This window comes from Anastrepha ludens, chromosome 4 (genome assembly GCF_028408465.1).
Source record: "Anastrepha ludens isolate Willacy chromosome 4, idAnaLude1.1, whole genome shotgun sequence".
Classification (NCBI taxonomy): domain Eukaryota; kingdom Metazoa; phylum Arthropoda; class Insecta; order Diptera; family Tephritidae; genus Anastrepha; species Anastrepha ludens.
Genome location: NC_071500.1, coordinates 114,022,727 through 114,166,905, shown reverse-complemented (window position 1 = coordinate 114,166,905; position 144,179 = coordinate 114,022,727). Strand labels below are relative to the sequence as shown.

The 144,179-nt window shown below is 38.2% G+C and overlaps 4 protein-coding genes across 11 annotated transcripts; all 4 read left to right on the top strand.

Annotated features, from left to right (window-relative positions):
* The first annotated feature begins 48,671 nt into the window (after positions 1 to 48,671).
* On the top strand, positions 48,672 to 81,983 carry LOC128860666 (ecdysone 20-monooxygenase). Its single transcript, XM_054098322.1, has 8 exons — positions 48,672 to 49,190; positions 76,973 to 77,297; positions 79,380 to 79,578; positions 79,948 to 80,343; positions 80,412 to 80,586; positions 80,653 to 80,892; positions 80,964 to 81,176; positions 81,388 to 81,983. Exons 2-8 carry the CDS (start codon positions 76,982 to 76,984, stop codon positions 81,496 to 81,498), a joined length of 1,650 nt encoding a protein of 549 aa, XP_053954297.1. The 5' UTR covers positions 48,672 to 49,190; positions 76,973 to 76,981; the 3' UTR covers positions 81,499 to 81,983.
* Positions 81,984 to 85,941: 3,958 nt separating this feature from the next.
* LOC128860664 (uncharacterized) lies at positions 85,942 to 100,518 on the top strand. Of its 8 annotated transcripts, none has more exons than XM_054098315.1 (5): positions 85,954 to 86,352; positions 99,035 to 99,218; positions 99,370 to 99,476; positions 99,628 to 99,788; positions 99,878 to 100,518. In XM_054098315.1, exons 2-5 carry the CDS (start codon positions 99,197 to 99,199, stop codon positions 100,113 to 100,115), a joined length of 528 nt encoding a protein of 175 aa, XP_053954290.1. In that variant the 5' UTR covers positions 85,954 to 86,352; positions 99,035 to 99,196; the 3' UTR covers positions 100,116 to 100,518. The 8 variants fall into 8 exon arrangements, with proteins under 8 accessions (XP_053954294.1, XP_053954290.1, XP_053954289.1 ...); XM_054098314.1 differs by having other exon boundaries at positions 85,954 to 86,472; positions 99,131 to 99,218; XM_054098313.1 differs by having other exon boundaries at positions 85,954 to 86,472.
* Positions 100,519 to 106,880: 6,362 nt separating this feature from the next.
* LOC128860663 (recQ-like DNA helicase Blm) lies at positions 106,881 to 112,465 on the top strand. The gene is made up of 6 exons (XM_054098312.1): positions 106,881 to 107,145; positions 107,212 to 108,284; positions 108,351 to 108,582; positions 108,637 to 109,073; positions 109,162 to 111,049; positions 111,311 to 112,465. The coding sequence occupies exons 1-6, from the start codon at positions 107,031 to 107,033 to the stop codon at positions 111,406 to 111,408; spliced, it is 3,843 nt and encodes a 1,280-aa protein (XP_053954287.1). The 5' UTR covers positions 106,881 to 107,030; the 3' UTR covers positions 111,409 to 112,465.
* Positions 112,466 to 112,762: 297 nt separating this feature from the next.
* Positions 112,763 to 113,452, top strand: LOC128861962 (uncharacterized). Its single transcript, XM_054100335.1, has 2 exons — positions 112,763 to 112,918; positions 112,990 to 113,452. Exons 1-2 carry the CDS (start codon positions 112,763 to 112,765, stop codon positions 113,389 to 113,391), a joined length of 558 nt encoding a protein of 185 aa, XP_053956310.1. The 3' UTR covers positions 113,392 to 113,452.
* Positions 113,453 to 144,179: the final 30,727 nt, after the last annotated feature.

Here is a 144,179-nt window from a genome sequence, read left to right as displayed (position 1 = left end):
GTATGCAAAAACGCTATAGAGTTGTGGTGGGCGGTGGGTCACCGTAGCGTCGCTGCCTGCAATTTCACACCTTTGTTTATTTGCTTAGTGCGTGACGATTTCGAGGCGCGTGTAGAGTTGAGGGTTGGGAGTGGGCATGCGTTGGCGTATGTGGTCTGTGTCCTCCTGGGAAAGTAACAAGCAAAAGTTAGCAACACATCTTGGACGTGTGGGTCATATTTGGTCAACAAATCTTCAGCGATTGGCCAATCAATACAATTACAATTGTTTTTGCATAAAAAAAGACATTTCATTTGCATTTTGCTGAAAGTTCAATTATTGTGAACAATGCCAATAGGAAATTTAAATAATAATAATTTTGAATAGATGTAAGTTAAGAATATCGTAAGTTTAAGAATATTGAATTACTGATTACCCATTCGAAATAAGAGATTTTATCACCATACAGCGTGCCTAAGCTCCATAAAGTTACAGAACTGTATGTAGAGGCGACAAAATATTATTAATAAAATTAAAGGCTAAAATATAATTTGAGTGTAGTTCGCTCTACCTTTTCGTAACTCTTCGAGAGCGAGTTCAGATCGAGCACTCAATTCTGGTGCAACAGGGAATAGGAGCCTGTAGAACTTTTTCGTGGTAACGGCCTTTCAGGTAGTTAGCTGATGGCTGTGGCATAGCACCCAAGTGCAGGTAAAGTTCGAACTTGAGTTAACGCGATGCCCAAGACAAGAAAAAGTTTTCAGATGGGACACAAAACTATGCTTTTGAACATCGTGTGATAAGACCGACGACGGCAGATACCCACGTAAAACATACCGGAACCTCTGTGGTATAAAATACAAAAATGAAGCTCAAAATCAAGAATGTGTCAAAGCACAGGATTGCTCGTGAGTTACCTATTCAGTCACAGATGATAGATTACATCTGAGTATTCAGACAAAAAGTCAGCCTCCACTTACTAGATGATATTTGCCGTTGCAAGTGTTTCGAAATGTTTAATCATTTTCTCATTATCTACAGATTGCTTAGTCTTCTTAAATATGTTTGGTCATAAGTTTGAATGGACTAAGCAAAATTTAAGTGCTGAGAAAAGCTGTCGGCTGTCACTTTGACAAAAAAGTGCAGCTGGCTAGTAAAGCGGCAGGATAGTTGGAATCAAACTGGGGCATCAAAAATGAACTATGGGATCAATTGCAAAAAAAGCTAACAAGAGGCGATATAGGTACTATCAACCAGGTATAAAACGAATAGGAAATGAACTAATTTCAGCCTATGTGTTCCTAAATTCTTTAAGCCCTATTAACCATGGGAAGACAAAAAGCAGTTGCTGATATGGAAATGGACTATTTCTGGACAGGACGATGATAAACTTGAGTCAACAACAACTCATAGCAACATACGACAGAATTAAATTCGGCGCTATCGCCAATTTTCTGATGTTCCATTTCTTTCGAAACCTCTTATGAAAGCAGTGGGAGGAGTGGACACTAACTATGGAGTACAATTTTCATACGTCCACAAGAGAGGGATATGGACGCAGATACCTGGGTGTGTCAACGGACATAAACGCGGCTCCAACTTAATGAAATGCTTACAGTGGTCGCAAGGTGGAAGTCAGCTGAGGAGGTGGAATGTTATAGTGCTACTGCGAGCATGCCCCGAGCAGTGCGACGGCGCATTAGAGGATGATTCTGACAGTTTAACTGTAACCTCCTACCAAAAAAACAAAAAGCACGAGCTGGTGCTGTGGTCTAGAAGTTCATATAAGTTCTTCACTGCCTTGACTCATTTACATCCATCATAACTAGGTTTAAAAGTAGATTTGGAGCTTCAAGCTTCATGTCGTGTGTATCTACTGTTCCGTAAGCCTTTTGAGAATTGCAGACATATTTTAAATAGAATGCCTCTTCCTTTAGGATTTTGGTGCCTAGCGCCTATTTCCGAATGTTGCTTGCAAAATGCAGATTCTCCTCACTTTTTTCTCACGTCCCCTTGGCAAGTTAGTGCAGAAGTCTGTGATATATGTTTTAATGTAATTTGAACAATATTGCCTTCCCTCTTACTGCATTATCTCTCTCCCTCTTACCTTCTCCTTGTCCATTCGTTCATCTTCATTTTTTCTCAAGCCCTTGTCCAGTGCGTTCAACACCCAGTTAACGCCGATAATCCGGCGTTCAATTTTACGACTTGATAGAAGCAAAGTCACATTCTAAATACATCTACACCCACTGAAGAGTTGAGGGATATAAAAAACATAATAGCGTATCAATGCATCGCCATAATAGCAACAAAAACAGCACTTGTGTTGCTCAAAAAACTGTCGCCGTCTGTTCATTGCACCCCATTATTTGTCTGCTTTTTTCACTTGCTCGCACAAAGGCCAAGGTATCCAGAAAGGGGTTTAGCTAAAGTCGCCGAAATGACCTTATCAATAGACCAGAGCAAAATAGCCAGGGAAATGCTAAATTCAATTACAGTTTGACTTTGCTAACTTGTTGTTGCGGTCAATGCGGTATTTTTTTACCCTTTTATTAGTTTATGTTTTATGCCAGTGTTTTTTTTTATCGAAATTCGTAAGTATTTGATTTTGGTTGCTGTAAAATGTGCGAAACGTGCGTTACAAATTTGATTTTTTTACATATACACGCAAACACATACGTATGTATGTATGTACATAGAGATGCTGCCACGAAAAAAGGGTTAAAAAGTGGCTTTGCAGTAATCTGGATTTTTTTTTATTTTGTGTTTAGAGTTTCACAAAAAGGTCGAGTGACCGCGTCAGCCGACCAACTGATGCGCCTTTTTTGTCGTAAAACAATCAATAGAAATAAAAATGCCATAAAATAAATAAAATTTGTGCAGCATTTGGCAATTTCGTAATGGTAGAAGATTTTCGACACCCTGCCGTAATGGTTTATGTTGAAATGCGCATAACTTGTATTCTAGCAAAGTAATTGAATAGAATTCGTTTTTTAGAGATTTTAATGGGAAGTAAATATAGGATTTAAGTTGGGTATGAGGCATAGTGAAAATGTTAAGTTTGAAATGAAAAATGCAAAATAAGCGACGGGTGAAATTTGTGAAACCAAATTTTGCACTGAAAATGAAACGAAAACTCAAAACTTGCAATTATGAAGAACGTAAAATTAGCAACGGCTGAAATTTATTGAAATGCATTGAAATTGAAAATAAACTCAAAACGTGCACTTAAGAAAAATGTAAAATAAGCAACAAGTGAAATTTGAATAATACTTTTGAAATAAAAATTTGCTTTAAAAATTAAAAGAAACGTAAAATAAGTGACGAAAGAAATATGAGTAATACTTTAGAAATAAAATTTTGCATTAACAATTCAAAAAAAACAAACTCAAAACTTCCAATTGGGAAAAAAATAAAATAAAAGATGGGTGAAATGTACGTAAAACTTTGGAAGTCAATAAAAAACTAATAGTTAAAAATTAAAAAAAGTCTTAATATTTTTTTTTTAATTTAGAAAGTGCTTATGTTAAAACCAGAAATTTTCTTTAAACTAATTTTGTTTTTAATTTCTTCCTTTTGCCTCAATTTTAAAAACTAAGAACGTAAAATTAAACACGCACAACGCCATTTCAGCGCAGGTGTTGGGCCCTTTTAAGTATTCGATTAAAATGTGTAGAGCCTACCGCTTGGTAAAATACAGGGTTTGATTGAAAAGTATTGAGCCTTATTTTTTTAAGCTGTTTTATTAAACCTTTTGGCTTATACAACTAATATTCTTCAAAATAGGACCCTTGAGCGTCAATACACCGCTGGTAGCGGTCCTTCCACTGCAGGAAACATTTTTTAAACTCATCCGCCGGAATCGCGTTCAATTCGGCTGTCACAGTTTTTTGGATCGCCTCGATGGAGTCGAAACGCCTCCACTTCAGCTTTCTTTTCAGGCGCACATTATAATAAGTTAAATTTAACTCTTCACTGATCTCACGTAGACTAGCACGACGGTCAATGTTCAAAAATTCACGAACCCGGTTCACATCTCGTCTGTTTGCGTCGTCGAAGGCCTTCCAGATCGCTGTTCGTCTACGACGTTCTCTCGGCCTTCCTTGAACGACTTGTGCCACCGGTTTACCTGGGCACTGGACAGAGATTGGTCCCCATAGTCCTCCTTGATTAGCCCAATGGTTTCGGTCCTCGTTTTGTTTAGCTTTACGCAAAATTTGATCGAGTAACGTTGCTCCAACGATCGCTGCTTTTTCGCCACTGCAAAACCCTAACACACTTTTAAAACAGCTTTCACGCGCGGAGCGATGTTGACTGCACCGTTGTTGCCAGCGAACTGGGGCCGGTTTCTAGTGGAAGGGGAAGGTCCAACGATTATTTTCCCCCACCAGCCGATTAGGTTGATCGTTTGGCAGACGCTCCGCGCGGGAAGGCTCATTACTTTTCAATCAAATCCTGTAGTTTAATACATATATAATAAACTGCCTTTCGTCCGATCATCGAATAATCATTCCTACTTACAAAAAAAATTCCCAAAAATCTACTATTTTTGACCCCGCACAGTGGCGTTCCCCCTTAAGCGCATGTGCCCATTTAAGTATTCGAATAAAATGGGTAGAGCTTACCCCTTGGTGAAATCTGTTTTATTTATAAACACTTTTATCAACTCTTGTTATTTGTAATATTTTTCTGTGAAAATAAGAAGATTTTGATTGAAAGCCAAGGGGATGGTTAGTAAAAAAAATAGATAATTAAGTACAATTAAGAAAATATCATGAAATTATTTTATGGCTCACATCAAACTCTCTTAAATTTTTTACTACCTTTTCAGAGATAAAATAAATGTATGCCCCTTTTTTACTTCCTTTCAAATTGCATGAACGGCTTGAGTGCCATCCGAAATCAGTCGTCAAGCTTTACAGAACCTTTTTTTATTGAACTTTTTTTTAATCATGGGCATACACATTTTTTATTTAAATGCAAACTCATTATGAAATTATTTTATGTTTTGACCGAATATGAAATTTTACAAGCTCTACATTTTTATTATAAGGAATCTCGTGAACTTTCCAACTTTGAAATTATTAAAAATTCGTCTTCTTTTCTGCGCGTTCTCCAAATTATAGATACTTGCATCATCGCACTTTCAATTGCATTAAAAATATTTTAAAATTAATTAACGTAATGGAGTCAAAATAAGAAATAAATTAAATTCGCACCGTTCGAAAGAAATATTTATGCATGCAAAAATAGAGGCCACCGCATTACATTAATTAATTAGACGGCGCTAACGTCAGAATGCGCCAATAAATAATGTGATAAAATTGTCGAACAGTTGTCAGTGTCAGTTGCATGCTGCGGCGAACATAAATTATAAGCGAAAACGAAAATCTAATTAAATTTTATAAATCGAATTAACACCATTCACAGCCAAAATAAAAGCTATAAAAGCAAACAACAACAATAACAACCAAAAAGTCCCCATACTGCCCACGAATTTTGCCATTTTTCAATAGCGATTACGAAGTTTGAGGGCTGCGATAGTTGGCAATAAAACTGAGCGAAAGAGAGAGAGAGAGAGAGAGAGAGAGAGAGGGGGGAGAGCGAAAAATTGAATGAAAGTGAATTGAAAAAATTGGGATTTGGCCGCAAAGTTTTAGCGCAAAGATTTTTAATTTGGATAATCTTGGTAATAAATTGCCCAAATCACGAAGCAATGCACAAAGGTGAGGGCGTGCGATGTTAAATAACCTCCACCAGCATATGAAGTCCACCTTGCATGCAACTAAGTAAAATACGCCCAATCAGCTTATTCGCCAGCAGTCGAAGATTTCTTCAAACGTTTCCTCATTTCCCCCCTTGAGTTTAATTGCTGTTGCCCAGCTTGTTTTTTTTTTTTTGTTGTTGCCGTTTGTTGACCATTGTTTGTTCACTATTCGGCTCGATAAAATTTCAATTACCATGGCTGCATTTGTAACAATATGGACCTCTTCCATTGGCTCTTACACTTGGCGCATTCCATGGTTATTAAGCAAGATGTGGCAAGCATCTCCATTGCTGTGCTCCTCTGCCGCTTGAATACATTTACCCCACTTCACCTTTGTTTGTGTTTTTTCACTTTGCTTTATAGTTCTTCTGCCATTTTGATTGCAGTTTTCTTTTTCAATTAAAGAAAATTGCCAGCAGTTGATTGCGTTAAGCTCACCACACGACTACATAAACATGCAAGTGGCATTTCTATATTTGAACGTAAATATTATCAAGAATTTTTTTCAGTACTTTCTGACCTTTCAAATCGTAATCTGTTTCGATTTTCTTTTTTATCTTACAAATGAAGGGTCTTTGAAAAGAGACGCTTAGATGTCAGTAGGGAATAATTCCTAGACGATACCCTTTTTATGTTGTCTTTGACATTTGCGAGTAGGTTTACGTTAAATGGCTGCCCTTGCGAGGGCCCACTTGGAGACAAATTTAATAATTTGTGCATTGTGATACCATACAGGGGGAGGGGAGGGGAAAAGGAGAAGGGAAGGAACCAGACAGATGGAAGAAAAGGAAGAAGGGGCTTTGGATTAGAGGATGTAAACAGTGGCGACTAACGTTTGTATTAACCGCTTCAAGCTACTGATGATTTTCATCAGATGTCTGAGATGATTCCACCTCGTCCTCCAGACAGCTTTTGCAGAAACAGAAAGGACTTGAGACAATCCCAAGCCTCACCACATGGACCCGTAACGGGTAATGTCTGATAAGGATACCTACCAAATTCGAGAGCTGCGGCTTTGTTCGTCTTAGAAGTCCCCTCGAGCAACTCCGACCTATAAGTGGCCAGAAGGATCTCCCGACTTTGCACGTTTGCGTACTAGCCCAACGCTCGCTGAGTTGACGCGAGGCCCATCTTTCCAGTAGCAGACCACAGGTTCTCAAGGGAACTCCAATCCTCTCATTTTGCGATGAACCCATCTCTAGGGTCCACTATCTAGCCAGCTCATCAGCGCAGCAATTTTCCTCTATGCCGCTGTGACCGCTAGCCCAAATGAGCCTAAATGAACCTAATTATTCCGATGCGATCGAGAGAGAAGTCAGGCATTCTCGACTAGTTTCAAGCGCACAAACAACGGGCTCAAGCCCCTAATTGCCGATTGTCTGTCGGAGTAGATATGTACCTCTTTTACAGTAATTACAGAAGCAAGCAAGCAATCCACTGTTTCCTTAATTGAAGCTACTTCCGCTTGCAAAACATGACAGTGGTTCGGAAGCCTAAATTTGAGCTTGATGGAAAGCTCCTCGCAGAATACACCCCTACCAACTCATCCGCCGAATCTCGAGCCATCCGTAAACATGTTTGTAATGCCCTGCCTTCAAATGTTACACCCACTTCACTCCTCTCTTAAAGGAATATGAATGGAAGAACCTGCAACATGAGGATGAACTCAAAGTTTTTAAGAATGCTAGAGTGTACGTAGCATAAGTCAAGCTTATGGCCCGAACCACTCAATCTGATTGCGGCGCTACAGCAGCAATAAAGTAGACAGTTCTCAATCTTACGCGATAGAACAGCGGGTTAAAATCATTGAAACTTATTAAGAAAATGATCGACCTTTAAGAACAACAACGCAAATTTCGTGATTTTTTAGTGAAAATACTCGACTAAAACGACAATTCAAAGGTTGGTGAAAGAATGTGAAGAAACTGGTTCTCTCGATGATAGAAAAGGACTGTCAGACCAAAAACTGGACATTCTGTTGAGAATCTTGTTGCTGTAGTGCAAAGTGTTGCTGAACAACTCACAACAATGACATTTAGGCATTCATGAATCGAATGTATGGCGGATTTTACCTCTAGACGTTCTCTTACTGAGCACTGAAATGTTGTCATTTTCTACATTAAATTGTTAAGAGCCGTATTTTGAATAAAAATTGTGAAGCCTTCAAGAATATACATTTTTTCATGTTTTATTTCAAAATAAAAACTACGCGCGTCTTTTGAAATAACCGTTATGTAAGTATGTACTAACGGGTATTTGTGTCTATAAATCGGATAGTTGAACTTTCGCCGGAAGAGTAATATATGCAAAAGGATTCATTCTGTCATTATCACGGAAAATATGTTATATCAAAACCCATTGACTTCCAGAGCCTATCTAATAAAACCTGTAAACCATGAATCAGGCCTTACTAGCATATTTGTAAACATAAAAAAGTTGAATTAATTCATTCTCATCGTCTTCTCTACATTTCGGAGCGCAAACACCGTTGACAGCAGACAAAAAATTTAAACTCTTCATAAGAATTGGTTGAATAGCGTTTTCTTATACGAAGGGAAGCAGTTATTGCTTGACTGGGCACCCCATTCTTTTTTGTACCTTGATTAGCAACTTTGAGCCTGTCGCGAACCAAAATACTATGCATAGGCTTACATAGGATACAGGCATTAGTTTAAAAAGTAGTCGTTTTTTTGATTCATCTATATTTTTCCATTCTTGCCCCACTGTGCTTGTGCTCTGCCTTGCCAAACGCGACTCAATTGAAAGTTCAAACAGTGTACATCGGCATTGCGTCAGTTCGTAAACTTTTCGCTCAACAAATGCCAAGCTTTCTGTGGCATAAAAAGATGCAAAGGCCCGGTCCGATCTCCTTCGACCTCATCGAATTTCCTGCTTACTCCGGCAATGCCTTCCATTAAGACGATTCTAAAGTGGTAATTGCAATAAAAGCAAGTAAAATAAGAAATGAAAAATTAAAATATGTTTTTTTTTGTACATCAACACATACAGCGCTGCTCCTTACAAGCACAAAAACAATAATAAACACGAAGTTGTGGAGTGGAAAAGAAATCGCTATCGATAGAAATAAAGTTTTTAAAAGCAATAAAAGCGAAATGTCGCATATTTTTATGACATTTGCGCGCGGCAGCCGGCCAATGCCAACAACGTCTTCGTCCCCACTCAAGCGCTTATGCACAGACGCACATTCGAAGTGTCTCACCTCCGCGCCAACGCCAAATGTCAAACGATTGGCTAACAACAAAGCGACGCGCATTACAACTTTTTTATGCTTTGTTGGAACTGTCATTGTTGCTGTAATCGTTGTTTGCTGCCTGTTTGCTACTGATTGTGCTGTTGTTGTTGTTATTACAATAGTTGGCGATTTTTCGATGCTTCGATTAGATTTCGCTACATTTTTCACTCTTTGCTCTGCCATTTGAATCTTCATTTGGTGCAATTTTTCTTTTATTTTATTCCATTTATGTTTTTATGTGTGTTTGTGCTTAGCTTTTCTTTGGCAGCGTCATTTTTGCCGCCATTTTTAAGTGGTGCTCAATACCACTCGCGCCACAGGTCACCTTCTTGTTTTGTGTTGTTGGTAGCGACGTCAATTTGAATTTGTTTGCAATTCGTGCCATGCAATCAAATTAGATTCGTTGCGGCAAATTTCTTCTGAATTCGTTGCTAAACGGGATTGAAAAGTGTGGCGGAAACGGTAATAAAAATAAAATGCAAAATAAGAAATCCGAACTCGGAAATTGAAAATTACACAAAGCGAATGAGGACTAAATGAGTGCGTTAAAAAAGATTGAAGGTACTTGTACATGCACGAGTAGAGGAACTACAGGAAGGAGAGAAGGAAATGCAGTTAAATAGCTAAGTGTAAAATGGAGAAAGATCGCTAGTTGTAAGTGAAATATATTCCAAAAATGTAGTTAGCGTTTCTAAACAAATGTCTGTGCTGAGTTCATTTCCGCCAGGAATTTGTTTCTACACAAAAACATATTTAATATGCAACTATTTAACTTTTTTAAGTGGTAAAATTTCAGTTAGCCATAATAACCAATCAACAGACGATCGCCGTAGCGGGACTGACTAACATTCGGAAGTGCACGGGTTCGAAATCCTGGACACAAAACATCAAATATTATAATAGAAAAAGTGTTTCTAAAGCAGTCGCCTCCCGGCAGGCAATGGCAAACCTCCGAATGTACTTCTACCATTAAAAAGCTTCTCATGAAAAACATTTGGTGTACGGAGTCGGCTCAAAACTGGGATATACAGTGGAGCAATGCCCTGCTGTATTTTTAAATAATAAACAAATTCCCACTAGTGACAGAGTCAAATATTTAGAGATGCATCTTAATCGACGCCTCACGTGGAAAAGTCACATTCAGGCTGAGCAACAACAACTAAAAATTAAAACTACACGTATGCACTGGCTGCTTGTCCGTAACTCTCGACTTAGTCTAGAAAACAAAATACGGATCTACAAAGCTATTCTGAAGCCCATTTGGACCTACGGAATACAGCTTTGGGGAACTGCTAGCAACTCCAATGTGGAGATCTTGCAACGTTACCAATCAAAAACATTACGAAGCCTTGTTAATGCCCCTTGGTTTATTACCAATGAATCTATTCATAACGACTTAGGTATTCCTTTTATAAAGAATGAAATTCGAAAATATAGTACTAGATATCTGAAACGATTATCTAATCACATAAATCCAGCTGCTATTTATTTATTAGACACAACCAATGAAACTATACGGTTAAAACGCAATCATATCTTAGACTTGCCATTCCTCTAGTATGAATCTACTCAACCTATAAACTTTAAGTAAGTTAATCTTAAGTGATAATATTAACAAACAATGAATTTAAGCAATCTTGAAGTACTAATGAATTTTAATAATTTAAGAACGAACTGTACAACTTAACAAGCTGTTGTAATTTCTATGTAGATTTGCACAAAAGCAAAACTACCGCCGCCATTATCTTATAAGATCTAATTTGCTGAATGTCTTATAGTAGATAGATTGCAAATAAAGTAAGTTATAAAAAAAACAAAAAAGTATTATAATAGAAAGAGTTTTTCTAAAGCAGTCGTCTCCTGGTAGTCAATGGCAAACCTCCGAACGTATTTCTACCATAAAAAAGCTTCTCATGAAAAACATTGGCGTACGGGGTCGGCTCAAAACTGGGATATACAGACGCACACCACAAATAGGTGGAGGAGCTCGGCCAAACAGCCACAAATATCAATGGTTAAAAATAATCAAGGTGAGACAACCAAATTTTCCACTAAGTTACCAAACCAACAACCAAAGAGCACAATCCTATCAGATAACATCTTATGCAGCTGAACCACTCTCATCGACCTTTGTAATGTCCCTTACTATTAAACTTCTCTCCAAATATACTCCAAGGCATCTGATAAGAAGACTAAAAACAACAAGAGCAACAAAAAATTCTAAAACACTTACACACACCAACAATAGCAACATAATAGACTCTCCCCAGCCATCATGCTTTCACGATGAAATGCAGTGAGGTATCTAAATACACTGCTCTCAGCATTACATCAAATATAAAAACAAATACACGTATTGTATATTCGAATTTCGAATGGATACAAACTCTCCGGAAGACGAAGGCCTCCTCTACGTTGGAAAGATCAGGTGGAGAAGGGATTGGCTTCACTTGGTGTGTCCAATTGATGCCAGTTAGTACGAGAGAGAAACGACTGGCGCGCTTTGTTAAACTCGGCCATAATCACTTAAGAAGTAGAAGATATATAGTATTGTGTGTTGCAGTTTTATGCTTTGTACCTTATGGATAAAGATATCGCGAACATCATATATATCACTCATCCCACCTTTCTCTACACACTCTTAGTTCACTCCATTCAATCGGCAAATTCGGCGTTAAATCATTGTTTCACAATAATAAATGGATTTGCAATTCAACACACATATTTTATGGTTAAATATATTGTTTTTAGCTCACTATTTCTCTTTCCCCTTCCTATTTATCTTTTACTGTTATTTCATTCATAAGTCATTGACCGATATTTCTGCTGCGATTGAACGCATGCAATTTGGAACTTGTAAGTATGTATGATGGTTTTTATTCAACATATAGATACAGGGTGCTAAGGAATATGCAGAAAAAAATACAAAATTAAAAAATTTGCTGTAATTTAAAAGAAGGAAGATTAATAGAATTATGTACGTATGTAGATTGAATTGCAACTACTTTGTAATAGGCACCCTGTAAATTGTTTATATTTGCACATTGCTGTGTCTGTACATTACGCGTCTACTACAAACCAGCTTAATGGTCCAATATTTCGGCGCTTTTATTGTAACACTTAATAACATAATTCCAACACATCTCTCATTTCAGATGGACAGCAGCGAACTAACAACAAAAGCTTTGAAAAGAGGTATGAGCACCACCACTGTACCGTAAAGTGCGCTACTCGCTCGGGCGTGATAAATGGAAATGCGGCGCGCCGCTTGGCAGTAATGAATGAACGAACGTATTGAAAATGGAGTCTGCTTAGTGGAGGGAGGGAAGCCGCGAAATGCACCCAAACTCGTATCTCAACAAGCTGCCAAATTATGGTGAATTGTGCTGTTGTTGTTTCTGCAGCACTTTGCCGCGTTGCGTGCATAAGAAATCATAAAATAAAATAAACGCCGTTTACAACAACACTATGCACAGTAAGTAAAACAATAAAACTGTGAAGCAGAAAAATGCGAAATAAATAAATAAAAGCATAAAAAGTTTAAATGCGTCAACCAAAGCAAAGTGAATGGAGAGCGTCAAAACTAAAGTGGCATAAACGACAAAATAGTCACATAGGAACATACACACAGAGAGAGAGAGAGAGAGAGAGAGAGAGAATACTTACTGTAACTAAAGAAACTAAGCAGAGAAAGTTAACTCACAACTCTTCAAGTTTTTCAAAATTCGTAGAAAAATTCTGCTGAATTTGCAGATTACAACTGGACCAGATTTGTGCTCTATGGATAAGAAAAAAAATTGTGCCTGGGGCTGAAAGTTCCGTGGAAAGAAATATGCCCTGAGAAAACTATTTGGGAAAAAAATATGAATGAGGAGGTCTTAACAGTCCCTGTTAATCAAAATATAACTGTAAGACAAGCAGAGTCAGATATTCAGTTTAGATCATGAAAGCCTGTGCTGATCAGAATGAGTTCCATTGAGGTTACCTGTAGATAGCACTAAGAGCATTCGATAGAATTATTCTACAATATGTATCTCTTATGGATCTTTTTATACAAGCTAGGCTTGCCAAAGTAAATAGAATGATAAACCGCAAGTGTTATAAAGGGTGATCAGATTGGAGGTACTTTTTCCAATAGGACTTTTTGACAGATCGCGCGTAACTACTGCGAAACTAAATACATAATTTTGTTCAGTATTCATAAACATTTCATTGTCGAAACACTTACGCCTAAACAACGTTTACAAATCAAATACAATTACGAATATGGACGCTCTGTGAAAAGTATTCATCGCGCTCAGGCCACCTTATGGTGTACAGCGACGAGGACCATTTTTGGCTTAATGGCTACGTTAATAAGACCAACCCGAAGCTATTCAAGAACAGCCCATATATCCTTTGAAAACAACCGTTGAGTGCGGCCTATGGGCTGAAGGAATCATCGGCCCATATTTCTTCAAAGACGAGGTTGGCGCCAATGTTACAGTGAATGGCGAACACTGTCGCACCATGATAGGCAACTTTTTGATGCCATGATAAACAACTTTACTTGCCATATATCCCGTGAAACAATGGACTTACTGCGTCATAGTTTCGGTGAGCATTTTATCTCTCGTCTCGCACCAGTGGATTGGCCACCAAAATCGTGTGATATTACATCTTTGGACTTTTATTTGAGGGGATATGTCAAGTCTAAATGCTTTGCGGATAAACCAGTTTCGATTGAGACATTGGAAGTCAACATTACTAAAGTTATTCAGCGCTGATAAAAGATCAACTAATGGTACATTGGGTTAAGTAATTGTGACTGCTTTCCTGCTTTTATCGGACTCACACACACTTAGGCCCTGTGAGCCAATGGTTATTTTTTTATTGATGTTCATACGGTGCTTTTCCGCCTCTTAGAAATAAAAGCAGCGAATAACAAACAATGAAAGTTAGGCGAAAAATATTGAAGTACGAAGAGACCAAGAGATCTTAACTGCACTGACGCAACTTTGCTAAGGAAAGTGTAGCTGGAGAAATTTTTTGTTGCGGCTCAAGTCGTAAAACGTTTGATGAATCGAAGAAGAGGAAAAATATATCCGTAGTTAACTCGAGTTATTAAGCCACACAGACACGTTTTCATTACAGCAAGAAATGACTTTTTCAAGGTTTTTTGAGTAGTTGTAAGGAGTTAGAAGTGGTTTTAAGGAATTTGACGCATATTCCAAACAAATTTCACTCACTCATTCTTGATCTATTTATGGTCCAAATAATAAAAAATCTCTAAAATAAAGAAATAAAAATATTTTATAAATTATATATATGTATACACACACATATGTATGTACATATAATTCCTTATGATGTATTTATTCGATTAGGCATTAGAGTCACTGTACATTGTAAGAAAATTATTTTACATACAGCGTTCGCAACATAATAAGTATAGAGACGAGTTATGCTCATACAATTTAATGCCTTATATATGTGTGTGTACGTATGTATGTACATGCTTGTACAGCACAAAAAGTTTATCTGTTTTGTCAGCAACCCTTCCTGGCAGCAATGCAAATGTCTGTATCATCATCGCTCATATTAAAATAATACCCACTTGGCGGATGGGAGGAGCAGGAAGCTGATGCCACACCAAAGCCATTCACAAATGTTTTAATTGCTCCCCTGATGAACATTTAAGAATAGCCAAAAATAATGATTCCAAATGAAGCTGGAAAAGTTTTGGATTGGGTTAAACTTCGGTATATATAAACTTTGCAAAAGATTAATTGAGAGTGCCAAAAGTATTTGAAAGAGCAAAAATGTTGATATAAGTAAAAAGTGTAAATGTGAATACGCAGTTGTGAATTATGTTGATAAAATACGTTTGGTATTTAAATTACACTAAATTGTTACATGCACTTTTAAAGGTAAAGCATATGTATATGGATTTATTTTATCTTAAACTAGTGAGCTTTTCTATACAACTTTTTCTAATAATGTTCAGATTACGCCTAACTCCACAGGCAGCTTAATTCAATTTTTTAAAAGTCAGTGGCTGATAATTAAAGCCCAGTTAATTAACATCCGAGCAGAAAATATAAAATCATTTTATTTAATTCTAATTAAATCTATGGAGGCATATCAATTTCGTCCTGCATACCCATTCAAAATAGAATTTTCATATTTTTCTACAATTTCATGATTTGTTCGGTGTCCGTACCTTAACGCGCATCGAGTAGCTGCAGGCAGTCGCCTCTTTCGCCTCGCTGAATTTCGACGTAGATATTTAATATCAAATAGGTAAAACCAAAATAAATGAGCATAAAATCCATTAAAATAGGTAATATTAATTATTATGAGCGCCGTTACCGTTATACTCATAAATACAAAAATAAATCTACCCCATCTACCGAAATACCAAAACCACCTGCCACTCCAAGTAAAGTCGCAAACAGGTTAATTTAATATGTAGTAAGCGCATGGCGAGAGAGAGTTAGCAAGGATAGAGAGAGAGAGAGAGAGAGAGAGAGAGAAAGAACAGGAAAGGATTGCTTTCATGAGTAATGATGAAGCTGTTACACTGTGAGAAATGGATATTTTGTCTACGTTGCAAATTATTTATCCTGCTCCAGGATTTCAGTTAGGTGAGGTTAACTAGACTAGCCAATAGTCTCATTAGCCTCTAGTCTGCCCAGAGGGTGTACGGAACTGTAAACTGCAAATCTTATGGAAATTGCTAATCCTCTGATCTGTAAGTGGGCACCGAAGCTTTTCTAGGATATCTTTAGAACCACCTTCGTTACCAAGCAGATTTCTCATTTCACTAGGCTGGGTTTGAAAACTGCGCATGTCACAGAGAATGCGAAGATACCCGACCCTGATCACGTGGGCATAGCTAAAAGAACAAAACTCACACATTATAATGTTCTCATTATGCCTGTTCTAACGTATGGCGCAGCAGCTTGGACGATGACACCATCAGATAAGGCTTCCCATGAAGTGTTTGAGAGAAAGATTCTGCGGAAGTTGTTTGGAGCTTTGTGCGTTAGCAACAGCGAGTATCGTAGGCTATTTAAAACTGAACTGTATAGCTTTATGACGGCTTAGCTATAGTGCAGCGAATAAAGGTCCAGTGGTTTCATTGGATCCGAATGGATATAGACGCTCCGACTCTGAAAGTATTTGCTGCGGTACCAGCTGGTGGTAGCAGAGGAAATGGAAGACCTTCTCTACGTTGGAAAGATCAGATGGAGAAGGACTTGACTTCACTTGGTGCGTACAACCGGCAATGGTTATCACGAGAAAGCCACGACTGGCGGGATTTGCTAAATACGGCCAAAATTGCTTAAGCAGTTAACGCGCCAATCAAGAAGAAGAAGTCTCAGTCTTACCCTGATAAACGATATTAGATAATCCAAAAAAATAACCAAAAATAGCTTGCAATCTAGCCTGGGCAGCAATAAAATGAGGCGCAAAATTTATCACCCCATCGGAGGATTTATAATGTTTGCAAATGGCGTCGTATGTTGCAGCATACAAACAGACAAGCAATGGAGAGCAGTAAGAAAATAAGAGAAAATAAGGATTTCCACCACTCAATATCGTTTTTTTACTTAGTAAGAAAGTTATTTAAAAATACAATTTTATAATTAACTAACGTACCCTCGCCCGCTTCGCTAGGCGATAAATTCAATGATTTGCTGAAAGAGAATAAAATTAATACGAAACAAAGCAAATTCTTTGATACAATTTCATTCGAACTTTATTGTAACACTTTAAATGAATAATGACGATGGTTTGCCTACTCGTGAGCAATCTACATACAATTGTCCATGAGAAAAAATTGGGTATTCTAAATTAATACCGCACATTTGTAGAGACTGTCCTTGCGCCTTATTAATTGTCATAGCGAAGGCAAGGCGAAAAGGGAACTGCAAACGTTTGAACTCGAATGGTAAATCCCTCGGAATCAGTGGAATTCTGGGTATCAAAACGTCTTCTCGTTTGTACTTTTTTTTCGAAATTGTTGCTTCAATAACGTTACCCATTAGCTTCTTCACAGCGAATGTTGCGCAGCATAATAATCGGTGCTCCAATTTTTAATCGTAAATTATGATGTGGTAGGCCTGGCAAATCGAGTTTAAGAATTCAGTTGGATAAGTTACGACATCATCTTGATCAGTAATACTGTCCATTGACTTACTTATATGCAACTATGTCACCAGGTATTTGATCCAAAATAGCTACATTTATATCACTGGCGTCCTTATTTTTCCCAGCTAAAATTGCTCTTTCGCTGAGCCAATCATGGTTTTTGTAATGTTGTACTATGTTTGGAAATACACTCTTTATCAATGCCTCTTTAGACTGTGCAAAAGTGCAGAAATTGTTAGGTAATGTAATCATTCCTACATAAAGCATGCATTGATTTCATCTGCTGCCGTAGATTTTGGGATCACAGGTAATGTTTGCCTGAAATCTCCAGTCAATAAAATCATGGCACCTCCAAAGACTGTTTGGCTTCCTCGTAGATCTTTCAAAGTTCTATCAAGTGCTTCCAATGGTTTCTTGTGTGCCATAGTACACTCGTCCCATACGATGAGCTTACATACTTTAAGAACTTTTACCGTTCCAGATGTTTTCGAAATATTACATGTTGGTGCTTCATTTACCTGCATATGCAAAGGCAACTTTAATGCAGAATGTGCTGTGCGACCGCCTTCCAGTAATGTAGCCGCAATTCCGGAAGAAGCGAGTGCCAATGCAACGTTATTATCTGATCGAATTGTTGCTAATATCAATGAAATCAAAAGGGTCTTTCCTGTTTCCCCAGGAGCATCCAAGAAAAACAATCCACCAGTTTTATGGCTAACATTATTCATGATTGTATCACAACATGTTGTTGTTTATGTTTACGCGCCGTCGACAAAAATTTGCAACTTAGCAACACGACACAAATCGTTTCACAATAACGAAAAATTCGCATATTTATTCAAAAAAAGTTCTACCTTCTGCTCAAATATGAACGAGACGTTATCAATAAAACGGTCCGCGGTTGACATATGGCAAAAATCAATTTTTTGTTTTTTGGTATGACTGTTATAAGCTTACATGGCAAATTTCAGCGTGATATGTCACATAGTTTGTTTTCTGTGCTACTGTAAACAAGTCAAGCTCGAGTGTGTTCTTCGAATTCTCTTTTATGACTTCAATTGTCTCAAAATGTTTTCCACGGAGCGGCAACTTGAGCTTGGGAAACAGGAAAAAGTCACATGGAGCCATATCAGGCGAATTCGGTGCTTGCGGAACGATATTAACATTATTTTTGGTCAAATAATCGCGAACAAGACGTGATGTGTGAGCTGGTGCATTATCGTGATGCAAGAACCATGACTTGTTGTCCCACAATTCCTTCCTTTTAAGACGAATGTTCTCGCGCAAACGCTTTAAAATGTCTAAATAATATTCAGCGTTAACCGATTTTGCGATTTGTCTGATTTTCAAGCACAATTTCCTTTACTTTTCCGATGTTTTCGTCGTTTACTGATGTTGCTGGACGACGTTCATGAGGCAAGTTTTCAACCGATGTATGGCCCCCTTTGAACGATTTGTACCACTGGAAAACACGTGCACGCGATAGAGCAGAGTCCCCATAGGTTGCCTGCAACATTTTTGTTATTCCAACAAAATTTCAAACAAATTCTTTGTTCAACTTGAATTTTCATCGTTAAATTCGAAGAACACACTCGAGCTTGACTTGTTTACAGTAGCACAGAAAACAAACTATGTGACATATCACTCTGAAATTTGTCATGTAAGCTTATAACAGTCCTACCAAAACACAAAAAATTTATTTTTGCCATATGTCATCCGCGGACCGTTTTATTGATAACGTCTCGTTCATATTTGAGCAGAAGGTACATATAAAATGAATGTTAATTCGAAACTTAATCTAAGAATCGAGCAAGTTCTGCGGCAATTTTCACTAAAAACACAATTTGTACAATATTTTGATTTTTTCTTTTTTTTATATGAAGAAAATATTGAAAAAAATTTTTTTTTGCTAAAAGCCTTCCCTTAGTGGATCCCTATAATATGAAAAAAGAACGAATAAAAATGGCCTCTTATCGGCCCAAAAAAATGCGTGCAAACGAACATCATTTCATTTATATATATATAGATTTTCCGCATCCTTGTAGCAGGAAAAAATTGGTATTTTTTGTGTTATTTAAATGAGTAATGAAAGGAAACTTCGTACAAATAATTCGCCTTCCATAAAAATGGTACGCTCAACTCAGTTCTTTTATTTAAGAAAAAGTTAAAAGAAATACGTATGTATAAACTCATTTGAGCCGCGGTTTTGCCCAGCACATCGGCCGTCACTGTTTCGTTCCCCATCTGTTAGCGCAAAGTTAGTCTGGTTTTTCTTTTCTGTATGCAAAGCGAATTGGTTTTTGTTGTGTTTGTAGTATTCCTACCAAGAGAAGTGTTAAATGTGTTATTTTGACTGAATGGGAGTAGACCGCAAAAATGACTACATAGGTCTGCCCTAAAAGCTGCCTGGCTACCAATGAAGACATCCCCACGGCCTTAGTTCAGCTGGCGACGCTTGCAGCGTTGATGTCAACTTCAAAAGTACTTTACTATATTAGTCGGAAACCTGTAGATCGATGTAGTTGTATTGCAGATTTTATTACACCAGCTCCCACTTCTTTAGTCATTTCGGTTGAGTCTGTGGAAAATATTTTTTTCCCAGATTTTTTTTAGCAACGCACATAACTTCTCCTGGTCATGGCTTCTTCGATACTCCGAGAGATCAAGTTCAAGTCCTTTCCACATACCCTGCATACTGGTTTTAAGAGCAAGGCAAAGGCTGCTTATTTACTTACCTACTTATTTATTCTTCATAGCATGCAATTTGTCAAAATCTTTTTCAGCGATGAATTCTTGAAGTGTATCGCCCTATCTTTGAATTGCCAGAAACCGTTACCTTGCTCGCCAAGCGACGCCACATTGCCACACCACCATTTCCACCTTTATTGCTACCACTTTTGTGCTTTCTGTTTCTGCGCTGCAAGTAGAGTTTTTTGTCAGCGTTCATTTGGCAGCAGCATAGACTCGTGTCCTTTTGTTGTTGGCAATTTTTATGCTCAATTAAAATGTTTTAATGGAAATAAATGCGCTTAATTAATAAACACACATTTTGTGGTAAATGTGAATTTGCATGAAGCGGGACCGAAATACAATACAACTACACAAGTGTATGTATGTATGAGGTGGCTGTCATTTAACGGAAGCTGGCTCTCTGTGTGAATTTGTTTTCGCTCATAGCGCAGAAGTTGTGTGTTGTTAATGATAATTCTTGTTATTGTTACTTTTATTGTAGTTGTTTGTGTCATTATTGTCATGCTGCCAGTTATTACCGATTTAAGTGAATGTCATTTTGGTGCGTTCGTATGACGCTGGCGGCGGCGGCAGCTGTTTATGTTGTGGTTTACATTGATTATACAAATGAATTTCGCTACCAAAATTTGTTGTTGCTTGGTATTTCGTTATTATTTGGTATAATTAGCAATATGTAATTTTTCGTTTTTTTATTCAGTTACTATTTGTGTGTGTGTGTGTGTATTTCGATCTGCCCTGCATTTCCTGTGGGATTAAGCCTTTAATTTCCATGAATCACCTTGTGTATGTGTTTTATTGCCTACTTTTAGGCCTTTATGAGAAATTCTAAACGGGTAGCTGCGCAGCCAAGAGATAAGAGTACAGTGGCACCACTTCGAATGAATGCATGCTTACTTATGTGTTTAGCAGGGCTTTATAGAAACTAGATTTTGATTTGAAAAAAAAATAATCTGAAGCCGATATGAGAAATAAATAATTCAGGAAAATAGATTTTTTGCTTAAACAAGAGCTGAGGCATTAGAATCCGTATCCAGTTGGTCTTATAGCGAAAAATATGATACCATTAAAAGGTTACAATTCTCTATTCTGCTCGAGCGCCTCGAAAACATTTCCATCAAAGTGGTTGTTGTTGTAGCAGTTCAGTAGGCCCTCCCAGTGCGGTCTAGTCACCGATCATCATCGTTTAATACATCTGACGGTAGGCCCAGGAAAGTGCTGTTTCGACAGGTTGGGTGCTGAGGAGGAGGGGTATTAGTTGAGTGGGTTTAAGAGGGTTTGTGAATAGGGATTAGTAACGTGCGGTGTACCCTCAGTATTTTGAGAATACCTTTAATTTCAATCGTCGATAGGTTGAAGTTTAACCTACTACAATATCCAGACCGGAATTGACCGAAAGTGACGCGGGTCTCACGAGGCAGCTGGCGGGGGGTGGTTGGACTCCGATAACTGCATTCGGGGGCCGGGAGTTTAAGAAGCGGGTGAATGTCTCCCGATGGGTGTTGTTTAATGCCTGTCTATATACTATCCGGTCCAATAGTTGCAGTTGTGTTTGGTTTTGGATCTCGTGGGTGTAGCTAACTACTGACTCACCTGCGACGTGGCTTAGACCCTAGAAAATGTCTGCCGATGTGATTTGTACGGTAAAAACCTTGCTGAACATTTTACTACTCTCATTGACCGGGAGTATGGAAGCATTGTTGTGAAAGTGTTGCTTAGAAGATATCAGGAGGCATCCCGTGGTAGCAGTATTTAGGGATTTATCCACTGCGAGTCACTAGTGCCAGGCGACCAGAGGGCAGCGTAATTAGTACCGACCACCCAACCGCTTGAAAAGTCGGCAGCAAGGCTCAGGTGTTAAAGAGAGGGCGTTGTGTATTTAGTGGCGGAAAGCTGGAGATTTCACGCAGTAAAAAAAACAAGAAAATCTGGCGATATAAACGTTCACTTTGACACAAAAGTCAGCGATGTCATTGCCGGACGCCATTATCGAGCCCTGTCGAGTGCGCTAAACCTAACACCTCCAATTGTTCTTGGATGCGGATGGCTTACTTAGGTACTGTTGTGTGAACTAATTGGAAATTTTGCAGGTATCTTCATGGTTAAATTTTACTGTTATCCAAAATAGTCTAACTTCAAAGAAAGGTCCAAAATTGCTCGGCTAAAGGACTGCTTATTCTACTGAATTACACTGAAACACTCAAATACTGCTAATTAAATCGTATTTATTGTTACGAAAATTTCCCGCCATACAAATTTCGATACCAAGGAGAAAATATCTGTACATACTTGGCACTTATATATTTACATTCTAATGTATGCCGTGCACTTATTTTTTCCTTAACACAACTAGGCCTCAATCAAAATATCTATGTCAAAAGCAGACTCCTTTAAGAAAACAACAATACTATGACTAATAAGAAACATTCATGCACTTGCCCACATACACATGCACACACAAGATACACACTTTTATCTGAGTCAGTGAAGAATTGTCTGGAAAATCGTGACCCAAGCAAAATCAAAAATGCAAATTCCGGCCAGCGAGCAGCCGAGCGCCAATTGGCGTCATCTCCAGAAGTACTTCCTGGTTCGAATGGGCGCGGAGGCATTAGAAAAATTTAGATACACTTGTTTGGCTGAGCGTCCGCTTGCAGCAGGCACAGACTACAATTGAGTAAACAACAACAAGCTTGCAATTGAATTTGTATGCACAGCAGACAAGGGAAGTAAGCGGAGGCGAACTAGGCAACAACTATTTATTGCAGTCAATTGAGTTTGCGGTCAAGCAGTTTGCAAATAGAACAACGGAATGTGTGCGTTTCGGGAGGACCGTGGCGTGTGTTGAAAGCAAAGAAATCGACCAGTAGGCCTAGGTTCTGACTTTGGCTTTGAGCGCATTCGAGTGCAGTGGGAAATGAGTAAGCGCACAAGCAGGCACTTGATTCAAATTTTGTGTGGCTAGTGAGTGCAACTATGCAGTGCATTCCCAGCAGGGATATTCTGAACAAAAAAATTAAATATAATATATTATGTGAACAGAAGTAGTAGGTCTTGAGCTGCTTCGTAGCGCCTATGCTTCTAAAAGGCATCAAGTTTTTTTTTATTATTAGTATTTTCATTGCAACTAGTATAACATTGCATACAATATATATACTAACGAGCAATTTTTGTGGAGTTTTGTTACAACAAATAATTTGAGTTAATCCTCAGCAAAATACAATTCATATTTTTAACTGATTTTTATTTATTAATTAGTTTAAATCTAGAGGTTTTTTACGTTTGACCTTCGTTTCCATTTTGTATTATCGTTAAGAATCAAGGCTTCATTGTTCACATGCTTGCTTAGTCGCTCTGCGTGCGACTTTGCAAATTTCTTTATGGTTGCCGTAACCGAATCAATATTGAGGTCACGTTCTAGATCTTGCGTCCTAATGTACCATGGAGCACAAACTGCATGCTTGAGTGCCTTAGTCTGAAATCTTTGTATATGCGCTGTGTTACTATAGCTGGTGCAACCCCATAACTGAATCCCATAGGTCCAGATAGGTTTGAGAATTTGTTTGTAAAGCAGTATCTTGTTGGGTGCGGATAACGCTGATTGCTTACCCATTAGCCAATGCATATTTTGGAATTTTAGGTCCAGTTCTTCTCTTTTCTTTTTCACGTCCGCACTCCATCTAAGTTTCGTGTCGAGCGTCATACCTAGATACTTTGCTGTATTAGAGTATGGTACTTTAATGCTGTTTGTAAAGTTGATGTGTACAAACTTTGTTTCGTTCAGTTTAATGTGCCATTTATCTGTCCAATTGTATATTTTATTGATAGCAAGCTGCAGTTGTGTAGTAGACTCTATTTCTGTCTTTCCGACGGTTAATATTGCAGTATCATCAGCAAATGTTGCTATAAAGCAATTTCTGCTGTTTGGCAGGTCGTGAGTGAAAAGTAGATAGAGAAGAGGTCCAAGCACACTTCCTTGCGGCACACCAGCTTTTATCTCTTTCAGTTCAGAGAACTCATCCTCGTACCTGACGCGAAAATAGCGCTCAGACAGGTAGGTTTTTAAGATATTAAAACATTTTGTTGGCAGTACATTCTTTATTTTCCACAGCAGGCCAGCATGACATACTTTATCGAAAGCTTTAGGGTGCGACCAGAGTGAACGCTGAAAGCCGAGCCGAGATTGTCAGTGCGATAAAGATTGTCAGTGCGATAAAACTGATTACATACAAGTCAATACAAATAAGCTTGTGTATAACACAGTGAGCGCCGACAAGAGCAGAGAGCAAAGCCGATGAGTGCGAGAAAACAGTTTCAAAGCGTTTTGCTCGCTTTTTTGGATTGTTGATGTTTACTTTTTAGAGTGCAGTTGTGTTTTTAACCCTCCGATGTTCGATGCCTTATGATGCGGTAAGTGCATCATAAGGGTCTGCCCAGACCCATACAAATAGTGTAAGAAATACGGTTTTAAAAATAATTTTATTTATTTATTTGAACGGATTAGTATTAATTACGAAGAGCAATTGGGTTTACAACTATATAGTTGCATGGAATGTTCATTAAGACATATGGGACGATTACATTTGCTGCAGTTATAACGAGTTTTACGTCGCTTTTTCGAAGAAGAAGCAGCACAATGGTAGCACGATGACCGTGTTGAAGCAACTTGAGCATATGATTGTTGCTGTGCTGCATCTGATGTCGATGGACAAGATTCCGGTACCTAAAAGTAGCGAAATAATTTATTTTAAATTAGTAAATATTCCCACACAAATTAAATCACAAAGTTACGTGGGTTTCACCAACGAAGAATGTAGAAACTCAAATCGACCACATTTGCGTGTCAAGAAAGTATTTTAATATTGTTCGCGACGTACGTAATAAACGCAGCGCAGATATAGGAAGCGACCATCACCTAATTATCGCAGAGCTTTGTATCAAACTCTTCCCGAATACCAGAAAGCGCGCTCAACAAGCTAAGAGATACGACCCTACCAAACTAAAGACCGAATCCATTAGAACAAGGGTTGTTGACAAAATAAACAATATTCGCATAGATACTACAAACCCAATACGCAATACAAGCCATATATGGGCTAAACTTAAAAAAGAGTTACAGAAGATCTGTGACGATACGATCAAGGCAGACCCACAACAGCGTGCAGAATGGCTAAGTCACACATCCTGGAACCTTATAGAAGAACGCAGAAAAGTCAAGGTGAATCTAACAGGATGTTGCAGCAGAAGAAAAAAGACAGAGCTTGACTCTGAATATAGAAGGCTAACTAAATTGATTAAAAAGCAAGTCGTAAAAGACAAACAAGATTTCTATGATGAACTAGGAAGGAACGCGCAAAATGCAGCTGACAGAGGTAATACAAGAGACGTCTACAAAGCAATCCGTAAACTGAGTGGCTACAAGGGAACATACCAGTCGCCACTATATGACGAAAATGGCACAATAGAAACATGTAAAGAAAAACAGCTCGCCATCTGGAAAACGTATTTCCAAAAAACTCTCAATTCTGTGTACGATGATAGCTCAGAAAGTTTCGAAATAAGAACTCGGCGTCACCCTAACAGAAATATAAGCGTGCAACCGCCAGATTTAGGAGAGATAACAACAGCAATCAAAATGATGAAAGACGGCAAAGCTACTGGAAATGACGGTATCCCTGCTGAACTCTTCAAAGTCGATACTGAGGCTATGGCATCCCTGTTGCTGCCACTATTCCAGCAAATCTGGAGAGAAGAAGTGATGCCTAGTGATTGGAAAGAATCTATCATTATTAAGCTACCCAAGAAAGGCGATCGGAAAAAATGTGAGAATTGGCGAGGAATATCTATTCTACCAGCAATCACAAAAATTTTTACTCAAATCATCCTAGAACGAATATCAGCCCCGCTGGATAAACTTATCAGACCAAATCAAGCCGGTTTTAGACCTGGACGCTCGTGTATCGACAATATACATACTCTTAGAATCTTGATAGAACAATCTGCTGAGTACAACTCACCACTCTACCTGGCATTTATCGATTTTGCAAAGGCGTTCGACTCCCTAAAGCGGGATATAATCTGGTCTGCTCTATCTGCGAGAGGTGTCCCAGATAAAATAATTAACATCATAAAATGCATGTATGACGGCTCATGCTGCCGAGTGTTGCACGAAAAACAACTAAGCGAGTCCTTCCCTACTGTATCAGGCGTGAAGCAAGGCTGCGCACTCTCTCCCTTACTCTTCATAACAGCACTGGACATAGCTTTCGAAACTTATAACCGATGTGGTATAAACTGGAAAATGACTCAAAAACTTGGCGACCTATCATATGCGGACGACGTCGTTCTAATTAGTAACTCTTATAACGAACTACAAACAAGACTCTCCAACACAACAAACGACTGCTTAAAACTTGGCTTACAAGTTAATATAAAGAAGACCAAGTCTATGAGAATTAACGTAATCAACAACACAGAGTTTAAAATAGACGGAGGACAAGTTGACGATGTAAACAAATTTGAGTATCTAGGTAGCATCCTAACCCCCGGTGGTGGTACAACGGCTGACATTCAGCGTAGGATATCCATAGCGACGAACACGTTTGCTGGGATGTCACGAGTGTGGTCTAACAAAGCGCTTAAAAGAGGCACTATAATCGGTATATTTAATGCTTGCGTAAAATCTGTGTTACTGTATGGCAGCGAAACGTGGCACATGAAACAAGACTCAACGAGAAAACTACAGGCATTCGTAAACAGATGCTTGCGACGCATTATCGGTATCTGGTGGCCACGTACTATATCTAACCCTCGCCTGTGGCAACTGACGAACCAAAAACCTATTGAAAAGGAAATAATGCACAGAAAGTACAAATGGATCGGGCACACCCTCCGAAAACAACCCGATGAAATAGTCTACTCAGCCTTACAATGGAACCCGCAAGGCACTAGAAACAGAGGGCGTCCCAAAATGACTTGGCGTAGATGCGTTAACCAGGAATCCAAAAAGCCATTCAATGAATTAAAATTCCTAGCCAGCAATCGGAATATGTGGAAATCTTTTGTAGATAGACTAAGTTCTTAGTACATATACCTATATGTATTGTAACACCTGAACATGTCAATAAAAAAAAAAAAAAAATATGAATACATGCATACACATATCTTTATACGCGGAGATATATGTAGGTGTGTATATAATTCATACTCACCTTGATATTCAAAAGATTCATTGCTTGTCTAATATGAGCAAACCTCCATACTAATGGGTTAGTCGCCCGTTTCGTCATATGTGGGATAACTAGCTGCCGTGCCAATTTAATGATAAATGAGCGCCTCTTATTACTCTGCTTTGCCGGATTCAGCTCGTCATAGATGATGAATGAGGCCAAACCGGCAATATCAAGCATATTATAAAACATTGCCAGTGGCCAACAGTTTGTCGAGCGTTTTCACGAATAGCCAGTCAACATTTGATCCATTGTATCTACCCCCGCTTTAAATTTATTGTAGTCCAAAATTTGATCTGGCTTGAATTCTTTCAATGGATCGGTGCTTTGACGGTAATGGGCAGTGGATAACATAACTACCGGCTTTTTCGGCTTTGCCATATACGAGCACAGAGCGATATTATTATTGTGGTAACAAAATAAAGTGCTTTTAACATCACGCTTCGGGTTAAGCAATTCATGCGGAATGAAAGTCTTATTTTTTCTTACGGTACCGACGAAAGCTCCTCTACGATCCATCAACATTTCTGCCAAGTTGTATGTTGAAAAAAAATTGTCAGCATAAACAGTCGTCCATATAATTTTCCATCAATTTCTTGACGACCCGTTCACCTTGATTCGTTTCTCGCTGGCCACCTGGTGGTTTTCCGGTATAAATTATACCTTTCAAAGGGAGGTTTGAAACAGAGTCGAGTGCGCCCACGATAGGGAAATAACTGTTCATCGACGGGTACATGACAATCCGGAGTGTATGCTTTCTCTAAATTGGCCATCAGCAAGAGCCATACATCGTCCAGGGCAGCAGATTTGCTTTGCTTCAACCTCTCAACACGAGTACCACTGTTATCGAAACGGATGAAAGTAGTTAAGCTCTTGAACCGATTCAATGACATAGTGGCCTCATAAATTGGCATACTGTAACTGGCCCACAATTCTTTCGCTGGCTGAGAATTCGAGTGGAATACACCAGCAATAAGTAGCATCCCAAAAAAAGCATACATTTCGTCTTCGTTAGTCATTACCCAAGAACGCTGTTTATTACTGGGATGCTTTTCATCCCATAGACGAAACGCTTCAACGGCTTTTCTGTTGGTTTCCCGCACAATGATACTTACGATTTCAGGAGACAGCAATAGCTTGGAAAGAGCTTTATGACTCGGTGACGCTCCTCGTAGTGGCCCTTTACAAGTAAAAGTTGTAACATTGTGACAACGAGGCCTTCCAGGTGGTGGAGGATTTGAATTCCACATCTTACCATCTTTCGACCAGTATATAAGGCCCTGGGTAATAGATGTGCTGCATGATTCCATTGTGGTTGAAACCTGAAGGGCGATAGCTTCCCTATACAAATCCTCAATATCATCATGGTTTTCATCCAGAACAGCGTCTAACTCGATTCCTGTTCTATATCTGATGCTTCACCGAAGTCATCTTCATCTGGAAAATATTCATCATCTTCTACGTCGCCACTTGTTTGAAATGGATCGGACTCCTGTCCCATAATTTCTTCAATTTGTGACTGAAGTCGCTGACGTTCTTCCGGACTCACATTTGCTGCACTTAGCTTACGAAGCAAACGCGTCATCACATCAACTTCATCCATATTTACTTGTTCCATTTTATTCCCACTAATTAAAAAACACTTTAATTTTCAAATGTCAACTAAAAAATTATTTCTGCCGCTGCCTCCGCTAACAGTTTAGTTGTTTACACCTACCGGTTAACCAATTTACATGAGAAGCTTATATGGGTCTGCACAGACCCATGTGAGCTTAATTAACGAAATTAGTTTAAATTATTATTTTTACAACAAATATAGCAAAAATCTTAATTTTGTTACTTCATTGTGTTCAGCACACTACATTTTAAGAAGTCATGGATTAAGAAGCCTCAGATATTAAAAATAAAAGATCTACATACATTTAAAGATCGAATGGGTCTGGCCAGACCCATATGAACATCGGAGGGTTAACACACTTTTATTAGGTCGGGTTGTATGTATGTATGTATGTATGTAACGGAATCTTTGAGCTTAATTTTCACTGGCTTCTAAAAATCTGATCGACTTGAAATTTTGCACACCTATCAAGGACCGATGACAATGCAATAATTTGATAAAAGTTTTCCATTATCCTTATTAGGATTGCCAGGATTAATATTTTCTGTTTTTACCTGTGGGCAAAAAGTAAAGTGAATTTGGTTGTAAAATAAAAAATCTTTATTTATTCTTGTAAATCAATTTCATCCCCTTCAAAATAATCCCCTCTCGATAAAATACACCTATGCCAACGATTTTTCCAATCCCCGAAACATGCCAAATAGTCCATTTCCGGTATAGCCATCAGCACCTTCTTCGATTCAGCATCTATCTCCTCAATCGACTCGAAACGCGTTCTCCGGAGTGGCCTCTTGAGTTTTGGGAATAGCCAGAAGTCACACGGAGCCAAATCAGGCGAATACGGTGGTTGCGGAACGATATGCGTGGAAGTTTTGGCGAAATGGTCACGAAGAACGAGTGCAGTGTGAGACGGTGCATTATCATGATGCAAAAACCAAGAGTATATTGTTGAAATTTAGCTGGATATTTTCTTAAATCATTATATAAATGATGAAATTCACCAAATTCATTCCTTTTAGTGTAATTGGATGTTTTCCAAACTCTTTTGTGTTAATAATTGCATTAATCACACTAGGAGAAGCAAAATACTCTTCATCAGATGAATCCATTACCGTGTACAGCAATTTTATAAACACAAATGAACAACAAAATTAAATGACATAAGAGCAAAACACATGGAATAAACAGAATTTCAGCGCTGATTCTCGTATTCACTGTGTTATATACAAATTTTCTTCTCGCATGAAAATAAGCGTCAATAAGCTCGGCTCGGCTCCGCTCGGCATCAGCGTTCACTCTGGTCGCACCCTTAGAGACATCGAGAAATATGTGTTCTCGATGATACGCGTTAATCTGTGAATTTGGTCAATAGTTGAGTGGCGCGCGCGAAATCCAAATTGGTGTGTTGGTATTATTTGTTTATTTTCTTTAATATTGCTCAGGCGCTTTATCAAACATTTTTCCAACAGTTTTGACAAGATGGGCAACAGTGAAATTGGTCGATATGATGCTACATCGTTTGGAGGCTTTCCTGGTTTTAGAATCATGATGACATCAGCTATTTTCCAATAGATTGGAAAGTATTGCAGCTTAAAGCAAGCATTCATTATGTTTGTTAGCTTAGTAATAATGTTTCGTGGAACTTGTTAGAGGACTTCGGCAGTTATTAAATCAAACCTTGGAGATTTCTTCGACTTCAACTTTTGTATCTCGGCGCACATCTCATCTTCAGTTATGGGTACTATATCGCCATAATTATCATTGGCTATGCCATCATTATTTAGTATTGGTGATGTGTCGCTATTGGGTGTAAAGATTTTTGCTAGATAATCTAAAAATAAAAAGAGAGTAAAAAGGAATCAAGTGACTAAAGTGATGTAAAGTAACCAAAATCGGATTAGGTTTTCAGCAGTAATGGAGGGGACAAATCAAATGAAAACAAATGCATTTTATAAGGCGCAGTTATCAGAAAATGTATGCAAGGGGAGCCAGTTCTGATTTGTCGAATTAAATACTCGTTCGGACTATCAAAGAAGCGTAAAACCACAGTTAAAGATATTTTCTAGTCAATTGCGATATTAAATGCATTTTTACTACGTGAAAAAACAAAGGAACCTCAACTAGCCACCGCTTAGAATCCATTGGAAGGATACCAAGTTCGAGCCAATGGATATTCCTATAGGGTAGCAAAACATTTGAGTGCGGCATAGCTAAGCACTTTAAAAGCTGACAATGTAACCGATACACACGATTCGAAAAACTTTTACTCGGCAAATAGCGAAATTTTGCAATTTCCTTAAGGTGGCTTTCGATGGCGTTATTGAACTTAGCACTGCTCGAATTACTTGGTTTCAATAAACGGCAAATGAACTAATTGAAATGACGCCAAAAAAAGAAAAGAAAACAATAACAATGAATCGCAGGGGTTAATAATAAACTAAACATGCATGTGTGTGTGTGTGTGTGTGTGTGTGTGTGTGTGTGTGTGTGTGTGTGCGAAGGGGAAGGAATTTAATTTTGGGTGGTTCGTGAAAGTATTCGAAACTATTTTTGCTATTTTCGTCTGTGTGACACATAAATGTTGCGCTCAAATTTCACTGCCCATTGCACTTGCAAAAGAGCAATCGCACTTTCCACTCTACCCAAAACGCTTCTCTCTAGTCTACAAACTTTCGAGTACACTTGCATTCATATACTCACGTGAAAGCACAACGTCGAAAGTCGCGACAGTTTTATGTTTGACCCAGCAGTAGTTTGGGCAAGGAATGCGAGAACTCGCACAATTTTTATTGCGAAAAGTGCACTGCAATTCTGTGCAGAATTCAATATCACTCAAAATTATCAGGAAGGGCGGTGAAAATTCAATGCTATTGAAAAAAAAGAAAGCCTAGCGCATAGTAAAAAAAAAAATTCCTATACGAAACAGCAGATCAAAAACCTATTTTTTTTAATAGCGGCAATGAAAAAATTTAGGCTTACAAACAAAATATAACACATGGGCTAAAAAGTCCCGGGCCTAACAAAGGAAAGAAGTTTTTTTTTTTGTTCAAAATTAGATTTATTCATCAATGTAATTTCCATCAAGAACAATTCATTAATCATTCCAGCGCCGCATTAATAACACAGGCCGACAAAATTTAACCAACATTCAGACCCAGAAACCAGACTATATATTTCCGAAGGTTTATGATGCGCTGAATCCAAATCTGGCCTCAGAATTGCTCTATTAGTTTGAGTTTTCGAGATATCCTAACCTAAAAGTGCAAAAAACCCCATTTTTGCCCATATTTGAGGTTATGTAGCCTTGCAGATGTTTTCTTTCACCAAAATTAAAGGATGGCATCTTTAAATACAATCCTTCTTTTTTCAAATGGCGTTTTGTTTGCTCAAATATCATTTTTTTTCGCAGAGATATCGCATTTTGAAATTTTCATGTTTCGAAATTTTCCTACACCTGAAAATCGATTAAGATAACATAGACATGATATATTCGATTACTAATTTTCTTGAATTGAGTCTTATTTTTCTTAAAATTTTGTCTCACACCATAAGTGTGCTGACTCACCACATCCCTACACTATCTAACCTTTGGGTACCGAGTCACACACAGCCCTAACCCCTAGAAACCACCCCTATCATACCGCGAGCAGGCTAACCCACATAACCGCAAGCAGGCTTTCCCACAAACTCCAAATTTACATACTATTAATCCATATATTTCAGGCCCTCAAACCCAAGAAAATTAGTAAGCGACTATATCATGTCTATGTTATCTTAATCGATTTTCAGGTGTAGGAAAATTTCGAAACATGAAAATTTCAAAATGCGATATCTCTGCGAAAAAAAAATGATATTTGAGCAAACAAAACGCCATTTGAAAAAAGAAGGATTGTATTTAAAGATGCCATCCTTTAATTTTGGTGAAAGAAAACATCTGCAAGGCTACATAACCTCAAATATGGGCAAAAATGGGGTTTTTTGCACTTTTAGGTTAGGATATCTCGAAAACTCAAACTAATAAATTAATTTTAGTTATCAATCCGAATTTTGCATGGACAGAAAAGCAGATATTAATAGGACTATGAATAAGTTCGTGCGGTTTTACAACAGATGACGTAACTTGATTATTATTCCATCGATCCACATTTCCAAACATTCATTGGAGAGCTACTGTCGTAAGGCACAAACGTCAGTATAAGTTTTTTATTTGAAGCGTAAACAACAATATTTTTACCACACTTGAAAATGTCGAATTTCGTGCCAAATAATGTGTTTTTGCGGGGAATTCTTCTTCATTATTTTAATATGAAGAAAAAAGCAGCCGAAAGTCATCGTATCTTGGTGGAAGTTTATGGTGAGCATGCTCTATCTGAGCGAACGTGCCAGAAGTGGTTTGCACGCTTTAAAAGTGGTGATTTTGGCTTGGAAGACGAAGAACGCGAGGGTGCGCCGCCAAAGTTCATGGATACCGAATTGGAGGAATTGCTCGATCAAGATCCGGCTCAAACGCAAGAAGAGGTTGCAAAAACTTTGGGAGTTGATCAATCAACCATTTCCAAACGTTTAAAAGCCATGGGAATGATCCGAAAGGTAGGCCATTGGGTGCCGTATGAATTGAAGCCAAGAGACGTTGAACGCCGTTTTATGGCATGCGAACAACTGCTTCAACGGCACAAAAGAAAGGGTTTTTTGCATCGAATTGTGACTGGCGATGAAAAGTGGGTCCATTACGACAATCCAAAACGTCGGGCAACGTATGGATACCCTGGCCATGCTTCAACATCGACGTCGGCGCAGAATATTCATGGCCTGAAGGTTATGCTGTGTATCTGGTGGGACCAGCTGGGTGTTGTGTATTATGAGCTACTGAAACCGAATGAAACGATTACGGGGGATGTCTACCGACGACAATTGATGCGTTTGAGCCGAGCACTGCGAGAAAAACGGCCGCAATACGCCGATAGACACGACAAAGTTATTTTGCAACATGACAATGCTCGGCCACATGTTGCACAAGTGGTCAAAACATACTTAGAAACGCTCAAATGGGATGTCCTACCCCACCCGCCGTATAGTCCAGACCTTGCGCCATCCGATTACTATCTCTTCCGATCGATGCAACATGGCCTGGCTGACCAGCACTTCCGTAATTACGATGAAGTCAAAAAATGGATCGATTCGTGGATTGCGGCAAAACCGACCGAATTTTTCACAAAGGGAATCCGTGAATTGCCAGAAAGATGGGAAAAAGTAGTAGTAAGCGATGGACAATATTTTGAATATTAAATTTGTAACCATTTTACGTCAATAAAGTTTCAAATTTCGAAAAAAACCGCACGAACTTATTCATAGTCCTATTAGTTTAAATTATTTCGGATACTTTTCCTTGTAGACTAGTGTAATTTAATACCACTTTTGCAGAACGATTTATCTTTTGCTTCAAAATTGATCTCAGCTTCAGCGATATCTTTTTCATTCGAGCGAAATTTCTTGCCGGCGAAAATTTTTTTAGGGTGTACGAACAGCCAGTAGTTGCTGAGAGCCAAATCTGGCGATTACTGTGGATCTGGGAGCAATTCAAAGTTCGAATCATGTAGTTTCGCCATTGATTGATTTGTGACACGTTGCGTTGTTTTTGGAATTTCGGCCTTCAAACGATCCAATAACGCTACCAAGATAGTCCATGAATATTACATCACGCACATCCCAAATTCCGAGGCCACAACCTTTCTAGCCGTGCTTTCTAGCTGTGCTTTCAGGCGCTTTCGGGTTCGAAAATTCCGGTTTTTTACATTTAAACATGGCCCTACACTGCCCAGAATCATCAAAACGTTCCTATTTGTGATCAACAGCGCGAAAACGCGGCACCCACTATACAAAACGATTTTATGGATTTGTTTATGTTATCTGGTGTTACCGCCTCCTTTGAACGTCCGCTACATTGTGCATCCTTGGTGTCTCTAAGACCGTGTTTGAAGCCAACAAACTATCGTTCTGCTGTTGTTTCTGATGGAGCGAAGTTCCCATAGCACCTTTTACTATGTTCCGCAGGAATTTGTTTTGCAGACGTTGTATGAAAGTGGTGTTCTTTTGGCTAGCGCATCTCCAAAACTGTATTCGGTTCTTGCTTTTGCCCGAAAAAATACAAATGGAATTTAAATTTTTAGTTTTGATAAAAAATAAAGGTGAAATGGCTTTTATTTCGCAAAAATACTAGTCAGATTTTCACTTTTCCATTTAAAAAAAAATAAAAGTCACATTTTCTCTTTTTATTTTGACTGAAAAACTAAGAGACCAAATTTAAATTTTGTCTTACTTCTTTGACCAAAAAAAATAAAATCAAATTTTAACTTGTTTTTTTTTTTTTTTAATTTAAATCAAATTTTAATTTTTTTTACTGAAAATTTATCTGTGAAAAACTAAGAGACCAAATTTAAATTTTGTCTTACTTCTTTAACCAAAAAAAATAAAATCAAATTTTAACTTGTTTTTTTTTTTTTAATTTAAATCAAATTTTAATTTTTTTTACTGAAAATTTATCTGTGAAAAATATCAGTTATTAAGTGACTCCTTAAAAAAAAACGTTATAATTACGGTCCATTAATTTTTCTTATGGAAACTCTTAGTCAATTCGAGGGCTTTTTCCGCCGAAAGCTTTCGCTTCGCGTTCGGTGACTTTATCGCAAGGAAGTGCGCCCAGCGTGCTCCAACTTTTTTCTATGTAAATTTTCCCAACCCGATCATCGCTTTTAAGATAATCATTTCTTATTGTCATCTCTACTGAGCAACGAAAGAGTGAGAGTTTAGATCTGATAACTAAATCTTCACTAAAATGTTGGTAGGAAAGAAGTGGAACTTTCTTGCTGTAAACGACCACTGGGACGACAAGCTCGTTTGCACTTGCAAATTTTGAAATTTATTTCACTTGAATATTGTGTAGTTGTATTTTTTATTCTTTCTTTTACTCTTGTCATTTGATGCGCAACAATAATCGTTTTTAAAAAATTTGTTTATTTACTTTTTTCATATATTATTAATAAATCAAAGTTTATTGAGCTTTTACTGCACTCTAAATTTTTTTTTTTACATTTGTTCTTCATACAACACATGCAAACATACAATACGTAGGTTTGCAAAAATACTTGTCGATGTATCGAATTAAATTCAAGTGATCGTCAATCGCTGGCGTCGATCGTCAAATGCAATACAAAGCGGCAGCGTCTCATCCTGTCTGGGGCGGGCGATCGCCGCCTAGTTGAGTGCTGAGTTGTTGTTTTTCGTTGTAATTTTTTCTACATTTTCGCATTTAATTGATTGTGTGGCAAAATACAAATCTAACCCTGCTCTGCTTATTTTTTACAACTTAATCAGGTCATCCAAGTTGTATTACTGCGTCTGCTACATCACTCATTGTAGGCAAGCCATTGCTGCATTAAGTGTATACTTTTTTTTGCCATGCATTATATGTAAAGTACATATTTTTACTTTGTCTATTGAAGAATTCAATTTCTTATCAATTTATATGATTTATAAATTCTCATATATTTGCGAGTATGCATGAAAATGCCAATGCCAGAGTGCTAAATATGTATCGTTGCGTGCATGAGGTGGTACATGCTAGTGAACAATTTTTTTTGATTTACATATTTTGTGTGTACTTTGTATTCAAAGTTTTTGTGCAAATATTAATTTAATATTCTATTTACATTCCAACCGAGCTGCTGTTTAAAGATTAGCTGCAAATTACCTAGTAAGAATGCTGGGCTTACCTTTGCACTCTATGTAGCCTCTGTGGCCTCGATAGTAGTCATTTGTCAGATAATTTCCGTCTAACTGCTTCCTTATCCACCTCTGCACTTGAGATAGTGCCCAGCCTCTAGTTCTAAGTTCGCGTTTCACGTGAAATGGCTGCCAGAATTCATTCATTCTCAAAAAATATCTGCCGATCGGAGTCGGAACATTTGTGGAACAGCATCAAGACGCACACCATAAATAGGAGGAGCTCGACCAAACACCTAAGAAGTGTACACGCTAATAATATATTTATTTTTATTTATTTTATGTAAGCATTAAGAAAATCATAAGTAAATAAAAATAAAAAAACCGTCGCAGTAGCAACTACACATTATCACTGAAAATAATTCGGGGAAGGTATTAGTCGTAGTGTCAAAGTGTAGAATTTCGTATGAATGCTCTTAAAAAAGAGTTACTATTATGGCGTAAATATTTGTTTTCCTTTATTTTTATTTTTGGTCTGTCCAAAAATGCAGTTCAGTTAAATAAAGCCCCATTTTAAAAAGTATTTTTCTAATAAAAACAATTTTATATGGAAATATTATTATAAATTCAAACTGTTTTTCATTTCAATTGCAATGTAATATTTTATTGAAGATTTGTAATCTCTTTCCATTAAAATTAAACAATCTCGCTTGCTTATAAATTGCCGATAATTTAATGCCTGTTCGTTCATTTCACACCTCGACGCTGCACTTTCGGTTCCGGTTCGCATCTCACATTTCAAACAGGCTGTCACAGCAGGCAAATTACGCCGTAGCTACTGCTGATAATAAATACATTTTAAACATTTCGAGCCCAAATTCCCGCATCGCAACGCAAGTTGCTTAATGTTTCCTTCAAACTATAAAGTTCTGAATTTTTAAATGAATGCGCGCGGATTAGTCATATTCCCAATTTCAAGAACTTGCGTTACAAAAAAATTGTAAATAAACAAAATTAATGCTATATTTTACGATTGTCATAAAATTAGCACTGATAAGCGCAAACAAGTTTGTAATTACATATAAGTATAAATTTTTTTTTCGAATACGAATATTTTTGTACTGAATAAATGCCAGCCCACACACGTTTGCACGCTGTTCGCTGATCTTCCACACCTACATGTGCGCATATGTATGTATGTATGGGAGTGTGCAAGCACAGCCAATGGGCCTTAATTGTGTGTCGACTTGGCCATATCAGTTGTCGTTGTGCCAACAATGGAAACATTTTGGAGGTGAAGTTCAAGCTCATCCGTGATTTCAATGTCACTGTCATTTGTTTTGATTTTTTTAACGGATTTCCTAAAATAAGAAGCTAATCGTTCGTAAGTCTTTCGCACTACCAGAATATTTAATTTTCACGCATTTCTTGCTGAAAATGTTACAAATTTGCGTTTGTATGACTATTTCAAAGATACCAAATTCTGAAATGCTCAAAAATGTGTTTATATATTTTACATACAAAGATACTTATACAGTGTGTTTCGATGGCGTAACTTAAATGAAATTCATTTCGTTATCTTAGTAAAAAAGTATTTTAAGGATTCTAAAATCAAGTTAGTTAAATTAAAATAGTTGACTTGAAATATTACTGCGCTATGCATTAGAGGTCGTGGCCGAATGGGTTGAATCTCCGGGCATGAAACATCAAATGATAGAAAAAGACTTTTTATATTATCGCCTCTATGGCGGCCGCCGTAGCCGAATGGGTTGGTGCGTGATTACCATTCCGAATTCACAGAGAGAACATTGGTTCGGATCTCGGTGAAACCAAAATTAATAAAAACATTTTTCTAATTTCTGCCATGAAAAAGCTCTTCATAAAAATATCTGCCGTTCGGAGTTGGCTTAAAACTGTAGGTCCCTCCATTTGTGGCACAACATCAAGACGCACACCACAAATAGGAGGAGGAGCTCGGCCAAACACCCAAAAAGGGTGTACGCGCCAATTATATATATACAAGGTGGCGCAAACGTAACCTTGCAATGTTTTTTGGCTGTAATTAAAACAAAAATGAAAAACTTTGATTCTTCTTGTGGATTGTTTTTATTTGGTCTTTTAATTTTTTTTACATCAAGTCGAGAATATGATGTCATGTAAATGGCCGCCGCCACAGTTGATTGCCATTTGAGCCCTTTTTATGGCATTTTCCATCACTTTGGCCAAAACTTCCGGCGATAGGTCCTCACATTCTTAACGGATATTGTCTTTAAGAGCTGCAAGAGTCTGAGGCTTGTTGACATAAACCCGCGACTTCAAAAAGCCCCACAAAAAGAAGTCTGGAGCGTCAAACCAGGCGATCTTGCTGGCCTGTGCAAATCGCCAAAACGGGAGATTAGGCGCACGGGAAATGCATCCTTCAGCATATCGGTTGTGGCACGTGCAGTGTGTGCCGTTGCACCGTCCTGTTGGAACCACATGTTTTCCAATCCCAATTCATCAAGTTGCGGCAAAAAGAACTCGTTGATCATTGCTCTGTAGCGCTCACCAGTCTTCGAAGAAGAAAGGTCCGATGACTCCTCCAGCGAAAACAGCACACCATAAAGTGACTTTGAGCGGGTGTAATGGCTCTTCGTGGGTTACACGCGGATTTTCAGTGCCCCAGAAGCGTAAATTTTGCTTATTTACGTACCCGCTAAGATGGAAATGGGCCTCATCACTCATGATTATTTTTGATGAAAAATCGTCTTCCTCTTGGTGGTGATTAAGGATGGCGTGAGCGTATGTGAGACGCGATTGGCGGTCATCAGCTAACAGCTGATGCTCCGTCTGGACTTTGTACAGAAACATCTTCAAATCTTGTACCAAAATTCGCTGTAAAGACCGTCGACTGATACCCATTTGCGTGGCACGTCGTCTGGTCGATGTCGACGGCGCTTCCATAACATCCTCGGCTACAGCAGCAATATTCTCTGCAGAACGGCTACTCCGGGGTCTGCCACCCCTGGCAGCATCACGCGTTGTGCCAGTCTCTTCGAGGCGAGCGGCTAAACGTCGCAGTGTTTCACCAGTAGGCGTTGGACGGCGAGGAAATCTGCGATGAAATTCACGTTGTGCCAAAGTCACCGACCGATTATTGGTAGAATAAATAGTCAGCAATATTCCGCGTTCTGGAGCAATGTAGCGTAACATTGTTTATTAACGTGTATTTCGCATGTGTTTACTACACAAATGTCAAAACAGAACTGACATTAGGGGCCAATCGCAAAATTTATAGCATTTTCTGATAGGAGGATTACTTTAGCGCCACCTGTTATATGGCAGGCAATGGCAAACCTCCGGGTGTATTTCTGCCATGAAAAGCTCTTCAAAAAAATCTTCTGCCATTTGGATGCGGCCAAAAACTTTATTAGTGGCATTTTAAAAATCCGTCCAAGGCAGAGAGTTGGCTCTATTGGATGCACATAGACCAAGTTTCAGTCAGATCGGTGTACTTTTTGTATTTGACTTTGGTTTGAATCGAGGAAGTCGAGTGATTTTCCTTTTCCATTACGACAATGCACCAGCTCACGCCTTAGCAGTTGTGGCCTCAAAATTAATGGGAATAGAATTCAAACTCTTTCCACATTCCTGTTATTCTCCAGACTTGGCTTCCTCGATACCCTCGAACTACTGTTTGTTGTCGCTCCCCATCGTTGGACGAAGTGTAAAAACCAAAACGGAGACTACGTCGAAAAGTAAAAAAAGGTTTGCCCCAAACAATTTTGTTAGTGGTTTGTTTTGTTTTGCGACCCTCGTAGGCCGTAGTTGAAGTTTGAGTTTCAATACTTACCAATCGCACATTCAAAGGGTGGCAATAAAAATGTATGTGAAATAAGTGGCAGGAAGAAAATTTTACTTCGTCAAAATTCGACTGTAACTGACCGCTACACAAGTGTGAGGATATTCGTGTATAACAGTAAATATATATAGGTTAGCAGATGAAAAAAGGCGGCCGCCGTGGCCGAATGGGTTGGTGCGTGACTACCATTCGGAATTCAGAGAGTGAACGTCGGTTCGAATCTCGGTGAAAAACCAAAATAAAGAAAAAAATGTTTCGAATAGCGGTCGTCCCTCGGCAGGCAATGGCAAACCTCCGAGTGTATTTCTGCCATGAAAAAGCTCCTCATAAAAAATATCTGCCTCGGAGTGGGCTTGAAACTGTAGGTCCCTCCATTTGTTGAGCAACATCAAGACGCATACCACAAACAGGAGAAGGAGCTCGGCCAAACACCCAAAAAGGGTGTACGCGCCAATTATATCTATACTATAAAAGTGAATGTCTGTACGTTGTCCACGCATCACTACGAAATGACAACCCCAAATGACGTAAAAATTGTTATACATTCATATTTTCACCCAGTGAAGGGTATAGGCATGTTTTTATGATGGAACTCCCTTCCCACAGCCCCCAGTCCGCGCCACCACTCTCATTCGTCACTAATAATCGAATATTTGCTTAAACTTAATCTAAAAAATCTTAGTTTTTCCTATTTCCCACTATTTATAGCGCACTCTAGACTTCATAATCCGCTTAAGCTGTTTAACTATGACCCAAATGCAAGAAAATTAATAAAAATAATTTTGCTTGATATTTTTCTGATTGGTTGTTTTGATTTTATTGAACGAGGCATAACAACGGATACCGGGTATTGTAATATTATGGTTATTAATAAAAAAATATTTTCTATGAAATTATTGTTTGTAACTCTTTTATATACATATCTTAAATCCCTCAAAACTACTCCTACGCGAGCGGGGCCGCGGGTTAAAGCTAGTATTATATATATTTAAAAGTTTTTAAATCCAAGTTATTTGCAGCTAGCAGAGTCGTTCTTAGAGAAAATGAATGAGAGCTCTTCCACCACCACCTCGAACGAAGTTAGAGTTATAGTAGTTGTTAGAAATCGTTGGAATGCCTTCGGTTCCGCTCTATGCTCCGACTGCAGAGAATCGATTTTTGTTTTGAGTAGTTCTTTAGTTCTTAAAACTGCCATTGCAAGTGTGCAAGCACAGCCAATGGGCCTTAATTGTGTGTCGACTTGGCCATATCAGTTGTCGTTGTGCCAACAATGGAAACATTTTGGAGGTGAAGTTCAAGCTCATCCGTGATTTCAATGTCACTGTCATTTGTTTTGATTTTTTTAACGGATTTCCTAAAATAAGAAGCTAATCGTTCGTAAGTCTTTCGCACTACCAGAATATTTAATTTTCACGCATTTCTTGCTGAAAATGTTACAAATTTGCGTTTGTATACTGCAGAGAATCGATTTTTGTTTTGAGTAGTTCTTTAGTTCTTAAAACTGCCATTGCCATCTGAAAGTGTGCATCATCAAGGAATAAAAACGAAAAAAAGTCGTTCTTATTAGTCCGCTACCCTTTTATTTCTGTGGGCTTTTGACATAACAACTGAAGTGACTTTAATAGATTTCCCTTGAAAGCTTAAAATTCTCATTTATCAAAGAAAGCTAAGGCTCTAAATGATTAATTGATTAAAACTCAATTTCAAATTTTGAGGTCAAAAATGGATTTATTATGGTAATAAGCCAACATTTTAGGAATGTTTGCACCACTGGGTGCTTTCCGTACAGGTATAAGAAAATTTCTTAGTTTTTTAACTACAAATATTGCTGAATGTTAGAAAACAGATTTCAATAAATAAATGGATTAAAAAATATAAAACTTTGATTTCGAGAAAAGAAAAAAATTTGTACCTGACAAAACAAAGAAGGTCGATCTAAGTTTTTCTATCGAAAGTGCAATGATATTTAAAAGTATACAAATATTTATTTCATTACTTCGCTTACAAAAATCTATGCACGAACATCATTCGCTAACGTGTTGATATTTCCATCCATTTGCAGCCAATTCATTCATCACTTCAATAAAGAGTTAATTAAATTATTAAATCAAACAAATCCTTTGTAAATGTGGCGCACACACCCACGCTCTCTTGCACGCACACACCCAAGCATTTGCATAATTCACTTTTATTTGTGTGAATGTGACTTTGTTGTGTTGTATGTATATATGTATGCATGTATGCATGTATGCATGTCTGGATGTGTGTATGTCCATGTTGTAGTTCCAAAGTCGCTTTTTAGATGCGTACCACTTTTCGCACTCTCTTACTGTGCCCAACAACACTCCACTCCACGCCGTCAATGTGCTGCTCGAGTGGCCGAGTTAATCGGCGACACATTTCCACCACTCCGCCACTGCGTTGCGTCACACCCCCTCGATCACACGAGCACTCCTGCAATTGTGTAATTGAAAATGTAGCCATTCACTGCTCTTTTTATACCCCATTTTTTGTTTCATCTACTAATATGGGACTTATCCACTACTTACTATGTACTGATATCCGCCCTTCCCTATTGCATTCATCTACCAATCGATTTTCGTTCTCCACAACAAGTTCTTGTTCGCGTTTTCAAATGTTGCTGATCGCATCGGAGATCCCTTACAAGCAAGAAGTAGTGAATTCGAAATACTGCTCCACTTGTTTACAAATAACAAGTAAATCAACAACGTACAACAACAACCACAATTTCAGTAATTGTGACAGAAGCAGCAGCTGCTGCTAACACAGGTTCAGCAGCATCATTTCAACAACATTTTGCGCATCCAGGCTGACTAAGGAGTTTGCATCTTTAGAGAGGCGAGTCATTTAAGAATTGCAAATTATTTTTACGAGTATAATCTCTGGCAGGCACATAGATACGTAAATAAAAAGATGTTTGCACTATACCCAATGCGCAGATTCGTAGTGATATGCAGCATTTTGTGGGTAGCTTTGTGCTTGAGACTTTTAGTTATTGTCTCACCATGGCCATATTATGAAAGCATTGGACGAATGTAAACCTGAAGCGCTTCGGTAAAGTGACCCCACTAATTTCCCCTACAAAACAAAATCCGTCGTCCGAATAATATATAACCTGGAAGACAACGTTTTTAAAGTTTACGTTTATGTTGGAATGGGAGGGCGTACGAAATCGCAGGATCCTTACACTTAAAGCATAGTACTAAGTTCGCGCTTCACGTAATAATGCTGCCAAAATCCATATAAATTTCATTGACGTTAAATATCAGTGAAATTTCATATATATCTCATGACCAAGTTGCACTCAGTTCATGCCGGGAAAAGAACGCGCAACACTTCAGCAACATGATGTCAGCAACACGTTTTAACGAATGGGGTGAAAAGTCCCGGGTCTAAAACATAGATGTCCCTAGTTTTATTGCATTCACCTTTTTTTTAGTTAATGCTAATCTTAGAAAGACATCTGTTAAAATTTCATGGTATTCTATTAATTTTTTCGTAAGTTATTGTGCTAAGAGTGACGCTGCCTTTGTTATTTTCAAATCGAATTTGGTGTTTTAATTTTGCATTGCTTTTTGATGGGAAAAGTTCCGTTCAAAAGAAACAATGGCTTGAAAAGTGTTATGAAGAGTCCGCTCCACGAGACACTACAATAAAACTATGGTTTGCTGACTTCAAACGTGGCCGTAGAGATACCGATGATGCAGTGGGCGTCCAAATGCGGCATGAGCATTTGACTATGAGAAAGCTCTGTTCAAAGTGAGTGCCGCGTTTGCTCACTATTTTGTTTCATCAAGTTCATCAAGACAACGCAGCGTGTCACAAGTCAATCAAAACATTGGCCAAACTACATGAAGTTAAATTAAACTGGTTGTATCTAGACACAAATTTTCTCCGCTCAATGACATCTTACCCACCTTCCAAAGTAACCCACACTTTTTGAATGGATAGAACGTGTGCTCGTACGCTAGAAACGGCCACGTTCAGGGTAGTTGAAATCCTGAAAACTTTCAAGTTACTCTCGTGCATTGGGTGTAACAGATCCGATCCCACCCGAACTTGCAAAGACTTCCTCTCTGGCTCCTCTTTTTGTTTTATGGCTATTTTTCCACTTTTTATTGCATTACTTTGTTGTGCTCGTAATCTTTCAACGTGTGCTAAACGCGCTCAACGCACAATTGCGCCATTGCGTTGAGTTGTAAGTGACGCTAATAAAATAAACGCGCGCTAGTAAAGGGTGTGTAATAAAATTATTGAATATGTGCATACGTGCATATGAATAGTGGTATGTATGTATGTATGTGAGTAAAATAAAACAGGAACGTGTAAAGGAAAAAAAACAGAGCTATAATAAAATGTATACAAAGTTAACCAAGTATGTGATTCTGACCCAATGAACTAATATGAGGCGCCGAAATAAATTTGTAAAAGGGATATTCCAAAGACGAAAGCTTTGTGTTAGCCTCGCCAAATTTCCCACCCAACCCTCGAGGTAGTTGCCTCGAAGTTGGAGGTATAATACATTCACAGAGGTACTATTTGAAAGAAAAGTTAGCTTACCCGAACTTTTTACTAAAATTTAACACCTCTGAACAGAAATTCGAGCACTCTGAAAATGATTGTGTCTTGTGATCTAAAAGAAGTTGCCAGTTACATGAAGTCGAGAGCGAGTCGTTGATCTTTTCGACATAAACTCGAGGCTGATATAAAGTATCTGATAGCGAGATATCCTTCCATATAAGATTGGAAGTTTCGCGATGTAAAAGTTGGTATAAAAGTTAAGGTACTTACGGTTTACTTCGCGGGAAACTCACTTTCATTCTGGCTTGAAGAGTATAATGGAGACTTCGAGAAATCTTTTAGAAGGCTTTGCAAAAATTAATTTACTGACTATTCTAAAGCGGGGAATCGGTGCTGTCTGGCATCTAGAATCTGAAAAAATCCAATTCCTTTTTGTCTTTAGTATTATGTCGATGGTCTGTTAATGAAAAGGTTTGCTATACAAATGACAACTGGATGGATTTTTGAGTAGAGTCTACAGAAGCTGTTTCACTGGGCTAAATTTTCCAGAAATGAAAGTAAATGTTCTATTCCATAGCAAAATGGAGTAAATTTGAATGCATGAAAGCAGATGGTTTCATGGCAGAAATACACTCGTAGGTTTACCACTGCCTGCCGAGGGGAGACTGCTACAAGAAAAACTTGTTCTATCATTTGATATTTCGTGCCCCGGTTCCGAACCCAGACACTACGAGCTCATTCGGCTACTACTACACTTTTGGCGCTACCGATTGCTTTTTTCACACCCACACATACTTCCGTCACTGGCGACTACAGAAGCCATTTAAATTAGGCCACTTCTCATAATTGCCAATTGTGTAAATCAGCCCAACTCAGTGGTGTGTATCGAGCGGATTCGCGTAAATGCGTAGTGCCAATTCCAGAATTTCAAGGTCAACTTAATACGCAATTTGCTTGTATTTACATGCCACGGCTTCCAGTATAACAAACCGTAACACATACGCATATTGAACTTGAAATTGAACTTGAAACAATTACATACATGACAATTACCAGCGCGACCTTGAGAAAATGGGAGACGCACGAACCTACATACACACACACACATTTTCATACCGTGCTGGATTGCGTTGTGTTAAAAACAAAAAAACACGCAGCCCTCTGCTTCCACCAACTCCGCTGTGGTGACTGTCAAGTCTGCCAGCGGAAACCAGTTCACCAGTTCAATTGCTGATCAGCGCACAAAATATGTTTCGTTAATTCCTGCTGCCGCTGTTGTTGCCGCCGCTACCTACTGCTCTAATTGATTTTTATTTCTTCTGTCTCACACGAGGCGCAATCCCCAAAGAGGCGCGTTGCAACAGCAACAATAACAACAACTTAATAACAACAGCCTCCGCCAGAACGCCAACAAGAATCAATGCAGCGCGTCAACGGTGGTATTGGCGGTGGTGTTGGTGGCGGCGGCCGCGGCGGCCGTGTTGTCGAGTTAATTGTGGGATCCGTAGAAATTTAATTATTAATTCAATGTGCCGAACGCGCATAATAATCACTTATTAAGGCGCAAAGGATAAACAGTGACGCGGCAACTGACATGGAATTGCCGATGGGTTGCGCCTGAGAAAATCGGTGCGTGTTGTGTGTTGTGCGATCACTTGGGGCGGCAGTGTTTGTGCACTTGTATGCGTTGCGAATGTTGATGTTGTTGTGGATAGCATTACGCGTGAGCAGCAAGCGTGATCGTTGCGGCGCGGCAAAAACAAACCAAAAAAAAGCAGTTCAAACCAAAAGAAACTACGAATCATGCACACACACACATCGTCATTTTATGCATGTGTCTGTAGGCAGTCGCCTGGTGTGTAAGAGGAAAAGGAAATAACGACAACAACAATACCACCACCACCACCATCACCATTACCGCCAACATCGGCTGCGATATCAAATGATTGCGCACTGACAAGTGCAATCAGTAGCAATTACACCAACACTGAATGGATGTATGCACGTATTTTTTATAGATAAGCAGTGAGCGACGCTAAAGTGACAGTAAACATTCAGAGAACAAAAGTAGAGTAGAGCAGCTGAGGAAGCCGCAGCAGAGATCTGCATTAAACGCACATGAGCGCGCGCGTTAGAGCAGCGAGAAGGAAGATTGCAGTAGTAAGAGCATCCGATAGACGACATATGACAGCAGAATCACAACAACAAGCAATAACAACAATTATCAACAAAAAACTGGTATTCAATGATTATGACCAGCTGATTGAGAATGTTGCACGCGATCAATGAAAGGGAACGAAGGATGGGCGAGAAGGTAGAACAGTTGGCTATGGAGATAATACAGCGGGAAATTTAAAGAGAATTTAGAAATAAATAAAATAGAAAAGCATTAAGAAAACTTCTGCTTAGAAGACTTGTCGGGTAGGTACATAGGCGTTGGTAGAATAACCAGTTACGTGAGTGGATTAGAGAAATATTCATTCATCTTCGAGGAGACCAGTTTTAGGTATAAACTCGTCCTTACGGGCAAAAAAGTGTTAATCGATCAGATGGATTACAAGTTTTAGAATTAGTTCAAGGATTAAAATTAGAATGATATAGTTTTATAAAAGTTTTAAGAAAACAATTTTCATTACATTAATTTCTTGGAAAGCTGGCAGCGCCGTAATAAAAGCTTGAGAAGCATTTTGTCGGTGTATTTACATTATTTTTAAATGAAATTCGCAAAAATTGAAATTGAGTTATTTTAGGGTAAGAAAACCTTTTTTTATTTTTTTTATAATATATATGTATAATTGGCACTTACATCTTTTATTGGGTATTTTGTTGGAGTTCCTCCTCCTATCTGTGGTGTGTGTCTTTACGTTTTTCACAAACGGATAGACCTACAGTTTCAACCCGAACGGCAGATGTTTTTTTATGGGGAGCTTTTTCAGAGCAGAACCGCACTTGGAGATTTGCCATTGCCTGCCGAGAGGTGACTAGTATTAGAAAAAACAGTTTCTATCAAATTTCTTTCAATTTTATATGCTTTTCCAACCACCTGGTTACGGCCGCTGATCACTAATAAGTGGCAGCAAAGGCTCAACACCTTTCGTCAAAATATAATATACAATTTTTAAAAATTCAATACAAAAATCAAAAATTCTCCAAGCATGTATATGTATGTGCAATAAACTTTCGCACTTTCTTTCAAATTCTCACAGTTGTGTTTACCTTTTCGCATACGCATTCTTCTTATCACTTGCCCGGCTTCAAAGGTAAACAAGCAGCAACATAATCACCATACAACAACAAGCACATTCGCTAGTCACTTTGCACTCCATGCGCTGCAGCTTGAATTCACGCAGCAGATTTTAGCGATAACAATTTGCTTTCAATGAGCTTTTTCAACAGTGTCTCGCTCAGGCGTTGTGTATTACCTCATTTTCTTGCGCTCTCGCGATCATCTCAATTCTGCTCCATTGTTTGTAAAAGCCGGCAAATGCAGCAACACGCAAATAATCACTACCCACACACACACGCACGCTTAAACTCCATCAGTTGCCCTGCTGGCCGCCAACGTCTTTGCAAGCAACTTACTTTCTTGTTTGTTTATATGTTTTTTGGGGAGCTCTACTGCTCCACTGAGCAAACGGATTCAAACAGCTGTGCGCACGAATGAGCATTCGTCGTTTTTTATTTGCTGCTTCTTTTTGAGGATTGGTGACGAGCATGCACCGCGCCAACGATCGGATCTGATCGGCACAGATCGGTACAGATCGCAGGTTTCGTCGTCGGCGCCGCCACAAAAGTAGGCAGCAATACACCGGAGAGCTGCAGTCTTTGGGAAACGCGCGCATTTAAAGGTTTGCAGGCGGCAAGCAAGCGAACCAGTGTCGATGCTATAAGAACGACCGGACGGACGGAAGCAAAAAATATTGTATTCAATAATAAATAAATAAAGCAATGAAAACAGCTGATACGGATATCAGTGATGAAAAATAGAAGTTGCAAGTGCATAAAACATGAGCTGAGAGAAAAGCAAACCAACAATAACTCCAACGAAAGTCGTGGGCGTTTGAGGAAGAAAGTGATAAAAACTAAATTTGAAACAATCGGGGTTAAATCAACCAAAGGAAGTGTGCAATGGAAAATGCTTACAATCATGTTTTAAAAAATTTATTATAATGAATTAAAAATGTGTTAATGCCTGTTAGAAGCAAAAGTGATAAGGGTCCAAGATCCATTGAGAAGAATTAAAAATTCAACTTGGTTTTTGTTGACATTGGCTGCACAAATTTGGAGTTGGCACGAATTTTAATGGTGTTACAAACATAATTATAAAAGAATTATCTTACTGTCAAATAGGAAACAAGGTAAATGAAAATGTGCATGTGTATGTGCCAAATATAAATGGTAAATAAATTTTATTCTAAAATATAGTGAAAGTATTCTTCACCGGCAAGGAAAATTCCAAGTTCTCCTTGCACAGCATTTCTGCCCACAAAAAAGTGAATCACTTGAACCACTTTTGTATCTCAACAAAAGCGAAGATTAACTACCGACTTTCGACATTCAACATTTAGCGTTTGTGTTTATAAAATAAATAAAACAACTAATCGTGTAACCAATAAATTTACGCAAACACCACAGTAATCTCAAAATTTGAAGTAATAAATTTCTCTCCTTGGCCCTCCCGCTTCTATTTTTTAAACATCGAAAGGAGCTTTTAAGAAGGCTTCTCAGCTGGACACATCATTCTATTACTCTGCTGTGAGCCTTTCAATGGCCCAGGAGGGGTTGAAGTATTAATATTTAGAGACGTTTTTTTCGTTTAGAAAGAGCGATAAATTGTGTAGTGATAAATGGGAAAAGTAAATACAGTATACTTTCTTAAGCGGACACCGCCCATAGGCGGACACTTTTTTCAGTACATGCCACAATCATAAGCAGACACCTCCTATAAGCCGACAAATTTTTCATCCCTTAGGCCTCCGCTTAAGATTCTGTATAAACTAGAACGTTCGGTACCTAAGTCGGGTGTGAAACCTTTTATCGATAGAACACATCTTCGAATCTCAACAGTCTACTTCACACACCCTAACAACACACAAAACATCCACGATGCTCTTTTATTTAGCTGTAAAGTACTGAAAACCAGAGCGCCTAGAACGCGGGACATGGAGTTCTAGCTCAAGATCACAACTCGCAATTGAACCTGAAAATAAAAAAGAGAGAGAAGATTAATGGAAGTGGCGCGAGTTCAAATTTCTCTATTTCCTTTAAGCTTAGCCAAGAAAATTGAGCAAAATTACATTGCTCTGTTAGACATTTACAGCTCTGTTAGACTATCCAAGTGATGTTTTCGCTCAAAAATTTTATTCCACACAATGCGGAGCAAATAAATACATTTGCTCTATCGTTTTGCTCGCCCTTGGTGAGTTACAGGTAGGAAAGGAGATCATAGTCTGCTTGAGTCAGAGCCCAGTGCCCGTTCCCTTAAGTTAACTATTGTTAGTCTGTATACCATAAAATCATGATATATAATCCTCCATGCGCATGACATATATGTATATATTTTCCCCTTAGTTCCTTCATCCGCAGATTCTCAAACTTCAGCAGATTGTGAAGGATTTTACGTCCTTACTCCAGTAATTGGGCAAACCTACCCAACTAAAGAGAAATCCAAGCGTGTATGATGCTCAGGCACACAAGAACCCCATCTGTCTCTCATATATTTAGTGCAGCGCCAGCTCATCGCTCATTTCATTACCAAGAATGTCACGGTGTTCCGGCATCTAATGAAATCTACTAAATAACTCTTCGTAGTAAACATTTTATTTAAGATCCTCCATTTGTAGACAAAACTCAAAATGACACTCTCCAAATCGTAAGAAGAGTCTGCCAGGGCTAATATACGACACGTTAATTGTCTTTTATCAAGACAGTTGTGAACTGATTGCAATCCTACATCGAACAAAAACTCATAGAGTTTTGGCAGTGAGGTTTGGCAAAGCGCGTTGGCTTGAAAGGAAAAATTATGCTAATGATTTTGTGCCTTGTATTTTAGTGACGCCACGCGCCCTTTAAATTTTCAGCTTCTGTCGTAGATCCCTAGCAGGGAGTGTAATAGTTTTATGCTGTTAAGATTGACTTTCCATTTCATTCGAAAAAATTATATTAAATTGAGTATTTAAAAAAAAAAATAATGAATAATTTTTTGTCTTTTACTCATTTACAGTATTTTTATGCAATGAATAGCAAAATTTATATTTGCATTAGTTTAGTGTAGCTTGGAAAGACACTTGACGGTGAGCCATTAGTTGACCCGTTGTAAGGGAACATATTTGAATATTTTGCACGAAAACGTCTGCTTATGTCCTATAGTGTGCTTTATTGTCTCGTCGAGGGTGATGGAAACACTCGGATGCCTGCGATGACAGCAGCGTTATTCACGGCTGAGCTTACGAGGCCGGCTTCTTGCGATGCTCTAGGCTCCAATAGGAGTTAAAGGCAAAAAATAATAAATAATAATCTGGCGATATTTCCAATATACTTAGTTTATAAGAGACGCTCAGCCAAACGCACATGCCCAGATATTGGCTAAGTTAATGCAAACTAATTCTTGTCTGTCTGCAGCATAAAAATTCAAAAGTATTTCCACCACGCGTATTCAAGTGACCCACAACTGATGAAAACTTCTCCCTTGAAACGCAAAATTAAATGCGTGCCCATTAAGCCAATTCTGAAATCCTTTTTTGGAATGAGTTTAGGATCATCAATTTTTTTTTTTGCTAGTTTTGGGGGTACAACTTTCACTGTCTGATAAACAAACGGCAATAGGTGAAAGGTGCGCAAGATTAAGCTTTATTTGGGCCAAGCTATTAATTGAGTTGAAATTATCCCTAAGCAAATGCTTTGAAAGAGTCTTCTAACTAACCAACTCATTTCTGATAACCAGCGATTTCTGTGATTTCATCAACATTTTCGACATTTGTTCGATCAGCACGGAGTCGTTGGAACTTCCGCTTTTAAGTTGCTTTCGATACTGTGTTGGGTCCATAAACAACAAACAATTTTTCGGCCGTAGTACCGCTGTACCTTCCGAAAAATCTTTATCAACTTTGTTTAACTATTAGGCGATGTTTTTCACATAACAAATCATAGGTGGGTATGCATGTAATACATAGTGATGAGACATTCAACGAAGCAGAAGTGAACCAAGTTAGTTATCTCATTCTAATAAAATGTTTAAAAAATCATTTCTAACTTCCAGTGTTGTTTTTAAGCGCCTAAACGGATGCGCTCAGTGCGCAAATTATGTAAACAAATCTCATAAAAAATTAATATTTATTAGCGAAATTGCCTATGCCACGCAATTGTTACGCCGATCGAGCGCAATCTCAGTAACCGGCGCATGAGACCAGCGACTTAACTTTAACAAACATATGAATATCTACAAATGTATGTGGGTATCTGCATCTACATACATACATACATACACATGCACAAATAAATATGTACAAACTTACACCTGACGTGAAAAACTAAAAAAAATGAAAGAAAAAGCAAATGAAAACCACGTGTAGTATGGATTACACAAATACGTATGTATCTGTGCTTGACTGTGCATATGTTTGTATGTCTGTAAGTACGTGGAAAACTGCGATTATGGAAAAATAGAAAACCACAAGTTTATTGCACCACACAATAATTGAATGAATGACTTACACACACACATATACATATACATATTTACATACGCAGGCATTTCTGTTGTGGAATTTGCAAAACGAAAAAGCAAAACATTTAGAATAGTATTGTATAAATAAGTATTTATGTAATTCGATAAATGATTTCAGCACTTCTAATTTTGACTAAGTTTTGCAAGACGTTAATATCAGATTTCTAAGTTTTTAAAGACAAAACCATTAAATGCGCTTACTTGCGCCTCTCTTCCAAATATGAATCGACAAGAGTTGATCGCTCAATGCGCAATATTTATTTGGCAAGCGTCAGAATTCCTGTTCTTTTGTCTAGAAATATGCGTCGGTGCAGTTAACAGCCAATCAAGCTGAATTTACATTGTTAGATAACCTATGGCACAGTGGGGCAAATCATATCGCTTACTGGCAATAAAATAGCTGTGTGGTATTTGAAACTTAATTATTGCCTTTCATTGTTGATAATGACAAGCAAAAAATCTTAATCGCAACTTTTCAGCAAACTCATGTTTTTGTAAGATTTTTTTTTAATATTTAGATTACTTCTGCGATAAGATTAGAAGGCACGAGTTATATCACCTTCAAAGGACAAAAAATACCGTCTGCGATAAGACACAACACACTGAACGTGTGGTAAATCAATTGTGTATGTATGTAAACATACATATAATAAAAGAAGGTGATTTGGGTGACAAGAATCCATATTTTCAAGGTTATGCGTTTTTTTTTTTTGCTTATTTATTCGACTTCGCAATTGAAGTTAAGGTTTTTCCAATTCATCTAATTTTCTATAAAGGTTAGTCACTTAGTGATACAGTATTGGCCAACAACAATATTTTATTATTTTATTTGTTTACCAAACACACTACCACAAACTATTTTAATCCCTGAATAAAAAAAAACAATTTCCTTACAAAAATATTTCGACATGATTCGGGCCGTTTTGCAACTTGTTTCAATATAAGCGGGAATCAAAACTGTAATTAAATTTACATAGAGCAATACATTAACGTATATATATATACATATTAGGGTGCCTCACGAAGACAAATTTGCTGTTTTTCCATTAGAATTTTAAAATTTATTGTATGCATTTAATGCGCAAGAAATACCAGCGATGACCTTATGTAGAGTGATGCCTTCAAAGTTACAGACGCAGAAGACGACCCAAAGGCTTCTAGCGAGGCAACCTTAACGGGGAATTTTCCAGCAACAATCTCACTTGGACGCAAACTAAACAAGCAGCCAACTATAGAAGAAAGTAGCTTGCGGCTTTGGCTCAATTCGCTTCATAATCGGCGCTTAAGCAAATAATAATATTTTGACACTTCGCCGAAATATTTCGGCAGAATATGAAAATTCGGGTGTGGCTTATAGTTTTTAAAATACCTCGAAAAGGCGAGTTTTTATAAATAAAACTAGTTTAGTACAAACACCCTCGAAATAAGCTCAAGTAATAAAAAAGTTTATTTTTAAAAGATCTGCAAGCAAATGTTTAACAATATATCAGCAGAAAAGAAATAATGAGATTTTTGTTGGATTCTATTTCTGATTTCTTGTGGAAGATAGAAAATCTTGAAAAACTCAGCCAAATCTTGACCGATTCAGACATCTGAGGTGATGCTTTCCATTTCAATTCAACCGGGCTATTCGGGTCATGTTCTTCGATTTCGATGTTACTTAAATATGTTTGTCTCTGGTCAAAATAATGAGATACGTATTTTTTTGTTTGCCCGAAAAAAATTTTTTTCAAGAGTTATCGGCAATTTTGTTTTTCGGCTCAAACTCGATTTTTTTTTTAATTATATAAGAAAACATTTTTTTTAAATGCCCATAACTTAGTCAAAAATCAACCGATTTTAATAATTCTGGGTTCAAAATGATCGTAATTACTTACACGAGCGACTTCATGTAGAAACAATTGCAAAAAAGTAGTTGAAAATTTTTTATTTAGCAAAAAAGAAAAAAAATTGAAATTTTTTCGAAATTCAATATTTCAAAAAGTGTAATTTTTTTTTTTATAACTTTTTCCAAATCAAGAGGACACCTCAAACTTCAATTAAGCTGAATGCCCAGTAGCTAAAATGAGTTGTTTTTGAGTAATGCATTTTTTGAGTAAAAAACCTGTTTCGCACTTTTTGTTTTTTGCAAAATAAAAAATTTTCAACTACTTTTTCGCAACTGTTTCTACATGAAGTCGCTCGTGTAAGTAATTACGATCATTTTGAACCCAAAATTATTAAAATTGGTTGATTTTTGACTAAGTTATGAGCATTAAAAAAAAAATTTATATAATTAAAAAAAATCGAGTTTGAGCCGAAAAACAAAATTGCCGATAACTCTTGAAAAAATTTTTTTTCGGGCGAACAAAAAAATACGTATCTCATTATTTTGACCAGAGAGCAACATATTTCAGTTACATCGAAATCGAAGAACATGACCCGAATAGCCCGGTTGAATTGAAATGGAAAGCATCAGGTATCATTCCAAATTTATTTTTGCAACCTTCTCTTTTCTAGGAAAAAATCGATATTCTGATTTTGTTGATAAAATTCTTAAGCAACTTTAAGCCTTCTATTATCTGAGATATGAAAAACTCGATTTCAAGCTATTCCAGCTTACGTAAATCTTAATATTTTCTCGAAATATTTTGACGGAAGTCTTAAAATATAGCAAATTTTATAGTTGCGATGGAAAAAGTACCACCTTTTTTATATGCAGAGTTGTGCACCCTAATGAACACATGTATATGCCAAAAATCTATCACAACTAAATCTATCATAATAGGACCTTGAGATCCAATGTAGAATCTCTCTTACTTGTTGGCACTTTCTACTAAGTAGGCATTGAGTAATAAAGTCCTATCTCGACGAACAAAACAATACCTTATAAGGCTCTCATCATACCCGTCTTAACGTATGGCGAAGCTTAAACAATAACAACATCCGATGAGGCGTCTCTTGGAGTGTTTGAGAGAAAGATTCTGCGGAAGGTTTTTGGACCTTTGCATGTTAGCGGCGGCGAATATCGTAAGCGATAGAACAATGAGTTGTATGAACTTTACGATGACATGAATATAGTGCGGCGAATATAGATACAGCGGCTCCGTTCGCTGGGTCATGTCATCCGAATGGATACAAACGGCCCGGCTCTAAAATTATTCGATGCGGTACCAGCTGGTGGCAGCAGAGGAAGAGGAAGACCTCATCTGCATTGGAAAGATCAGGCGGTGTGTGCTACTGGCATCGGTTAGCACGAAAAAGAAATGACTAACGCGCTTTGTTAGACTCGACCAAAATCGCGTAACAAGAAGAAGAAAATTTTGGTAAGAAATGGAAAGGGGTTAAGCGAAGTCCCATGAATAATTCTTTAAGCCACCGCTAAAATTGCTAAATCTGAAATCTTACAAGCCAGTAAGCAAAAAACTAAAATATATTAACAAAATTTATAGATGACTTATAGATAGTACAAGTAAGGGCTACGCAGACCCCAACCATCTCCTTCCAATGACTGTCTGATCTAGGCTAATGAAAAGATTTAGATTTAGGTCCAGTTCAGTCACTCGAGCAGCCTGCCTAAATAACTAAGAGAATTGTTTCAAGCCCCTCTGAGATTATTAACAATTCAATGCATTCACAGATGTTTAAAATGAGAATAATGCCGATATTGAAATTCAAACAGCAGCAATCCTGCGCCAACTGAGTGTTTTCAACACTTATTTTAGTTATGTTTATTTATTTTTTATTTTCTATCTCCGAAAAAATTGTCCATAGCCCACGCCAAATATGTAAATGTAGCTTATTAGGTAAAATACTCGCGTGAAGTCTTCCAGCAAAAAATCCTTATTCCGCGAAAAGTCCACGCCTACTCTTATTTTAAATTTTTTATGCATTTAATTGTTTCATTCTTACCCAGTAAACAGTTTTTTATCATAATTCTAGCCATAAATGCTTCCGTATTTTTTCTTAAACCTTGGTATTTTCTTCACATTCAAATGAAAATAAAAATCGCACTTCATTTTTTTACATGCTTATGCTAAGTTTATTTATTACATAACTTCGCATATATATCGTGCCTTTAGTTCTCATTACCCCTTGTTCACCAGCAAAATTGCGATATCATGACACAAAAATTTAATTTTTTGCTCAATCCAAGACAGAAGTCTTGTGTTATTATATTACATTAATTTCGAAAGTCGACACCAGCATTATAAGCATTTTTCGAAAACATAAATACGCGGTTGGTATTCTCCAAGTTGAGTCCTCAATAATGAAACGATCACGTGTAGTCATTTTGGATACTCAAAACAAGCCATTGTTATTGCCGGCACTTGATGATAACGAAGTAATTTGATCCAAATGGGCTACAAAGAAATCACCTAAAACAAAAACGAAAATCACGGATATAAGCCTAAATATCACTCAGCCTACTTGTTTTAATTATTTATATGTATACATACGTATATGTATGTATGTAAATATGTATAGATATATGCGAGCATGCAGAACCTTTAATACCCATTAAGCGCCCCATGAGCAATTTATGATTATAATTGTCGACGTTTTTTTAACAATGACTTTGCAAAAGACTAAACTAAAAAATAATAAACAACGCAGACTAAACATAATAATTTTTAAGCCTACATAAAATGCTAATTTACATTTCTGTTATGTCATCTGTAAATCAGACTTCACTGTAGCGTACAGTGAAAGCAGAAACATTAACTACGTATTTTGCCAACTGTGTCAATATTAAACCAAACCCATTTATAACCTTCACCTGTGGGTTCGCGTTCTTTATGCTCACAGGATTAATTATTCATGATTTGCTTATCATTAAGCTGACAGATTGGATTTGGTTTTTAGTTTAAATATTCGTGCAAATTTTTACTTTTCATGCCGAATAATTATCAACTATTGTAATTATCTTGGAATTGTTGTTGTACAATAACAACCGGCACTCTTCGATGGAAGTCAAAGCTATCACACTCGAAATAATTTCGGGCCCTTAGTCAGTAGCTGCATGGAGGATGATAAGATGGCATTATTTCAGCATCCAATGCTAAACAGTGCGGCTTTAGTGCGGCTAAGAATCAGACATTTGGCTGCCCCTTTTTAAGGGGACAGATACCTGTAAACGGCCATATTTTCCCTGATTTTCATTAAAATTATTTAAAATGAAGAAGTCAATGTAATTTTTTCAAATTGGCATACAGTTTATTTATACATTGAAATAATATAAATTTTTTTTTTTAATTTTAATCATTTAAAATGGCGGATGTACACTCAATTCTTCCAGGAAGGTCGTAGCGAGGCTTCTCAATCGGCGGGCATTGTAGCATCGGCGTCAGTGACCTGAATACAAGAAACCAAATTTTTTTTTTTTTTTTGTTTATTAATGTCATAATTTCTATATGAATTAAAAAAAAAATTCGCGGAATAAAATGCTTAAAAAAAAAGTGAATTTTGGGGCGAATTTTCCTACTACTTTTGCTTCGAAAATCATATCATCGAAAAGGTGTGTGCAAAATTTCAGGGAGATCGGTCAATAACTTTCCGAGTTATCGTGTACGTCAACTCGAAAAATATACAATAGTTTTGAGAAAAACGCGTCTAAAGTCGGTGTTAAAATTACACAAGAAAGTATGGCAACACTTATACATTTTCGACTTTCGAGCTTAGAATACTTCCTATATGTAAATATGAATATACTTTTGAACTTTTGAATTTAGTCGCTAATAAACTGTGAAACGAATCGGTCGGCTTTTAATTTAACAGGTTATGGGCCCAGGCCAGCGCTTGGCTGGGCAGTAATTCGAAAAAAAAATGAACTTTAATATTGAGAAGTTGGACGCGAGCAATTATGACACTTGGTGTCTACAAATGCGCAGTGTGCTCGTACATCAAGATTTGTGGCCGGTAGTGTCGGGTGAGCTGGAAGATACAGCCGAAAAAACGACAGAATGGTTAGTGAAAAATAATAAAGCAATCGCAACCATAGTGCTATGTGTAAAGGCAACGGGCCTGAATCACATAAAAAAGTGTACTACGGCTTCGCAAGTGTGGAAAGTGCTCAAAGATTTACACAAAACTAGTGGTCCAGTGAGAAAAGTCTCATTGCTTAAAAGGCTGTTGGGTCTTCGTATGAAAGAGGGCGATGATGTCCGTGAGCACATGAACAATTTTTCTAAAATTGTAGACGAGTTGGCAGAAGTGGCCATTGAACTTCAGGAGGAGCTATTGGTGATCATGCTGCTGGCGAGCTTACCTGGAAGCTACGAAAATCTTATCGTGGCATTAGAAGCAAGAGATAGCCTACCAAAATTGGATGCATTGAAGATTAAAATAACGGAAGAAGGCGAGCGTCGTAAAGACAACTGTACCAACGCTGACCATAACGGTATCGAAAATGCACAAGCATGCGCGGTACGCGAGAATTCGTATAAAAAATACGAAAAGAGCAAATCATACAGTAACGGTATAGAAGGGGAAAGAACAAGTGTAGCAAACGACAGCGGTAAAAATAGGGGAAAGCGAAACTTCAAGTGCTTTAACTGCGGAAAGAAAGGGCACTATGCAGCACAGTGTAAAGAAGAAAAAGGAAAGCAGAAGTCGTTGGCAGTTTTTGCAGTAGGAGAAGGGCAGCAGCGCAGTTCTTGTGTATGGTGCGTTGACAGTGGCGCGACGTCGCATATGTGTATTGACAAAAGCTTATTCGTCAGAATAAAAACGCATAGTGAAAAAATTGAGTTAGCGGGAAAATATTACGTAGAAGCGAAAGGTATTGGCGACGTTGTGATTAGATCAACCAAAATGAATTTTAAATTAACGGACTGCTTGTACGTACCAGATTTGCATATGAATTTTATTTCAATTCCGAAAATTGATGAAAAAGGTTTTTTGACAACATTTGATAATGGTTGTGTAGTAGTGAAAGACAAGGTGGATAAATCTATTGTTTTTAAAGCTTTTAAAGAAAACAATTTATATGTAATAAAAGAAGATGTACAGTGGTGTAATTTATCGCGAGCTCAAAACACAATAAATTGGCATAACAGATTTGGGCATATTAATTTTCAGAGCCTAAGTGAACTTTCAAATAAAAACCTTGTGAGTGGAATAGATCCAATATTAAATTATAATGATATCGTTTGTGTAACATGTATGAAGAGCAAGATATGTTCTCAACCTTTCGCTGCTTCAGAAAATTGTGCCAAAAATATTTTAGACTTAATACATTCGGATGTATGTGGTCCATTTAATACGCAATCACACGGTGGTTCGCGATATTTTCTAACATTTATCGATGACAAGTCAAAATCAATTTTTGTTTATTTTTTGCGATCCAAAGACCAAGTATTTCAAAAATTTAAATTGTTTAAAGCAATGGTCGAGTTACAAACGGGTAACAAAATAAAGACATTACGCACGGATAATGGTCGTGAATATGTCAATAAAGATTTTAAAAGTTTTTTGGAAGAGTGTGGAATAAAGCATCAGCTAACAGTACCATATACACCACAGCAGAATGGTGTAGCCGAACGCGCTAACAGAACGCTTGTAGAAATGGCGCGGTGTATGTTGGTACATTCAGGGCTAAGTGAGGGCTATTGGGCTGAAGCTATAAACTGTGCCGCGTATATTCGAAATCGATCGCCATCAAAGGCGCTCGATGGTGTTACCCCATACGAATTGTGGATGGGAAGAAAACCTGTGGTAAAGCATCTTAAAGTGTTTGGTTGTCTTGCGATAGCCTTGGAGAAAACGCAACATAATAAGTTCAGGCAAAAGGGTAACGAGTACATCATGGTGGGTTATGATATCGATTCGAAAGCATATCGGCTTTTTGATACCCAAAAACGAAAAGTAGTGATAAAACGCGATGTCAAGTTCGACGAATCCATTATGATGGGTATAAATAAAAACAACGAGTTTTCACCTATGGAGATAACAAGTTTCTCAATTGATTCAAATCAAGGTGTTACTGAACCGGAAGTGCAGTCTGATTATGAAGATGCCATAGATACAGTGGATCAGCGTGTTGAGAGCAGCAGTTCCGATGATGAAGAAATATGCACGAGTACCGAACAGCAGCAAAATCAGCGTGGTAGACCACGAATAATAAGAACTGGTTTACCTGGCAGACCAAGAAAACAGCAAAATGCAGCGAATTTGGTGTGTGGTCTAAGCGGCAAAGTACCATTATCAGTTAAAGAAGCGATGAACAGCAGGCAGGCGTCTGATTGGTGGAGCGCCATGCAGGAGGAGTACAATGCCTTGGTACTCAACGAGACATGGGAGCAGGTAAAGCTACCGAAGGGTCAGAAGGCAATCGGATGCAAGTGGGTGTTTGCAGTAAAAACAAATGCTGATGGTGAAATAGAGCGATACAAAGCAAGATTGGTGGCAAAAGGTTGCAGCCAAACATATGGCGTTAACTACAACGAAATTTTCTCACCTGTCGTGAGATATGCTACAATAAGAATGGTGCTGGCTATAGCGGCAGAATACGAGTTATACGTGCATCAGCTTGACGTGTCAACGGCGTACCTGAACGGGAAGCTCGAAGAGGACATATACATGAGTCAACCTGAGATGTTTCAACAAGACAACGGCTATGTGTTAAAGCTGAGAAAGTCATTGTATGGCCTAAAGCAGTCAGGCAGAGTTTGGAACTCAAGACTTAATGAGGTACTGAAAAGCATAGGATTTTCTCCATGCAGCAGCGAGCCATGTTTGTACACCAAAAACCGAGGGCGTGAACTAAACATAATTGCAGTTTACGTAGATGATCTGATGATTGCGTGTTCAGATCTTGGTGAGTTAAACCAGATAAAACAACAAATTTCTAGTATTTTTCAGATAGTTGACAAGGGTCCTATAAATAAATTTTTGGGTATGGAAGTCGAGCGAGAAAGTCCAATTGGGGCGGTATCAATTTGCCAAAAACAGCAGATTTTGGAGCTTTTAAACAAGTTTGGCATGGATGAGTGTCGTCCAGTGCATACACCAATTGAACCAGGCTTTCAAGTAAATTGCAACAAAGAAGATTGTCGAAAAGTCGACGCAGTCGAGTACCAATCACTGATAGGTTCACTGATGTTTATAGCCGTGAACACGAGGCCAGACATATTGCATTCTGTATGCAAATTGGCGCAAAGAAACTCCGACCCACATTCCGAACATCTAGCAGCGGCAAAACACATCTTGAGGTATCTCAAAGCGACAGTTAGTTTGAAACTACGATACAGAAAAACAGGCGAGTGGATGATGGGTTATGTGGATGCAGATTGGGGTGGTGACGCAACTGACCGTAAATCATACACAGGATATGCATTCTTCTTCGCCGGCAGCGTTTTCAGCTGGGAGTCTAAGAAACAAAGTACAGTGGCGTTAAGCAGCACAGAAGCCGAATATATGGCACTTTCGGCGGCAGCAAAAGAAGCAGTTTATTTAAGAAAATTGTGGGCAGAAATGAAGATGTCTGATAAGGGTGGCTCGATAATGATCAACGGAGATAACATGAGTGCGATGAGCTTAGTAAAAAATCCCGTTTATCATGCTCGAAGCAAGCACATAGATATTAAGTTTCATTATATACGAGATGTTTATAATAATCAAGAAATTGAATTAAGTTATTGCCCAAGTAGTGCTATGATAGCTGATATATTAACAAAAAATTTAAAAAAGATAAGCCACTGTAAGTTCACTGAAGAAATGGGTTTAAAAGTTTACAATTTAAAATACAATTGTACCAGTAATAATGCGTAAATATATAAGTGTTGAGGAGGAGTGTTAAAATTACACAAGAAAGTATGGCAACACTTATACATTTTCGACTTTCGAGCTTAGAATACTTCCTATATGTAAATATGAATATACTTTTGAACTTTTGAATTTAGTCGCTAATAAACTGTGAAACGAATCGGTCGGCTTTTAATTTAACAGTCGGCAACCTAACTAAACCTCTCCCAGCGCTCGAACACAAAGAATAGACTCGTCACGGTTGACGATCTATAAAATAAGAAATACTTAAATTTGCGTTCTACAAATTTTTTGACATATTCTTAAAGGATTATATTAACATTTTATGAAAAAAACAATGTAAACAAACCGTCAGCATGCAAGGCTTTCCTTACCGCAAGGCAGTCTTCTTGCTTTCCTATCTTTATTTATTTAATGATATCATCGAATATAATTTCATACACAACTCTCTAAGTATACCCCTTTCTTTCCTTTCCGGGTACCAGTATACCCTGGCATAAACAGGAGTAAACATTATGCCTAGTCTTGGTACCATTTGGTACCAAACGAGATTGCAGACAGGGTTACTCGCTGTCGTGTGACTTCTTTAACCTGATGCTGGAAGGGATCGTGCGAACCGCAGAACTTAATCGCTCAAGCACAATTTTTTATAACAGCGCACAATTTCAGGCGTATGACGATGTGAGTTCTGCCTTCTCCAAACTGGATAAAGAAGCAAAGCGAATGGTTCCATAACAATGTCAGACTTAAAATTCAACGGAGAATTTCTCTTGCTAACAAGTGCTACTTTGGACTTAGTAGGCAGATGAGTAGTAAAGACCCCTCTCGACAAACGAAACTAACACTCTACAAGGCTCTCATCATGCCTGTCCTGTTGTATGGCGCAGATGCTTGAGGCATCCGTTGGTGTGTTCGAGAGAAAGATTCTGCGAACGATTTTTGGGCCTTCGCACGTTGGCGACGACGAGCGTCGTAAGTGATAGAAGAATGAGCGGCTTCATTGGCTGAGTCATGTCGTCCGAATAGATGCAAACACTTCGGCTCTGAAAGTGTTCTAGTTGGTGGTAGTAGAGGAAGAGGAAGGCCCCCTCTGCGTTGGAAAGATCAGTTGGAAAAGATGCGTCCAACTGGCCCCGATTAGCATAAGAAAGAAACAACTGGCGAGCTTTGTTAAACTCGGCAAAAATCGTTTAATCAGTTATCGCCCCAATGAAAAAGAAGAAGAAGAAGAAAGTTTAATTTTTACGGATACAAAATGTGTTGTGACTTAAAGTCGTCGCTATACTCACTGCTCTCCAAAGTACCTATACAAAATACAGTTTTTCCTTCGGCCTCTGCTCATGCGGCATTATACTCAAGTCAAGCGAATCAATTTTTTGCTATATCTCAAAACTTCTTCTTTCGAAAAATAAATAAAATTAAAAAAACACTTTTTAACGAGATACCAGGGCTTAAAAAAATGTTTGTGTAGCAGTGTTGTCGATCAAAGAACCAGAATTTAACCATTATATAACTTCCATTGCCACCAAGGTGAAAAATTTTTTTAAATTATATAATTTTATGATAAAGTGAAATCAAAAGAAGGTGTATTGTCTGTAACACATACATTTATTACAGACGCCAAGCGAGAGCGAAATGAAAGGAACACCACTTCACCACATGGCTTCACTTAACTCTTACCCACTTTTCAATTTTTCATTGGCAATGAAGTTGAAAAATAATACAATAACCCAAAACCCAAAAACAAAAATATTAACAAAAAAAAAAAAAAAAAACTTCAAAGAATACCAAAACATGCCCAAAAATGCTATTAATAAAACCGAAAATTCTCGTTTAATATTCTTGACCGCTGCGAAAGCTTGCTTCATTATTTATGTAAATGACTTTCTTGCTTCATTCCTCCTTTGCACTGCACCGCCCTCGCACTGTAACGATTAATCGTTGTCTCGCTGCGCCGTTGGCTCGGAGGTTCTTTGGTTCAATATCATTTCGTTTTTTATTAATCTAACTTTTTCTTTTCGTTACTCATTGGATTGTTGTTAATAAAATCAATTGTTGCTGTTGTTGTTGCCATTCTTTTTACCAAATTCTTTCTCAGCGTTGTTTGCTTTCAATCGAAAAATGCGCTGGCGCACTAGCTGCTTGAAGCTATTTTTTTTTTGTGTTGTTTCCTAAGCCAACAAGTTTGCGCGCAGCACAAAGATTATGTCACAGCGCAGAGCTAACGCGCAGCCGGTAGCGACGTCGTCGAAGAGATTTGGCCATAACAACGCCAACTTCTTTCACACGCCTTGACTACGCCTTACTTCTCGTCCGCCCTAGCCACCAACTCAGCACTTTTGCAACAACTCATCTATCCCAGAAGAGCTGCTCGTGTCTTTTACGCTGCTATTTCTAACAGCGAAAACAACTTTTCTAACGCCTGGCGAGTGGCCAGTCTGTGGGAATCGTCGCTATTTACTGGCTGCTTGCCTGCCACTCCACCACTGTCACTGTCATTGCCATGGCTAAAGCTGGCGTGCGCCGATTACGACGCTGCAACCACAACGGCGCAGCAAAGCGTCGTTATTGCCGCCACTCTTGACCGCCCGCCACACCTTTGGGGCCCATGGCGGTTCATTGTCCGTCAGCCGCACACAGTCGAAGCCACAACAGCAGCACAAACTACAAACGATACGGCAATGGCAGTAATAGCAGTAGCGATAGAGCCATAGAGCCATAGAGGCGTAGAGCCATGGAGGTAGCAGCGAGCGTGCCCGCAGCTGGCGCAATAGGAACAGCAACAAAAACTACCACGACTAGCGAGCTGTGCAGCGTCATTGGTGTGCGTCGAGGGGAAGAGGCGAAGTTGGTGTTTCTAACGATTCTTCTATTTGTTGTTGTTGTCTGCTTGCTTAATTCCTGTTCCACTTCCATGAACAATCTAAGAAAAATACAAGTAAAAATGCAGCAGTGAAAAAGAAGAAGAGGCAGCAGTGGAGCATTAGAAATGGTGCTTCAAAGCGCAACAGCAGCAGCAACAACAATAGCAACACATCAGGTTCAACCGCTAGTGAATAACAGGAAGACGCGACTGCTGACCAACAACCACTTTCAAAAGTCCAAATAACACCAAGCAAATAGCCAACAATAGCAACAACAACAACAACGACAACAACAATAAATTGCCTACCAACAACTAGCAACCAAGCAGCAACAATTCTAACGTCGCAATAAAAAGTGTCTGTCCAGCACAAACAACAAGCAACAACAACAAAATCAACAACATTGATAATTATCGCTTTGGCCTTTATACATACATATGTAGTTGTTGTTGCTGGTGCTGATTTTTGCCCGCATGAACATTGAAAGTTGCCCATGTTGTCGTCGGCGTGGCCCAGTGGCAGGCAGCGAGGGACGCTGGCAGTCTTAGAATAATTCTCGATTTTAGTTGCTCTTCGCTTAGATGCTTTGGCTTTTACTTCTAACGCGTTTCTAAGTCTCTGCAGGCGCTGCCAATGGAAGCGCAGAAAAGTGAAAGACGTGACCGCCAATTGAAAATCAAGTGCGGAGTGGGGTGTTGCGGCGCAGTAATTCGCTGCTGCGCAAATGGTCATTGGAAGTAAAGAATTTTGATGTGTTGTCTGTGAGTAAGAAAGAACGCTTGTTCGCCTGGAAGTCGAGTGGAATATTTGTAAAAGGAATACAAAAACGAATTGGCCAGTTATAGGCCGCAGCAGGCAAAAGTTGTTTGGGTAGTCAAAACAAAAATTATAAGTTAAGAAGATCACATAAATAATCTGCAAAGCCTCGATTTTACTCTCAAAACTTAACAAAGAAGAAAATAAAGTTTTTTGGTGAATATTTGTACAAAAAGGTTGCCAGAACTACCAGCACTTCGTTGGTTATATGTAGATACAAATCCTATATTCCAAAATCCATCTATATCCGCCGTTGAGGCAAACCAGAACGCGATAGCAAAAAAAATAATAGTAAAAAATTATTTATTTATTGCATCTGCCTATAAATAACGGCTAACAATACGGCTAACAAAACAAATACAATTAAGTCTAAAGTATTCTCAAACTCTGGGATTGTACCATCTAAGGGAAATTACGCTATTTAAACGGCTGATAGATCTCTTCTTCGCAAGCGTGGTTGTGTTGCATAAAGTTGTAAGCATTAAACTGCCAACGAATTTGGACTATTTCGCAATTTTGTTATGTATTTTTCTCTGCTGCTCTCCACTTCCGGTTTGACCATAGATATTTGCAAATCTCTATGGATATTTTCATTTCGGATGTATCATAGATCTCCTGCCAATGCTTCTGTTAGGAGCCAATTTAAGTTGCTTATCTTAGGTTAGGTTTGGCTGAACTGGTTGACTTGCAGTCACGGCTACCGATACTAGATGGAGTTCATTAGTTAAGCGTTTTGAAATAATCCTCCCGCGCGGTGCCTGTTTCTATCCCGAATTTAAAGGACACTTCCAACCCACGGCTGAGATATCTTTCAACTTCGTGTCTTAGCTTAATTTGCAATATTTTGGCAGTCGTTGTTCATACGACAACTAAGCAACATTACGAAGATTGATTTTTGATTTTTTCTGAATTCTTTTCACCATAATGTCTGGCAGCACGATGGAAAGAATACAGAGGTGCCGACGCCCGCGAGCCGGCATCCTGCTCTCAGTAAATTTGTCAAAATCAGAAAAATGATTTGCTGGCATGATAATATAATATTTGTATTAATTTTATTGTTGTATAATATTATTTTTAATTTTATTCACAAATTCTGCCGACTTTCTTCTATATTTAACCAAATAGGCTATGGAATTTTGTTTCAGATTGGAAGGGGTGACGGAATATGTCTTCTGTTTGCCGTTCAGACTACTTTAATAGAAATAACAATGAACAATTGCGTAGCTACCTAAGCTGGATTTGTCTTTCAATTTGTTAATGATGTCCGACAGAGCAACACAAGGGCGCTCAATCTTTTAGACCGACTTTATTATGAAAAAAATTGTTTTGAATATTTCACAATATTTCTTCTTTTGTCTAGCCTTAGCCTATTTAGGGTCGGCTTTGCTCGTACGGTGTCTCCAGGCCACACGTTCCTGAGTCGTCTCTTCAATCAGGCTACTGCATCGCATGTCGTTTTTTATAGCAGTTTTATATGAGTGGTACTTTTATAGTTTTTACGACGGTAATTTCAGCACCTAATATCTCCTTTGTTTTTGTAGAAACCGAATAGATATCTGGTCCACGACACTTCCGGAATATCCTCCGCAGATGTCCGAGAAGTATTATATATGGCCCAAGGACCTATTATTTTTCTTTGAAGCGTCCGCCGACTGAGTTACAGGACTTAATTTCACGGCGTGGGCATAAAACCTTCCAGAGCCTTAGAGAGCTTCAATACTCTCCAATGTGGCTCAAAAAAGTGTTGTTTTAAATATCTGAGCTGCTTATAATGTAAACCTTATTTAACTTAAGCAAAGAGCAGTCAGTATCAAACTAACATAATCAGTCTGTATTGATCCGACAACTCCATTAGAATTTAACAAAAATTGCCGATGAGTAAGTACCTATGCGGCCTCAGCAAGTGGCCGTAATAATATTTGCGTATTTTAGAAAAAAATTCTCTATCTGTTTATTTGCATGCGGCGAATATTTCTTCATACCATCCATCATTAGTTGTGTTGTTGACATTTTAAGCGCAGGACCCATGTGAACTTGAACTACTTCACGAGGCGATAATCAGCTATGTCCACTACAACTTTGTACCTATTACTAAGCAATTTTGGTTTTCAATGCCAAGTTTATTTGCAACAACAGTAGATAATAAAAATTTGCGGACTCCAAAACGTTGTTAGTAGATGGCTGTTAACAAGTTAATTACACACGAGCGATAAGGCGCTCAAGCGCTCGAATCGAGCAAGATAAGGTTGTGTCTGCTAGCAGCTGATCGTTGGTGAATAAAGTGGTAACGCACACAGGTTTACGGTACATTTTCGGTCATACTCACACACACACACTAGTAATTGCATGCGTAGCAAATATTTGCTTAAACGGCAGACTAACAACTGTTCGTCAAGCAAGAAGCTTTTTAATGAAGCGCAAACTAATTTGCCTATTATAAAATTAGCTTGGCTGCCTTATCAGCCTTCAAAAACTGCTAACCTTGAAAAAAAGAATTTTTGTGTATGGCTTTGGGCCCTCCGAATGCATGTGTATATGTATGTATGTGTGTGTATGTGTATATAAGATAATAAATATAATATAATACTTTTCAGCTGAACTTTCATTATTGCTTGGCCACCACTGTCACTGCCTCCAACTTCTAATAATATTTAAGTGCGTTTTATGTTTGATATGCCAAAAGTTTATTTTATAATATAGTATTTGTTGTTATTATTGTATAGCTTGAATTTGTGAAAATATTGTGTTAGCATAAATTAAGCATACGCGAAAAAATTTGCCAAACAAAGTTCGTTGAGCTGCGCTTCGCACACTTCGCTTTTTTGCCAAGCTAATTTTATAAAAATTTATTATACGAAAAAAATTTGGTATGCTACTTTTGTTAACTACATTGTTGTTGTTTTTCCGTCATGAACATTTATCTAATACGAAAAAGCCGGTTTCGCAAATTATTTTCAGTCAGTCAGTCGGTGAGTCGTACGCGGGGCAGCTTTGGTGTTAATGATTCCTCCCAGCAAACAAACAGCAAATAATCAACAAACATTGATGCATACATACATACAAGAATGGATTGAAGAACGCTAGGCGAGGCTTTCGAGCACGCGCAGCAACAACAAACAGCAATCAACACAGTAACAACAATTAGAACAGGCAAAGCAGAAATTGCTGAATTGAGACGCTGCCAACTAGTCAATACCGGCTTCACTTCGCCCGGAATCAAGTTAGATAGCACAGGCAGCGCAGACTCGCTGGCTTGATGGCCTGCTTGTGTGAAGGCTTCTTGCCTGTTGACTACTCGTCTTCTAATGCGCATGCGCGCAACGCTTAGCTGCTTCTAATGGGCGCTACGCTGGTGGCTCATTTCTGTCATTCTTATTGTTGCTGTTGTTCTTGTGCTTCACCGACGCTTTGCTTGTGTGTTGGGCTGCTTGCTGCATATTAATACGGCAATGATGAAGTGGCTTTATTTAATACGCGCTGCGCATGTGCGACTACACACACACATATGTACATACATATGCATATTTAAGTGTATCTAATGGATTTCGGTTTGCCGGGATGTCGCTTCCGAAACTAATTAAAATAAAATCATCGCCGCATGAATGTGGTATGTGCGCACAAGATGTATGTGCATGTGTATGTGGGAGCGTGTGAGTGTGGCAAAGAAAGTGAATTTCGCGCTTTCCTGTTGGTGGTGTGGGCAAAGGGATCTCGAAGGTTTGGATTGGGTTAAACGATTTGCAGAAAACCTTCAAACGCCTTCTAGCGCGCTGACATGCATTTATGTATGTATGTACCTATGTGTATCGAATTTGTGTCTTGCAACAACAACTGCTATTGCTTGCCTGTTTTGGGCGGAAGTTTGCGCATTAAGCCGAAGAGGAAGTGTTCGTGTTTATTGAAGTTAAAGTAAAATATTTGATGAAGTTAAATTATTTGAGGGCAGGTAAAACAAGTTTCGCATGAATTCGCATTAAGATTAAGTAGATTTGCAAATTTATTTTTAGGCTTTTTTAATCCATGCCATGCGCAAGTGTTTGGCCAATTTGCGGGTGCGTGATTTAGAACGAATTAATATTTATTTGAAAACAAGGTTAACAAGAAATCGTCTTGGTTTCGATTAAGTCACATTCTGAATTCGCAAATTCGTGTATGCTAAAAAAAGCGCTGTTAAAAGTATATACGGGGTTAATGGGAAAGTGAAGGGGATTAATGGGAAGGTTAGGTTAGGTTAGGTTATGGTGGTAGTCGGTCTGTACGACCAACTCCGTTGTGATATCACTGTTCCACTCGGGAACCTCATTTATTTTTCTTCGTGAAACAATTTTGTTGCTCTTATAAAGCGCAGGATTGGTCCAATCTCCCCACCGGACAGATCCGTAAGATAATTGAAAAAGTATTTGCCTAGAAAAACTTGTTCTGATTTTAGCTAAGGCTGGACAATTTCAAAGGAAGTGTTAAACTGTTTCTTCCTCTTCCTCAGCTCTACAACTTCTACAATATTCATGGGAGAAAACTCCTAGTTTGAAGGAATCACTGCCAAATGACCTTCGAGATTTACTCTCTTGAAAGGCTAAGCAGTTCCCTTCTAGTTTTCTTATTTATTTGCGGCCATAGTAATCTGGCCTTTATGCATGTGTCTTCATCTAATGGGTAATGGGAAAGCGATGCGAGTAACAGAGCCCCTCCTCTCCAAATGACAACCTCCGCCCACTGTTCTAGACCTCGTGTCCTGTTTTTGTTAACGATTCAAGTCAACAAAATCCAGGCAGTATGAAGAAATTCCTATGCCAGGTTTGGATGCAGAAGATTAATCCCCTGCTCATCGTAAATTTACAGATTACTGAAACCAAGGCCGTATGTTGCAGCTAGGAACGACGAGAAAATATATGTATATACATACATACACATAAAAGTTTTTGAAAAAAATATTGGTTTTCTATTGGGAATTCCTCAAACTTTGTTTACAATTTTACGACTTTAAAGAATCACACAGGATCTCGTTCAATTTCGACCATTGCGTATATAATTTTTGGTATTCCTGAATTTGGAACTACTCACAAATATTAAATTCAAAATGTCCTAACTTTATGTATGAATGAAGCAATAATTAAAGTTGATGTAAGATGTCTAATTTCAATCCTGTGTCAGCCACCTTGAGCAACGTAACAAATTCGTGATGTCATCTACTTTTTATTTCACATCAAACTCTTAAGCATCTGCCACCATTGTACAGATCCATAAGTAAAAACACTTTTAGCTGGTCGTCACAAAATGTACAGAGCTGATATCACCTGATTCCAAGACGCTCTTTTATATAACTTAGTTGCATACAAAATGAATTAATTTCATAGAAAATCGTACCAAAAAGTCTAAAAATGTTGTGCAAATTTAGATATTTTTCAATAAAAAGCATTATTATAGCTAAGGAATATTGTATATTAAGAGTATTGTTATGTTATTGTAAATTTTCTAAGTCAAAGTTATTTTTTTGTTTTTTGTTTTTTTTTTTTGTTTGTCGATATTCTATTGTATTTGATGGTGCCATAAAAATTCTAGTTCGACTTAGCAACACTGACAATGTGCTCAAGTAAAAAGGCCAAGCACTCACATCATCACACGCCTGTCAAAAAATAGGAAAAAGAAAAGTGTTTTAACTTGTAATTTTATACACCGACTGCCACGCCACTGGGTGCTCGGCAGTCGAATTCTGCTTGCTCATTTCACACATATTCATACACTCGCCCAATTGGTCGTTCTTCAGACGACAACGAAGCTTCATGAGGGAAGACTGTGTTGCTTTTATCATATTTCACCAACACAATCTCAGTTTTGTCGTCAACAAACCGCTGTCATGACCCCTGTGACGTCAGCCTATCAGATGGTTATTTCGAATTCGCTAAAACGGCTTTCAGCTTACGGTCCAATCTTGGCAACACCTTCTGAATTATTTTCCCTATTGCTCCAACGATTGTAGGCCGATAATATCATAGAAAATGTAGATAAAACCTTGAAACTCATCGAGTTGAACCTCTGATGCCGGTCACTTATTGCATTAAATAAGACTTGAAGATTGGCTAAAATAATAAAGACAATTGGCTAAAGGCTATTTGCCTCTCTAAAGCGACATAAAACTAGAATGATATTCATTTGCGAAACTACATCCAGACTCATAACAAATTGGAGCTCAACCTAAACAACACGCACTCTAGTAATAACTCTCACAGCACAAAAACAAAAAAACTCCCAATACAAAACCACCTAAAATTACCTATAACTTTGCGGAATTTCCAATTCTTCGTCAAAAGCTTTACTACTTAGCCATACATTTCATTCATCAATATCATTTAAGCATTGAAACGCACTTCGCCTATTCTACTACGAGTATACTCTCGCACTAATCTGTGTGAGTGTGAGTATGCGCATGTAAACACAAAATCCACGAGATCACTTTCTTCCCACACTGAGCTACAAAGTTGCAGATAAGAAACTGGCGATTGCCGTCATTAGCAGCAGCTTCCACAATGAGAGCGACCCACTGACATTGAAATTGTTGTTTACAAGTGTGTGTGAGTTGCATACGTCCGCATACGTGCACGCATATGCGAATAATTACAGAAATAGACTTGAATGAAAAAAAAGTGCTGATAAGGGGAAAAAAATATATAAAAATAAATAGTGAGGGATAATTTTACGTAAAACGTTAAATTAGCCGATGGTGATAAACAAAATGAAATATTAAATAATTTTTTGCGTACATTTTTTTATAAATTCTATTAAAATTTTTATTATAATTTTTTTGATTTTACGCTGCGCCTCACTTCCTCCTTCCTCTCTTTTATCTCACCCTCTCTTGCGATAAATAACTATCTTGTGTTCACCTACATATTCGTGTAAGTGTCTAAAAATTCGCGCTTAATTTCGGATGGATCATTCAGAATCACAAGAAAAAAAGTGTTTTTAAAGTCATTAATAAAGGTTAACAACAACAAATGAGGTAATTTGACTCACTTACGTGCTGCCAATAAAAACGAGCATCAATTACACAGGCCGACAAAATTTAACCAACATTCAGACCCAGAAACCAGACTATATATTTCCGAAGGTTTATGATGCGCTGAATCCAAATCTGGCCTCAGAATTGCTCTATTAGTTTGAGTTTTCGAGATATCCTAACCTAAAAGTGCAAAAAACCCCATTTTTGCCCATATTTGAGGTTATGTAGCCTTGCAGATGTTTTCTTTCACCAAAATTAAAGGATGCCATCTTTAAATACAATCCTTCTTTTTTCAAATGGCGTTTTGTTTGCTCAAATATCATTTTTTTTCGCAGAGATATCGCATTTTGAAATTTTCATGTTTCGAAATTTTCCTACACCTGAAAATCGATTAAGATAACATAGACATGATATAGTCGCTTACTAATTTTCTTGGGTTTGAGGGCCTGAAATATATGGATTAATAGTATGTAAATTTGGAGTTTGTGGGAAAGCCTGCTTGCGGTTATGTGGGTTAGCCTGCTCGCGGTATGATAGGGGTGGTTTCTAGGGGTTAGGGCTGTGTGTGACTCGGTACCCAAAAGTTAGATAGTGTAGGGATGTGGTGAGTCAGCACACTTATGGTGTGAGACAAAATTTTAAGAAAAATAAGACTCAATTCAAGAAAATTAGTAATCGAATATATCATGTCTATGTTATCTTAATCGATTTTCAGGTGTAGGAAAATTTCGAAACATGAAAATTTCAAAATGCGATATCTCTGCGAAAAAAAATGATATTTGAGCAAACAAAACGCCATTTGAAAAAAGAAGGATTGTATTTAAAGATGCCATCCTTTAATTTTGGTGAAAGAAAACATCTGCAAGGCTACATAACCTCAAATATGGGCAAAAATGGGGTTTTTTGCACTTTTAGGTTAGGATATCTCGAAAACTCAAACTAATAAATTAATTTTAGTTATCAATCCGAATTTTGCATGGACAGAGAAGCAGATATTAGTTTAAATTATTTCGGATACTTTTCCTTGTAGACTAGTGTTATTTGCACTAACAAAGATATAAAGCAAAATTTTCATACCCACACCTACACAGTTGCGCCCATAAACACAAACTGCATCATCGCATGGGCTTAATTCGGCTAAAATTAGAAGACTCGCGCTTTTGCCGATCGCGCGCCGTATATTGTGTATATGTGCCTGTGGAAGTGGAAGTGTGTATCAGCTTTTGATCACGTACAAATTTCAATCGATCATTGCGATCGAACGGTCGTGTGTGGCTCGTATGTATGTACATACATATGTTGGCATAATGTCTTTTTCGGCGCCTAATCGGTCTGCTGCAAGTGATGCACGAGTTCCATATAAAATACGCACATACATACATCCGCACATACATACTTACATATATACATGCGTACATAAATATTAATTCTTCTTTGTTTTTAATTACTTTTCGCTCTGTTGTCACTGTTATTGCTATCAATATGTCATTAATTTATGTATGTATTTTCGCATTCACTCCTATAGCTCATGGAACGTTGCTCGCAAATATCGCATTTTTTCCTTCGAACTGTTCTGCAGAAACATTTTTTTCTTCATTTTGGAATTTGGCTACTTTAGCTTGTTTTTGTTTACGTTTCTCTTTTTCGCTACATTCTTATTTAAGGTCTTTGAACCCGAAATTAGTTGCCTTTCCAATTGTGCGAAAGTTCGAGACCTCGAAATTGAAAATTTAATCATATTTCCAAGTGAATAAATTTCACGTGAAAGTTTTTAAACTTCCTTAAAATGGCATTTCATATTTTTAATAAATTTACCATCATCAATTCAATGGCTGATGCCTTGACTAATATTCCTACTACTACACATACATGTGAATATGTTCAAGAATCTGAATCAGGGTAGTTGATATATTTTTCCACGAGTTATGACATCACCATGGTACCTAGAAAAATAAATGCCATTCACCAGTTATGAGTGACAGTAAATTTCATCCGGCTAATACTCTTTAGCGCAGCATCCATTCTACTCTTTCAATTTTTTTTTTTTATTTTGTAGCTTGAAAAGTACAAATGAAGATTTCTTCCTTTTCGCTTTTTATTTTATTACTATTCACAAATACAGATAGTTCAAAAGAGATTCGAAATAGAAATAATTCATAACGCAGAATGCAACAATTAAAAAGAGGGTTTTAGTAGTAAAGACTAAAAATCCGAGGTGATTATACTAATCAATTTATAATGAAAATCTAAGACTCCCGCAGGGGCTGCTATACCCCACGTAACCGCCTCCTACCTCATATAATTTTTCGAACAGCTATTTGAGGCTCCGCAGCTGATTTGCGCTTGTTTAGGCTGGTAATTGCGCGTTTACATCAACTACGTGAATATGTAGAAGTATAATATTATTAGGGCGACACACTAGTCGTTCAGTCGATACATTTGTAAATACTGGAAATTATAACAATAAGCTGCCGCATATATCCATGGAAGGTTTTTGAGCTAAACGAGAGAAGAAAAACTCTTTTTTTGTGTTTTCCGGCTTAAAGTTGTGCCATACGTGCAGAGGCGGCCTACAGCTTTGTGCCGGTTTTAAAAAAGTGCTCTGCAGTGGTCAGTCACGTATGAATGATATCCCTAAACAAGTTTCAAAACTCATAGCCCTCCCTAAGGATAAACTGAGAGTACTGACGGACATTCTCACAGGTCACTGCAGACTGCGTAGATATCTGCACATGATCGGGATATGGTCCACTGACTCTTGTCATTTCTGCGACCAATCCCCGGAGACTCCAAGCACCTTGTATTTGAATGTAGCGCTATAGCGCGGAGAAGGCTGAAACATCTCGCCCATTTGCAGCCGGAAGAAAGGCACATGCGCTCAGTCCAACCCATCCTGAATTTACTAAGGGAACGGGGTGTGGATGAGGTACTGTGATAAGTAGAAGACACGCCAGACCATACGGTCGAGGTGCAAGCCTCGAAGTAATCCAATTTACCCCTAAAGCGCGAATGTGTATATCTAATAAGTGAATACCAACGCAGCAGAAACTGAGGCTATTTTAATGAGCCACCCTGATGCATTTAAATAGGCTGATATATTTATATGTAATATTTGGCGCTGGTAAATATTTAGTCACAGTTAACAGCGACAATTGACTACATGCATTACAACAAAAACAACAAAGATGTAAATCAAAATTTGCAGTAAATACCGGTTAGACGCGAAGGCAGACAACAAAAAACTGACAGACTTAGACAGTTGTTAAAAGGCAAACATCCAGCCATAGTACATACAAACAAACACACACACATACATGCCCAGAGAGTCTACAAAGGTAAGCATTAATGAGTAGCTGTAACGCCAGTCAATTGAGGCAGGGCGTGAGTTGGGCGCGTGGATGCATAGCTGGTAATTTGATTAGATTTACCTCATTGATTAAACGCACACAAAAACACACGTACACATACAAGCAAATATGCTTTTCGCTGGAAAAAAATTTGCACATGCGCAAATAACAAAAAGTGAGTTAACTCATTTCATGAACGGCTCTGCGTTTTGCATAACTTGGGGTCTCGTGACTTGTCGACGGCAATAAAATCAACAGAAGCAACAACAATGCCAATCTTTGGCACTAAGAAAAAATGAGAACATGAAATTGTTTGAGTTTAAAATCGTAAAAAAACAAGTAAGCCTACGGCAAGCAGCCAATAATTGAGCACAAACTGGAATGCATAACTACAAGAACATTCACATACACAATCATATATATATAGGTATGTACACACACACACATGTTGCATGTGCAGATAATGTACGAATTGAATGTCGGCCACAATTTTAAGTAGATCAGTTGCACAACCACTTCCCTACTTACCTACTACGACTAATTCTCACTCACACACACATATGCAAATTATTATGTTATTTACACACGTGCAGTCACACACACTTTCTTATCAAATATTTTTGTTTTTGTTGTTGTATTTTTATAGCGTGCTCCCATGGTTATGGCCGTGATTCTATTGATCGCAATCGCAATACTTTTGGCTTTCTATTGCAACTTTGATTTGGGCAAAGTAGCCACCGCCTATCTGAAGCCGCTGCTTACACGCTGCCGCGAGCGAAATGGGAAGCTAGACGCCGCCACCAGTTCGGCAAGTGCATCGGACGATTATTATCATGCAAAGGAAATTCCTCGTCCACGCGGTGTCTGGGACATTCCAGGACCGTTGGCGATACCCTTTCTCGGCACCAAATGGGTATTCTTCGTGTTCTTTAGCAAATACAAAATGTCGCTGATGCACGAGATGTATGCAGGTGAGTAGCACCAAAAAAAAATTGAAATAAGTTCAGAGCGGTGATGTAAATAATAAAAAAACACAAAAAAGTGTGAAAAATGAATCATAAGTATGTAAAAATAATAAAAAAAAAAGAATTTAAATAATGAGAAACACAAGGTGCCGTCTGAGATTGCAGGAAAACTGCTTTTTAGCAAGTCTGCCAAAGTGAAGAATTCTAAAAAGTAATTGGAAAGACAGTCTGTGCATGTTGTTGTTGTTTTATCAGCGTAAATGTTAGACATACATGTGTGGGGAATGATGCTGGAGTGGCAGCCCTTGACTGGTTATAAATGCCGGTCGTTCTGGTAGAGTAGAACCGATTGTCGTGGAAACGAGTCCGTGCATGTAATCGTAAGAGCCGAAATCAATCGAAAGCCAACTTGCGGAATAAATTTCCGATTTTTTTTTTTTATATTTTGGCCGTTCACACTTTGATAGCAAAACATTCCACTGCGCAGGCTGAAAACAGCTTCTAACAATTTCCCTGCAAGTTTCCTATAAAAATTCCTTCTTTTTCTTCTACTTTATTTAACCTTTTAAGCGATTAGTTTTTCTTAGACAGCTCGATTTACTGTGCTGAATTAATTTCAAGCGATGAACTGTCGATGCAAAACCGGTTTTCAGCCAAATATTGGATTCGCCGTGCGTGTGGGCTGAACGATTATGATAACATAGGGATAACAGGGAAATTTTCGTTTTTTGCTTAGCTTTATATTTCATAGCAAATGCAATTTCCTTTTTCGGCATGACGCACATATACGACATTAACAAAAAAATGAACTTTTGAAACTGACGCATATATACGACATAATCACTTAACAGGTTAAGATTAAATGTTTTTATTTACAACGAAATTTCTCTTAAAACTAAAAATTCATATAAAAAATGCTATTGTTACAATTCTATATTACAACAAATTTAACGATAAATTCAGTCATTTTACGCCACAGACGTCCAACACTCACGTCATCGTTTCGGTGGTTTTCCAGGTGGGCTTTTGGCGATGGGATTACTCTCCATAGCCATTCTTGCTATTCTCTTCCCATGCTTGTGCCCCTCATTCCGTCGTCTTCGGCCATCCCAGCTGTCTTGAGTTTTTCAATTTTCGAAATTAATTGCCAAACCACTTTTCGGGTGTTTGCGTGGAAAAGTCAGATTGAATTATAAATATACATACTCTCTCTGGCTGTATCTTATTAGTGTCAAGTCAGAGTTATCAAATATTCTTCTTCTTCCTAATTTTGGCCGAGCTAACAAAGCGCGCCAGTCGTTTTTTTTCTCATGCTAATCGGCGTCAGTTGGGCACACCTTCTCCAACTGATTTTTCCAATGCAGAGGGGGCCTTCCTCTTCCTCTACTACCACCAGCTGGTACCGCATCGAACACTTTCAGAGCCGGGGCGTTTGTATCCATTCAGACGACATGACCCAGCCAACGTAGCCGCTGGATCTTTATTCGCTGTGCTATGTTTATGTCGTCGTAAAGCTCATACAGCTTATCGTTCCATCGCCTACAATAGTCGCCGTCGATAAAATGCATTTCTTGTTTGTGAGGCGTGGCCAAACCGCTGGTCTTTCCATAGCGCCATACTTTTAAGACTAAGCGCCGAGGCGGCGGTCATGTGTTTCCCTACAAGATTTAGTGCTGGCAAGTTGATTAGCACATCCCGCGCTTTGTTTGGAGTAGTCCTTAAAGCACCAGAGATTCATAAAAAAGCTGTTCTTTGAACCTTACTTATGATTTTAGCGTAACCCGTCATTTAAGCTATAGAAGGATAGAGCCAGGGTTAACACCATTTAATACCGACTGCTTTGTTGCTAGTGAACTGCTAGTGAATTGCATCACACCAGCAATTGCCCACAGTTGTAGCGTAGGGTCCATCTTAATAAACAGTGAATTAAATTTTGGAATTTTCTTATAAAACAAACAAAAAATAGTTCAAATGATTGCACTGAGTCAAGGAAACCTCCAATTTTGTGCTGCGAATTGTTCATTTTCAAATATGTAGCTATTTATGAAAAATGGACTAAATCGAAAATCGAAAAATCTCTACCCACAGACTGGCATCGCAAGTACGGCCAAATCGTTTTGGAAGTGCTGACTTCAGGCTTACCGATTGTGCATTTATTCGAACGCAACGACTTGGAAAAGGTGTTGAAATACCCAAGCCGTTATCCCTTTCGGCCGCCCACTGAAATCATCGTCATGTATCGGCTATCGCGACCCGATCGATATTCTAGTTTGGGCATCGTGAATGAGTAAGTATTTTAGGTATGTATTGTATGTTTGTATGTAAGTACGCACGTGAATATAATGAATTGGGAATAACTTGCGCGAAGATTTACCTAACAATTTGACAATTCACATTAACTATATTGGGAAGAGATTTTCAGTTTTTCAAATATCTGCGCATAGAATTTATAAATTTTGCAATTGCAAATATCCAAATAATTGATGTGGTTTCCACAAATAATTCCTTTAATTAATTTTCATTGCTGTAATTTCCAACTCTATGCAAAACAGAAAACACTTAAGCTTCCCTCTCGCTCTCTCTGGGTCTCCATCAACTTTTTACTGATTCCACATTCAAATTATCTGCTGCGCAATCACTAAAACTCTTCTTTCAGACAAGGTCCGACCTGGCAAAAGCTACGCTCTTCGCTCACTTCCTACATAACATCGCCGCGCATTCTCTATAATTTCCTGCCCGCTCTGAATGTCGTTTGCGATGACTTTATCGAGCTGTTGCGTCATCAACGCAATCCCCAAACATTTGAAGTGTACAATTTCGAGGATATCGCCAATCTAATGGGTCTGGAAGCGGTTTGTACACTCATGCTCGGCCGGCGTATGGGTTTTCTGGACAAAAGTGGCCAACAGCCGGAGAGAATCCGACAACTGGCGAGTGCGGTGAAGCAGCTTTTCATATCACAGCGCGACTCCTACTATGGCATAGGACTGTGGAAGTACTTGCCAACGAAGACATATCGAGAGTTTGTACGTGCCGAGGAGATTATCTATGAGTAAGTCTTGAGGATGTGCGACAGATCAGTGGCGGAAGCGACATGTAAAGATTTGAAACTGATTACAGCGTTATTTCCGAGATGGTTGAAATGGCGCTGCAAGAGAACTACCTCACGTCGGCGAGTGATGAAAGTGAGGCGGCTTTGCGCAGTATATTCTTGAATATACTCGAGCTAAAGGATCTGGACATACGTGATAAGAAATCGGCGATTATCGACTTTATAGCGGCAGGCATTGAAACGGTCGGTCGGCGGCGCATTAATTGTGAGGAAATAATTTTAATATTAGGTTTTTTTGCGATTTTTCAGCTTGCCAATACGGTGCTCTTTGTGCTCAGTTCAGTGACCAATGATGAGCAGGTCATTTCGGGCATCCTAGACGACTTTCGTGAATATCGTAAAACGACCATAACAAAAGAGGCCATTGCCAAAGCAAATTACACCAAAGCTTGCATACAAGAATCCTACCGCATTAGGCCAACAGCCTTCTGTTTGGCGCGCATACTTGAGGAGAACATGGAGTTGTCGGGCTATCATCTCAAAGCGGGCGTAAGTTAAACTGACTTTTCATTGTGAGAAAATACTTGAAAATGTTTGAGCTTTTACTACCTACCCACCAGACGGTTGTGCTGTGTCAGAATATGATTGCCTGCAACAACGATGCCAATTTTCCAAGTGCAACTGAATATCGGCCTCAGCGCTGGCTCGACGAGGAGGGTCAATTCACTGTGAATGTGCCCAATGCGTGTATTGTGGTGCCGTTTGGAATTGGGAAACGCACCTGTCCGGGCAAACGATTTGTCGAAATGGAGGTCATGCTCTTGTTGGCTAAGGTAATCTGGAATTCAATAAAAAAATTAATATTTTTAAATTTTTTTTAATAAAAAATTTAAATAGCTTTGAAAATAAAAAAAAATGTATATATTTTAAGATTTGCAAAATTTTTATGAGGATTTTTTTATATTGATTTTTAATTATTGCAATATTTATGTAAGTTTTCTATAACCAACATTTTGCTAATAATTTCTCTTCGCCATGTTACAGCTGTTACTCGCTTTCGAGATCAAATTCAAAGAGCCGCTGCAAACGGAATTTGAATTCTTACTTGCGCCTAAAACTCCACTAACCTTAATCATGCACGATCGCATCTGCTGAGCGGCGAAGGCACTGACACAAACTCTGCAGCACTGGTGCGCAGTTTCAGTGAGTCATAGGCGCAGCATTGTGAATTATTTGTAAATTATTTAACACAAAAATAATGAAGGAAAATCATCTTAAGTAATTTAACAATACCCGTTAGTGAAGGTTGTAAATATTTGAAAATTTTTATATACAAACACACACATACACATATCTACATGCATAGTTACAATTGTGAGCATTTTTGCGTAACGAAAGACTGTTTTAATTTTAAAATGTATTTATTAATTTAATAAGGAAATGTTGCAATATTTATCCCAAAAATTGAAGAAATTGTAAATGTGTACACTATACATACAAACAAAAATATGTAGTTTGTAAATGTAAAAAAATATAAAATTTAAATATCAAAGCCCGATGAACTTTAAGCGTTTAAAAATAAACATAAAAAGAATTTGCAAAGAAAATATATTTAAAACTTGTTAATATTAGCAACTAAAAAAATGCAAATAAACCTTTATATATAAAAATTAAATTGATATTTTGACTTTTCTAAAAAGGGGCCACGCGCGTTGCTTCCCTGAATCCATTTGAGTTTGAAAATATCACAATTTCGATGATTCGAAATGAGCTCTCACAACGTAAAGAATCAATTTGTAAGTGAGCAAAGTGTTATAATTTGCATAATTCAAATTAAGTTCTTTCAAAAAATGGATTGTTTAGCTTTTTCTATGGCATTTAAGGATACAAATATTTCGACAAACACCTGCGAAATGAGCTAACATCGTGGACAAAGTATATAGGGCAGCTTCACGAAACAATTTAATTAGATTCATAATCGTAAAAACTGTGTGCTTGGAAAGGGATGTATGTTCTTGACAACCTGAAAGAAGGAAGCCAGAACTTTTCGAAGTCATTGTCGACGAAATGAATTTACTGATTGGCTTTAGTGTTAAAATTTCTTGCTTAACTGACAACTGAAGCACTCAAATCTTCGGTAAATCTCTCGACATGCATATTTGGGAAGGAATGAGGTAACGGGATAGAAGACCAAACAAATCCTTACTTGCAATTAATTGCGGGCAATCAACGAATATATTTAGCATTATCATTGAATCCATCGTAGTAAGATTTTCTTAGATTCTACGAAAAAGAAAAATCGAAATTTGTGAGTGACAGCACTGAGTTCATTCGTAACGCAACTTCGTGCATTTTTCAAAGAATTTGTTACGACGGTTTGCCTTTGGCGAATAAAAATTTCAAAATAAAATTCTGAAGGAGTGGCCGCTTTTAGTAATAAAAATATATAAATAAGCAAAATCCGATATTATTAATTTTGATTGCATTTCAAGTATTCTTAAAATTCGTATTCCTCCAATATAAATAATTCCTTTGCTAGAAAAGCAAAAAAATATTTCAATTTTGTAAGTTAAAAATTGTTTGTTTACTTTATTCAAGTGTTGGTGGTGGTTGATTTTGGCAGCACTCGTAGCGGACTTTTTCTTATACGCACTCAGTGATAAGGCTGATTACCGCTGTAGCCAATAGCTCATAGACAAATCAAAATATCTAGAAGGTTTCAAACATGTTAAGGCTACAGTTAAGTAGAGGAGGACCAAGATACTTCTGAAAGGCCACAAAATGAAGTACAGCTTGGTGTCGTTCATATAAAATCATCGAACAGAACAAGCGAAATGTCCCCAACATCGAGTTAAAAAATTAATTAATTACTTAATAAATAATAACAACAATAAAGATTGAATAATTTCATTAAAAAAATCACATATTTAGTTGTTTAGTTTTAATTTTCTCGCGAAGAAAACGAGCCCAACGAATGCTGCAAAAAGTCACCGGCGTATCGTAGTCCCTTACCGCAGCCCCTAGAGATCACAGAATTGAGCAAAACTCATCCCGTAGAGAACAAATGATTTCTTTTAGTTACATACATATTTACACAATACATCGGTTTGTGTGTGTATGTGTTTGGTTGTATCTACACAATGTTGCCATTGATATTTTTGCTTACACACTTTTTCACACATCCACGTTATCAGTTAATAGGACTATGACTTTATTGACGTAAAATGGTTACAAATTTAATATTCAAAATATTGTCCATCGCTTACTACTACTTTTTCCCATCTTTCTGGCAATTCACGGATTCCCTTTGTGAAAAATTCGGTCGGTTTTGCCGCAATCCACGAATCGATCCATTTTTTGACTTCATCGTAATTACGGAAGTGCTGGTCAGCCAGGCCATGTTGCATCGATCGGAAGAGATAGTAATCGGATGGCGCAAGGTCTGGACTATACGGCGGGAGGGGTAGGACATCCCATTTGAGCGTTTCTAAGTATGTTTTGACCACTTGTGCAACATGTGGCCGAGCATTGTCATGTTGCAAAATAACTTTGTCGTGTCTATCGGCGTATTGCGGCCGTTTTTCTCGCAGTGCTCGGCTCAAACGCATCAATTGTCGTCGGTAGACATCCCCCGTAATCGTTTCATTCGGTTTCAGTAGCTCATAATACACAACACCCAGCTGGTCCCACCAGATACACACGCCGACGTCGATGTTGAAGCATGGCCAGGGTATCCATACGTTGCCCGACGTTTTGGATTGTCGTAATGGACCCACTTTTCATCGCCAGTCACAATTCGATGCAAAAAACCCTTTCTTTTGTGCCGTTGAAGCAGTTGTTCGCATGCCATAAAACGGCGTTCAACGTCTCTTGGCTTCAATTCATACGGCACCCAATGGCATACCTTTCGGATCATTCCCATGGCTTTTAAACGTTTGGAAATGGTTGATTGATCAACTCCCAAAGTTTTTGCAACCTCTTCTTGCGTTTGAGCCGGATCTTGATCGAGCAATTCCTCCAATTCGGTATCCATGAACTTTGGCGGCGCACCCTCGCGTTCTTCGTCTTCCAAGCCAAAATCACCACTTTTAAAGCGTGCAAACCACTTCTGGCACGTTCGCTCAGATAGAGCATGCTCACCATAAACTTCCACCAAGATACGATGACTTTCGGCTGCTTTTTTCTTCATATTAAAATAATGAAGAAGAATTCCCCGCAAAAACACATTATTTGGCACGAAATTCGACATTTTCAAGTGTGGTAAAAATATTGTTGTTTACGCTTCAAATAAAAAACTTATACTGACGTTTGTGCCTTACGACAGTAGCTCTCCAATGAATGTTTGGAAATGTGGATCGATGGAATAATAATCAAGTTACGCCATCAATTTTTCATTGTTTAATAAACCAAAGTCAAAAACCAACAAATGCAAATAGTTCATTTATCTATAATTAACATTATTCAACATTGTTTTGAAGTTATTTTAACAAAAATGAAAATTTTTCCCAGTTTATTTTGTAAATGATTTCGAAATGTACTGTTTGTCAACACTGTGTGGTGGGAGAGCAATCATCTGACACGGTTCTAAGGGAATTTTCAAAAACCTTGCGATAAAATCTACGATACTACGATATGGAAGGGAAGTAATTTCTCATTTACATTGGGCTCTCATTAGTTTGATCGCAACAGCTGGCAGGGGACTGCGTTTACGTTGATGACTGTTTGCAGCATAAGAGTTTACAAGGGCTTCAATGCATTCATATCTGCTTAATTGGGTATAATATCAAGAGAAGGGGCAATGGTAACTCGAAATGAGAGTACAAGTGTAATACTGGTTCGAAATCGAATTCGAAATTATAGCATATCGATAGCAGTAACTGTACCAGAGAATGTTAATGAAATTCATTAACATAGTCTGCTAAAACCAGAGAATGTTAATAAAATGAAAAGGCGCAAATGTTACTGTTAAGAATTTGTAGTACAATTGAGATTAGAAAGGTTTGCTGGTAAGAGGTTTTAGAGCATCGATGATATCGACAAAACACTGAGTTTTGCACCACTCAAATATAAAAACACCACAAATCTCTTAGTAAACTTTACTCTAATAATAATAAAGAGGCCTCTCCCACCTGCTTTTTGTAGGTGTAATTTTTTATTTCCAAGATGTCATAGAAGTGAACTTTTTTTGATTGGGTTACAATTGCGAAAATGGAAATGCGCCAAAGTAAAAGAAATGAAGAGCAAGAGTTGGCGTGAGGCAGAAGGAACATTTTTCGTAGCAGTTCAGTGGTTTTCCGTTTTCGTGGAAAGTTTTAACTACAAGTCACTCTTTGACTGTCAAGTCTGACAGCAACAACTGTATTTCTCTGACTGCATCACTGAATGTTAATAAATTTCATTAATATTATCTGCTAAACTACCCAAAGATCTACGAATTCGAACTTGTACTGAGTTCGAAAAGGGCGTACGTGTTTGCGTGCTTGCTCTCTGGCTGGTTACTTTTCGAAATTCGAAAATTTTTCGAATTCGACCAACTAGCTGTTTACTAGGCGCTCACTAGCCGCTTGAGGGCTGCTAACTAGCTTGAGCGTTGGTTGTTTGGACGCCAAAAGTTGTTAACCATTGGCATTCGGTGTTCGCAATTCGAATTGAACGGTACAGTGGGCGCACTAGCGAAGCCATAAAGGGTGTTGAGAGTAAAGAGTAAAGCGGTTTCGGTGTTGAATTTGATTGGGGAAAATTTGTAAATAAATGTAAAACGTGTTAAGGTGTTTGTTTGGAAAGCATTGAATGAGTGGCGGGAAAGGCGTGAGAAAAACAGAGAAATAACGTTGACTTCGTCAATAATACTACACGCGCGAAGAAAGCTACGATATTTTATCAAGTTTTTATAAAAACAAAAAAAAAAAATTTTGCCAAAAGTGATTCTTCAAATAATAAAAAGTGCAGTTTCTAAAATCAACACAGAAATCTATGTTCAGATAAGAAAAAAATCCCGCTGACTAACGAGTACAGCAACTTAAAGCGCAAAACGAAGTCACGCTAATTATAGCGCACTTGTACAACAATAACAACACACACACATTCATTGTGTCCAAGCTGGTCTCGCACCGAAAATTAAAAAAAAATGTGTGTAACTAATATTATTAAAAAAAAACACAAACATTCATTATGTAGTTGGAAGTTTACTAATAATTTGCATAAACGTAACAAGATGCTAATGCATTAAATATATTATATAACCGTTGCCTTAGTCGCCAGTCAGAAAAACCTGTTTTGCTCTGAATTTTCATGAAGGGAATGTGAAAAATTCCACAATTAAATTATTTATTAATGCCTTATAAAGCAGGCTGATCATTTGATAGGGAATACATGAAGAGGAATAAATAAAAATAAATTAAAATAAGTTGAAAGCAAAAACAATGTAATACATTATTTTAATTGAAAAAAAGCCATAAAATAGTTGATAGTAGAAGTTTGTTATTTTAAATTTGCAGTTATTTAGGAGTAGGTATTTTTGAATAAAAATCTTTTTTTACGTTTAAATATAATATTTAAAATTTTATATTTTTCAAATTCTCAGCAATATTTCAGCTTAAAAATAACTTTTGCTTTATGTTTTTTCTTTTAATAGTTTTAATAACTTTAAAATTTCTGTTGCATTGAAATTAGATGCAACATTAAATTTTTTTTTTCATTTTTCTATTGAAAGACTTTTTTACTATTGTATTTTTTTGTAAATACAAAGTATTTAAATTCCAGTTGAAATATTAAATATAAATTACTTTTGAAGGCTCCGCATAAAAAACCAATAATTCTCCTAAAACGGATGTTCTTGTCAAATGAGCATTTAAGGTAGGCACTCATCTCTTCACTCATGTAACATCTCACCGCTAAAACTACCAAGAACAACTGCCCCACCCCAATATTCGATATGTATTTGTATGTCATTCGTGTTTGCATAAGACACAGCTGAAAAGTGTACAAAAGAAATGAAGCAAGCTGCGTTAAATTCATTATGTAAATAATCGAACAAATAAATTTTATAGCTGTTACTCACATATAAATATGTTATAGTGCCTCTACTAACTCTCCACGAAATTTAGTGCCTATCGCAAGCAGTCTCTATTTACGCCCAGTCACAGCGCCAAGTCATCACATCTCAGCACAACTCAGCTTCGAAATATGCTTCTCTGTTTGCCTTATTTGCGTATTTTTGTTGTATCGTAACTCTTTAGCAATAGCATATGCATGTATACGTATGTGTGTGTGTACGCTTGTAAAGCTGTCACAATTTTTCTGTTGCTTCTAAACTTGTTGTTTCTCCACTCAAATTACTACTTAGCATATCTCCATTCAATTTCATTCGTTTCTTTGCTGCTTTGTTATGATTTTGTGTTCGTATTGCAGCGCTGAGTTAATTGGGGTTGATGATTCATAACTGCTGCCGCATTTAATAATTGAACGAAGATTTCCTCAAACAAAAAATTCCACACCTTAGCAATAAAACGAAAATGTGAAAAACAATTAGTAGCCGCCTAGCTGCTACAAGAAAACTTACCAGTACAAACAAAGTTTTGTTCGCCACCTGCCATGCCTCTCACCACCAGGCGATTTTCAACCCTACAAGTTAACTGATACAAATGGTGCTTGTATTTTATTATGCCGTTATCCTTTGTTATTGTTCGTATTTTTTAATGGCGATTCACGTGCTTTGTTATGTGTTTGTTGTTATTGCGTGTCCTTGTTGGGTTGTTCTCGTTCACGTTTCCTGCCACTCTGACACAATTAGGTTAACAGTAAAATAATGACTTTGACATTGAAGTCCAGCCTTTTCTGTTTTATTTGTTTTCATGTTCTTGTCCTGTCTGTCGCTTTTCGCGATTTACTTTACTTTTTCTGCTGAGGGCTGGGTGACTCAAACCTCCTTTTTGCTTTACTACAAATGGCACAGCCCTAGAAGTGAGCCTGTTTCGTTGAAAACTACCATGGAAATTTTATATGAAATGCCTGTTGTTTAAATAACACTGAAAAACTTACAAGCAAAATATCGGGGCAGATGCTCTTTAAAGTTTATATTTTATTTATGTAAATAAAAAACGTTTCTAGTTGCCATAGTGAAAAGATTGTAAATCTGTCGTCCTTGTCTAGTTTAAATATTTTTTCCTTATGTGGCTTGACAATCCTCCCGCAATCTTCCTCTTATATCAGGAACTAAAAAATTATGAATGGATGGGGGATAAAGTATAGATTCCCCACTCTTGGGTGCCAAATACAGGGGTATTTCCCCTAGAACGCTGCCTGAATTAGCAACGCCAAATCGGTTTTTTGTATTTTTTATATGCCATTTAAAGGTTAAACAGTTCAGCGTTTCCGACAGAGTCTTGCGTATAAAAACTCTCTCGGATACCGTATAAAATCACAAACTAACGGCAGAGAACGAAAAACATCTCTTGGCTAAATACCTGGCAGGAGTTATTGGCAGGAACTATCTTATCACTCACCGCTAGATCGGTAATTCCGAACACCATAAATCGAACAAGATTTTAGATGCAATTTTGTTAATCCTCCACCATTTTATCCACATAGGCATAGATATGTATCTCACCAAATACCAAACAATACATACTAAAATTGTATCAACCTTGCAAAAGTGGCTTGCCGCCTTGTTGCTGTTGCCATTGTCATTGTGAAAGTGGGTGGGAAATCGCAATGTGTTTCCACATTTTCTACATTCATGCTCGCTGGGAACTAGGTCTATTAATAGCAAACCACACCCTTCGTAGTGTAATTGGTTTGATAATGGAAGTTGCTCGATTTATTATCATAGCTGAAAGCGCTAATATGATATTATTACGTTATGTACATTAATGTGAATGTATATGTGTATATGTATATGTATATGCATACGAAAACAACAAATGTGCATAAATGGAGTGTCCAATTAACTACCGTCAATTGTGGAATTGCGTAAAGTAATGGGAATTTTATTAAATTAGAAGATATCATCAAACGCAAGTAAAACAAAAAGGGTATTTAATTAAAAAGCAAGCGCAAGAGGTTATATTATAAATTCCTAGGTTAATTAAAGGTAATAATCCGTCTAAAAGTAATACCCCACTTAATTGAATTTGGTGGTTCTTAGAGGCTGGTTTTGAAAATACTCGAAGTATCTAATTGCGATGCCTGGTAAATATTTCCGCAGTTTCATGTTTATAAGTCTTTAAATCATTGGATTATTTTCAGCCCTTCCAGCTAGATGGAATATAAACTCTCTGGGTTCTCGAATAAATGGTATCCAGGAATCAAAAGCTCATTCTTTAAAATGTGGCTCATCCCTATCCTACTCATTCCACAGTCATAGACTCCTAAAGAATAACAGCCATATGTCCAATTCTCCATTGCCTCGTTAGAACTCCAATAAGAAGCGTTGATGTTCATTTTGACAACTGCCGTGAGTTCTGGGTTCTTCGCACATCGAGCGTTGGCCAAAGTGAACGCAATACTCTGCGGGTTTAACCTCAATATCTGAAATAGAAACCGAGAGCATCAACTTTTTTTATGAAGTACGCTTTCTATTAATTTCTATATGCATAGTTTGGCACTGTTATTCCCTTGTAACTCAATTATCGCGTGCCACAAAGTGCATGCCTACATGCATATGTATCTATAAATAAATAATCGCATGGAAACATATCTACAGTATTGTGCACGACTTAAACAACGTTTTTTGCTGAGTTAATAGGACTATGAATAAGTTCGTGCGTTTTTTTTCGAAATTTGAAACTTTATTGACGTAAAATGGTTACAAATTTAATATTCAAAATATTGTCCATCGCTTACTACTACTTTTTCCCATCTTTCTGGCAATTCACGGATTCCCTTTGTGAAAAATTCGGTCGGTTTTGCCGCAATCCACGAATCGATCCATTTTTTGACTTCATCGTAATTACGGAAGTACTGGTCAGCCAGGCCATGTTGCATCGATCGGAAGAGATAGTAATCGGATGGCGCAAGGTCTGGACTATACGGCGGGTGGGGTAGGACATCCCATTTGAGCGTTTCTAAGTATGTTTTGACCACTTGTGCAACATGTGGCCGAGCATTGTCATGTTGCAAAATAACTTTGTCGTGTCTATCGGCGTATTGCGGCCGTTTTTCTCGCAGTGCTCGGCTCAAACGCATCAATTGTCGTCGGTAGACATCCCCCGTAATCGTTTCATTCGGTTTCAGTAGCTCATAATACACAACACCCAGCTGGTCCCACCAGATACACAGCATAACCTTCAGGCCATGAATATTCTGCGCCGACGTCGATGTTGAAGCATGGCCAGGGTATCCATACGTTGCCCGACGTTTTGGATTGTCGTAATGGACCCACTTTTCATCGCCAGTCACAATTCGATGCAAAAAACCCTTTCTTTTGTGCCGTTGAAGCAGTTGTTCGCATGCCATAAAACGGCGTTCAACGTCTCTTGGCTTCAATTCATACGGCACCCAATGGCATACCTTTCGGATCATTCCCATGGCTTTTAAACGTTTGGAAATGGTTGATTGATCAACTCCCAAAGTTTTTGCAACCTCTTCTTGCGTTTGAGCCGGATCTTGATCGAGCAATTCCTCCAATTCGGTATCCATGAACTTTGGCGGCGCACCCTCGCGTTCTTCGTCTTCCAAGCCAAAATCACCACTTTTAAAGCGTGCAAACCACTTCTGGCACGTTCGCTCAGATAGAGCATGCTCACCATAAACTTCCACCAAGATACGATGACTTTCGGCTGCTTTTTTCTTCATATTAAAATAATGAAGAAGAATTCCCCGCAAAAACACATTATTTGGCACGAAATTCGACATTTTCAAGTGTGGTAAAAATATTGTTGTTTACGCTTCAAATAAAAAACTTATACTGACGTTTGTGCCTTACGACAGTAGCTCTCCAATGAATGTTTGGAAATGTGGATCGATGGAATAATAATCAAGTTACGCCATCTGTTGTAAAACCGCACAAACTTATTCATAGTCCTATTATAAATATCAAATTTTTTTCTGAACATTTAAATCTATACTTTAATGTATTCAGAGTCATTTCTGCCCTAAGTCGCAGGCGCTGGAAACATAAACATGGATCAAATGAAATGCAGTACCTCGCTCAGAAATAACTAAAATGTCTGTTAATAATAATTTTGTATCTGTAGTGAACCCAATAGCCGACACTTCGACCAAAAAGACCTTTTATGTCTGTTACTCTAAAAATGCCTGCAAATGCCGGAAACAACTTTTTTGTACTGAATTTATTTGGTGAATGATGCGCGAAAGGTTGTCCACATTTTGTTGATAGAACGCCTGATGTTGCCAGTGTTGGCCGAACTTTTACTTTGCCATCTCACAAAAAGTAGCGGTGCCACAATTATTGAAGGTCTATTGAAAAATGACTGCATAGATTATACACATTACTGTACTATGTGTGGGTATGTAGGTGTGTATTTTTGTAGATATCCTCTGTGTCTCATATTCGTGCATATATATGAATTATAGCACAACCATAAACAAATATTAAATAGAGTAAATTCACGAGCATTGCAATGACCTGCTTGCCAACCCAGCAACCCAACGGACAGCCAACTACTTCTGTTGCTGTTAGCGTCTATTGACCTGCTTCAGCCGCTTGTGGCCTTTTCCATGCTTTTTTACTACTTTGTATATTTTTAACTTGTTTGCTGTTTTGCTCGCATTTTTCTAATTGTTGGCCCCTCTTGCTTTGAATCTCTAAATGCTTGTTGTTATTCGCGCACTACCTTTACCTTTTCCATTTTTTATTGTGGTTCTGCTTATCGCTGCAGCACGTGAATTCGTGGCGTTCACCTAAATGTGGTGTGGCAAGTTTTTGCACTTATTATAAGTGACTTTTGTGATTTTTTTTATTACCTGCATGCATGTATGTATGTTCGTGCATTAGACTTGCGAAAACTGGTTTGCCGCAATTGCAAGTGTGGCTATGCTTTTCTCACCGCTCTTAGTTCAGTTTCTCAGTAGCTATAATCTTGGGATGTATTGCAATGTTGCAACAAATTTTTGCTGACATGCCTTTCTAGCAATGCGATTTTTTAATTGTCTGCTCATTCGTCGTGTGTGCATATATACATGCATACATACATATGTATACGGGCGCATAAAAGCATACATACATAGAGACAGGAAATTGAAGCAATTATTCACACGCATTCAGGTTACATAAAATGTGTTGTAGTGAAGCTTTTCAGAAAAATGGCAATAAAAAGCAGTACAAATAGTAGAGGTGCCATTTCGGAGATTTGTGGGAGAACTTGAAGCAGTAATTTGCTTTTAGTTAGAATTTCGTTGGATTTTTTCTTAGAGCTAAATATTTCTACATGGTGATTTCTCCTTTACCACCCTTATTTATATTTTCTTGTATTTTTTATTTACATATTTACTCTCCTGTAAAGCAGAAATGCCGACATTTACTTAAAAGTTGGCTTCTGAAAATTGTAGTAGACTATATACGAAAGCTGCACAAGATTTTTCATAGGCAATTTTTCTTAAAAAATGTCTCAGCATTTTTATTCCACGGCGTTTTTGGCGATGATAGGAAACTGGTAACTATTACTCTGATTTTCGAAAGCGGTAAAAATTGTCGCATATTTTTTGATGCCCTTTGCCATCTCGTAAGCGTAACCAAAGGTAAAACTAAACCTTTTACACTCCTACGGCAGTCGGTTCTACGTTGCCGGGATGACCCCTATTTATATCTGACAAGGGATTGTCACTACAGCAGCATTTCCGGTACAAGCATGGGGAATTTTTATGTTGCTACAACAATAGCAACAACATAAAACGTATTTTACAACTCAGAATTTAATTTTAGCAAAGTCACTTGTAGCCTACAGATTCCAACTTAGCAATTTTCAGTGCATACCTTTGATGGAATTTGCATCTGATCTGCAAGTTGACTACATTTACAAGAATCGAGAAAGTGTGTTCTAAAATTTTATGCAGCTGAGAGCCTATTTGGCCTAAATAAAAAATTACTGTAATATTTTGGATAAATAACAACAGCAACATTAATAAAATCATCATCGACAGTTTATTTCTTACATACTGCGATGGCCAATAACCGATACTAATACGTCTATGGAGAGCTGGTTTCATGTGCTATTGAACATATAGTATGTCTGCTTTACTTAATCAGTCACGATTTGTTTCTGGAAGGCACCAGAGCCAAAAAACAATTTGATTTTATGCAAAAATTCGAAAAACTCATCTTCAAGCAATAGCAAACATTTCTGCTCGAAAACTCGTCTCAAAACTCGTCTCAGGCAAATGAAAGAATAGTGTCCGTTTACCCAAACTCAGAAAGGATCTGCGAATTTATATTTCAGGCCGTATATATATAATCAGTACCCTGTCTGATAGTAGCAACTAAAAGAGAGGGAGAGTCTTATCATGCATGCCCAAGCAGTATTTTCTCTCACAAACTCAGTTATCGTAGTCTATAAGTGGACACTGAAACTACCTGTATTTCATTAAAATGACGCGAAAATTGTCAACGTTTAAGGGGTTATATGCCTTGTGGTCCGGTGAAATTAGCGAAAGTTGGGTTTTTTTTAAAGATATGTAGCAATAATTTCATTGTATAAAAGTTTTTATTATTGGATATTACAATGTTTAAAGAAAAAAAAAGGCTTTGTTTGTGTAAAAATATTTAAAAATGGCGGAGTTATGGCGTTTTCCCCCAAGACCCTTTTTTTGGAAGAGGCTTGCGGTGGACGCGATTCAAGTCCACCAAGTCAACTGAAATCAAAAAATCGAAAAGATTTCATTAGTATAGGGTTATATCTTCTTAGTGAACGATCAATATATTAAATATTTTGATTTTTGTGAAAATAGGAACATGTTTTTAAAAAATTCCACTTCTACAGTTCTAAAATTGGCATTAAAAAATTCATATCTGCAAAATAAAAATTTATACATAAAAAGTTGATCGTTCACTAAGAGGCGACATCAATTACAAACAATTTAAAAAAAAAATTATAAAAATCGGTTGAATACTTTTTTTGCAATCGCGTCCACCGCAAAAGCATTTTTGGAAAAACACGTTTTTGAGATAATCGCGTTTAAAGTTTCAAGCGCCGCATGAGGCCGTACGCTCAGGACGTGACGACGCACAATTTAAAACGCTGTAACTTTCGATCTATTGCTCAGATCTCTATGAAATTTTTGGAAAATGTTCTCAAGGGATTGTACTTTACGATAAAGAAATAAAATTTATTTTGATTTTTTTGAAAAACACAAGGTATATAACCCCTTAAATGACTTTCTCAAGCTGTACCCACACCTCTCTGCTACGCACAGCTTCAAATTTTGGAAACAAAAGACTTAGGCAACAAACTCGCACTACTACTCACATTAAATTTGAATTCCCCAAATATCTCTAGCCAAATAAGGCGACTCACGTGCGATGTAGTGCACAGTTTAACCATAAAAGATTCTTACCAAAATGGCTCCAATAACAAACACTTTGACGCCCGTTTATTATGCTAGTCTCGTCGATTTGTATGCAGCTATTGATAGACAGCAAGAAGCGCATAGGCTCGGCAGTGTCTAAATTTACTGTAAAAAAATTAAAATTGTGTTTGGTACAAAAATTCAATAGTTTGTGAGCGCTCTGCCTACACGTATGAACGATTTGACCAAATTCTCGAATATTTTCATGTTTGTAAGCACGTTTGTACGACTCGACGTAAGCTCGCCTAAGTGTTACAAGTCATTGGCCTGGTTATATGGCTTCACAGCGCACTTTGTTGGGCAATTGAATGGTAATTGAGGCCTAAACGGTAGATATGGTGGCGCTGGAATGCTTTTGGAATGAATATTACATCTTTAAATAGTTTACAAGACATTATTGTGTTATTATTTAAACAGAAATTTTAAACTAAAACCTTTCAAATGCATTTGTCTTTAACTTCGAAATAAAATTTATGCGCATTTTCTAAAAAATCTCAAGCTTCGCTTCTGTAGGGCGTCAAAAACAGGTGTGGCATGCGGTAAAGATTTTCTGTTTGCTTCGCATAAATACATACACTCATATGTATGTGCATGCTCACATTTCTCCAGTATCCCGAATGATAAACCTCATTTTCGAATGCGAAGGTGCATAACTTCGAAATCTCAGCAACTGAAAAATACGCACCTACGTCACTCTCCGTTGTATTGGGCCGTCTGCGTTTTACTCTCACTGTAGACTCTGCATTTTTTCTCACATTCCTGCGCTCTCTGCGACTTTTCTTAGCGCTCATTCGTATGCCTGTGGTTTGTTTACATTTTTTATTTACCAACAAATTCGAAATGGGCAAGAAACTCGTTTGGCACCTTTGGCCATAACAAAACAAACAATTCCATGGTTTGCTTTCTATTTTGGACACTTTTTTCGTGAGTTTTATGACCCGTTTTGTGCGGCACGCCAAGTTTTGTCGTCATCGTTAATTTCGTTCAATCAACTGCAAATGCAATAAGCATAAAGAGGAAAAGTTAAATATTTTTGTAATCATATACTTTTAAAGTATTTTTGGGAAAACTCGCCCTAGAAAGTTTATTTATTAAATTTTTGTACGGCTCGAAACGGAAGCGCGCGAGCATTGTGGGGAGTAGCCGTAGACCGTAATGAATGTCATTTTTATGAGCTTTTCGCTGGCGTGAATTCTAATTTAATAATTTTTGGTCCATAGTTTTTTCTCTTTTTATTTTCCATTAAAATTAATTTATGTAATGTACGCAAGCATGGAAGTGGTCCTAAAGTGTTGAACTTGGCTATGGGCCTACATTTAATAGCTAGCAAAATCACGGCCAGAAATAGTAGAAGTTTTTTGTTATTACATTCGTTCATTTTTTTTTTATTGTGTTATTGTTACAACAAGCAGTTGCGCGAATGGGTCGAGCGTAAAGCGATTGCTATCACGCATAATAAAATGACCCAAATCGAGTGAGTGTGCAGTCCGAGTGTTACCCTTTTAACCAAATATTTACATAGAGACTTATTATGCAATTTACTAAAGCTGGTTTGGGTGATATGACTTAAAACAATACTTGTGTTTGTAATAGTAAGAATATTCTAAGGGGTGTCCCAAACTTCAAGCGAGATTTGTTTTAAATAGAAAACAAAGTTTTTTTGAGATTATATTTTCTTTATTTGCGCTTAAAGTAGAAAGTAGAAAGAACAGTAATATTTTTCGAATAGTATACTAGGAAAATTACTGCCACTTCCCAATTTCGGGCACATGCGCATGTCAACGGGCTTACGAACTTCTGAAAATCTTAGAAATTTATGGCAAAAGTACTTGGCCAGCGCTTGATGAAGCACTCTATTTTCGGTATAGCCTTGGTGGCTTAGATTTTTCCAAACTTTCCTTTCACCGATTAAAACGCGTTCCCCGTTGTAGTTTTTTGACTCTATCAAACAGAAAAAACTCGCAGGAAGCCAAATCAGGTGAAATCGATGGATGTTGGATGTTATTCTTTCGTTCTTGGTGAAAAATTCACGGATACTGATGGCACTGTGCGACGATGTGTTCTATCCACGAGTTGTTTTGCCACAAATCTTTTCTCGTTTGCTGAATCGCTTCACGTAAACGTCTCATAACGCCCAAAAAATAGTCTATTTCAACTATCTGACCTTCTAGGAAAAATTCGTGTAACCCATAAAAACTGTGAATATACCTTTTTTTGACAAAACACGATGTGGTTGTTTATTGGCGCCACTTACTGTTGCGCCGCTGCGGTTGACAATGCTGCGAAGTCAATGTGAGCCAAGTCATTGCTCAAATTTAACCGAATAGTAAGTAGACCCCCAGATCAATAGAGGTTTATATACAGTCCTATGCTATACATGATGGCATATATAAAGAAAAATATTAATAAAAAAAAAAATGAAAATAACTTCGAATCGCCCTAATTGGAGAACCCTATCTATACACTTTTAATTCTAGCAGAGTGGACGTCGATTTTAGTACATAAATCAAGGTAAACCAGTTAGAAAAATATTTCCTCTTTAAACAAATAAAAATAGCAGCGAAAGTACTACCAATATAATTTTTCCCACCCTCTCACGCGAGTTAAACAATTGTCTAAGGTCTAGCCATTGTTGCCTATGGGACATTGCCAGACACTGACTGATGGGGCATAGGCAATGTCGCGTGCAAACATGCTGGCATACTTTCTCGTGCGTGTATGGGCGAATATTTTTACTTGATCAGAAGAGGCGGTGGCTGCACACACACACAATAAACTTTTCCCAAATGCGTGTGAAGAAACACGCATATATGGGCGTATGCCACATTTGTATAAAAAAGCAAAAACAAAAACGTTACTGTTTTTTCCATCGAAATAATAACATTCAGAATATTTTAAGACTTTTGCCAAAATATTGCGGAAAAATACTAAAATTTACGTGAGCTGGACCAGTTTTGCTGAATTTGTCTTTTTACATAATTATGTGTGACCTTGACAATTTGCTGTTGTTGTTTTTGTAGCAACCAGTGTGGTGTAGTCTCTGATCGTAATCATATAATTTATCTAACGATAGGCCCAGGAAGCAGGCTGTTTCGATGGGCTGGGTCCAGAAGAAGAGGGCTATTATGGGGAGTGGATTTAAAAGGTCATGTGAATAGGTGGATAGTACATGCGGTGTATCCTCACTTGCCGGACATATATTGAGAATGTCGGGGTCGATTCTGGATAGGTTGGAGTTTAACTTGCAACAATATCCAGGCCGTAATCGAGCTTTGAGTTACCAGACCAAAGTTAGGTGGGTCTTACGAAGCATCTGAAGCTCTTCGTATGCAACAGGTGGGGGTCAGTAGTTGCAGTTATGTTTGATCCTGGAACTCGTCGGTGTGGCTCAGATTCCAGCAAATATCTGTAATTGCTTGCTCAGCATTCAGCTGTGCTCCATGGTGTTATTAGGTGGTAAAGAAATGCAGGAATTCATTAGCTGCCATTAGTCAGCATTTTTTTCAGAAATCCATAATTGCTAATTATTGTCGCACAGGCAGGGCCCAAGAATAGAATAGACTAGAATAATGATTGCGCCTTTCGAATTCGCCGTGTCTTATTTGGCCCACCCTGTATTTCCCGACTTAGTAACTTCCCAAGTTTTTTAGACTTGACAAGCTTTATCGGCCAAAGCTAAACGTCATTTATGCGCACATTTTAAAAACCTCGATTCTACAAGTTCACTATGTTGCATCACGAATCAGTATAAACTATTTGACCTTCGCTGGATGTTTTGCTAAAAAACTGAATGCTTTAATAAGAGAAATATGTGTGAATGCATGTAAATATGTTTTATGTGTACTTTTGGGAAAAATGCCATCATTAAATGCTTGAGCGCATTTTCAAAACGATGTGTCGAATTGTTGATCAAACGGCAGCTGACAGCGAGCATTTGGTATGGCGTCATAGCAAAAAACATAAATTTAGCAGTCAGAAAAAGTCAAACAATCAGTTCATCTGTTCTACTAATGTATTATAAATGTAAAACTAAATAACTGAATTATTATTACTTATGTTTTTGTTTTATGTCTTTTTTTTGATAATAATAAATGCGCTGCTAATCTCATTAATTACTAACTTTGTGGCTATGAAATTTCATTTGTTCGCATACAACTCTTTCATCCAGAATATTTCCATACCGATCGATGAGCAATCGTTTTGCGCAAAAATAGACGATTGCTTTGTGTTGCTGCATTTTGAGTTCAAGGTATTTTATTTAAAGTGCCCGCCTACTTGCGCCACAGAAAGGCATTCAATTGTAACGAAGAAACTTAAAACATCTGTCAGAATGAGCTATCTTCGTTCCGTAGGTAAAATGAAATGTACATAAAAAAGAGCTTTCGATTATTGTATGACCCCATTATTTTCAATTGCCTCACCATAATAGTATATTTTCCAAAACCATTTAATAACATTGGGAAGTCAATTAATTGTCACTTTTTTTATATTATTCTTTGACAGAAATCTCACGCGTAGAGATGACGCCAGCGGAGGACTCCACCTACACAACCAGTACTGGGTCGAAGCGTGCCAGCTATTCTTTGATAGGCATTAAAGTTCTTGAATTAGTAAGTTACAATTGCAAATACTCGTACATATACGCATGTGCCTGTGTGCGCTGGCAAGCAATTAAGTCTTATGTCTACACATTAACTTAATCCAATTAAACTTAAAAACAACTCCAAAAGTAACACGCAATCAACCGTTTTGTCGTTGCAGGCACTTGTTATCGTCTGCATCGGCCTCATCGATGAGCCATCCACTCACTCACATCTGCGCGTCTTCATAACGCCGCGCGTCGTCGCGCTGTGCTATGTAACCTTTGGCAGTCTCCTCATTTATTCGTCAATTTATTTAATTATGGCATTGTTCGGCGATATGTGCGTATGCCCGTAAAGATGCTTCCCCTTTTTGTATAAATTAATCAAGTTTTTACTTTTTATTCCCTTTCTTTCACTTTCGCTCACAGCACTCCCTGGCGCACTGCGACTTTGTGGTCTTTCGTGGGTTTCATACTCCTCATTGTCACGACGGCGCTACTCTTCCGCGATTGGTCGACTACAAAAGAACGCAATTATTGGCACCCGAATATGCAACGTCTTGACCTCGTGCTGGCCGCTGCTTCGGTGGCGTTGGTAAGCACACTTATCTATTTGGTCGATTTGTTGGCCACAATACGTTTTGGCATTAGTGGTGAGTTGGAATAATCGAGCGAATATGATCGATTGCATGGAATTTCGATTGGATGGAAGATGTATCGACTTCTGGCAGAAGATCACCTTAATGCTGTAATATTTACAGAAAAACGAGTATAATTTGTTTATAATATATTTTATTAATAATTTCTACGGCAAATAACTGCAATCATTTTATATTCAATGTTAGTGTTAAGTTCAATGTAATTTTTTACGTACACATATACACTTACATACAGACATAATTGTATTGTTAAGGGCAACCGAATATTTAATATGCCATGGTGAAGTTTTTTCTTTGAAATGTACAAAAAATGCAATTATTAATATCGAATAAGAGTGACATATACTTACAAACTAAGTGCAAAATTGAATAAATAACTTTTTCAATACTACGATAACCAATAAGCGTTTTTTATGTTGTAGCAAACTATTAAACTACTACCCTGTGATCGGGTGGTCAGCTGATCACGTCGACAAATCTTTGAAATATTAGCCAACATCTTAACTAGGCCCAAAAAATTACGGTCGGAATACCAAGAAATAAATTCATATTTACGCGGTTCAAATTTAGCTGCACGTCATCGACCTTAACCCTTCGTTAGGCACGTGGATTTTTGTAACGTGGTTAGGCACGTGGTCTACAATCGTAGACCATTTTAATATTATGACTAAAAGTGTTATTCATTTGAGTTTCTCAATAATACTTCATAAGTATATTCTGTGATTTAATGTGAGGAATATAAACTAATATTTTCACTAAAATATTTGTGTATCTTCTGTAAATTCAATAAAAACGTGAATGTATATGTTTTTTAGCATTTATTGCAATTCATAAAAGTTTTTTCTTATAACTAATGGACGATTTACAAAAGAGTTTTTATTATTCGTAAAACTTAAAATAAAAATATGTAAAATTCAATTCTTTAAATAAAAAAATAAAAGTTCAGTACAAAACTTATATGTTATGGTTTCTGAAAACTGCTTATATTTCCTCACTGAGACATTCCGTGCAACTTTCCCTCATATGATTTTTGCAAGGAAATCTGCCGCATTTAGTACACGACTTTCGGGATGATTTGTTCATATTGCGAGGGCAAATATGACAACGTCCGACATAGTTACTTGGTGATTGAGTGGGTTGTGGTGCAATGCTTAGGATGCCAAGAAGGTTGTGGGCTCGCTGCCTCATTTCCATGGGTAGTCGAGGATTCTTTGATCTAACTTCAATTTGTGGTCGAATGAGCTCCCAAGCGCATTTTTCAAGAAAATCACTTGGTTTTTTTCATCATTTGTTTGCTCATCTATTGCGTTATCATGGTGCATAGATGATATCAGGATCACTGACCGGTTTTATTGGAGACACTAGTATACAATTTTCTTGGAAACCAAAAATACTTGACTTTTCTTTACGATTCTTCCTGGGAAAGAATTCTTTGGGACCTTCGCGTTTATTTTTTCTCACAGTTCCCAAATATGTAAGCTTTTTCTTTAGCATCCATAGCACTTTCTTCACTACTTGATAGTTTGGAGAGCGGATTTTTGCTGCTTTCCAATCGTTTTTTTTTTTGGAATCAGACATAATATTATCTGAAACTAATTAAATTAGCACACTCTTGTAAAAAAATATAAGCAAAACTTAACTGAACTCAATTCAAATATTTAATATATCAAGTAATATTGCCGCAAGAATAAATGATATGATAAAATTTACAACTGTACGTCAAACCCGCACTGAATGCACTAATTGGATAAAGAGATTAATTATAAACAGCTATTAAAAAGCTTAGGTAATTTAAGAGACAAATTTAAGGAGTTGCACGACTTTGAAAAGACGTGGTCTACCATTGTAGACCACGTGCCTAATGAAGGGTTAACACCTTCCTTCGACCATCCCGCTTGATCCACTAGGTCCATATCGTGAAGCAAGTCACCGAGGCTTTGATATGGAAGTCGAAGGTCTGTTGCAAACTACGCATAAATACAAGAATTTTCACTAGACAGGGCTAGTTTACTGGGGCGGCAGCCCTCATTCCGGTAACGTAGAACCGGCTGTCATGGGAATGTATTACTACACTACGCCGGCGAGATTCAGGACAAAACAAGCAGACACCTACTGGACCAGACGGTGTTTATGTATATAATTGGCGCGTACACCCTTTTTGGGTATTTGGCCGAGCTCCTCCTCCTATTTGTGGTGTGCGTCTTGATGTTGTTCCACAAATGGAGGGACCTACAGTTTCAAGCCGACTCCGAACGGCAGATATTTTTATGAGGAGCTTTTTTATGGCAAAAATACACTCGGAGTTTTGCCATTGCCTGCCGAAGGGAGACCGCTATTAGAAAAATTCCCATTTGCAGATGAAGAGCTCCAGCTCCCCCGTTAAACATAGGTTAAACTCCTACTTATCCAGAATTGACTCCGACATACCAAACATATGTCCGGCATGTGAAGGCGCCCCGCATGATACTAACCACCTTTTCACATGCCCTTTAAAACCCACTCATCTAACACCACTCTCCCTGTGGACCCAATCTGTCGAAACAGCATGTTTCTTGGGCCTACCTTGAGATGAGCCTGACGAAGACGACCGGTGATATACTCCACACTGACGGGGCTTTTCTTACTGCTACAACAACAACAACGAGAATTTGCTGTTCCACAACCCACACTTACATATATGTTTTTTCATTTTTTCAACAAGTGAGAATAGGTGTCGACTTTATTACTATTGCAATTGGTTTTTTGTAGGGTACCGTTCAAGACTTTTAATGCCAGATTTTTAAATTGAACTCTGCTTTCCAGATAAACTAAGTTTATACGCCCAAGTTTTGCAGGTGTAAACTAAATTTAAAAGTTCATCACTATTAAATTGGCAATGAGAAACTGGCCCGTAGTATATAGTGGCGCAAAATTAATCGGAATATATACGCAAATATAATAATCGGAAGATTTATAATTTTTGCAAATCACGCCATGCGTCAATCACATTTGACATTTGTGAACTAGACAGCAGCAGGATACAAACAGACATACTATTGAGCACGTTAGGATTAAAACCTTTATTTTATTTCCTTCACTCAATCATCATAATTTTTTCTTTAGTAAGAAAATCATTAAAAAACGAAAATTGATTATTAATTATATGAGTTGCAGCTTCCCTGTTTAAAATATTATCTGGTCAAGCAATTTTTAGTGCGGTGATTGTCATTTGTGTTTTTCATTGGGGGAGGATCTTTACGTGGCGGGTCCCAAACCCAGCGCACAACCAAATACTCAAGGCCTTCGCCTTCTCACATTACTCGCTTTCCACCGACTCTTCGGAACTTACCCAGATGGTACTTGGGTGAAGTCTGGAAGTTGTGAGCTGCTTGGACCGTATGCAGAAGTATCGTCCTACACTCTCCCAAGTGAATGACGATGAGGGACTTTCTCCACTTGCGTGGGACTTTCTCCACGCAGAGCTACCCCGCATTCTTGAATGCCAACAAGTGCTACTTTGACTGAGTAGGCAATTAAGTTTGCCAGGAAGGAGACTGAATTGGTCTCGGAGACCTCTTACCCGGTCATCGGCATCCCCCTTACTGTTGTTCAAGGTGAATATCACAATTTATTCCTCGGGAAAACGCAGAAATATGGAGCCCCATTTCTTCATGTGCTATTTCGAAAACCCTGACTCAGACGATTACGGTCACTGGGTGCAGCCTGGGGCAGTGCGCCAACCTAAATCCCATTTACCATCCCATCCATTACATCAACAGATCTGCCTAATTTTAGATATCTGGCTGTTGGAGGTCTCATAATAATATCAAATCGGCGCTTTAGTGCTACTTGAGGAGTGCCACAAAGGTACTTCAACCATTCCACCTACCTATCCTATTCTCTCTAAGGAACTAAAAAATTGGAAACTACTTTTCATACAGGCCCTGTTTGGTGTGACACTATTTTTTATATATGAGATTCTAGCGTCCTATGTCCTCCTCATCAAGAGTTATAAATTACAAGATCGTCAAAGGGGACGTGATAACACAACTGTACCTGCACTTTTTCCTAAGTATTCTTACGCTCTTCCAATCAGACGTTATTCAGACAGCATCTATGGTTCAAACGGCAACGAAGTACGTGACCAACATAATCTCAATTTTTATCGTGCCTCCTCAAGAATGATAGAGAAAGGGGTTGAGCCCTCCGAATTCGCCGTGTCGTAAGAATGCATCAGTAAACAAGCAAAAGAAAAAGGAATTACTTGTGTTTGAATAAGAAGAGTAGGCGAAAGCAATGGAAACAACCAAACACAAGAGCGTGACCACCGTTAGGTCCCTGTCGAACCCGACGAAGCAAAACGACAAGGTGGCTATCACCTTCAACGGTTGCACTTCGTCGGACCCGAAGAGATGCGCGAGCTATTTTAGCCGGCTTTTTATACTGCATCCTCCGGTCGACAGAACCAAACTTCGTACTACCAGAAGGCTGCATAAACTGGCGAACGACAGTGCGCCTCTTGCTTTCTTCGGTGATGAGGTCAGGGGGCCATCAACAAATCAAAAACATCAAAAGCCATTGGCCCTGAGGGACTAAACGCGCTGATGCTGAAGCATCTGGGACCTTTGGGAGTAGGATTTCTCACAAGGGTCTTCAATCTGTCCCTGGCCACTCTCATCATCCCTGACAAGTGGTAAGCAGGGAGAGTGGTCCCACTACTGAAACCTGGGAAACCCGCCAACCAAGGGAAATCTTATCGGCCGATAACTCTTCTTTCCCCAGTAGTGAAGACACTTGAAGCCCTCCTACTCCTACTCCCACTCTCCACGAAACACCTGGCCCCAACCCCACATCAGCACGGCTTCCGACGAGTGCATAGCACCACCACTGCATTCACCACCAGCCCGGATAAACCGCCGCCTTAACAAAAAACCCTGCGAGAGGACTGTCCTAGTAGCGTTGGACCTGAAGAAGGCTTTTCGACACAGTCAGCCATTCCACGCTACTAGATGATATTTATCAGTCGACACTCCCGCCGGGGCTGAAGAGGTGGTCCGCAAACTACCTGAGCGGTCGGCACTCGTCAGAGATTTTTCGAGATCAAACATCAAAGCAGAGGAAGATTAAGCAAGGTGTACCGCAGGGTGGTGTCCTTTCTCCCTTGCTGTTCAACTTCTATATCTCGAAGCTCCCCCAACCACCAGCGAGAGTTTCCCTGATCTCATACGCTGACGACTGGCGTCGGGCAATGGCATCGATGGCGTGTGTTCCAAAGTGAACAACTACCTCTCCGACCTTTCTCGCTTTTTCACTGCGAGGAACCTCCAACTTTCCCCCACCAAGTCCACGGCGACCCTCTTTACCACCTGGACAAAGGAGGTCAAGCTGTCCCTTAAGGTTAAAGTCGACGACACACCAATTCCGACTTTAAACAACCCCAAAATTTTGGGTGTAACCTTTGACAGCTTGCTCTCCTTCTCTGCGCACACAACCGCAATTGACACTAAAGTCCAAAATCGCAACAAGGTCCTCAAATCGCTTGTCGGCAGCACTTGGGGCAAAGACAAAGAACTGTTGCTTTCGACATTTAGGGCGATTGGTCGGCCGGTTTTGAACTATGCTGCGCCTGTCTGGTCGCCTGGAACTAGTGACACGCAGTGGATAAAGCTACAGACATGTCAAAACACTGTCATTCGGACAGCGACCGGTTGCCTCCTGATGTCCCCCATTCAACACCTGCATAACGAGGCACAAATGCTCCCAGAAGTGGAGCATAACAAACTGTTCAGCAAGCAGTTCCTGCTTGGATGTTACCGCAGGTTTCACCCCTGCAGACACCTTCTTGAGCCCGAGCCGCCTCCCAGGCACGTCAGGAGACACCTTTTAGACTACGCTGACGAAATCCAGGACAAAACTGACCGCAATCTACTGGACCGGACAGAATTTAGACAGTCAATAAACGACATCCACCGGGAGACCGCCATCACCTTCATCAACTCCCGTCCTGTGAATGCCGTAATCGGAGTCTAACCACCACCTATTACAGACGAAGAGGTCCAGCTTCCCCGTGAGACTCGTGTAACACTGGCACAACTACGTTCTGGATACTATAGCAGGTTAAACTCCTAAATATCCAGAATTGACCCCGACATTCCAAACAAATATCCGGTATGTGAAGGTACCCCGCACGACACTAACCACCTCTTCACATGCCCCGTAAAACCGACTTATCTAACACCCCTCTCCCTCTGGACCCAACCTGTCGAAACAGCATGTTTCCTGGGCCTACGCTAGATGAGCTAGACGAAGACGACCGGTGATATGCCCTACACAGATGGGGCTACCATTACTGTTAAAACAACAACCAAACACAAGAAATTATACGGTATAAAGGTAAAATACTGCATTTCGAGGCTGTATATTCATTTGTGCTTTACCATTTCAATACGCAGCACTTCGTTTGTATTAGTGTGTTTAATTTTAACTTCACAAATCACAATATTACCAAGCCGTTCGAGTTTTCACAAACACGTAATTTCTCCTCCTTTTGTTAGTTTGTTTTATATTGGAAAGAGTACTGACGTCAGACTGGTCAAAATCGCGAAATTAAAGTAACTGGTTTTGGAAAAGCGCCACCTATGGTACTCAATTCGCCTTAGGCTCAACTGTTACAATAAGAAACAAATCTGAACACAGTATAATTTTTAAAATTTTCTAAAATATTACTTTTGCCGTTGCAACCATGTAGACTTCATCTTTGGTACACCTAAAAGAATAGAAAATGTCAAATGTCAAAAGCAAAACAAAGAATAACCGCCGAAAACAGAAGCGAGGTGGAAGCAAAAATTATCAGGGAGAAGAAAAAAGCACGCATCTTATGATATTAATTTGTGGAAATTAGAAAGAAAAGTGCTCAAAATCCAGAATCAACCCAAGTAAACACCATGAGTGGGGGTCTTGATTCAGATGCGGCTGTGTATGCTGCGCTGCAGCAGCATTTCGGACACGAGAGCTTCAAATCGGATTTGCAGCAGGATGCCGTAAAATGTGCCGTGGAACGTAAGTCGTAGTGTTGCAGTATTTATTTGTGCATTTTTTTTTATCACCGAAACATATTTTATTTAGGGAGACGCGACATATTCGTTTCCATGCCCACCGGGTCAGGCAAGTCGCTCTGCTACCAGTTGCCAGGTGTGTTGTGCGAGAATCAGATAACCATAGTGTTCTCACCGCTACTTGCTCTCATCAAAGATCAAATTGATCACTTGGGTAAGCTCAAGATACGTGCAGATTCGTTGAACTCAAAAATGTCCGTAAAAGAGCGTGATGCCGTCATTAGTGACTTGAAAGCGATGCGCCCCAGCATACGTTTTCTGTATATCACACCTGAGCAGGCGGCAACATCCTTTTTTCAAGACTTATTGCAAACGTTGGTGAAGCACGACAAGATTGCCTATTTCGCTGTGGACGAGGCGCACTGTGTGTCGCAGTGGGGTCATGACTTCCGGCCAGATTATCTCAAGCTTTGCACTCTGCGGCGTAGGTATCCCAATATCGTCTGGATGGCGTTAACCGCGACTGCGTCAAGACAAGTGCAAGAAGACATCTTCCAACATTTGGCACTAAAACAGCCGGTTGCCAAATTCACAACGCCCAGCTTTCGGCAGAATCTGTTCTATGATATAGTATTTAAGAATTCCATAGAGGATGACTTCCAGCATTTAGCTGCATTTGCATTGTATTGCTTCGGTGATGTGAACGACTTCAAAAGTGTACCAGCATCAAAACGAGGTTGTGGCATTGTTTATTGCCGCACTCGAGAGAACGTCGAACGTGTAGCATATGGTATTTCGAAACAAGGAGTAGGTGCTGTCGCATATCATGCCGGGCTAAAAGCAGCCGAACGTATACAGGCACAGGAGCAATGGATGAACGGAGAGTACCCTGTGATATGTGCCACCAATAGCTTTGGCATGGGTGTGGACAAACCATCAGTACGTTTCGTAGTGCATTGGGATGTGCCTCAAAATGTGGCCGCCTATTACCAAGAGTCGGGACGCGCTGGACGAGACGGACTGCAATCCTATTGTCGCCTGTACTATGGACGCGAAGATGTGAAGTCAATACAATTCCTATTGCAAAGTGATGTGAATCGCTCTAGAAATTCCACCTGTTCTGGCAAACAGGAGAAAGCGCAGGTCTGTCTTAGCAAACTTTGTTAAATTTCAGCTTGAAATAATTATAATTTTTAAATTCGGGTACAGCGCGCAGTGAAAAACTTTGAAGAAATTGTTAGCTTCTGTGAAAGTCTATGCTGCCGACATAGGCTATTCTCTGACTACTTTGGCGATCCGCCACCAGACTGCAATGGCCAATGCGATGTGTGCAAGCATCCAAAGAAAATTGAAAAAGCATTGGAAATGTTCCATAAACTCTGTATGGATGGCAGATTGAAATCAGACGTATCACTCGAAAATAGCGCCGATCTGTATGAAGGTAAATTGCATGAATTTTAATGACCGAATGTAATAAACAAAAACATGTTTTTAGGTGGCCGGGCAGCTGCGAAAAGACTAAAAAGCGACTATGGCGCAAGCGATTCCGACAATGAATCGAATGAAAGTCACGAAAAAATGGCAAAGAGGGCCAAACGTGAAACGGAAGATTTCATACGAAAGCAATTTCAACTACGAAAGCAATTAAATGCGGCGCGCGAAGTTGAAAAGGAAGGTAAAGCGCAGATAACGCGCGTTAAGCATGCACCTTCCAGTGGGGTCAAAGTTTCCGGACTCACGTCGGCCATACGTGAGAACTACCTAAGTGCAGTTGTCAGTGCACTCAAATTAAATGTAGAACAGTGCAAAGAAGATGATCCGCGAAAGGACCTCCGTCATCGTGATTTCGAAGCCATTGCCATAGACATCGAGTATGACTGCTTTTCCAAGGTGAAAGTGGCTAATATGTATCGACATGCGATGGCAAAAGAGGTAAACTATTAAATGGAATTATTTACATAAAGCTTCCCTTCTGCACTATTTGTTATTGAATATAATTTACAATACTGATTTTCCACAGCTTGCAGGCATACGCCAACAGACGAACAAAGAGTTACTTATGCCAATACTACGCGACTATGTGGCACGCCCGGAAACAAGTACACATAGTGTCTGGACCGGCGGTAGCGTTGAGTATTTCGAACGAAAATTGAAGGAGTTAGAAAGTTCCCGACCATCATCGCCCACCACAACTGCCGCAGGCAACTCTTCCAAAGATCTCCCGAAAGCGTTGCGACATAAGAAGAGTTACAAACAGGACACGGCCAAACAGACGACCATTGGAAGTTTTTTTGAAAAGAGTCAGAAAATTAAGAGTGAGGAAGCAGAGTGTTCGCCAGTTAGCAGCAGTGGGGACAGTCAAGGTGTCGAAGCCAATGAGAATGGCAAAATAAAGGCAGAGCCTGAAAAGCTCGAATATTTGGAGCAAAAACAAATTGAAGAAGAAAATAATGACGCAAATTCTACCGATTTTAAAGAAGAACATTTGAAAAAAGAAAATACTTTCGAAGCTGACAAAGAAGATAAAATAGACGATGATCTTGAAGACATAAGTGACAAGGACATAAACTCAAATGAATTTAAAATGAGCGAAGATGATGAAGTGCATGGCACAGATGAGGACAAGAACGTCCGATCCGATAAGCAAGTTACAAAACCTATGGGCCAAATGGATTCTTTGTTTGGCAACGAGGATTGGGACGACCCCGCGGAAGAGATGTTGGAGAGCTCAATAACTAAATACTCAACTAAAAAAGAAGACGGCAAAATTAAGTCGCTATTCGGCGACGAATCAGATATATCCACAACAAACAAATCGGACAGTTCCACCCGGGGTGCGGCGCGAAACGAAGAGGATGAGTACTACGAGGTGCAGACACATCACAAGCGAAAGCACAGAATGTCGCACTACAGCAAATCGAAAGAGAAATCGCCATTGCATAATTACAAGTCTATAGTCAGCTACGACGCCTACTATCAATCAGCATCCAGTTCTACCGCACACCACCACAAAGCATCAACTAGTTCTACATTAACCTCGCATCAATACAAATCTGATTCTTCATCTGCCAGTTCGTCATCGCGACGCAAACACAAACACAAACATCACTCCAAGCACAAGCACAAAGATGACGATTTGGATGAGCTAGAAATGTATGAGAATTCGTCGTCGTCTACGAAGTGTAAATACCAGGACGCTTTTGAGGATTCAGTCAAGTATGAAAAGTCGGTGAAGGAAAAGTTAAAAGCACTGCGCGCGGAATGGCAGGAATTCGAAGGCGAATCAGATAAAAAGCTGGAAGAGTCCGAAGATTCATTAGACGAACTAGAACAACTTGCATTAAGTAAAAGGAAAATAGAAGAGGAGCTAAAAGCATTGGAAGAGCTGGAAAGAGCTGCGGCGGAATCGGAAAAGTGTGCTACGCAGAAAAAGGCCTCGAAGGCTGAAGAGCAAAGTGTGCCGAACGCAGATATGAAGTCCAATGACAAAGAAATATCTAAAAACACAATCGCAGCCACACTGAGAGCTGAAGATGCGGCAAGACAAGCCGATTGGTATGCAGCAAAGCGGAAGAAGGAGCAAGCCGCACTGACCGAAAGTGATATGAATGGCAGTAAATCGAAATTTGCTGTGCCGAAATTCGGAAAAAGTGGCGATAATCCAAATTTCAGTGAGATAATAGCGAAAAGCGGCGAATACAGAAAACCAGTGCTTAGACCGGATCAAAATTCAAAGCACTCCTCTAATGAAAGACAGGCTAGACTTAGCGCTGCTAAACATAAAGCCGATGTGAGTAAATCCGTAGTGGATTTACTGAATCCTTATTATAAAAAGAAGATCGCTACGAAAGAGCTCTTCAAAACTTTGGCCAAAAGGATAACAACGCGTGTATGTGATGGCAAATTGGGTGGGTGGAAAATATATAATTAATTGTAGTGATGGGCATAAGTACGTACATTTTTGAAGATTGAAAGCGCTTTTGCTAAAAAATATTTGGAAATTTTCTTTTCAAAGGAAAACTACATTTTAAATCTTATGCCTACCACTAATTAAACTTTCTTTAAAATTATTTCTTTATTAATTATTTTATTTATTTATTAATTATTTTTATTTTTATTTACATATTAGATATTTTTTTTATTTATTAATTATTGATTAATATTTTCAGAAACCTCGCACTGCAAGTCATACATCCGGGACACTTTTCTCACGATAACCGAGATCGCAATAGAAGCAGATATTGAGAAATACTTTCCACTTACTTGAACATACCGCTGGCGCAATCCTCAACTACTGCACTCCCTCATTAATCTTGCGCTTCGGCGTTGCCGTTGCCTCGATACCTTTCATGGAAATCATTTACCAGAATCGCTTTGCAAGCCCACCTGGGGTTTCATAAAGCACTCCCAAATTAATTTTTTGTTTTACTATCAAAAATATATTTATCAACAGCACAGCTCAACTTATACACTTCGGTTTGTATTAAGAATACTTTTAACTAGCTCCAGTTCGGTAGAATTCCCTATGTGTTGCAACATTGTAGTATAAAGCAACTATTTTGCCATTGAATTTCGGAGCGCACAATCGCTCATTTACTTCAATAGCATCAGGGTTCAAAAAACCAAAATGTGGGGGAAAAACGTCCTCAAAGTTTTCAATTTACTATGGCTCCCTAAGAGAAACGCAAGACATACTTGTATTTTCATCTAATGAGAAACTGTTAATAGGTATCGCCATGAATATTTTGCAAAAGCTTCCAGGGAAAGCTTGTGGCCATCTCTCCATACTTGTCTAAAAACATTTTTTTTCTATCATGAGACTATTGAAGTAACCGTGAAGCTCCGTTGGCGCAGGATCAACCTGCAAACGAACAAGGAGTGTACATGTAAACATATATTCATATGTATGTAATGTATTACTATGAAAGGTATTTTTTAATTAAGTCTCAAAAATTCAGTGCGTACGTTGCTTAATCTGAATAATTAACTTAAGCTTCGCTATTTCTAAAAATATGAATTTTTAGGGCTCAGTAAGTAAATTGATTACTAAATTTACGTTGCCAATTATAAATGGTAAAATTTATATGTAATTTGTGTTGCTGGCTGTAAGTGGCTTTTGTTTCCTATACTTACTCATTTACATATAAACTACTTTCTGACTATTTAAATGTTTTAGAATGTAAAGGAGTATTTAATTAATATAAATCGTACATATAAATATATTTCACATAAATATCAATATGTATATATTAAAATGTAGTATCATATTAACATAAATACTAAAATATGGGCATATGCTATATTTTAAAAACACAAAAAACGGATTATTGTCGTTTTAATTAATTTGCGTGTTTAGCATGTCAAAAATTGGTTTTTATTGCAAGGGAAAATCAGCACTTTTAAGGAGACATACCTGAAGTGGCTTTCTGTAATTCGATATCGAGCAAAAACGATAGTCGAAGTATAGTTTTTGCTTCCTCTAACAAAAAATGTCGTTTTCATTTTCTCAGCTCTTTATTTCTTCAAAATGTAAGTTAATAATTAAATTTTTTTTTTAATTTTAAGTTTTATATAGTTGTTTGCATAGGTCTCAACAAACAAACGCTGCTCAACTAAAGATAATGGTGGAATATATGGAGAAGCACGATTCATTAGCTAAAAATAGCTTACAGAGTGCAGCTAATGGCCGTTCGAAAAAGAAAGAGTTATGGGATAAGCTAACGGAATTGTTAAACAGTAACGGACCTCCCATGAAGCCAACAAAAGCATGGCAGAAAGTTTGTATTAACACTTACCATTACTTTTAAACATTTTCATTTGTGGTAATAAATTCTTGTAATACCCCTAGGTATGGACTGACTACAAATATAATGCAAAACGCAAGCTTACCCAGCGCATGAGAAGTATGACGAAAACAGGTGGTGGTCCATATGATGCGGTTTCATTGAACCATATGGAGGAACGGATAGTTGCCGCAGCCAAAATAGGCGAGCACATGTCGGGAGTACCAGGCGCAACTTCATATGGTTGCCATACAGACGGACCCAGCTGTTCTACTGCGGCTCCTCAGGCAGACGATACTTTCGTTTGTGAATATTTGGCCCAAATCTCGAGTGCCGATAATTCTTCTAGTGACGACGAAGGCAAAACATCAAGGAAGTCTGAGCCTCCAAAAATTAATATACGCGAGGAAGGGGAAATCGACGAGGCACAACCTGCTAAAACGAAAAGACGCCCATATTTTCCCTGATTTTCATTAAAATTATTTAAAATGAAGAAGTCATTTTTCAAAATTTGGCATACAGTTTATTTATACATTAAAATAATATTTGTTTTTTTATTTTAATCATTTAAAATGGCGGATGTACACTCAATTCTTCCAGGAAGTTCGCAGCGGGACTTCTTAATCGGCGTTCATTGTAGCATCGGCGTCAGTGACCTGAATATAAAAAATCAAAAGATTTTTGGGTTATTAATGTCATAATTTCTATATGAATTAAAAACAAATGGAAAAAAAATCGCGGAATAAAATGCTTAAAAAAAATGTATTTTGGGGCGAATTTTCCTATTATTTTTGCTTCGAAAAAATTATTTTTTCGAGAAATTTTCGAAAACTTGTAAATTCGCATAGAAAGTCATATCATTAAAAAGTGTGTGAAAAATTTCAGGGAGATCGGTCAATAACTTTTCGAGTTATCGTGTACGACAATTCGAAAAATATAGTTTTGAGAAAAATACGTCTAGAGTTTGAATACAACGTAACTATACCTCTCCCAGCGCTCGAACGCAAAGAATAGAGTCGTCTTGACGATCTATAATATAAGAAATACTTAAATTTGCGTTCTACATTTTTTTTGACATATTCTTAAAGGAAGGAAAGGGTCTCCTGCACATACTAGAGTAACATTTTCCGGATAAAAAGTAGCTGCTTAGAAAAAACACAAAAATTAAACCACCGTCAAATTCGGTTTATCCTTTTCTGAGATTAGTGTTTCCACAGACAGGTTATGTTTTAAAAAATGTTCTATCCACCGCAGGCCTAAATAGCTAGTGCGCTCTATTATTTAGTGTAATATATCATATTGCTCCAATAAATAATAATTATAATGGTCTAATTTAGTCTACGCAGTCCCTACCACTATCTAAAAAAATATTTTCAATCTTTAAACCAAACTTTAGCCGCTAAATCTACATATGCTAAATATAGGGGTTTTCAATAAGAGGTGTAATTTTGATATGCAAATAAAAATGCTATTTTTGAACATAAATGATCGGATGTTTATTTCATTATAAAGATGAAAGTATGACGTTCCTAGTGGAAAATAACATCAGGCCAATGACCATCACGGCCGCGCTTGCAGGACAATAACCTTTTCATGAAATTTTCCATAACCGAATTGCAAAGTGGATGTCCTATGTCCTCGATAGCATCACGAATTCCATCTTTGAGGTCTTGAATCGACCCTGGGCTGTTGGCGTAGACCTTCTCTTACACATGGCCCACAATGTGTTAAATCATAAGATCTCGGCGGCCAATTGTGATCACCTCTGCGAGAGGTAACACGGTCCGGAAACTTTTCTCGTAAAATATCAATAGCTTGTGTGGCACGTAGCGCCGTCTTGTCCAAAATAAACTTTGTCCAGATCAATACCATCCAATTCCGGCCATAAAAATCGTTAATCATCTCCCAATGGCGCAATCCATTCACCGTAACTGTTGCTCTAGCTTCATTTTCTAAAAAGTAAGGTCCAATGACTCCGCCGGACCATAAACCGCACCAAACAGTTACACGTTGAGGATAGAGAGGGTTTTAACTCTTGGATCTTCTGAGCACCAGATCCGACAATTTTGCTTGTCGACGAAGTCACCGAGTTGGAAATGGGCCTCATCACTCAAGCTGATTTCTCGATGGAATTCCGGATCATTTTCATGCACTCCAATGACCCAATCAGCAAAGACACGACGTTGTTGAAGATCGGCCGGCTTGAGTTCTTGTGCTAACTGGACTTTATAAGCCTTAAGACCCAAATCTTTATGCAAAATACGGTGTAATGACGTTTGTGGAATGCCTAATTCGAGAGAACGACGAAGAATGGACAAACCTGGGTTTTCTTCAACACTTTCGGCTACAACGGCGTGCACGGGTTTCATTCTTCATAACACGAACTAGCTTCAACAGCTCGAATTTTTTCACCAATTTCTGTATTGCGGTCCGACAAGGTGCTTCACGATGAACTAAAAATGTTCGAACCGTCTCTGCCAAATTTTCACCATTTTTATAGTGAATTTTAATAATGTCAATGCGTTCTTTAAGCGTGTACCGTTCCATTTTTATTAATGGCGTAGTTTCTACTTGTCACAAAAATTACAGCTTCAGAAGTGACATCTACCGAAATAGCGGGCTATTCAAAATAACACCTGTTATTAAGCGCCGCAATGCTAGCGGAAAATCGAATGTATGCAGGGTTGCACATACTTCCAAAAAATGCTTAAAAATCATTCACAGTCGTATAAACAAATATATGAAGGGTTGCATTTAATTTTTATTTAAATTATTAACACATTTCTGATAGAAACCAATGTGTCTAATAATTTCATTCTGCTAAATTTGATTCTAAATTTTACAAGTAAATAAAATTACGAAAATATCAATTTGCGTTTGTGTTAACTCGAAAGTTTGTTTCAACCGAAATGCAACTTTGTACAGATACGATTTCCGCTTGTAGTACACTCGTTTGCTTTGTCGTGTGCGCAGTAGTACAAAAACAAAATTTACATATATCTTGCTTTTGCATTTTAGAAGTTTGAATGTCAAAATTTCAATCAGAATGTAAACAAACATATAAAATAACAACAACAAAAACCTAGTTCACTTTAACATCGAATCCAACAAAAAAAGCAAACCTGTTGTCTAGTGACCTCACCTGAGCTGATGAGTGTGAAACATTTCTTTTAACACTCCCTCTCGAGTATCGAAGCATCGCTTTTGAAACCCAAGTATAACAAATTACGATCTTAGGTACAATATTTCGATCCTGATGCCAAGGTTCTAACTTTCATTCCAGCTCTTTTGTTACATTGGACGCCAAGAAGACAATACCATCCTCGCTCATTAAATAAGTGAGGTATACCCTCCAGCATTTTATTCAGCTGATAATATTTTTTATAGCAGAAACACCCGCTTTTTTTGGCTTAGCGTCAAAACAAAAAAGATTTCGTGTCGATTAGGCGGGCGGAGGGCAACAATTGGATTGCTCTTGGTTGGAGTTATTTTTCCACAAAAGTGAAATGCACACCCGGACATTGGTTTTAATTTGTTTACTTTGAGAGCGTAAACTATAGTGCAATCCGTGAAGTTATGTGTGCGTGTGTAGGAATATGTACAAGGTGGCGAAAAAAGTATCAACTTATTTGAAAACAACGCAATTTTCTCACTTGACGGTTAACAGAATTTGAGTTTTTCATTTGACAGGTGACAGCTGTGAAACATATTGGCCCTTATTATGAGCAACATTCGATCTTCGACTGTAGTCGAAAGTGCTGATCGAACGAAATTTCATTTGGTAGTATGGTGCTCATTCGTTGAAGAATAGGACTATTGTGAATTTCGAATTTTTTCTCAGCTGATACAGCAAATCAAAATAAAAGAACAACCGATTGTGTTGAAATTCTTTGCTAACAACATTTTTAAAAGTTAAAAAAAGTATTTTTTTGTGAAAATGAGTACAACGGAGTAGTGGTTCCACGATTCATCGGACGATAAAAGATTAGTGGAACCAGCTAGAAGTAGTTGAGGGGCGCATCCAACCCCCTAGAAATGGCTTCCACTGAGTAAGTTTAGAATTTTCAGAATGTGTTGACGTACTTAATATTACAGAAATTTCCTTACAGATTTTTAAAGAACTTTAGATTACCTAAAGAGGCGTTTATGAACCTGCTGTCCATTACAGAAAACCAGTTGCAGCAGTGCACCCGAGCCAAATCCATTCCAAATATTTTAAAGCTTGCCACAGTTCTGCGATTTTGTGCTCAGGTATCGTACCAATTGAGTATTGGTAATGAAGGTATGCTAGGACTTGATCAACCCACTGTGTACGATGATGCTGAAGAGTCAAATAACGGAGAAGCAGAAAACATAAGAAATGAAATTCTTAGAATATTATAGAAACATCTAAAAAGTATTAAATAGAAACCTTTACGCCACAGAAACCTTTACGCAAAAGTTTTATTTTTGTTATACATTTTCTTTATTCAATTATTCGTCATTCGAAAAAAATATGTATTTCAGTTCCTGTACGTATGTACGTACGTACGTAAGGAAAATAAAAATGTATTTCTATAAACATCACAAAAAAAAAACCCATTATTAACCTTAATCCATTTTGCTGCCGTTCTAACTGGTGGTCCCAAGCAATTCAGCTCCGTTGTAAATTCCTTCCATTTTTTTGCTGCTTGAACTTTGGTGCACATTCCTTTTGCGGATTGTGGATTCTCTTCCATTAATGCAACTAGCCTTTCTAATTGCTGTTTGGTACTCACGATTTTCGACCTGCATAAAATTAACACCATTAGTATATATTTATTATTTGGTTACTCTAAAACCATAAATAATCGCAAACAACTTACATTTTAACAAGTTTTCCCACAATACGCTACACAATCGAAAGCAAAATTGCATTCGACTCTAAATTCGGTATACAACGAAAATTTCGACAGCATTGCACTGCTCATAATATCAAATTAACATTCGATTTTCGATCTTCGACAACCAACGAATATCGAAGATCGAATCTAACTCATAATAGGGGCCATTGTGTTTCAAACTACGGAGGTAACGGTATTAGTACGCGATCAAATGTTTTCAATGCTTTTGAGGAATAGTACATCAGTGAGTTAACTCAACGCCGTTCACAAAAGGCGCAAAACAATTAGATATTTCTCGGCTGACCTCTAAAAATAATTTAACCAAAGATTTGTAGATATTTCATTTATAAAATGTAAATGATTCAAAAGTTGGTGCCAACAGACCGCCAAATCCATCTGTCGTGCCCGAACGAGGAATAGATTATTGGAGTGATTAAACAAACAAATTACTCGGATTTCGGCAACGCCAAACCTCGTGTTCCCCACGAGGCACCACTCCATTCACCAAAAGTAGTCATGAGTTGACCTGTTCACTGAGAACTGTGGTCATACTTTTTTGAAGATGTTAATGGCGACCGTTACCGGACCATGTTGCACAGGTTCTTAATACCGAAAGTGATTGAGTTGGAGCAAGACGACGCGATCCCTCAAACAGCGCTTCGATTTCTCAAAAGGTAATTTTCGTTTGCTAACGACCTCAGACTAAAAATATAAGAACTACGAATACAATAAACTAAAAAAATATTAAAATAAATCAGTTGTGTAAATGAGTTTTCGTACAAATTCGGACAGAAATGTACACGGCATACGAGGCACTTAACCCTTTACCGCATATGAGCCCATACTCGAATATGGCAGTTTTGATTAAATTTTATTTCCGAATTAAGTATTGTAAAATAATTCAAACAGCATTGAAACATTTTCATTCATACATATTTAGCAATAATAAAACGGAGAAAGTGTCCATGATTTTATGATATTTCGAAATAGCCTCACTTTTGTACGAGTGGGTGAAAATGCAGAATTGATGTGCGACTAATTGCTTTTCAAAAACGATAGCAAAATAAAACGTAAGTACTTTTTGACAAAAAAATATATTTCTAAGTAGTCGACGCATGATGGAAAGAATAATGAGATGGCGCCTATCGTGGTCCCGTTACTTTTGCTCTCAGCGAATTTGACAACGAGTTACGCGATTTTAGCTCCAGTATGGCGAGATTACCATTTTCGTAACTTGATTTAGCATTTTGTTTTGTTATTTAGTCCCGGAGTTTTAGTTCTTTCTTCATGACATTTTTCTAGCCTGTTCTAATTAAAATGTAATGTTTATAATTTTGTAAAATATACATTTTTTAATAATTATTTAAATAATTCACCCAGTTTTATTTAGCTTTACGTTTTTTAACATCTGATGGCATCGGCCAAACACCTAACAGAAGTGTACGCGCCAATTATTTATTTTATTTTATGGCATTGCCCGCGATTGCAGGTGTTGTTTGTGTTCTTCTGCTTTCGGCAGTCAAATCTTACTCTCGCTACTGCAGTGTTGCCTAGCTTTGGATATAAAAACGCACTAAAATGCCCATTCAAAGAAAATAACCCAACAAATTTTTATCGAATCACTTAAAGAACTTTGTAGGCGTGACAAATTGTCTGTAGAATGTGCGTTTTTTTTAAATAAATGTGTTATGCTTATGTACAATTTAATTTATGAGTTTTTTTTTGTTAAGCGAGACTCTTTTGTTAAGGGAACGACTAATTTGCTATATTTGAGGTTATGTAATATAACTAGATGAGGTACTCTTTTTTATAAAAATATCAGTATGGTTTCTTTAGTATCTTCGGGACATTTTTTCTTTTATTATTCATGTAAATAATGCCCTATGCCCCACTAAGAATTGATGACCGGAAGAAACGATTACACCTCTATGGTTTTAATTCGCATTCAGTAAGTTCAAACGCTTTTTAAAATTTGTTAAAAAAGTTTTCAGTCTTAAGAAGAGTTGAGAGAGGGACATTTAATATTCTTGCATAATCTTAAAAGGAGCAAAAAATTAAATTCACACTTTCAAAATATCAAATTTTATAAGAACCAACTAATTTTCATTAGCACTAAAATCTTCTCAGAGTGGCCTTTTTTAACCTTCATTTGTATAATAATACTGTTTTTTTTTAACTTAAAATTTCGGTAGCTTAAAATTAAAAGAAAGGAACAAACACGAAACCTCAAAATTTTCGCATTTTCAGTATAAAAAAGCACTAAATTTATTGCGAAGGGCAAATGGTTGGCAATACTACACAACTCGGAAGAACGTGACGTCACACACTCTCTGATGCGCGCAATCTTCTTTCTATCATTCTTGTAGTCGATGTAGTCATCTTTCTCGACGGATAATAATTTGTCTGCTTTTCAGCTGTTTTCGATACTTCACAATTAGTTTTTATTTACGGTTCCAACCAAAATGTGAAACGTCTTATTGGTAATTAAATAAAATTTTTTCCACCGTGAAAAAATAGTTTTTTCAACGGTTTATTAATTCATGCAGTAAAGGGCTAAGCGCTGTAACGAACGGCCCTAATAATTTGCTTAACATTACTCATTTTCCACATTACCCAATTTCGCTAGAATGTAAAGGATAGCCAGCCAATTTTTTTCGAGGCTTCTTCACCTTTTCAGATTTCACCCTAATATTACTAAACTGACAAGAAGCCCAGCTGAAGATGTGCAAGGCATCGAAGGTGATCAAACATGCTCGAAGCTATGCGTTCGGAGTTCGAGCTGCGTGTATCTGAAAGATTTGCACAACCACACCACGACTTCTCCAACACGAACAACAAAAACACTAGCACAGCGCACGTGCACTTCTGTGTGTGTGTGAATTTGTGTGAGTGAGATACATTTGTATCTTGTCGTTTGCAACAAAAGAACTCCGGTTTTTTGTTGCTGTTGTCGCCGACCGTACTGTGGCTGTAGTTGTGCACATTTCATATGTTTTTCGTTTTCGGTTTCGGGAAAAATGTTTCATTGAGGTCCAGCCGGTTGGGCGCTCTTCACTCAGTGTTTATTCGTTGCTCTCTGGTCGCGCGGTGCGGTTGTGCGATATTTCTACGTTAGCGGTGCACCAACAGCCAGACTACCTGCCGAACGCGATTTTCGTCGCTTAAAATTAAATTCTCGGTGTGTTTTATATTTACATACATATGTACATATATGAAGCAAAAGTGTGTGTGTGAAGAAAATATTAATTTAAATGAATTTCAGTTTCCCTGAATAGAAATTTCGGGCTGAAGTTTGCATAAAAGTTTATTTTGAATACAAATTGCATTTTACAAATTTTGTCCGAGGCTGAAACTAAAAAAAAAAAAAATTGGTGGTTTATAAAAGTTTGCTCTCATGAATAAAAAACTGTAATAAGCTAAGTTCAAGCAACTTCCGAAATCGCTTTATAGTGTTAACTTGAAAAACTAAAATTTAAAACCTTAATTTTTAAACCTAAACATTTTGTCGCCATTCAAATAATTCGCTTCTCACTCCTTTGAAACACAGTCAATACTCGCTAAGTGTGCCTTTGAAATCTCACCAACTAAACACCTCAAAACCTCCCTCACACCGGAGTATTCGTTTGGAAAAGTAATACTTCAACCCCTCCACAAAGTCTACGAATTACGTGTGTCACACTCTCTCTGGAGTCTCATGTGGCATGCATTATTGGCGACGTCGTTAACCTTGTCGCTTGTGTACTAAACCGGCGAACGGCAAATTTTAAAAGAAAAACAGTTTTCTGTTTACATTGAAACAAACCGCCGGAAAGCCCCGCAGCGCGCACCCAGTTAGAGGTCCATAGATATACAGCCGGCACTATTTTTTCATATATTTTCACATATATTTCCGGCAAATAATGATGCAACATTTAGAATAAAAAGAACAAAAACGGTTGCCAATGTAAAGTAATAACAATTAGCATATTTGAGTAGAGGGTGTTACCGACGCGCATACGTCTGAGTGTGAGTGTGTTAATATCATTCGCAAACACAGACAATAAGACACCAGAAGCAAAAAAGAGTAAACAAAAATATAAATAACTAAGCGAAACGCGAATATAAGAGGCATCGCGTGCGAGCTGATAAAAGAAAAAGTAAACGCACACAGTTACAAAAATATAATAATCAGAAAAAATTGTGATTTTTCGAGAGCAAGCAAATTATGCGCCAAATAAGTAGAACTTTAAGTGCGCTTACATCACCGCTCTCAGACTGCTCCACAAGCAAAACGATGATCTCGAATAGCAAGCAAGGCGCCGCGTCTGCAGCCACGAACGATAGGCATCAGCGCTGTCGTGCGCCGCCTCGCTTATCAGCTGTCACCTGCCAATATTTCAACTTCAATTTCGCCTCACTTACGATGTCGTCATATCTAATTTTGTTGCTTCTCTGCCTCGGCGCTCAACGTGACGCGCTGGTTCACGCACAAAATAGTACAACCGCGGCCGGTGCAGCAGCCGCAGCGCCGCCTCCCCAGGCCGCCGCTTTGGCCTCACCCGGCGCTGGCACTGGCTCCGGCAGTGGCTCGTCGATATTGGATCAGTTTAGCCCCAATTGCACTGCAGTTTCGCACATCTTCCAGGCGCGTGGCATCGATCAAGCGGAGATACCACAGAAGCCCAGTAACGGTGAGTTTCGCAAGATTGATTTTTTTATCTACACTTCGTAGTATTCTATTTGAAATTTGTGAAATAAGTGAGAGTAGGTGGGTGACCTTAATGCGGGACCTGCCTCTTGATTATTTTTGTTAAAACAATTAGGAATGTTTGCATGGAACGTAAGAAATTGAATCTATAAAAAAAAAGAGGATTTAGTAATAATTAAAGTGCGAAAAAAGAACTCGAACCAGATGACAGCAGCATAGAATAGAAGTGTTTGATAGGCTAATTTGAGCAACAAGGGTCCGACTAATCAGATCTCTTCGGAGGAAAATCATTTTGAAGTTAGTGAAAAGTGAGAATAGAAATCGCTTCATTTTTCATCTGGAAAAAGTGCAAATGGTATCAAAAGAGAAGTCCAATCTTATAGGATCTCTGAAAAGTGGATATACCAAAAGATCATCACCTGATCGTTGTTAGAGAAGCTGTAAGAATGATGGATCACAATTTCTCTAACAATATCCGATCGCGGGTAGAAACAGGCTTTCAGTTGAGAGAAATTCTTTAAATAAGGAAAACAAAAACTGAGAAGCCCCAGTGCGTTTGATGTTTTGGTCTAAGTGCACTTGCATTTGTGAGGAAAGTCGCTCTAAAGTGGAATTTGGCAAAATTGCTTTAAATTTTAATATTTGTTTTTCTATTTTTATTAAACTATTGTAACTCTGCTTTCGAATTGTTAAATGGCAGTACATTAGAATCAGCACTTTGCTCGCTATCGAAAGGCTTCATGTTGTCTATACCAAATGGCAGTGTCAGTGGTCGGCGCTGCCTTTGAACGGACGCACTTTTCATAAGAATTTTTGCATAATAAATATTACTTTGATGGGTTAATACGTGGGGATCACGCATTTCTGGCGGTTGGACATGAAAGACAAAATCGTTATGATTTTAAAATTTTTTTTAAATAAATTCTATTTCAGCAGATGTCAAAAAAAAAAGTTTGCACGTGCGCTTAATTGATAAGGCACGCAGAAAAATTGGTGTGGAAACCGCAACATAAAATCGACTATGTACTTTTTTATCAAAACTGTTTCTGAAATGTTCGGACGCACACAGCCTTGTGTATAAATACATTCATTGATTTTCTCAATCATATCCACCTCAATTTTGTCAGTTTACTCAGAGCATCAATCGTTTAAGCGCAACAAGAGAAATATGTATATATTAACAAAAAAAAAAAAAAAAAACTAGCAAAAATCCGACTACAACTTTGTCCATTTTATTCTGCAAATAAATTGGCATACGCTTCCAATTATTTATTTTGTTATTTTTTTCTGTTAATGCTACCAACAATCACTTTAAAGTACAGCGAAAGTAAATTTATAACCGTCGGCGCTCTGTAGCCATACTTTGATCTTTGCGCCGTTGACAAGCGTTTATTTATGGTATAAATTTTCTTCAGCTCTATCGACACTAAAATCGAGCCAATTTATCTATTATGAACATTCCGTATCACCTGACCACACTTAACAGATAACAAAACATACACACCTACAAATGTAGCCCAGCTAAATTATGCCAGCGATAGTAGCTCATACACACACATACACAATAAATACATATAATCGTTTTCAGATGATGAACCGGGAGGTGTGCGGATGCAAGGCCACTGTGGAACATCAAAAAGCTTTGAGAAATTTTATTGTGACAAATATTAGCAAAGTTGTGCATACTTGCATACATACAAACATATATATACAGACACTTTGTATTTGTTAACAGGCAAACACAATCAGCTTCATTGCAATTTAGCACAACTTTAGTGAAGTTAATGTGCGAATTGTAATTAACTGTTTTTACGAGTAACTGCATATACCTATACATACATACATATGCGCACACATTTTCGGTAGATAATGCGCAGCATTAGAAGAGTGACGCTTTTGACGAAACCCGCGTTTTACAAATTAATTCTGCATACAAAAAAAAATTTAAAGGATTCTTTCATTTGTGTCGATGCCAAAGGAGGGAGAGATAAGCCACAGCAGTCCCTCTTCCATGTCTAATGCAGTCAGGCATACCTTTCTGCTCTAAGTAAGCAATTCCTACATAACTTAGAATATTTTAGAAACATATATCGGGTGTTTTTTAGGAGCTTCAGAACTTGAAATGAACCGAAATAATATTGGATTGAATTATGCTTTAATATAATCTGTAAGATAATTGCATGGCATTTATTTTTTGAATATAATATCGGGCATATGTCCACCGCGGCTTTTTTCTAATAGCTGCCGCCCCTCGGCAGGCAATGGCAAACCTCCGAGTGTATTTCTGCCATGAAAAAGCTCCCCATACAAAATATCTGCCGTTCGGAGCCGGCTTAAAACTGGAGGTCCTTCCATTTGTGAAACCACATCAAGACACACGCCACAAATAGGAGGAGGATTTATTTTTATATGTTCGCCTCGGCACTTGTCTACTTTTTCCAACAAATCTTGCTGTATGATGTCAATGGTGGCTTGGATATTGCAATAAAACGATTAATAAGTGCGCTGCTTGGCGCGCCGTTGCGTTGTCTTGTTGGAACCAAATGTCGTCAATGTTTAGCTGATAAATTTTTGCAAACAAAGATTCAGTCAGCATGGCTGGATAGCGCTCGCTGTTCACCATAACGACAGCTCATTTCTCATTTCGAAAGAAATAAGACCCAATGACCGACGATCCCGCAAGTGTTCTATGTATTTCGCGAACACATTTTTTTTTATGTACATTTCCACAATTTGGAAGCGTTGCTCTGGCGTTTAACGATTCACGATGGCTTGTCAAACCTTACTGAGCAGAAATATCAACAGAGTTTGCCATTTTCAGCTATCAAACCCTAGTTATTGATGTCAATAGCGCTCATGCAGTTAAAAAAAAGATACTCAATCAAGGAACTTCTAAAGTTCGTGCTAAGCTCAGGTTGAGTTTATTGTGTGGCACCTCAAAAGGCCAAGAGCCTAAGTGTGCTTGATTATTGGTTAATTTAACCTAAGGTACTTAAAATTTTCTTTAGTATTATTCACTAACGTCACACTGTGGCAAAAAGCATTTAGCCGACTTTATAGTAGGCTTTGGTTTTTGCAAATCAAGGGTTTGTCTTTCAAAATTATTGAATATTAGATTAGTTAAAATCGTAAACCAATTCAGAGTAACTGACCTACTAAAAATAACGGGATATAAGCAGTAATTATGCACTAAAATATTCGAGCACGCCAAATATACTTTATTTTGTGTTGTTACTAGTCAAGCAAAAAAAAAAATATTTTATGTTTTTATTTGCTAAACTTCTCATAAAACTTGGCTGCAAATATGTTGCGCGCGCCAATGAAGGAAATCATAAACCTGCTGATTTACGAGGTACTAAGCACGGCACATACATACATGAGATGTGTATGTATGTATTTATCTAACTAACGAGGGCGTGCAGTTGGCGTAACCCATTTACCTGCCGCTGAACTACATTTGCTTTTTACTGGCGGATTTCAAAATAGGAAAGAACTATGCGAATCGAGACTTTGCGCGTCTCATTTAACGCTCAAGTTGCTGACTGATAAAAATAATATGCAATAAAAATTGTTTGCTATTAATAAAACAAAATACACGCACACCATCTTACTATGGAATGATTATAGCTCCAAGCCTTAGTGCATCTACATATACATTTATGTAAGCATGTGTTTGTATGTGTACTAATTAGAGTGAGCTGTGTATAAATATGCACGTTTACCCTTTTTCACGCAAAAGTAATCAGTTATAGAAACAACTATTTATTGATGGAAAATGTTGGATGGCGTCAATATAATCGGCATTTCTGCGTCAGAGGGGCAAAATATTTAATTTTAGCTCAACGCGAAAGTTTGATTAACAGAAGTGGTATTGGATTTTATATTGCAAAAGCAACAGCAATACTTGAATAAATATAAATAATTATTTGTTTGCCAGCGGTGGCTATTAAAAAATGTTTTCAGATATTTACCCGGCAGTCAAATTCCGACTAGTTCGCACGAAATTTTTTTATATTGAAAAAATACACATTTCGCAACTGGGCCAATTCTAATAACCCACGAATAGCTAGAAGTAGTCACACACCAGTAATGAAAGAAAGTCATAAGACAAGCAATTTTTTGAAGGAATAAATATGCAGTTATTCCTCTAGCTGTGTCGCTATCTATAACAATACCTCATTAGAAGAAAATATATGTTTTTGATTTAACTTTACATAGGCAGCCATAGTAATTCAAAGCCTTAGGACCGTTTTTTTTGCAATATTTGGCTTTTGAGTTATGACTTTTTTCAGCAAGCGAGCAAGTTTGTGTGTATGAGTTAGCTATTAGTCCTTTCATAATATATTCACTTTTCTCGATAGATTTTCTACGATAGTTAAATTGATGTTACCCGCTGATTTTGATATTTCGAACTTGAACAATTGCGCTATTAACCTATCAGCAGGGGCTTATCTACATATGTATATACAAATCTTTACTGCCTACTGTGAAATAATATATGATAATATTACGGCTTTAGCAGCCGGCGTTGCCTAGTGAGTTTATGCTCGATAACCGTTCTGTGGGTTTTGGTTTCAAATCCTGTGTGGATATGAAACATCAAATTGTGGAAAGAAGTTTTTTCTAATAGCCTCTCAACAGGCGTTGGGAAATTTGCAATTTATAAAGCAACATTTATAGGTACAAATAAATTTCTATTCATTTATTGATTACACGAATATTTTTAAAATTGGTAAGCCATACCTAGTCGCTTTTGTAAGACTCTCTCTATAAATAAACTTACCAGTTATATACAGTCAACGTCAAAAGAAAGTGCACACCATATATTGACAAGTTTTTACTATTTATCTTTTACTAATTGAAAGTTTTTAATAAAAACACAGTTCATACTACAACAAAAACCATATAAAGCAAAGTTTCAAACTTTGTACGAAATTGGTAAAAATTCGGCAAATTTTCAACAAAATTTCAAACGTTTTCTTAGAATTTCTGAAAAAATTTCAAGTATGCAATTGTATAGTGCAAGTTTCACTTGAAATATAAAACAATTTGAAACTTTGAAATTAGCCGATTCTTGCAAATTTTATACAACATTTGAAACTTTGTTTTATATGGATTTTGTTGTATTATGAACTGCGTTTTTACAAAAGAATAATTTAATTTTTCAGAGTAAAAAGTTTGAAATATTGATGAAAATTTGCCGAATTCTTACAAATTTTATACAAAGTTCGCAACATTGCTTTTAAGGCTTTTGTTGTAGTAAGAGCAATATTTTTATAAAAAAATAAATAAATACCTAAAACTTATCTATATGTAGTGTACACTTTCTTTGGACGCTGACTGTAGTTTGTTCAACCCCATTAGTATACACATTTACTTTCCATAGAAATATTATTTCTTATCACACATAAAATTTTATTTACTTTATTTGCAATCGTTTTTTCTTCCTCGTCTTCGCATTGTGTGTGCATTAGAAATTCTTCTCGCCCATAAAACTAAATCACTTAATACTTCATTATACCTATTTGCAATGCAATAAGATATTGCCGTTTGACTTTGGCGATGTCATTAAGGTGACTTGATAAATTGCAAAATATTTGTCGGCAAAGCTTTGAGTTTACTTTGTGACGCTGCCGCCTATGGAAATGGATGGGTGGCAAATCGCATGAATTAAGGGAGTCTTAAATTGAAAAAAAAGTAGAAGTAGGAATGAATGGTGCTTGAAATAATTTATTAAATAATAATTATTAATTAAGTGGCAGCTGAAAGTAATTAGTTAATTGACATGAGAGATATAAAAATATATGTTGGCCGTTTGTGCATGGAAATCGTATGCTTTGAAAGGTGAAATAAACAACAATTAATTTTCAATTTAAAGCACAAATAAATTTAAATCTAAGAAATGAGTAGTTCACAAAAAATTAACTGATTTTTTGATCTGCTGATTTGCTAAACAAATTATTGGGTTTCTTTCAGTCATCAAGACAAAAAACACGAATTTCTCAAAATTTGTAGGGGAGAATGGGGAGTTGTGAGACGGGTTTTGTTTTTGCACCAGTATTACTCAAAATTTTAATATTCTGCATATGTCAACGATGGAATCTTTAGTCAATGAATACTGGAAGCTATTGGTATGGCCTATGTAACAAAACTACAGTTTTCCTTAAAATTAAAATTGTATATAATAATATAAAATATAATACAAAATACAAAAATGTGGGGAGTTGTGAGACACCATGGTTTAAATCAATAAAAATGACTTATTTTAGTTGTTAGTTCTTTACTAAAATGAAAAATAAAAAAGAAAAGACAATTGTTATAAAAAAGTGTATAAAAAATGCAATGCCATCAATCTGATGATTCGCAGTGAGAACATGTATAATAACCAGTTCGTAAATTGGCACACTCTAGGTGCACAGCTCGATCGCATACATTGCAATGAATGGAGTTGTTTCTGCTTAACTTTTTCGGCATTGCGCCAATAAAAACTCAAATTTAATGAATATTGCGAGGTACTTATGAAAGATACGTTAAAACATCGAAAAAAAACGGTGTCTTACAACTCCCCAAATCGTTTTTTTCATAAATGGCCGCGTAGTCATAAACACATCGAACGTTCATGCCCAAGTGAATGTGTAAATTCAAAGCTAATAGGACAATTAATAATTTGTATATATTAACATTTGCAATTTGCTTCAACAACTGATCGAATGTATCGCAAAACAAATGATGAAAAAAACTTACCGAGAAATTCCAAAACACAGTAACTGGAGAGACGCGTCGAATGCGTGTAAATATGACCAATGCTAGCTGAAAAGTCAGATCGCATCGAGAATACTTGTTGAGACTTAAAATCGAATGTAAACAAATGAATAATGCCGAAAGGTAACAATGTCTCACAACTCCCTGTGTCTCACAACTCCCCATTTTCCCCTATAATTTTTTTTCACGAAATAAGCAAACACCAACACCATCGAATATTTATCTCTTTCCGATATATGAAAAACGCGTAAACAAATTTCAACTAAATCAAAAATACATCGGTCAGAAAGGTTTTCGATTTGTAAAAGAATGCCCCATATACATACATACATATACATATATGTTGATATTATGATAACTGAGGCCGGTAAAATTATACCATACATATTTAAGCGTATTTTTGATAATTTTTTCTTCCCCACATTAATCATTTATTCTACTACCGAATTAGGCTTGACAGTAATCCCAAACATTCGATTTACGAATTTAAACTTACATAGATAATCCGCCCTCTATACATGTACATACATATACGTATATATGTAGCTATACACCTATAAATATGTGCTTGGAAATCGTTTTAACCTATTGAACTCATCAAGCCCGCAACGTTAAGGCTATAATTTGAAAATTTATTTTTCCTTTATTTGCACTCAAAAATCAAATACACCAACTAATTACTAGTAATTATCATTTGCCTATGGGCATTTAGTTTTCATTCAGTTGTTTAATGGCTTACCCAGCTATAAAATATTCTAAAATATTCATACGTGTATGAATACATACACACACACACACTAATTTAAGCATATCTACAAACACACACGCTTTCCATGAATGAATGCGCATAAGTTTAGCTTTTGTTTGTTTTTATTTGTTTGCCATTTTCTCTGTTCCTCTCTTCACACACATACAAACTTTGATTGGTTTACTTTGAGCTAATTAGCATTTGTAAAATACAAATGTAAACATAACCATAAAAAATTAATAACCAATTCGTGCTCAAAACTCTATGCCATGCCATGCCATGCAAAGGCACGACCCTGTGTGAATTTATCAATGTGCAAATGCTATTTGGCTGCATGCTTTATGTGACTGTTTGCGCATATGTTCGCATATGTGGCTCTTGGTTTGCATCGTAACTGATTCTAAGTTCTCTGTGACTTCATAGCGCACGCCTGACTGATCTATTAGGTCGTTTGCTTTGTACGCAATTCTGCCTAAAATGACAAAAGCAAAACTGCAAATTCACTTCAAAGTCAGGTGAGGCGACGCAAAAGCACTTATTGTCAAGCAAAATGTTGCAATAGCAGCGGGAGAATGAAAAAAGCAACGTTTTTAAGCTGCGTGTTTTGGTATAATAATACTCTCTTTCCTTCTCGCTTCACTTCTCATTAGTAGCTTCATTCTAAATGCGCTTATTAAATCAGTAAAGTAACGCTAAAAGTTGCCTCCGACAAGCTGCTGTAAATTAGTTCAAAATATTTGGACATCTGTAGGCTCTAAATAGCCACTATCTGGCTGTGATTGAAAATGATTAGAGCGATTAGCATTTTGCCTGCGGTGCTTGTTATAACTTTTGACTAATGCAAGCCAAAGTCTGCTCACAATGAGTGTGAATTTTATTTACATAAATTTATTAATATTTACACAATTTTTTAACTCACATATCTGCAGGCTTCACTTAACTGAAAAACAGCTTTGCATATTTCTCACTTGCCTATACTCTCATATTTCTCATTCAAAATTATCACATACACACTTACATGCGTACGTATATCAGCGTGTGTGGGAATCATTATTGTACTGTATTATTCATAAATATGTGCATTGATTTTATTTTTGGCTAACTATGCGTTAACAAAGCGGCTTTTAATTAATTAGCACCTGAGGCTGTGGCTCAATTTGAGGTGATCTCACGTGATTAACGCGTAGTGGCGCAAAGTAAGTGAACAAATTATTTTTACATTAGCGCAGCAGCAATTAAGAAAGCCCAAATAATTTTATTTTTGTTCAAGGTATGGGAAACGATTTTTTAAATGGTTTGAAGACGCTTGGAAATGCCGTATACTTATGTAGAGTTAAAGCAGACTGAGGTGGGGTAGAGTGGCTCAGGCCTACGCGTAAGAGTGGAGCCTACGGAATTGTGGAGCAGTTCCTATTGCATGTTAAGGCAAATTTCAAATTATCGCAGGGTTTTCATATGAAGTTTGAGCGAAAATGGCCGATTTATTAGAAAAATCGGGCAAATTTGAACCCTTTGTGTACCCCCATTTATTTGATAGAAATTCTGCGTTTGGCTCGCATTCAATTTTGTGGGCAATTAAAAGCAGTGACTTTTAGCCGGAATGCTGCCAGACTATATTTAGGTAAAAGTAGGCAATGAGGAGGAAAAGTTACTGGATGATTGACTTGAAGGCGTTTTAGTTACAGTACCGAAAAAGAGAGACCTCAGCAAGTTTCGCAATCACAGAATGTGTTTTCTAAATGATTAAATTAAATTTAATTTAGTGCTTTCTGTATTTAATTCTAAGTTATCGCCTTATAATAAAATTGTGAATAGCATAGCATTCCCAAGGAGAGACCATTTTTTATAATTTTGTTTTAATTTAATAGTATTTAATAAAGCGAAATTCACAGGAACTCCCTCTGCTTAAAGTCTGTTAATAGAGTGAAATTAGAGTTGAATGTCTTTGCTGTTGAAAGAAGTCTGGATATTATCCGAAACAAAAAACTATGTATGTATGTATGTATTTACTACATCAACAGAACATTCAATAATTAGAATTTCATAAAGCATACAAGTCCACAAGCTCAAGCGTTTAGCAAGCAAACTCTCATCTGAACATAATCAAATTAAATTGATCTCTTAAGTGCAATAAGTCCCTTGCTTCCTCGTTCAAACAACGTCTGCTAGTCATGTGTCAAGGAATGTCGTGCCATGAATTTTACTCATAATTTTATTACTCAATTTTCAAGCGCATAAAACGCTAAAAATGTTGTATAAAAATTAAAATTTAATAACCGCTAATCTGCATATGAGCGCACACAACTGCAGTCAGACGAGCAGATACATGCAAACACACATATACATGGCAGCAAAGGAATGCAAAGCAACAGCAAAGGAGCGACTAAGCACACACACTTACACTTGCGCAGCAGCTAAGAGTAGGAGCTGGCTGTTGGCAACAAAAGAAATTTTAATCGACAATCGCAGCCAATTGCAGTGGCTGCACTGCTTCTTCCTCTTCCCCACTTTCCATTCTGCGCTGTGTTTATTTTTCATTGTTTGCTTTTTGTTTTGTACCCCCATTAATGAATCACGCACCAACAGCTATGGATACACTCATTTAAACGCCAACTTCATTACAGCTGCGAAAATGGGGTAGAGAAGGAATTGCACAATAAAAATGTGAATATGAATGTGGATGTATGCGCAAAAAATCCAGGCGAATTCCTTGCAAATCAACTGAAGTAAGTCGATCGGTATTCATTGCTCATTGTAAGGAAAGCAATAAGCAAGTAGCTGGCGGCTGCAGCAACAACTTGTTCAACACACACCAATTGAATTTTGTCGCCCAGCAACAAAAATGTGCATGCAAAAACACCGACGCACTTAGCAGGCGAACTGCTTGCCACTGCAACGCATCCATTAACAAGTTTCTGCATGGCTTGCAAAAAATAAGTAATATATACATACACACATACCTACTCATAAAAATGGTATAAAATGAAAATCAAAAGCGACGACAGAAACTGAAGCTTAGCGCATTCCTCTTGGCTTTTCTGCTTTGTGCCCCTAACTCATTGCTCACTTGTTCCTTGGACGCGCTCTTTAGTTGACTACTTCTGCATAAATGCATAGAGGTCTAAGTTGTGCTTGCAATGGAGAGCGCAAGGCACTCAGTAGGTTAAAGTTAAACAAAATAAAAATAATAATCGAAGTTTTAAAGTGAGTACTACCAGCAAATGCCTGTCGCTGATGTTCGTCGAGCTCAGCAGGCGCAAAAGAATCCACAAAATTCCTTAGGCAGAGAAATGTTGTCATACCACTTCCAGCTTCAGGCACTGGCTATTAGTGATAACAGCCTGGCACATTGCTAATGAGTGAATCAATTTCCATTCAACGAGAAGAAGGGAGTTGCTTCCGAACTCATTTGGTTTGGCATCTGATGTTTTTCACAGAAAAATAAGTACATAAATGAAAAATGTGTACGACCATTAAAGGTGTGAGAAATATATTATACATTTGTTGCCGCTCTATAGGAAGGCAATCCTGTAAGATTTTTAAAAATCGATTTCTGGCTCAGAAATTTGTAAATTGAAAACTGAGCTACAGCAGAATAACTAAATGACACTTACAGCCAGCCTTAAAGGGATTGGGAGAGAGTGCTTCCACAGTGAGTGGGTTTTTCATGGCGAAAAGAGCTCGGTTATTTGCTATTGTCTGTCGACGGGCGACCACAATTTTCTTTTAATACTTGTGTCTGCAGTAGAATCGATTCCAGCACTTATTATATACTGAACTTCTCCTCCAATTTGTGTTATGCGTCTTGTCGTCGTTCCACAAATGGTGGGAGCATCTACCTTCACCAACTTCAGCGCGTTGGCTGGCTGCAAAGTTACCAAATTTTGAGAGAATATGCGATCTCTAAGCGAGGGCGAAGCCGGAAGGGACAAAGCTCATCGATGTTCTTACTTGGTGTTGGCCCATTAGCTCTGATGCCAGAAGGCTTACATTGATTACTGCGGAAACTGAAGGTATGAAAATCAACAGAAGACAGTTGCGCATCTTCCGTATAGATGCCCAGAAAATGGAGAAACACTCTAAGGGCATTTAAATACAAGTCACTGCAGGTTCTATGCAACTTCAGCCTCCACAACCTTCTCAAGTTTATTAACTAAAATGGTTGGTTTCAACTTAGTCATTGCGCCGTTGATTCTCTGTGCCGCCAGCTCATATTAGCCAACCAATTAGCTACGACGGACATTGATCAAATCCCCCGAGTAGCTTTTGTGGTTGGGCACAGAAGTGCAAACCTCAAATAAATAAAGATCTAAGTTTTGGGGTTTCTGGGCACCGCACTCCTCCTCGCTTGAGCTGTGCTTTTAAAAGCCTTTCTGATTTATAATAAACACCAGCCTTATTAATAAAATCCTTGCTTTGTTTTTCTCTCATAAATGCTGCTAATGCTAATGCAATGGTAAGCCTCAGAGCCGAAATATACCTGTTCCAACCACTCTTTTAGCAGTCCCTAATTATTTTCATAACTCAATTACTTTGTGACTTTACTGCATCTCGCTGAATTGCTGAACTTTGTAGCTTTGCCATATCAACAAGGAGAGGCACATCCTCACATAGTAAACTTACATATTTGACGGTGCAACTGAGCCATAAAATCACTCTGCCACAAATATTATACCATGCATACAAATGATCTGCTTAACTTTTTTATTAGCTAGAACATGATTGGTGCAACATAACTACATGCGATACCAGCTAGACGCATACCGCTCAATATCCAGTGATGAGCGGCAGAGCGCAAGTTGCAGGGCTCAATGTAAGCCTTTCAGTGACTTGTTATGTTCATTAGGCTGATATGCATTGCACTTTTCTACTAAGTCGCTTTATCATCATCATCATCATTACGCTTCGTGCGCACACACACACGCTCGCTCAATACCCTGGAGTATGCCAAGTCTTGAAGGTAACACGAGTATGCATGTTGCAACACGTTTGGGTATATCCCATTCTTCGTGCACTAAAATCACATGTTGCCACATGCAGTACCTGTTTTAGGGTTCTCACTTCTCATCATGTGCGCATAAATGCGTTGCTAATCACATTTGGCCACTACACTGGCGTGCAACATTTCATACTCGAACGGCCGCCGCGCTTGCTGCATTTCAGTTTCCACTCTGAGTTCTCACTCTTTGCCAATTCTTTGTTTGTCTTCTTTCCAGCTGAACTCTGTCTATATGGATTCTCACACAACTCATCCCTGAATATCTATGCACTGTTGATTGCCTGTTTTATTATCAACTCTGTTGTCACGCCGCAATGCAACCTTGACGCTGTTATTTGCTTTCTTTGCTTGCTGCGCGCCTGCTAGTTGGCCTCTGTTATTTGAACTGTTCGCTTATGCTGTGTGTGCAGTTCTTGCTTGGACGTCGTCCAATTTTATTTGCAGTGGAAATTGCTTGCGTTGTCTCTGTTCCCAACACAGCTGAAACTGGCTGGCCCTTCGCCACCGTTGCTGTTCTTTTGATTTTGTGATTTTTTGTTTGATAGCACTTTGGACTGTGTTGCACAGTTTTATCGTTTCCTTTCACGTCGTTCTTGTTGGTGCTTATCTGCGCGGTACAAGGCTCATCCATTGTGGAACAGCCGAACGGAGTGCAGTCGACATATAGTCTCTGGCTTCTTCGCCTTTCGCCCGGCTGCCCGGCTGCCCGTTTGATTGTTTGCACTTTATTTTCTCTCCTTAAAACTAACTATATTTTTGTTTCTAAATATTTATTTCAAGTTCTTTTCCATCTCCTCTTCAACAACTAGTTTACCTGTCCAAAGCATGTGCATCCGCATGGTTTACCTGTGCGTTGGACTGCTTAGCCTGCCACCAAACGACCATTCGTCACTACGTTCGCCCGGTTGCTTGTACGTCATTCTGTTTACTTTTCTGCCTCAACTACATGCATATGCACATGTGTATGTATGTATGTGCATACATGAAGATTCTTGCTTATCTCCCACCATTCAACATTGAGTATGGGCAACTGCTTTTCATGGCTAAACGGGTACGAGTATCGGACTCACATGGAAATGAGAAATTCTTGTATTTTTTCCTTAACGCATTCGCATTCACATTCAGCAACTTTTATGGATTTGTACATGTATGTCTGTGTGTACCTATGTATGCATCTATAAACATATACATATGTAGACTCCTCTCTTGGCTCGCTAGCCTGTCTAGCTCGTCGGCATATCTTCCCATGCATCTGAATCTGTATAAGTAAATTTGGTGTTGTCTGCATTCCTTGCTACCTCGCCGTCCTACCTGTGCGCAGCCCTTTAATGCCTACTTCGGTGGATTTATGTTTGCCGTTGATATTAATCATAGTGTCATTGAAATCGTTTAAATTATTCAGACTCTGAAAAGGCAGACAACGCCAGCCAGCCAACCAACCAACCAGCCGGTCCGAACAAGTCGCGCGTAGTCCGATAGCGTAGATACCCAGCAGGGAAACCCACTCGTAACGAATGGGTGAACTTTTTGGGAATTTAAAACCAAACTAGCGCGCATCCTTTATCCTTTCGCTATAAATAACTGGTGAATTTTACACGCGTTGCTTTAGGAAGTGCCAATTATCTTTCACTCTATGATTTTTTCAGAACTACTTAGTATTAAATTCAACTGCGTATGTCAGTTAATACGCTATGCACCCTTTTCTCGACAGCTCGCAGCCAGTGTAAAATGCAACAAGTCCATTGGGTAAGAAACAAAACTGTAACCTGGCATCCGTCGAGAGATTTTGGGTTCATTGCTTGAACAAATTTTCAGTTCCGATATTTAGAGATGCCCGTACCAGCGTCATGAGTAGCGAAGTAATTCGCAGTTGGCGCAAAAGAGCCACTTCTGAAACAGAAATTTGCTTCACTGTTTCAGTTTTTCTCTGCAGGGTAGATTATGGCATGGGATTTGGTGCAATTGGAAGTTATTTTGGTATGAATGTAGATGTGAGTGGTTGAAATGAATGGCGATTCAAGTTGCTAAGCAAGTAGTCGAAGAAAAGGAGCAACGAAATGATAACTTCAGTTGAGAGGATTGTGAGTGAGTCATAAATATGGTATGAATGATTTAAGGTTACGGGATTTGTATCGTTGCTTCGCACATAGTTGTTGGTGGAAAAGACTGCGGTTTTGTGTATTAATAATAGATTAAAAACTATTTTGTTTTGGCGTTCATTAATTTCTACAAGAGGCATTTTTATGGTTTAATTGGGGAGTTAGAAATAATTTATGAATCGCAAATTGAGTTTGATTACCTCAGACCAATCTCATTTTTTGTTATTAGTTGCTGAAAAAAGGCTTATTTTTTATTTTTAGTATATAAACCAGCTTTGTTTTCTTAAAGTGAAGAGTTAAATAGGGAGCTTTTCTTATCTTTCGGTATCTTATTTCTGGGCAAACCAATTTGCAGTGTTGCCATTTGCGGTTATTAGTACAAGACCAATTGCGCTAGGGCGAGAAGCGCGTAGTGCTGAATTCTCAGTTATTTGAGTCGGCATTTATTCTAAAATAAAAGGTGTTTAATCCCATGCAGTTCGCTGTAACTAAAATCTGAAAAAGAGGCTTCAAGTTTGTTTGCCTGTTATTAAATCAAAAAACTTACCAGAGCATAGGCCCTCACCTCCTTTGAGGTGGCGCTGGTGTCGAAAAATTGGAACATTTTGCACTCCATATTCGGAACATATATACATTGATCATGGAGGCACGTGGTCACCCTCAAAACCTCTGTTTGTGATCTGTTTTGATAAAAATTCGGAATATTTGAATTTTTTATATGGAAAAAAATGTCTCTGAAAAAGGAACCCGCTAGATGGCGCTAGGAAATAGTTATATTTCTATATGAAAAATACAGGGCTTTACTTTGAAGAGAACCTACCCCGAATCGACATACTTTTCCTCTCATAGTAGAGCTTGATTTATTTATTAAATTCCTTTAAACTCAGATGGGTTTTGATCAAATTGTGGCTAGTTGATCCCAAGGAAAAGGAATTGTTCTGCTTACTATGTAGAACATAGACATAAGGGTATTAAGTATGGATGCCAAATTATACCCTTCGCTTCAAATAATAGGTCTATTTATAAGTTCGTGCGGTTTTACAACAGATGGCGTAACTTGATTATTATTCCATCGATCCACATTTCCAAACATTCATTGGAGAGCTACTGTCGTAAGGCACAAACGTCAGTATAAGTTTTTTATTTGAAGCGTAAACAACAATATTTTTACCACACTTGAAAATGTCGAATTTCGTGCCAAATAATGTGTTTTTGCGGGGAATTCTTCTTCATTATTTTAATATGAAGAAAAAAGCAGCCGAAAGTCATCGTATCTTGGTGGAAGTTTATGGTGAGCATGCTCTATCTGAGCGAACGTGCCAGAAGTGGTTTGCACGCTTTAAAAGTGGTGATTTTGGCTTGGAAGACGAAGAACGCGAGGGTGCGCCGCCAAAGTTCATGGATACCGAATTGGAGGAATTGCTCGATCAAGATCCGGCACAAACGCAAGAAGAGGTTGCAAAAACTTTGGGAGTTGATCAATCAACCATTTCCAAACGTTTAAAAGCCATGGGAATGATCCGAAAGGTAGGCCATTGGGTGCCGTATGAATTGAAGCCAAGAGACGTTGAACGCCGTTTTATGGCATGCGAACAACTGCTTCGCCGGCACAAAAGAAAGGGTTTTTTGCATCGAATTGTGACTGGCGATGAAAAGTGGGTCCATTACGACAATCCAAAACGCCGGGTAACGTATGGATACCCTGGCCATGCTTCAACATCGACGTCGGCGCAGAATATTCATGGCCTGAAGGTTATGCTGTGTATCTGGTGGGACCAGCTGGGTGTTGTGTATTATGAGCTACTGAAACCGAATGAAACGATTACGGGGGATGTCTACCGACGACAATTGATGCGTTTGAGCCGAGCACTGCGAGAAAAACGGCCGCAATACGCCGATAGACACGACAAAGTTATTTTGCAACATGACAATGCTCGGCCACATGTTGCACAAGTGGTCAAAACATACTTAGAAACGCTCAAATGGGATGTCCTACCCCACCCGCCGTATAGTCCAGACCTTGCGCCATCCGATTACTATCTCTTCCGATCGATGCAACATGGCCTGGCTGACCAGCACTTCCGTAATTACGATGAAGTCAAAAAATGGATCGATTCGTGGATTGCGGCAAAACCGACCGAATTTTTCACAAAGGGAATCCGTGAATTGCCAGAAAGATGGGAAAAAGTAGTAGTAAGCGATGGACAATATTTTGAATATTAAATTTGTAACCATTTTACGTCAGTAAAGTTTCAAATTTCGAAAAAAACCGCACGAACTTATTCATAGTCCTATTATAATTAACTTTTACTTGCCTTACGTAGGGTTGTAACTCGTAAACTAACATTCATACTACAATTTCTTTCTAAGTACACTGACACCCGCAATTCTTTATCTAATTGCAGCAGAAAAATAGTTTATTTATGAGGCCTAGCTATGGGCATTCGCCAGTAATCAAATAAAGTGGATCCTAAATTTTACTAAAACTCTGCTGGCTTGTAACTTAGCTTTTACTCACTGAGCTTAACACAAAAACTGAAATGCTGGTAAATATACTGGTGAATGAGCTGCTGGGAAAGTGTTCTTTCGGGCTTTGAAAATTCCCGCATCCATCACCATCGTTATGCACACAGAAATGACCAAAAATTCGCCCAAACTGCAGTCCCCCGCAGGCAAGTAATAAAGGGACATAATCACGGGCTGCGAATCCCAGCGCGTATGGAACTCGATTGTATAAATACACAAAACGTTAACGCTTTGCACACCCCGGTCGTTCACGCTTTTCACGTGAGCCCGATTAGATACAATACACCAGCAGGCGCAGAGTGCTGAGACAGACGCTGAGTTGGTCAGTGAGTCTAATGAGCGCTGGCGGCCGTGGGGTCTCAACGCAGCAGCCGCAGCAGCAGTAGCAGTAAAACAGTGAACGAGTAAACCATTGTTGCCAAATACTACGCCACTAGCGAATTGCCATAGTGGCTGGCAGGCAATACTAACAGCGCCCACAACAAATACTATGCCACTTTTATGAAAGACGTATGCATAGCCCATTTTATGTGGCAGGGGTTGACGGCAGTAAGCCAAAACTGTTTTGCATTCCTCCTTCCTGTTTTGTTTCCTCGCAAAAACCATCAGCTTCTTAGTACCCAATAGTGGCGGCGCTGCGCATTGTTGTGGTGGTGGTGATGGCGGCCCATTAATCATTTTCTCGACGGTGTTTCGTTTAGGCAGCAGAAGACTTAACTGACTGGCTGCCTGGTTGTGCATTCTTTGTTTGTGTGTTGGCTCTTGTGGCCACTGGTCGTGGCTTGCGCTGTGATTTTGGATTTCATAAGCCGCCAATGCCAGCTTTATTATTCCAATGGCGTCTCTCTGGTGTAGGGTTCTTGGCGCATTTCGTTGATATTTGTGTGCGCCGCAATCGCTCCATTAAGAAAATCTGCTGCTCTTCGTTTGTTGCACACTCTTTGATTCTCTCTCAGTTTGCGTAGGCTTCTTTTTACTTCTTTCATTTCGTTGTCCCCACTTCAAACGCCATCCTCGTGTGCTCCCAACTATATCCGCATTTTGCATGCCACACATAAGTAATGTACCTTTATTCCAATTCCATTTTGAACTCTTTTCGGATCGGCGTTTAACTGCCACACATTGCTCCCCTAGCCACATTCCGATGTGGGCACCTTTCCCACATCTCTTCTTTCGTTCGGGCATTCGCTTTACGGCCTCAGCGGGCGCCTTTGTTTAGGTCCACATCAGTGCCACTTTTTGGTTGCAGACACACACTTCTGTATGTATATATGCATGTATGAGTGTAGCGCCTGTGAAGTTGAGTTAAACAGTAAAACTCAGTGTAGAAAAATGGTAAACAAAGAATGAAAACATGAAATTCCTATGTACCACTCAGTGTTGCTGTGATTTCTTTCCGCCAGCTTTGCTGCATGTATTTCTGCTACACACTGCTTTCTTTTTCGAAAGCGCTGCACCTCCAACGGTTCACTGCTGCCTGGTGTTGTCCTGCACACGCTGGCGTATTATTTTTTCTCACACATTGTCAGTGAAGGGAGCGCGGCGCTTGAAAGGCCACTTGCCTTCTGCATGCAGCTCGCCTCAAGTCCGTCATGTATCGGGCGCGTAAGTAGCCATTATGTAAATGTTTGTAAGCGCCGTCATAAATGAACTTAGCTCTTTGTGTTTAGCTTGTTCTGCTTCTGCTGCCGCCGTTGCTCCAACCAATTGCATACTTCCATGCCCCAGCATTCTGCGGCGTGTTCGGTTCACTCTGTTTGTGCGGTCCATTCGCGCATTGGCTTACAAGGCTCTTCGAGTGAGTGTGGCGGCAGCGTCGGCTCTACAACTTTGGCTTGGTTGCCCTTTTCACGTTGTTGTTGGTGAAACTTTGTTTTCTGTTTTTGTTGTTGGCTGTAATTGCGATTGTTATTCACGCCGATTATTGTTTGTCGTGTCTGCCGCATAATCGCCTACTCACGCGTAATTGTTGATATTGTTGTTATCGTTGTTGTTATGGCTTTGTAACTATTATTGGCTATATCTGCCAGCCAGGCAATTCATAAATACTTAATTAGCTTTTTGCTGCTACTTTAAAATGTAATCACGCGCAGTGTATTTATAGCGGTTTAGGGTAATTAATTTGTTAGTGATTTATATTTTTTGGCAGCGTTGTTGAAACATTTATGAACCTAATCGTTTGCTGGGCATTTAACTTGTGAGTTAATTATTGAAAGTATGGAATTTTCTCACGGCCCATATGAAATTCAAAATACTCAACGCAGATACGCCCGAAAACAGCGGCTATCTCCATGAGGCACCTACACTAGGCGGAAGTTAGAGAAAATTATGTCGAAGATGGAAGATATTTGGTACCGTTACCACGATGTTTAAGCGAGTCACGCTATTTGCTTTTTATTTGCCTCGCTTAGAGCAGACTTCTGCAATTTCCCATCGGCCTACGTAATAATAAATTGAAAGCGCATCCTGCTTACTTATTATAATTACTCTTACACCAGGGCCTATGAGCTTGAGCGCTCAGCCAATTAAAGGCTCTTAATAGTCAGAGCTTTCCACCAAGCTAATTTCCTGGCAGTGAAAGACAGAGTAACCAAGTTCAAGCTTTTTGTATTATAAAAGGTAATTAGTCACGCCTTGCGTCATGGTTTCATTGGCCAGCCGTATTCTCTGTAATGTTCATCACATTTATGAATCGATCGAGTTCAAGCTGAGTGAACTGCAGGCATTTTTTTGTTTTTTTGGCTCTGTATAGTCCCTCCACACGGATATGGTAATTTAGTCAATAAGCAAAGCCTTCCAAGTAGTAGACTAGCTGTTCTCAGGGTGCATGGCCGCAGTAGAGCTATCTAGCTTTAGTGAATATATTTTGGCACCTCAGCACTGAATAAATAGGCACCAGACTCGTATCAGCAACCACCCCCTTGTTTGAATAAAATCGTTTCCCCGCCAGCCATTTCTTGAGATTGGGGAACAAATAGTAGTCCGAAAGATCTGAGAAAGCCAAGTCTGGAGAATAGGGGGTTGTGAAAAGAGTTGGAACTCTATTTTCATTAATTTTGTGACCACAACTGTTGAGACGTGAGCTGGTGCATTGTCGTAACGGAAGACGAAAATCACTCGAGTTACTCGATCCAAACGAATGCTAAACACAAAGAAATAGGCCGATCTGGCTGAAACTTGGTGTATGTGTGAGTGTTCTTCCAAGAAATGCTACTAACTTAACATATCCTTGATATGCGCCAGTGTTGCCATCTCTCTGACTAACGAAGTGGACTAATCACCAAGAACCTATCGTTTAATTAAAGAAGGAAGAGGGTGCAATTTATTTCTAGTTTTTAGCAGCAATTTAAGCTAAGTATTAGCGTTTGAAGAATTATAATTCTAATATTATTGGGAGGTTGAATTAGTTTTAAAGGTGACACACAGATGGCGCTATTTATCACTTTATCGCGTTGGCAATACTGAATATATATTCATGACAAAGCCTCATCCCTAGGCTTTGTTTATCAGTATCTGTCATTTCGCTGAAGTATAAACAACGCAGTGTTTTCGTGCTCCGAGTATGTCAACTTTCGTGCCGTCGAAACGCAATTTGCGGGAAGCTTTGCTTTTCTGCTTCAATTTGAAAAAAAATACAGCCCAAGCCCGTGAATTGCTGCAGGAGGCCTACCCAGACCATACTCCGTCGATTTCAACATGTGAGTACTGGTTTCGACGATTCAAAAGTGGTGATTTTCACACCGAAGACAAGGAGCGTCTTGGCCAGCCCAAAAAGTTCGAGGACGCGGAATTGGGGGAATTGGTAAACGAGGACTCGTGCCAAACCCAAGAAGAGCTTGCTGAATCATTGGGCGTTGATAAATCAACCGTTTGCAAGCGTCTAAAAGCGATGGGAATGATAAAAAACCAAGGACATTGGGTCCCGTACGAGTTGAAGCTGCGCGACGTCGAACGGCGATTTTTTACGTGCGAATTGCTGATCGAGCGACAAAATCGGAAGGGTTTTTTGCATCGGGTGGTGACTGGCGACGAAAAATGGATCCACTACGATAACCCAAAACGCAAAAAATCATGGGGTTTGCCCGGCCACGCTTCAACGTCGACGGCCAAGCAGAATATTCACGGCAAGAAAATCATGCTCTGCATTTGGTGGGATCAGGTCGGCGTCGTATATTTTGAGCTGCTCCAACCGGGCGAAACAATCACGGGGGATCGTTACCGACTGCAATTGATGCGTTTAAGCCGGGCATTGAAAGAAAAACGGCCGGAAACGGTAAAAAGGCACGACAAGGTTATTTTGCAACATGACAACGCTCGGCCGCATGTTGCTCAACCTGTCAAAAAATACCTTCGAACGCTTGGCTGGGAAGTGTTACCCCACCCGCCGTATAGTCCAGACATAGCTCCCTCCGATTATCATTTGTTGCGGCATATGAGTCTCGATTTGGCGGACCAGCGGTTCTCCTCGTACGAGGCTACCAAAATATGGGTTGAGTCATGGATAGCCAAGCAGCGGCCAGAATTTTGGAGAAACGGCAGCCGGAAATTGCCCGAAAGATGGGCGAAAGTTGT

Bases quoted from the DNA above. Each gene is read 5' to 3' on its own strand.
- LOC128860666 (XM_054098322.1), top strand. From the start codon at position 76,982: ATGGTTATGGCCGTGATTCTATTGATCGCAATCGCAATACTTTTGGCT. The intron at 79,579-79,947 runs GTAAGTATTTTA...CTCTTCTTTCAG, and splicing joins AGTTTGGGCATCGTGAATGA to ACAAGGTCCGACCTGGCAAA. The intron at 80,893-80,963 runs GTAAGTTAAACT...CCTACCCACCAG, and splicing joins GCTATCATCTCAAAGCGGGC to ACGGTTGTGCTGTGTCAGAA.
- LOC128860664 (XM_054098315.1), top strand. From the start codon at position 99,197: ATGAGCTATCTTCGTTCCGTAG. The intron at 99,477-99,627 runs GTAAGTTACAAT...TTGTCGTTGCAG, and splicing joins GCATTAAAGTTCTTGAATTA to GCACTTGTTATCGTCTGCAT. The intron at 99,789-99,877 runs GTGCGTATGCCC...TTTCGCTCACAG, and splicing joins ATGGCATTGTTCGGCGATAT to CACTCCCTGGCGCACTGCGA.
- LOC128860663 (XM_054098312.1), top strand. From the start codon at position 107,031: ATGAGTGGGGGTCTTGATTCAGATGCGGCTGTGTATGCTGCGCTGCAG. The intron at 107,146-107,211 runs GTAAGTCGTAGT...TATTTTATTTAG, and splicing joins CGTAAAATGTGCCGTGGAAC to GGAGACGCGACATATTCGTT. The intron at 109,074-109,161 runs GTAAACTATTAA...GATTTTCCACAG, and splicing joins GACATGCGATGGCAAAAGAG to CTTGCAGGCATACGCCAACA.
- LOC128861962 (XM_054100335.1), top strand. From the start codon at position 112,763: ATGGTGGAATATATGGAGAAGCACGATTCATTAGCTAAAAATAGCTTA. The intron at 112,919-112,989 runs GTTTGTATTAAC...TAATACCCCTAG, and splicing joins CAACAAAAGCATGGCAGAAA to GTATGGACTGACTACAAATA.